Here is a 103,957-nt window from a genome sequence, read left to right on the forward strand (position 1 = left end):
GGAACGGCCCCGGAGCGAGCGCTGGGACAGCCACTGGGACAGCCACAGCCCCTTCTGTGGGTCTGGGACAGCCACAGCCCCTCTCTGTGCCTCTGGTTCGGTGTCGCTGAGTTACCGGCTCTGTTTACGGTGGTTGTTAATTACCCGCTGGTTGTTAATTACCCGCTGGTTGTTAACCACCCGCTGGTTGCTAACTGCCTGCGGAGGAGCGATCGGTGCGAGCAGCAGCCTCTGGCCGGGTGGGTTCGGGGTTTCTTGGAGCCCCGGGCGGTTTGGGGGGGTTCTTGGAGCCCCGGGCGGTTTAGGGGGGTTCTTGGAGCCCCGGGCGGTTTAGGGGGGTTCTTGGAGCCCCGGGCGGTTTAGGGGGGTTCTTGGAGCCCCGGGCGGTTTGGGGTTCCCGCTGTCGCGGGCGGGGTTCATGGGCACGGCTGGAGTCACCACCCGCCTCGGCGTCGGGCGGCTGCCACAGGGAGCGCAGGTTCGGCTGGCTTGTTTCAGGTGAAAGGGGCAGGCACACTTCACATTTATTACATGTATATGTATATTTGTTTATTTATTCTTGCCCTCCGTGGCAGGGAGGTTCGCTGAGTGTCGCAGTGAATGGCCCGTCCCGAGTGCTGGGGGGAAACAGGTGAACACCAGAGGTGGATAAATACCTCGCAAGCAAGGTTTTTTTTTTTTTTTAATCTTTCTTTTTATCTTTATCTTTTTAGCTTTCCTGTTGCAGGGAGGGGGGAAAAGATTTTACCGGGGGGGGGGGGGTAAGGTTGCAAACTTTGCTGTAACAAAAAAAAATATATATATATATATATATATAAAAAAGGCTGCTGAGCGCCAGAACACTTTTATGAAACGAAAAGAGAGGGCTAAAGAGCCCCAAGTCAAGCATTTGTTTCCTGTTTGGGGTGCTCTTTGAGAATGCCTTCCCTCTCTTATGTCTCATCAGAGTTGTTCCTTTGGGTGTGTGAGGTCCCACCGGTGTGGGTCAGCAGTTCTGCACCGCCTCCCCTCTGCTCCTGCTTTCAGCAAAGGCACCTCTTGCCTCTCGCATTCCTTTTAGCTTTGAGGACGTACCACGGGGTGTACAATTCACGCTCCATTTCTTGCTTCTTGTGTGTAAAAACAGCCTCCTCCTCCCGCGGGTCGGCTCTGCCCCCGCTCTGCTTCATTCGCCGGGTCGTTGTTCTCAAAGAAAACACCTTTTTTTTCCTTTCTTTCCCACCCCCGCGGTTGTTTGTCAGACACAAATAACAGTCGTTTGTCAGACACAGGTAACATATTTATTTGTCGGTCCCCCTCTCACAACTGCCGCCCTTCTGCTGCTGCGCCTCCCTAATTCTGCAGTGCCGCGGGTAATTAATATTGCAGGTTTCCTGCAGGTTTTCCCCTCGTTTGCCGAGTCTGCCCCGGGAATTTGGGAGCGTCTCTCGGCCCCTGAGAGCGCTGACTCGAGGGGTTGCCCTGGCCCGAGGTGCTGTGCGGGCTGGCTGCCTCATCCTCCTTAATGATCCTTAATGAATCCTTAATGAAATCCCGGGTGGTCCCTGAACCAGCAGAGGGAAAACACCCCCGGGACCTCGTGAGCGGCTTTTTCCCGGGGCTGCTTTCCCGGCGCGGTTTCCTTCAGAGCTGCCCTCTGTCCTTTTTCCCAGCGTGGTTTCCTTCTAAGCTGCCCTCTGTCCTTGCCCGTCCTGCACCAGGTCTGGCACAGCCGGGTGGGTGCCCCGGCTCGGTCCCCTTTGCCTTTGGGATCCCCCGGCTCAGTCCCCTTTGCCTTTGGGATTCCCTGGCTCCGTCCCCTTTGCCTTTGGGATTCCCTGGCTCGGTCCCCTTTGCCTTTGGGATTCCCTGGCTCGGTCCCCTTTGCCTTTGGGATTCGCTGGCTTGGTCCCCTTTGCCTTTGGGATTCCCTGGCTCGGTCCCCTTTGCCTTTGGGATTCCCTGGCTTGGTCCCCTTTGCCTTTGGGATTCGCTGGCTCCGTCCCCTTTGCCTTTGGGATTCGCTGGCTCCGTCCCCTTTGCCTTTGGGATTCGCTGGCTCCCGGTCAGAGTGCTTGGGGTCTCCAGGTTCTCCTTCATCGCCAGGCCTGCAGTGCAGCCCCTCGAGGTGCTGGTCTGGGAAGTATCTCCCCTAAAAACCCCCCGGGGCTCCAGCCGGGCCGGGACAAGCAGGAGAGTCGCGTGTGAGGAGCACAGGGAGGTGTGAGGAGCACAGTGAGGTGTGAGGAGCACAGGGTGAGGTGTGAGGAGCACAGGGAGGTGTGAGGAGCACAGGGTGAGGTGTGAGGAGCACAGGGTGAGGTGTGAGGAGCACAGGGTGAGGTGTGAGGAGCACAGAGAGGTGTGAGGGGCACAGGGAGGTGTGAGGAGCACAGTGAGGTGTGAGGAGCACAGGGTGAGGTGTGAGGAGCACAGGGTGAGGTGTGAGGGGCACAGGGAGGTGTGAGGAGCAGGGAGTGAGGTGTGAGGAGCACAGGGAGGTGTGAGGAGCACAGGGTGAGGTGTGAGGAGCACAGTGAGGTGTGAGGAGCACAGTGAGGTGTGAGGAGCACAGGGAGGTGTGAGGAGCACAGGGTGAGGTGTGAGGAGCACAGGGAGGTGTGAGGAGCACAGGGTGAGGTGTGAGGAGCACAGTGAGGTGTGAGGAGCACAGTGAGGTGTGAGGAGCACAGGGAGGTGTGAGGAGCACAGGGTGAGGTGTGAGGAGCACAGTGAGGTGTGAGGAGCAGGGAGTGAGGTGTGAGGAGCACAGGGAGGTGTGAGGAGCACAGGGTGAGGTGTGAGGAGCACAGTGAGGTGTGAGGAGCACAGTGAGGTGTGAGGAGCACAGGGAGGTGTGAGGAGCACAGGGTGAGGTGTGAGGAGCACAGGGAGGTGTGAGGAGCACAGGGTGAGGTGTGAGGAGCACAGGGAGGTGTGAGGAGCACAGGGAGGTGTGAGGAGCACAGTGAGGTGTGAGGAGCACAGGGAGGTGTGAGGAGCACAGGGAGGTGTGAGGGGCACAGTGAGGTGTGAGGAGCACAGGGAGGTGTGAGGAGCACAGGGAGGTGTGAGGAGCACAGGGAGGTGTGAGGAGCACAGGGTGAGGTGTGAGGAGCACAGGGTGAGGTGTGAGGAGCACAGTGAGGTGTGAGGAGCACAGGGAGGTGTGAGGAGCACAGGGAGGTGTGAGGAGCACAGGGTGAGGTGTGAGGAGCACAGGGAGGTGTGAGGAGCACAGTGAGGTGTGAGGAGCACAGGGAGGTGTGAGGAGCACAGGGTGAGGTGTGAGGGGCACAGTGAGGTGTGAGGAGCACAGGGAGGTGTGAGGAGCACAGGGTGAGGTGTGAGGAGCACAGGGAGGTGTGAGGAGCACAGGGTGAGGTGTGAGGAGCACAGGGTGAGGTGTGAGGAGCACAGGGTGAGGTGTGAGGAGCACAGGGTGAGGTGTGAGGGGCACAGGGAGGTGTGAGGAGCACAGGGAGGTGTGAGGAGCACAGGGTGAGGTGTGAGGAGCACAGGGAGGTGTGAGGAGCACAGGGAGGTGTGAGGAGCACAGGGTGAGGTGTGAGGAGCACAGTGAGGTGTGAGGGGCACAGTGAGGTGTGAGGGGCACAGGGAGGTGTGAGGAGCACAGGGTGAGGTGTGAGGGGCACAGGGAGGTGTGAGGAGCACAGGGAGGTGTGAGGAGCACAGGGTGAGGTGTGAGGAGCACAGGGAGGTGTGAGGAGCACAGGGAGGTGTGAGGAGCACAGGGAGGTGTGAGGAGCACAGGGAGGTGTGAGGAGCACAGGGTGAGGTGTGAGGAGCACAGGGTGAGGTGTGAGGAGCACAGGGAGGTGTGAGGAGCACAGGGAGGTGTGAGGAGCACAGGGTGAGGTGTGAGGAGCACAGGGTGAGGTGTGAGGTCGTTCGCCCCTCAGAAGTGTGGGGTGTGATGGGATTACAGGAGAGCAGCGGGGTGCCTGGATATTTCCTGTGGGTCACCCCAAAATGTCCCAGAGGCGGGCACAGGGGGATGGAAACTGCGGCGTAACCGGAAGCCCCTGTGGGGGTCATGAGGAGGGGGCAGAGTGTCTTGGGTGTAAAATGCTCTTATGGTATTTTTATTTATTTAATTGTAATTTATTTTATTTTTATTTCTTTTTTCTATTTATTTAATTTGTATTTATTTTATTTTTATTTTATTTTGTTTTATTTTTATTAATTTTTCTTTATTTTATTTTGATTAATTTTTATTTATTTCCTTTTTATTTAATTTTTCTTTATTTTATTTTTATTTTTAATAATTTTTACTTATTTTATTTTCGTTAATTTTTATTTATTTTATTTTTATTTATTTTATTTTTAATAATCTTCACTTATTTTATTTTTGTTAATTTTTATTTATTTTATTTTTATTTATTTTTGTTTATTTTATTTTAATTTATTTTTTTAAATAACTTTTACTTATTTTGTTAATTTTTTATTTTTATTTATTTTATTTTTATCATTTATTTTATTTTTATTTATTTAATTTTTATTTATTTAATTATTTATTTAATTTTTATTTATTTTATTTTTGTTATTTTTATTATTTATTTATTTTTATTTATTTTATTTTTAATGATTTATTTATTTTTATTTATTTTATTACTTATTTAATTATTATTTATTTTATTTTTGTTTATCTTTATTATTTATTTTATTATTTATTTTATTGATATTTTTATCTTTATGTTTATTTATTTTGGTTTATTTTAGTTTCATCGTTTATTTTATTTTTAATTAATTTTTTTTTACGATTTTTAACTGGTTTTATTCATTTTATTTTTGTTCATTCCTTTTCTTCTCGAGAGGCCCCCTTGGTGTCACCTTCCCTCCCCCTGGAATACCCGTGCCAGGGTGGCTCTCAGCTGTGTTTTCCCAAAGCTGCCTGAAAACAAATGAAAACTCAACTTTCAGGAAACCCAGTTTGATGATCCGCCCTCGGAGTTTAACGATAAAAGTGAAAGGGAAACGTTTTAAAGCCCCCTTCCCTAAAACCAGGGGCCGGAGGGGGTGATGAAGATGGGGGGGGTTTTGCTGAGTATTTAATAGATGGGTTTCCTTACAGCTAAAGCTAAAGGGGTTGTCTCTACAGCCGGTCATGATTCACGCATTCCTGGGCGAACAGGCGCCTAAAAACACCCCGTGTTTTGGTTTTGGGATAGTAGGGAGGGTTTAGGGCCTCTCGACCTCCTGAGGGTCTGTTTTGTTTCTTTATGGGGTGTAATTAGGTCTTACAGTCCGTTTGTTTGTTTTTATTTTGACGTAACCACCCACTGGTTTCACGAACCGCAGTTATTTATGTGTCACAGTACGGCCCCAGTAACCCAGGGAGAGTGCCAGAAAAGGTCCTGGCCTCAAATTTTACGGGTGCAGCCCCTCCTGAGGAGGTTTGACCGCCGAGCGATTCGGGACGGGGTTTGGCTCTCAGGGTTTGGTTCTTGGGATTTGGTTCTTGGGGTTTGGCTCTCGGGGTTTGGTTCTCAGGGTTTGGTTCTTGGGGTTTGGTTCTTGGGATTTGGTTCTTGGGATTTGGTTCTCGGGGTTTGGTTCTCGGGGTTTGGTTCCCAGGGTTTGGTTCTCGGGGTTTGGTTCTCGGGGTTTGGTTCTTGGGATTTGGTTCCCGGGATTTGGTTCTTGGGGTTTGGTTCTCGGGATTTGGTTCCCGGGATTTGGTTCTTGGGGTTTGGTTCTCGGGATTTGGTTCCTGGGATTTGGTTCTCGGGGTTTGGTTCTCGGGGTTTGGTTCTTGGGATTTGGTTCTTGGGATTTGGTTCCTGGGATTTGGTTCTCGGGGTTTGATTCTCGGGGTTTGGTTCTCAGGGTTTGGTTCCCAGGGTTTGGTTCTCGGGGTTTGGTTCTTGGGATTTGGTTCTTGGGATTTGGTTCTCGGGGTTTGGTTCTCAGGGTTTGGTTCTCAGGGTTTGGTTCTCGGGGTTTGGTTCTTGGGGTTTGGTTCTTGGGGTTTGGTTCTTGGGATTTGGTTCTTGGGATTTGGTTCTCGGGGTTTGGTTCTCGGGGTTTGGTTCTCGGGGTTTGGTTCTCAGGATTTGGTTCCCGGGATTTGGTTCTTGGGATTTGGTTCTCGGGATTTGGTTCTCAGGGTTTGGTTCTCGGGGTTTGGTTCTCGGGGTTTGGTTCTTGGGGTTTGGTTCCCGGGGTTTGGTTCTCAGGATTTGGTTCTCAGGGTTTGGTTCTCGGGGTTTGGTTCTCGGGGTTTGGTTCTCAGGATTTGGTTCTCAGGGTTTGGTTCTCGGGGTTTGGTTCTCGGGGTTTGGTTCTCGCCGTCTCCGCCCTGGCCTTTGTCCCTGCAAACCCCGACCCGCAGGAGCCCCGGGTTCCAGTTAAAGGGCTGTGGCAGCCCCGCAGGCTCTGCCTTTTGTGGAATCACAGAATCCCAGAATCAGCTGGGTTGGAAGGGACCTCTGAGATCACCCAGCCCAATCCTTGATCCAACCCCGCCGTGGTTCCCAGCCCATGGCACTGATGCCACATCCAGTCTGTCCTTAAACACCTCCAGGGATGGAGAATCCACCCCTTCCCTGGGCAGCCCATTCCAATGGCTGAGCACCCTCTCTGCAAAGAAATTCTTCCTGATCTCCAACCTACCTTTCCCCTGGCACAGCTGCAGACCCAGCCCTCTTGTCTTGCTGATGGTTGCCTGGGAAAAGAGACCAACCCCCCCTGGCTCCCCCCTCCTGGCAGGGAGTTGCAGAGAGTGAGGAGGTCTCCCCTGAGCCTCCTCCTCTCCAGGCTGAGCCCCCCCAGCTCCCTCAGCCTCTCCTCACAGCACTTGTGCTCCAGTCCCTTCCCTGGCCCTGCTCCAGCCCCTCCATGTCCTTTACAAAGCCGTGTCCCCCCCACACAGCTCGTTCCAGGTTCGGGGAAAGCAAATAATCCCAGTTCCTTACCTCACCCCACCCCGGGAGAGATGCTGTGCCAGCGTCCATCCCCCAAATAATCCCAGTTCCTTGCCTTACCCAAATAATCCCAGTTCCTTGCCTTCCCCCACCCCGGGAGAGATGCTGTGCCAGCGTCCATCCCCCACGGGTTTGTTTGCAGGTCTCCCGTTAGCAGCTCCTCATTCCAGGCTGATGTCATTAATTACCTCCCTGCTCCCGTGTCTCCTCCTCATTCCAGGCTGATGTCACTCTTTGCCTCCTTGCTCGGTGTCAGCACATTTCGGGTCAGGAGGGGAGGCTCCTGTTTGGATAAACATTTCCCAGTTAAGGGTTTGGGTTTGTTTTTCCCCTCCGAGCCCTCTGTGACTGGGGAGGCTGAGCAGACTGTTGGGGTTTGGGGGGGCTGAGCAGGCTGGGTGTGAAGGTTTGGGGAGGCTGAGCAGGCTGTTGGGGTTTGGGGAGGCTGAGCAGGCTGGGTGTTGGGGTTTGGGGAGGCTGAGCAGACTGGGTGTTGGGGTTTGGGGAGGCTGAGCAGGCTGGGTGTGAAGGTTTGGGGGGGCTGAGCAGGCTGGGTGTTGGGGTTTGGGGAGGCTGAGCAGGCTGGGTGTTGGGGTTTGGGGAGGCTGAGCAGGCTGGGTGTTGGGGTTTGGGATATCCCCGTGTGTGTTTCACGCAGGGATGTGGGGGATGGAGTGTGGGGTGGGTGTGACTTTGTGCCTAAGGGGCTGCACAAGAAGGGGGATCCTCTCATCAGCAAATCCACCCCTGTCCCGTTCCCGGCGAGGGGCACGGGGGGGGGTGAGCCCAGCAGGAGGAATGAAGGGGTGGGATGTTCCTTGTCCCTGTGGGATGTGCCTTTCCAGGGTGATGGGATCAGAAGAGAAGATGGGATCAGGAGAGGGATGGGATCAGGAGAAGAGGGAATGGGATCAGGAGAGGGGATGGGATCAGGAGAAGAGGAGATGGGATCAGGAGAAGAGGAGATGGGATCAGGAGAGGGGATGGGATCAGGAGAGGGATGGGATCAGGAGAGGGATGGGATCAGGAGAGGGATGGGATCAGGAGAGGGGATGGGATCAGGAGAAGAGGGGATGGGATCAGGAGAGGGATTTGGATCAGGAGAGGGGATGGGATCAGGAGAGGGGATGGGATCAGGAGAAGAGGGGATGGGATCAGGAGAGGGGTGGGATCAGCCCTGCTCTGCCAGAGCCTCCTGGGCAGTGACTGTGCTGGGGGAAGCCAGAGCAGCCGAGTAAAAGCAAATAAAGATGCTCCAGCTGGAGGGGGATAATTGGGCTGCCGACCTTGTGTTTTGGGGTGGCTGTTTGTGGTGGGGTTTCCCAGCCCTGCTTGGAGGCAAAACACAGCTGGTGTGGGCTGGCTCGTTTGGGAACCCTGGGCTTGGTGTGTTTGGGGTGGATTCCTTCGGCTCATTTTGACCTTGCAGGTGAAGCCCGGGGGTTGGTCTGGGGAGGGTTGGTCTGGGGAGGGTTGGTCTGGGGCCTCTGAACTTCGTGCTGGAGGGTTGTGATGTTCAGAGGTGCTGTTCTGTCTCTGCGGGGGGTGAGGAGTCTGGAATGAGCTGGGCTGTGGGTTGGTGAGGAGTCTGGAATTAACTGGGATCTGGATTGGTGAGGAGTCTGGAATTAATTGGGATCTGGGTTGGTGAGGAGTCTGGAATGAGCTGGGATCTGGGTTGGTGAGGAGTCTGGAATTAATTGGGATCTGGATTGGTGAGGAGTCTGGAGTTAACTGGGATCTGGGTTGGTGAGGAGTCTGGAGTTAACTGGGATGTGGATTGGTGAGGAGTCTGGAATGAGCTGGGATGTGGATTGGTGAGGAGTCTGGAGTTAACCGGGCTGTGAACCGTGGTAGACAATACCGAATTGCATCACCGGTAGATCATACCGAATTGTATCACCGGTAGATCATACCGAATTGCATCACCGGTAGATCATACCGAATTTCATCACTGTGTGTGTCTCGGGCCAGAGGCTCCCCCGTGTTCCCTGAGCGCTGACTGTAACTCCCAGGAAATGAGGAGGTGCAGGGGTGTGGACGGACGGTGTGGACGGAGGTACAGCCAGAGGTGCTCGGGTGTGACGGAGCGAATGGAAGTCTCTGTATAAATCAGTGTTCCCTGGGGTTACCCCGTAACCGGGCTGGTTCTCTGCTCTCAGCTCTGCCCGTGCCTCCCTCCCTCCCCCGCCGGAGCCGCCCGGGATAACGAGTCCCGGAACAAAGAACGGGCTGTTGCTGTGCCCAGCCCTCAGCTCCTCCTCCTCCCCCTCCGTCCCCCGGGTTTTTGTTAGCAGGTATTCCTGCGGGAAGCCCGGCCCCAGCGGCTCTTTGAGCGGGGCATCGCGGCTGCCGCTGTCACCTCGGGTTTGAGTGACTGCTTTGTGTGCCCAGACGGTGGTTAAGGGACACTTAGACAGGGAAAAGGGGGGCAAACAAACGGCTGAGAGTGAGACGGACCTTAAAACCCTTGGTCTGCACGTGCTGGTTGGGGTTCTCTCTCTCTCAGTGGGGTTTGGTGTGAAGTGCCCTTTCAGAGGGCTGGGTCTGCAGCTGTGCCAGGGGAGGGTCAGGTTGGAGATTAAAAGAATTCCTTCCCAGAGAGGGTGCTCAGCCATTGGAATGGGCTGCCCAGGGAAGGGGTGGATTCTCCATCCCTGGAGGTGTTTAAGGACAGACTGGATGTGGCATCAGTGCCATGGGCTGGGAACCACAGCAGGGTTGGATCAAGGGTTGGGCTGGGTGATCTCGGAGGTCCCTTCCAACCCAGCTGATTCTGGGATTCCATGAAAGGCAGAGCCTGTGGGGCTGCCACAAGCTCTTTAATTGGAAATCAGGGGCTCCTGCGGGTCGGGGTTTGCAGGGACAAAGACCAGGGTGGAGCTGCTGTCGCAGGGGGACAAGAGGGCTGGGTCTTGAGCTGTGCCAGGGGAGGGGTAGGTTGGAGATTAGAAAGAATTTCTTCCCAGAGAGGGTGCTCAGCCATTGGAATGGGCTGCCCAGGGAAGTGGGGGATTCTCCATCCCTGGAGGTGTTTAAGGACAGGCTGGATGTGGCATCAGTGCCATGGGCTGGGATTAGTGGGATCAGTGCCACAGCGGGGTTGGATCAAGGGTTGGATTGATGACCTCGGAGGTGCTGGCCAGGCTGAGCTCGGTCAGGGCTGGATCCCGTGGGCTGTCCTGCCTGTCTCCCTTAATTTTGCACCTCCTGCCCTTCTGGTCCTGTGGTGGGTGAAAAGGTGCTTGCCAAAGCACCTGAAGCAGCTCGGGAAGGAGCCCGCTGAGCCCCTGCAAACCTCACCACCCGGTCCCTGGAAATCGGAGACAGAAGAAGTCCCGTGAACTCCTTGGGTCCGTGTCAGGCTGTGTTTGCTCAGTCGGGGGGGGGAGAGACCCTGCCAGTGTTACACACAGAGCCTTGTTTGCATGCCCACGGTCTGCCTGGGCTCCCCCTTGGCAGGTCAGGGAGCGGCTCCTCCGTCCCGCAGGGGAGAGGGAGGTTTGGGTGGCACTTCTTGGCAGCAAGGAGCAAACGAGGGTCCTCGGCAGGTCAGTAGTTTTACCTGTGCCTTACACAGGTCGCACTGCAGGCCCCTCTCTCGCTCGGAAGTGTTTGATCTGCCTGTCAGTGGAAGTCTCACGCACGGAGAGGTTCCGTGTGCGGGTCTTCATCATCCCTTTGGCGGGATCTCAGGAGTAACTGAGGGACGCCCGATCCGTGGGAAACAGACTGAAAACCCGGCGGTATTTACGGGATAACCGTGGGCGTGCCTGGCACGGAGGGGGAGCCATCCACGGTGTTTATCTGTCCCCTTTGATAGCGGCTCGGGAGGTGCTGGGCTGAACCAGCCCGAGGCGTTGCTGCTGAGACAGCTCGTGGCTCCCCCAGAGCCCTGTTTGGGAACAGCGGGTAGGAGCTGTAACCGCCTTCTCCGGTGTGATAAGAACAGCAGAGACAAAAACAGCGGCTTCTGGTTCCGCCCCCAGGGTTTCTTGAGGCTTGAACAGGAGCCAGAGTGTGCCCAGGGGGACAAGAGGGCCAATGGATCCTGGCCTGGATCAGGAACAGGGTGGCCAACAGGTCCAGGGAAGGGATTCTGCCCCTGGACTCAGCGCTGGTGAGGCCACCCCTGGAGTGCTGTGTCCAGCTCTGGGCCCTCAGCTCAGGAAGGACATGGAGGGGCTGGAGCAGGGCCAGAGGAGAGCAACGAGGCTGGGGAAGGGACTGGAGCACAAGTGCTGTGAGGAGAGGCTGAGGGAGCTGGGGGGGCTCAGCCTGGAGAAGAGGAGGCTCAGGGGAGACCTCCTCACTCTCTGCAACTCCCTGACAGAAGGGGGGAGCCGGGGGGGGTTGGTCTCTTTTCCCAGGCAACCATCAGCAAGACAAGAGGGCTGGGTCTGCAGCTGTGCCAGGGGAGGTTTAGGTTGGAGATCAGGAAGAATTTCTTTGCAGAGAGGGTGCTCAGCCATTGGAATGGGCTGCCCAGGGAAGGGATGGATTCTCCATCCCTGGAGGTGTTTAAGGACAGACTGGATGTGGTATCAGTGCCATGGGCTGGGAACCACGGCGGGGTTGGATTCAAGGTTGGATTGATGATCTCGGAGGTCCCTTCCAACCCAGCTGATTCTGTGACTCTGTGATTCCATGATTCTGTGATTCTATTATTCTGTGATTCTGTGACTCTGTGAGTCTTTCATTCCTCAAGCTGCTTAAAACAGGCTCCCATGTCTCCCCAGCCAGGCTGACCCACCATGTTTAAGGGGCTCCCGTGTCTCCCAGGCCAGGCTAACCCGTGTTTGCTCCCCCTTCCCCCCGCAGGCTGCAAGATCAAGGCGCTGCGGGCCAAGACCAACACGTACATCAAGACGCCGATCCGCGGGGAGGAGCCGGTGTTCGTGGTGACGGGCAGGAAGGAGGACGTGGCCATGGCCAAGCGGGAGATCCTGTCGGCGGCCGAGCACTTCTCGCTGATCCGGGCGTCGCGGGGCAAGGCGGGGTCGGCGCCGGGCTGCGCGCCCGCCCTGCCGGGGCAGACCACGGTGCAGGTGCGGGTGCCCTACCGCGTGGTGGGGCTGGTGGTGGGGCCCAAGGGGGCCACCATCAAGCGCATCCAGCAGCAGACGCACACGTACATCGTGACGCCGAGCCGCGACAAGGAGCCGGTGTTCGAGGTGACGGGCATGCCCGAGAACGTGGACCGGGCGCGCGAGGAGATCGAGATGCACATCGCCGTGCGCACCGGCAGCTTCGTGGAGCTGCTCGGCGAGGAGAACGACTTCCACTGCAACGGCACCGACGTCGGCTTCGAGGGCGGCACGGCCGCCTGGGCCGCCCCCGGCCCGCCCCCGGCCCCCGCCCGCGCCAGGGTGGCCTCGGGCTACCGCCACGACAGCTCCGGCTACCGCCACGACAGCTCCGGCTACCGCCACGACAGCTCCAGCTCCCTGGGCAGCGGCTCCACCGACTCCTACTTCGGCAGCGGCCGCCTGGCCGACTTCAGCCCCACCAGCCCCTTCGGCGCCGGCGGGTTCTGGTTCGGGGAGGCGCTGCCCTCGGAGGACGCGCTGCCCATCGACTGCCCCGCGTACGACCCGCTGCCGGCCCCGGCCCCGGCCCAGCCCCTCTGGGCTCCCCTCGAGCCCGCGAGCCCCCTGCCCGGCCGCGGCCCCGCCCGGGCCCCGCGCCGCGGCAGCCAGCCCTGCACGCCGCCCCGCCTGTCGCCCACCGCCCCCGAGGAGCCCCCGCCGGCCCGCGGGGCGAGGGGCGACCCGCCCGGGCTGCCCGTGCTCACCCCCGCCTTCTCCACCGGCACCAACAGCTACTCCTCCTCCAACGGCGGCTCCGCCTCCAGCTCGCCCCCCGAGGGGCCGCAGCGCCGGCACGACTGCGTGCTCTGCCTCGACGGCGAGGTGGTGGCCGCGCTGGTGCCCTGCGGGCACAACCTCTTCTGCCTGGACTGCGCCCACAGGGTGTGCGAGCGCCGGGCGCCCGCCTGCCCCGTGTGCCAGGCCGCCGTCACCCAGGCCATACAGATCCACTCCTAGGGGGGCCTCGGGGTGCCCCCTGTCCCCTCGGGGGGTGTGGGTCGGGCTGAGCTCCTGCCCCTCTGTCTCCTCGGGGTGTGTGGGTCAGGCTGAGCTCCTGCCCCCTGTCCCCTCGGGGTCTGTGTGTCCGGCGGGGACGCGTGTCCGGCCGAGCTGTGTCTGAGCCGTGTCTGCTGCGGCGGCGCAGGGCGGGGAACGGCTCAGACAGACGGACAGACAGAAGAACAGCAACTCAGAGTTGTCCCAGGGGGTCTCTGCTGGGCGTGTGTGGCTCCCTCCCGTGCCCCGGGAACCCCCGGGGGGGGCAACAGGGAGCCACGGAGGGCTCGTGGCATTCCCGGTGTGTCAAACAACACCTCCAACGCTGCCTTCTCTACCACTGCCACTTCCGAGAACACAGACAGACAGACAGACAGACAGACAGACAAAAAAAAATAGCAGGTTTGGGGCGAACGTTTTGTCTTTTTATTTCCTCACACACACACACACCCCCTGCTTTATACGAGGGCTCAAACACCCGGTTCTTCGGCGTCCCAGAAACGCCCCCGGGGCTCCGGGTTTGGGCTCGTTTGGGGCTCTTTTTTTTTAAATAGTTTGATTTGCTGAAACGGGGGAGGGAGGGAGGGTTGGAGATAAATCGTGGTGAGCTGGGGATGGAGAGAGCTGCCCTGATGTGCTCCTGCCTGGGAGGGGGATCCCGGGCTGGGAATTCCTGGAGGATCCCGGGCTGGGAATTCCTGGAGGACCCCGGACTGGGAATTCCTGGCCCGGAGGATCCAGGGTTGGGGATTCCTGGTCTGGAGGATCCCGGGTTGGGAATTCCTGCCTGCTGGTGGTGGAAGAGGAGGCATCCCCCCGTTCTGGGGTGCACACGGTGAGGGTGCTGACATTCCGTTCCCTGGTAGGTCCCCATCGAGCTTTTGTTTGTCTTTTCAAATTACCCTTTTTTTTTTTGGTTTTTTTTTGTTTGTTTTTTTTTTTGGTTTTGGTTTTTTTTTGTTCTTTTGTTTTGTTGTTTTGGTTTGGTTTGGTTTTTTTTTTTTTTTGTTTTGGTGGTTGTTTCTTTTTTAAGGGGGGTTGGGGGAGCGCGCAGATCAAAATGTGAAGCCTCTTCTTCCTGTCCGACCCACACCCGTCTTGCACATCTATAAATATATATATATATATATATATATTTTATTTTTGGTAAGGAAAAAAAGGAAAAAAAGAAAAAGGGGGGGGGGACCCGCAGCCGTTTCAAAAGCATCTTTTTCCAATCACCAGTTAAAGAAAAAAACAAAGGAGCCCTCTTGAATCCCCTCTTGAATTCCTGCCTTTCAACCTGTGGATGTCTCTGGCTTTTGGGTTTTTTTTTTCATCCTCAGTCCCCAAATCCGCGCTGGCATGCACAGTTAAAACAAAAACAAAAAAAACCCCGAACAGACAAACAAACAAACAAAAACAAAAAAAGACACAAAGCAAGTTCCGGCCGATTTATTTTTAGAATTTTTTTTTAATGTCTTTGGGGTTTTTTTAGAATTATTATCTTTAGAATCGTTATTTTTAGAATCGTTATTTTTAGAATTGTTATTTTTAGAATTGTTATTTTTAGAATTGTTATTTTAGAAATATTTTTTTTTTTTTTTAGGGAAGCGTTATTTTTTTTTTTTCCCCGATGGGGTTGGTTTGTGTTTGGTTTTTTTTTTTTTTTAAAAAAAAAAAGGTTTATTTTATTTTATTTCCTCGGTACGGCCAAAAAAAAAAAAAAAAAAAACAACAAAACAAACAAAAACAAAACAAAACAAACAAAAAAAAACCACAACCCCGCACACGAAAAAAAAAAAAAAAAAAAGAGCAAAATGAACGAAATCCACGCCGTAAATAAAATAAATTTTATTTTTTATTTCCGCTCGCGTTTCGTAGAAAAGTTTACAGGAAAAAAAAAAAAAAAATAAATATATTAAAACAAAAAAAAAAGGTTTTTATTTTAACGGTTTTCAGCACAAAAAAATAAAAAAGAGAGAGAGAGGGAGAGGGGGAGAGTTGCCTGGACAAACAGACCTTCAGGAGCACCTGTTTTGTGTTTTTACACGGCAGAATAACAAAGCCAAGGAAACCGACGAGACCCCGTCGGGTTGGGTGCACTGTTCCTATAAAACCACGGACAGCAAAGTATCCAGTCTAATTTTGCTAATTTTGCTACACTCTTTTTGTTTTTGTTTTTTTTTTTTTTTTGTTACGTGTAGGTAGGGAGGTCGTAGGGATTATTGTTGTTATTATTATTATTATTATAATTAAAAAAAAAAATTTCGATTTGAGTAAAGTTTTAAGAGAGGAGGAGGAGAAGAGAAAAAGAAAAAAAAAAATCACACACGAAAAAAAAAGTATATATTTTATGATAAATGGGCCTTTAACTTAATGACGGCCAAAGCACTGATATTATTATTATTATTATTGTTATTATAATTATATATTTGCTGTAAAGAGAAATTATAAGAGTTTTATTTTTCTGATATTATAAAAAAAAAAAAAAAAGTTAGTTAATAAAGACTCGTTTCCATGAACTGGGAGGTTCCCTCTGCTCTGTCCGGCCCTCACTCGGGGGAACCCCGGGGCTGGGGACACCCCCTGCTCACCCTGGGATCCCAAAACCCTGGGATGGGATGGATGGGGTGGGATGGGATGGATGGGATTGATGGGATGGGATGGGATGGGATGGATGGGATGGGATGGGAGGGGATGGGATGGGATGGGAGGGGAGGGGATGGGATGGGATGGGATGGATGGGATGGGATGGGATGGGATGGGATGGGATGGATGGGATGGGATGGGATGGGATGGGATGGGATGGGATGGGATGGGATGGGATGGGATTGATGGGATTGATGGGATGGGATGGATGGGATGGGATGGGATGGGATGGGGTGGGATGGGATTGATGGGATGGGGTGGGATGGGATTGATGGGATGGGGTGGGATGGGATGGATGGGATGGGGTGGGATGGGATTGATGGGATGGGGTGGGATGGGATGGGATGGGGTGGGATGGGATGGATGGGATGGGGTGGGATGGGATTGATGGGATGGGGTGGGATGGATGGGGTGGGATGGGATGGGTTGGGATGGGATGGGATGGGATGGGATGGGATGGGGTGGAAGGGAGATTGAGGATCGTCTCATCCCCTTCCTCCTTCCATAAACCAGGTTTTTCCAACCTGGGTGGGCTTGGACACTCCCAGGGATCCAGGGGCAGCCACAGCTTCTCTGGGAAAGCTGTGCCAGGGCCTCCCCACCCTCACAGACAGGAATTCCTTCCCAACATCCCATCTAAACCACTGGGAAGCCATTCCCTGTGTCCTGTCCCTCCATCCCTTGTCCCCAGTCCCTCTCCAGCTCTCCTGGAGCCCCTTTAGGCCCTGGAAGGGGCTCTCAGCTCTCCCTGGATCCTTCTCTTCTCCAGGTGAACCCCCCCAGCTCCCCCAGCCTGGCTCCAGAGCAGAGGGGCTCCAGCCCCGGGATCATCTCCGTGGGCTCCCCCGGGCTCTCCCCAGAGCTCTGCTGCAGACGGACACGCCCTCAGAGGTCGAGCTTTGTGTTTCTCCCGCCGCGTCCCTTCCCGGTGCGGGGGGAGCTCGGCCCCCCGTGCCCGCCGCAGGGCGCTTTGTTTCCTTCCACGGAGCCTCCGTGCCCCCTCTTTGCCCCCTTCTTTTCGCCCCCCCGATCCCGGATTCCGGGCGGGAGCCCCGTGACGGGTCCCTCGGTCTGCGATGATGATCATCTGGATGATCCTGACGGAGCATCCCGGGGGGGTTTGGGTTGGGGAGGGACCCCAAAGCCCACCCCGTCCCACCCCCTGCCAGGGGCGGGGACACTAAACCCGTGTTTAAATACTCCTTGGGGGGGAGATACAACAGCCCAGCTGCTCCCTCCTGCGCCGACACCCCCCCCCGTGGATTCCTCCTGGATTTTGGGGCCCGAGGGTCGCTTTGTGCGGGGGGCGTTCCGCCCCTCCCTGATCAGCCGCCCCCGGGGCGCAGGGAGGTGCTGGAGCCCGCGGCCCTCAAAGGCGCCGTCCTGCAGCTTTGTGTCCTCAAACCTGAACTCCCCTCTCGCTCCCGTCGGAGGAACAGGGAGGAGAAGCGCTTCCCTTCGAGCGCCTTTTTAACCGCGAGCCTCGGGAGGAGACCAGAGGGAGTTCGGATCCGCCTCGTTTGGCTCCCGGGGCTGTTTCGGGGCTGCAGCGAAGGGGCCTCAGACGCAAACCCTGAGGCAGCCGAGGGAGAGGCGGAGATGAACCCTGGTTGTTTCCTGGGTGCACATCCCGGCCCCTCCACCGCCTTTTGTCCAGCGGGGCAGGGGCGCTGCGGCCGCCCTGGAGTTGCACAAGCCGGGCACGGGCTTAGGAAGCTCCACTTCTCCTCAGCCCGCTGCCCCGAGTTTATTTTTCCGTGCTCAGGAGCGCTTGTGACGGGGTGACTAACCCGCCTGGAATTCCAGCTCGTGCTCATGGAAAGGGAAGCGCTGGCCACCACCAAGTGCAGCATCAGCCTGAGCTGCTGCCAGCCGGGCCGGCTGGGAGAGCCCAATTATTTTAATTTTTTATTTTTTTTTTTAATTAAGGGAGGCATTAAACTTGATTTTTTTTTCCCTTTTGGTTGCTGGAGCCGCCGAGCTGACCGTGAGCAGCCGGGATCCCACCCCTGTGCCCACAGCTCCTGAAAGGAGCATCGCTGCTACAAACGAAGAATAACTGGGGGAGGGAGGGGGTTGCTGTCTGGGGTTTGATTTTTCTCGCCCCAAAACACCCCGGCCCAATTTTTTTATGGAGTTGCAGCGCGTTTCCAGAGGCTGCCTGGGCGAAGTGTGAAGTAAACGCATCCTAAAGGAGCTGGGGGTTGTGGAGGAAATAAACGGGTTTTGGGCAAAGGAGCTGCCCCGGGGTCTGTGGGAAATCCCACCCACCGAGCAGGAAATGGCTCCGTGGAACGGGGGGGTTGGTGGCTGGGCTGAATGACGGCCTTAGGGGGCTTTTCCAAGCGGAATAATTCCATGAAATCCAGCACGGGGGGTGTTAGGGAGGAGGAGGAGGACAATCCTGTGGAGGGGGCTTTGCTCTCTGGCCCCGGTGCTTCGAGGAGGAGCAGCGTGGAGCAGGGCAGGGCAGGGCAGAGAGAGGGTAACGCCGGGCCATCGGGCAGCCGGGCGTCCATAAATCAGGAAGGGAAAATAAAAAAAAATGGATCGAGGTGCTCCCGGCAGAAGCAGCTGCTCCCAGGGGGGAACAGAGAACCACAAAACCGCTCGGGTTGGAAAAGCCTCCCCAAGGCCACCGAGTCCGACTGTTCCCCCAGCGCCACCAAGGGGACGCGTGCCACATGTCCCCAAGTGCCACATGTCCCCAAGTGCCACATGTCCCCAAGTGCCACATGTCCCCAGGTGCCACATCCACGCGGCTTTTAAACCCCTCCAGGCACGGGCGACTGAATCCCCGCCCTGGGCAACGCGGGCAACAAGGGCTGGACAACCCTTTTCCCGTGGAGAAGTTTTCCCCTGATGTCCAACCCAAACCTCTCCCGGTGCAACCTGAGGCCGTTTCCTCTCGTCCCGTCCCTCGTTCCCCGGGATGCTCCGTGCCCGCCGTGCTCCCGCCCGCTCCCCCAGCCCGGACTGTCCTGGCAGTGGCGTTTTCGGCGATGTGTCCCCCGGACCTGCCCAGGCGTCCCGCGGGTCCCCACGCTGTTCCCACCTCCGTGCCGGGCATCCTCGGCCAACGTGTCTGTGGCACCCCGGAGGCCCCGAGAGACCCCAAAACCTCCCCGGACACCCCACCCCGCGCCCGCCCCGAGGGCTCCCCGCGACGGGGACCTTGTGCCCTTGGGGTGTCCCCCCGGTGCCCCCGCGGGCAGGGGGCTGGCGCGGTGACAGGGCACACCCCGGCCCGGGCAGGAGGCACAAGGGCGAGGCTGGAAGGTGCCGTGACCGACGGGACATCCCCGCGGGGCTGCGGCGTCACCAGCCCGGCACGGCTCCGGTGTCCCTGTCCCCGGCCACGGGGGCCACCAGCCCCGCGTCCCACGGGGGCTTCCGAGGGCACCCGGGCGTGCGGCACCGTCCCCGCACACAGAGCCCCGCGGGAGCGGCTCCGGATCCGCCGCGGCGCGGCTGCAGGTGACTGAAAAGAAACCAAAAACGTTCTGAAAAGCCTGCCCGAAGAATTACCCCAGAGCAGCCCCCCCAGCCCCCTCATTGTCGGCACCATCTGGTGTCTCCGGCTGTCGGCACCGTCCTGTGCCACCCCCGTCCGGGGGCGGGCTGGGGTCCCCCCACGGCAGCTGGTGGGGCTGAGCTGCCCCCCGGGGCCCCGCGGCCATCCCGGCCATCTGCCGGCCCCGCTCCCAGCCCCGGCGCTCCCGGGAAGGGTCACGCTCCGAGCGCCGCTGACAAGTGACAGCCCGGCCCCCGCGACCCCCGGCCCCCGCGACCCCCGGCCCCGGCCGCAGCTGCGGAGCGGGACGGGGGGCACCGGGGGGGCTGGGACCGCATGGACCCGCAGAGACACTGCGGGGAGGGAGGAAGGGGGGTTTCCATGGGCAGGGCTGTCCCCGCGGCTGGAAACGGGGCCGGGGCTCCCCGAGGAGCAATGGGCAGATTGTTCCCAGCACTGCACCATTCCAGCTCTGTCCAGCATCCCACAACACTCTCCTGCATCCCCCAAACCTGTCCAGCACCCCCAAACCTGTCCAGTATCCCCAAAACCTGTCCAGCATCCCCCAAATCTGTCCAGCATCCCCCAAACCTGTCCAGCATCCCCCAAATCCTGTCCAGCATCTCACAATCCTGTCCAGCATCCTCCCAATCCTGTCCAGCATCCCCAAAACCTGTCCAGCATCCCCCAATTCCTGTCCAGCATCCCACAATCCTGTCCAGCATCCCACAAAACCCATCCAGCATCCCCCAAACCTGTCCAGCATCTCCCAATCCTGTCCACCATTCCCCAAACCTGTCCAGTATCCCCCAACCTGTCCAGCATCCCCAAACCTGTCCAGTATCCCACAAAACCCATCCAGCATCCCCCAAACCTGTCCAGTATCCCCCAAACCTGTCCAGCATCTCCCAATCCTGTCCACCATTCCCCAAACCTGTCCAGCATCCCCCAATCCTGTCCAGTATCCCCAAAACCTGTCCAGTATCTCCAAAACCCGTCCAGCATCCCCCAAATCCTGTCCAGCATCCCCCAATCCTGTCCAGCATCCCCCAGATCTGCCACGGAGAAGGAATTTCCTCCAATCATGGGATGCAGTCGCTCAGTGGGATCAGCAAAGCCCCCAGGGCACTGTGACAGCAGCCCCAACAGCCAGCCAGAAAACAGGGCAAAGAGCTCTCCACCGAAACGAAACAAAAGAAGCCAAACGCCTGAATCTTTACCTTTTTTAATCAAAAAACATACTCTGTTACAGAATTTCAGGAAAGTTTAACTACAGTATATTATCCACAAACTAGGCCTAATGAAAAACATACAGTGAAGCTACAGAGGAACTACTGGGAATTCCGTTGACCGCTTATCAAAAGGCAATGAAGGAAGGAACTCTTAACCAGGCTCTCATGCTCAAAAAAAAAAAAACAAAAACAAAAAACAAAACCAACCCAAACACAAACCCTCTCACGGCGAGTTTTGGGCCACGGGGACACTCTGCAGCTCCTGACCCAGCTGAGCCACGACCCCAAACCGCACCAGGAGGACGCGGAAGGCGGTGCTGGAGCAGGGAAGAGCCCTGCAAACCCGCCGGGGGCGAGTCACTCACGGGCACAGCAGCAGCCAACAGCGCCAGGAGCTCCGGAGTCACTCACAGGCACAGCAGCAGCCAACAGCGCCGGGAGCTCCGGAGTCACTCACAGGCACAGCAGCAGCCAACAGGAGCTCCGGGAGGGGTTGCCAGCGGCCGCTCTGCTCCCACAGGGTCCCACCCAGCGACACTTTGGCGGCTGAGAGGCAGAGTCGGCCCTCGGGGAGCCTCGGGAGGCAGCCCTCTGAGTCAGCAGTCACGGCCCGGGAGGACTCACAGCAACACTTAGAGGGGCACAACCGGAGGGGATGCTCGGCTCCCATGTGGCACTGGAGAAGTGCTTTCCATTGGTTTGGTTTCCCTGCCTGGGACCCGAGTGCCAACGAGCTGCATCGGGGACAGAAGTGACCAGCTGAAGTGAATGACCCATGGGGACAGAAGTGACCAGCTGAAGTGAATGACCCACGGGGACAGAAGTGACCAGCTGAAGTGAGTGACCCACGGGGACAGAAGTAACCAGCTGAAGTGAATGACCCACGGGGACAGAAGTGACCAGCTGAAGTGAATGACCCACGGGGATAGAAGTAACCAGCTGAAGTGCTGATGACCCACGGGGATAGAAGTAACCAGCTGAAGTGCTGAGGAATGACCCACAGGCCTGGCACAGCTCGGCCCCAGGAACAAAAGAAACCTGCCCCCAGCCCGAAGGAACACTCCTGCGACCAGCAGGTGCCCCTCCAAAATCACACCCCGTTAGAATTCAGGGCTTTCAAACCACTCCAGGGGGAAGGTTTCCTCTCCTGCACCTCTTAAGGTGTTACCTCGGAACGCCCTCACCCTCCAAACCAACAGCAACTGGGACAAAGCCACCTAAACCTCCACGCCAACAATCCCAGCCCGCGGGCAGCCGAGCGAAGGAACAAAGTGTTCTCCTCAGGGTGGGAAACACAGGGGCTAATTGCTTCCTCCAAGGAACTAAGCGGGGCAGACGCGGGCACAGGAGGTGGGAAGATGGAAGAACACTGGCTGGGCCCACTGGATTTGAGAGATTCAGAGCTGGGGAGGCACAGCCCTGGCACCCCCGGGCCCCTGCCTGCCGTGCACACCGGGATCATCACGGCTGTCAAGGAGCTGTAGCTCCTCTTCCACCCTCAGGCATAAATGACAGGCTGTCAAAGGCTCAGCGTGCTGCTGCTGAAGGGCTTCCAACCCATTGTGTGCTGCCTTTCATGCCTTGTCATGAGAGCACAAAAGTTAAGCTGAAGGCGCGTTAAGAACTGAGGATGAGATTTATCTCACTGTGCCTTTAGGACGGCTGTGACTGGGAACAATGCCTCTCCAGGGCTTCACTGCCTCACACAGCACTCAGATTTCTCCTGATGGACAGCCTGCGGGTTCTGGGTTCAGGTGTTGCTCCACTCTGAACATTCTGTGGCCACCCTTGTAGGTGGAGGCCTGCGGAACACCCGCGAAAAGAGCAGCCCAAACAGACGGGTTTTTTCAGGGTGTGACCACCCAGCACGGATTTTTTTCAGGGTGTGACCACCCAGCACGATGAACACCCCGCAGAGCTACACAGGGAACAAACCCAGGGCCTCCCCTGGAGCCTGCAACAAGCAGCTCATCAGCCAGAAGGTCAGGCACTTCCCAAACGCCCGGGCACCTCCGGGCACAGATTCCCAGAGATTCCCACATTCCCGGATTCCCACAGAATCTGGCGACAGGAATGCACAGCCAGGCACTCCGGGTCTCCCCCCGAGACCAAGGCCTGTGTTGTGAGCTGCTGGTTCAGGAGCTTCTCCGAGGATGTGGTCAAAGGTGACCCTCGAGGACGTGGGGCGAGCTGGGGTTGGGTGAAATGAGGCCACTGGGAAGGAGAGGAGGCTGGAAAAGGTCCTGAGCTGAAGGCCTTGAGAGAAGCAAACACTGCTTCCTCCAGAGATCGAGAAGCTGCCACGTAAGAGGAAAGACAAAGTGGTCTCAGCAGAAGCCACAACAGCCCACGAAAATACAGAGAAACCGACCCATTTGTGGCCATCATCCCAAAGCCATCCATCTCAAGAGAGAACAGCGACTCCTGGCTTCCCTCCCAGGAACTCCAGCACGTGGGAAGAGCAGCACCTGAACGCCGTGCGCCACAGCCCTCCACAGATCCCTGCCACTGCGCCAGAAACTTGGCCAAAAGCTCCTGCACCACCTCTCCCAGGGACTGTCCCTCCGTCACCGCGCTCCAAGGACTCGGGATGGAGCCCCTGCCCTCCTGTGCCTGCTGAACTGAGCTCCAGCTCCCTGCACGGGGGCTGCAAGGGGAGGAACTCCTGCTGCCTCCTCGTGCCCACCAAACAGCCAAGGAGAGGTGTCCCTGGGACGCTGCTTTAATCGAGGAGCGGTGAGAGCAGAGGAAAGCTGGACCTGCTCCCTGGCAGGTCTGAACCCACACGAGCTCCTGCCACTGTTGGCTGCTGCTGGGCCTGCAGAGGGGAGGGATCCACGGCTTGGAGGGTGCGGAGCTGCGTTAGCAGAGAGCAAACTAAATTTATACATTAAAAAAAAAAAAAATAAATCAGGGGTTTTCCATCCTTTTATTTATACTATTAGCTAGAGAGAAAGCATACATATCGTATCTGTCGTACAGCCGACGCCTCTTTGCACGTTTTTTTGTTTGTTTTCTTGGTTTTTTTTTGGTTTTTTTCCCCCTACTGTAAATTCCCTACGCGAGGTCATTGCCAGTTGACACGGTCACCGGTGGCATTTAAGGGCTTTTCTCCAAAATACAAACCGAGGGGCATAAAAACAGGTTTGCCATCTCGCCCCGAGTGGAAATGGCGAACAGGTGTACAAAAAAAAAAAACCCCAAAAAACTCACAAAGCCTGGGTCCTGGGTGTCGCCCTGATCGATTCTGGAGGCACCCGACCGGTTCTGCTCCAGCAAAACGTCAGGGAGGTCAGCAGTAATTTTGAAAATACGCTCCTGCAGCTCCAGTGGCAGCTCTGCAGACACAGGTGACCCCCCCCCAGCCACGCTGCTGCACCCCAACCCAGCGTGAAAGTATCCACACCTCCTTTAGTGTTCTTTTTTTTAAAAAAAAAACTCGCATGGCTGCATAAATTAAAAAACAAAATCTAAGGTATCTCTTTTTTTCTTTTTTTTTTACCCCCAAAAAAACCACTAATGATGAAGTTTTTAACCGACAATGTCATTACGTGTCATCCCCTCACTTTGTTTTTGTTTTTTTTTTTTTTTGGCAGCTTCTAGGCTTTAACCTGGAAAAACCATAACAAGGTCATCGACAAAAGTAAAGAAGTCTTCCTGGCTAACTACTATTCCCTAAAACAGAACGCCACGAATCAGCTGGAATTTTAAAGGCCCTATAAGGTAAATGTTTGTAACTATCAGAAGGAAAATTTCAGATATAAATATATATATATAATATATATTCTGCGTACAAAAGGCTCCTGTGAAGTTTTATCACCAAGACGCCACAATAGAGAAGGAAAAAGTTTCAAAGGGAACAAGAGGGACAAACCCAACACTGCGAGGCCTCCAAAGGGCGCCCACCTTTCGCTTTTTGAAGCCCTGTCACCACGACAAACTTAAGTTCTGGAAGCAACTGAAACCCCAAAATTCCGCGCGTTCGGTTTTCCTTTCCTGCTGAGAGCAAGGCGGCAAACACATTTTTAAAACCTGTTGTTTTTTTGTTTTTTTTTTGTTTTTTTTTTTTTCCGGGAGGTTAAGCAGAAACAGAAGTAAAACGTTATCTCCGGGTTATTACGGAACAGAGCCGACGTTTCACAGCCCCACCACCCTCGGGGCGCCGGGGGAGCGGGCTCTCAGTCCAGGGGCTGGGGGTCGGCGATGGGCATGGTGTGCAGCACCTCGTCCAGCAGCTGCAGGGCGCGGTGCAGGTGGATCTCGATCCAGCAGGGCGTCTCCTTGATGCTCTGCCGCGGGTAGTCGGGCCCCCAGCCCTTCACGAAGCTCATCCTCAGGATGCACAGGCGGCGCAGGTCGTCCACGCCGATGCCGGCGGCGGCTGACAGACCTGCACGGGAGGGGTGGGGTGGTCACACCGGGCCCTTTGTCCCCTGCCTGCTCAGGGACAGCTCCCCCTCGGCACGGGGACAGGGCCAGCCCACGCCTCCAGACCTCTGCTGTTCACTGGCATTCCTCACCTTCTTTTGCCAGTGTTCTGCACCCCTGAAAGGGTGCTGGAATACACATCTTTGTCAGTGTTCTGCACCCCTGAAAGGGTGCTGGAATACACATCTTTGTCAGTGTTCTGCACTCCTGAAAGGGTGCTGGAATACACATCTTTTGTCAGTGTTCTGCACCCCTGAAAGGGTGCTGGAATACACATCTATTGTCAGTGTTCTGCACCCCTGAAAGGGTGCTGGAATACACATCTATTGTCAGTGTTCTGCACTCCTGAAAGGGTGCTGGAATACACATCTTTGTCAGTGTTCTGCACTCCTGAAAGGGTGCTGCTGAAATACACATCTTTTGCCAGTGTTCTGCACCCCTGAAAGGGTGCTGGAATACACATCTTTGTCAGTGTTCTGCACTCCTTGAAGGGTGCTGAAATACACATCTTTGTCAGTGTTCTGCACCCCTGAAAGGGTGCTGGAATACACATCTTTGTCAGTGTTCTGCACTCCTTGAAGGGTGCTGAAATACACATCTTTGTCAGTGTTCTGCACCCCTGAAAGGGTGCTGGAATACACATCTTTGTCAGTGTTCTGCACTCCTGAAGGGGTGCTGAAATACACATCTTTGTCAGTGTTCTGCACTCCTGAAAGGGTGCTGAAATACACATCTTTGTCAGTGTTCTGCACTCCTGAAAGGGTGCTGGAATACACATCTTTGTCAGTGTTCTGCACCCCTGAAAGGGTGCTGGAATACACATCTTTGTCAGTGTTCTGAAAGGGTGCTGCTGAAATACACATCTTTGTCAGTGTTCTGCACCCCTGAAAGGGTGCTGGAATACACATTTTTGTCAGTGTTCTGCACCCCTGAAAGGGTGCTGAAATACACTGTTTTTGTCAGTGTTCTGCACTCCTGAAAGGGTGCTGGAATACACATCTTTGTCAGTGTTCTGCACCCCTGAAAGGGTGCTGGAATACACATCTTTTGTCAGTGTTCTGCACCCCTGAAAGGGTGCTGGAATACACATCTTTTGTCAGTGTTCTGCACCCCTGAAAGGGTGCTGGAATACACATCTTTGTCAGTGTTCTGCACCCCTGAAAGGGTGCTGGAATACACATCTTTGTCAGTGTTCTGCACCCCTGAAAGGGTGCTGGAATACACATCTTTGTCAGTGTTCTGCACTCCTGAAAGAGTGCTGAAACACAAAGCTCTCCGTGATCAGAGAATCACAGAAGGGTGGGTTGGAAAGGACCTCACAGACCATCAGTTCCACCCCACTGCCACGGGCAGGGACACCTTCCACTAGCCCAAATCCCATCCAACCTGGATTTCCAGCACTTCCAGGGATCCAGGGGCAGCCACAGCTTCTCTGGGAAACCTGTGCCAGGGCCTCACAGCCAGCAAAGAATTCCTTCCCAACACCCCAGCTAAACCTACATAAAGCAGACAGGATGAAACCCAAATGCCTTACAAAGCATGTAAACCCTCTTTAGGAAGCACAGTCACTAAACAGTTATTCCTGAGGTCTGCCAAACGCTGCATTTTCAGTGTAGGAACTCAGGCTGGTCACCTGCAGGAAGCTGGATTAGCAAAATGACCCTGCTCACAGCCAGTAAAACAAAAAGACAAAAATAAATACAGCTGGCAAGCTTCAATTCGCCAGCACGGCTAAGGCAAAAGACAAAAAAAAAGGTTTAATACATTCCTCAAAATGCCTTAAACAATTCGTAGGGCAGTCGGGAAGAGGCACATGGCAAGACAAGGAACCAAGAAAACACTGTGGCACACAAAGCAGACCGAGACATGCAAGTACTTTCACTTTTAAAGGTGCTTCAGGAACGATTTCAAGGATCTAGAATTTAGCAGCTAAGAAAACGCCAGCATAGACTAATAAAAAAAAAATATTAAAGAAAGGGAAAAACACTCTCACACACTCTTCTCTGAGGATCTTAAGTTTTTCTACACACCTGGTCAAGGGCTTTAGTTGCCCAGTAATCCCCGTTGTTTTCAGCAACATTTTTACCAGCCCAGGCACCAAAGATGGCTTTTCAATCTGGGGTCTGAGCAGCCCGAAGCACCTCCGTCTGAAGTGAAAGCACTCCCACTGTTTTCAGGTGAGGAGAACAAAAGCAAAGGGAGCTGCCTGAGGCACTTACTGATGGCTGGGGCGATTCCACCCACGGATCCCGGCCCGGGGATGTTCCCTGCCACGGCGGCAGCCTGAGCGGCAGCGGCAGCCTGGGCGGTGGCAGCCTGCTGCTGCATCTGGCGGTGGCACTGGCGCAAATCAAACACCTGGGAGTGAAAACACCGAAACGCCGAACCGGTCAGGCTCGTCAGAACCAACACGGGACAGAGCTCCCCGAACCCCACCCCCCCGCAGCCTTCCTGCGCTCCCAGAGCGGCTCCTGCGGTCCCACCACACGCCGGGGTGAAAGCGAACCTTCCCTGGCTGCTTTCGTTTCCAGCAGCAATAACCCCTTTAAGCCGATCCCTCAGAGGTTCTTCCCGTGATGTCACCACCACCGGCAGTACCAGACCCTGCCTGAAGCAGCGCCTGCTCTGGAAATGGCTGCAGGGAGGGTCACAGGCTGAAGGATGCTACAGCCTCGTTGTATTCCTGCTTTCCAGGCAAACCCCTGGACTTACAGAAAATAGGCGCATAAATTAAAAAAAAAAAAAAGCCAAGAAACAAAACACAGAAATAAACGAAAATATGAATATAAATAACAAAACAAACAAACAAATAAATGAACCGAACAGCTTTGCTTCACTGAACTGTGCTAGTCTATTCAAAAGAAATACCAGCAGCTGACAGGACTGAAGCTGCAGGTTTTGGGTTGATGGCATCCTGCACCTTTGTGATCACTAATCACTATCTGCCATCAATTAACGCTCAGGAACTCTGTTCTCACACTAGAAGGCTCGTACACAGAGGCTGTTGGGGTTTCTTTCACCTTCACTGAGTAACCTGCCTGCAAAACCGACGATTAAAAACAAATAACCCACCGCAGGTTTTCAAGCAGTTTAACACAAGACCGATTTTTTCACAAGCGTGGCTTTGTCCAAAATAAAGCTTAAAGCCTGGCAGAGGTGTGCCCAACTGAGGACCTCCCCAAAACACTTTGTTTCCACGCAGCTTCCCCCGATCTCTGGATCACTTCCCTCTCCGTAACCAGCTCAAAACACACTTCACGTTCCTACTGAATTCACACGTGTTTTCCCCGCTTCGGAGAGAAGAAGCTGACACAACCTGTGCTAAAAATCCCAGCAGCAGCTGGTTTGGACCTAAAACCACAAGAAACTGCTGGCAATGTGGCGATGAAACACAAGATGAACTTACTCTTGCAGTACCCCCACGACACGTCCAGCTTGGGGCGGTTTTTACAGGTCGCCCCAAGCGCAATTCTCAGGCCGTTCTTTTGAAGCGCCTATTTCAGCGCCTCCCTAACACCTCCAGGAGCCAAATACCCCCCCCACCCCCCCCCAGTTTTCAACCCTGGAGCCCCCAGACCAACCTTTATGTATGCACTTGGGTAGATCTTGTGCACGGCGTCCCCCGGGGCGCGTCCCGCCTCCCTGTCCAGGTAGTAGCTCTGCACGAACACCGCGTGGTCGCTCAGGCACCGCACCCACACGTCGCCTTCCCCCTTGCACTCCAGCTGCACCCCTTTGCCTATGTGCAACCTTTGGGGAGGGGGGGGGGGAAAAAAAAGAAAAACAGAGCCAATGCACCCGTGTGTTCAGGCCAAAGGAGACACGAGCAGCTCCCTCCCGCCTGCGGCGCCGCAGCTTCGCGCTCCCCGCGCGCATCTGAAACCGGAGCTGTTGGTTTAGGGGTGAGTCAGTGCCTAGTTACGTGGACCTGAGAAATGAAAACCCACCTGTGAAGTCATGCAAAGGTCTGTGGGAAACACAGAAGGCAGAAGCAGAGATATCTGATCAGCAACTACCACAATGGCAGACAGCACAGGGCCAGGACACCAAACGGGCTCAGAAGTGTAAAGTCCCACAAGTGCTTTTTTACGGAAAGTCACTCAAGAACATTAAAAAAAAAAAGGCACATTTTAATGCAGAACTGTTTGTCTGGATCACAGTCTAACATTTTGATTGTCACAACGTGACATTTACGGAGACAGGGAGTCGTTTTTCTTCCTTCTCCTTTCAAAGAGGGGGAAGAAAAGCCGCGAGATTGCTTCAGCTCTCTGTGCTTCCACATCAAAGCCCAGCCTAAGTACGGTGGGAGAATGAAAACCCAACAGCTCCCTATGAACCTCCCTTTGCTCCTTTGACAAATCTCTGTGCTGCAGCCCTTCTCACACCACCCCGTGGTGTGGAGAGCCAGCACTCAGCCCGCACACCTAACTGCACGAGTCTAACGGCACGAGTCGCTAATTCTATCCCCGAAGCAGAGCCTCTGGAAGCAAAGCAGAGAGAGGCTTGCAAGGCCTCTGCAGGGCTCTTGTCACACAGCTCACCATCCCAGAGACACAAACTCCAAGGTAAGTCAGCCCAGACAAACACACACCGCCCTGGAGATCCCACACACCGCAGACAAAAAAAAAGCACGGCCACCATCCCACGGGCAGCCGGAGCTCTCGGGGGTACCTCGCTCTCTCTATGGCTTCTGTTCTGTGCACGTTGGAAAGCTGGCCCAGGCAGAAGCGGTCTCCCCCAGAAGGATCCACGTATCCGTCCACGGTGACGATGGGGCAGCTGGAGGGGACCTTGAACGTCTCCCCGACCTGCACGTCCATCTCGAAGTACGCGATCGAACACCAGTACTCTGGGGCTGAGGAACACTCACAGTTAACCGACTGAAGGGCGCAAAAAAAGGCCTACAAATCCACCCCACACAATCAATTAAGCCTTCTGCAAACCGCAGTTGTCGTCCAGAGAGGAGTGCACGTTCACTTAAGCGGGTTCTGACAGACAAAGGCACGTCTGCGACACAGAAGAATACAATACTACACACGGGGACAAACACGGGCCTGTTGTTTCTGTCTGGGCACACGTCAGTGCTGGAGGCTTCTGCAGCTAAGATCTTACAAGTTTTTGTGCTTGTATCCTAATTCCAGCTGGATTTTGTAAGCCACCTGCACTCCTGCACTTCATAGGCACAGCTTTAAGTATAAGGAAGTTGCACGTTTATGCCCACGCCTGGCTGGGCCGGCAGGAACTAACTCTGAAACAGATCTGGCTTTGAGATACAGGGGGAATCACCTCCCAGGTGAAGTTGGATCTCTCTACCCTCCCTGCAAAGGGAACTGGATGTGGAAAGCAGGGCAACAGGGGGGAAAAAAGCACACATCAAAGATCACACACCCTGATCTTGTCTGCACACAGAGTCGGGGATGGGACAAAACCTGGAGGAATTAAGAGAGGGGGCAGAACAAAACGGCGTGTTTTCACAGCAAAGAGGTGCCTTTTAACTTCTCCTGGCTGCCTGAAAACCTGCCTGCAGAGGAAAGAGGGCTGCCTGCAAAGGAAGGAAGACCCAGACTCCCCGGAGGGCTCCACTGAAACCCAAACCCTCGAGTTAAGTGACGGAACCTGGCAGAGGAGGCAGGGTGATTTTGCACACGGGTGTCTGCTGTTTCTGTGCCACCTGGGAGCATCTGGCCTGTCAAGCCTCCTGCGGTGTGCTGTGTGTGCTTTTCGCTGTGCAGTTTCTCTCCTCAGAGGCGTTAAAACCTGAAGCTGTCACAAGCTGCAGCCACTGGGGATTCTGGGGACTCGGCACTGCTGGTGACTGTGAGGACCCGTTTTCACAAAAGGGTAACACAGCTGGGACGTGCTTGTCGGGGAGGGTAAAGGAAGTCCTGGAATCACAGGCTGGTTTGGGCTGGAAGGGACCTCAAAGCTCATCCAGCTCCACCCCCTGCCATGGGCAGGGACACCTTCCACTAGCCCAGGGTGCTCCAAGCCCCGTCCAGCCTGGCCTTGGACACTTCCAAGGATGCAGGGGCAGCCACAGCTTCTCTGGGCAACCTGTGCCAGGGCCTCAGAACCCTCAGGAATCTCTTCCCAATATCTAATATAACCCCTCTGCCAGTGGTAAGCCATCTCCCCCCGTCCTGTCACTGTATCAGCACCACAGTGCACCCAGAGCAGGAGGAGCAGAACATGATGGAATGCCCCAAAACCCCGAGAAGCTGAGGGGAAGGAGAGCTCTCCCAGTGCTGCCACTGATCCTCCCACACCACAGGCAGCACCCCCCAACAAACAGCACACTCGCTCGCCTTAAGGAACTGTTCTGGCTCTATCAGAAAACAATTAAACCGAGGTGCCTCAATTCCTTCTGGTTTATCTTCAAATAAATTGCTCCTGTCTGGGAGGACTCAGTGGGATGAAATCAACGGGGTGAAAGATCAACATTAAAAAAACCCTGTGAAATACGATTTAGCTACAGTCAAGGTTCAGCCAGCAACTATCAGCAGTTTAATTCCTGGTACTGCCCTAGTAACGGACCAAGGAATAAACAGGGAATAAACTTTTGGGCTTTTCAACTACGCAGGTCTCCGCTCCAACAGAGATGTCCAAACTCAAAATCAGATTTGTCACAGCACGGTTCCTCTCCTTCTCACAATATTAGCATATTTTTATATATATATATCTCAATATCAGTATCACATGTTAAGAGTTCACTCACCAGGATGATTTGATATAGGAGGCTGGAATGCGAGTTCGTTGTGAACTGGCCCTTTAAAAACAAAACATGCAATTCGTTTTACACCAGGAAAAAACGAGGTTTTCTTTCTTAGCTTGTTTTCCTATGAAATAAATCACACTCCGTTAAGTTTCCTCCATCACAGAACAAGCTGCCCAGCATGCTGTGGACTCGACCATAAGAGACAGTCCCTCGAGATGGGAAAAAAAGCCCCAGAGAACTCATTTTCTGAAGTAAAAAAAAAAATATACTGAATACAGTCCTGGTACGAGCCAGATTCTTCCCTTTATGAACTGACTGGGTCCCTTACAGGCTGCAGGGAGGGAAGGCTCAAACACAGTATTGTGAGCAGCAGCAGCTTTTGCAACAAGATGTCAAAGCAGGCACAACTCGGGTAGGTGTGAAACACGCAACTCGGGGAAGTGAGAAACAGCCAAGGAAAGCTCAGTGTGGCACCACCAGCCAGTCCCAAATATTAACCAGTCCCAAATATTAACCAGTCCCAAATATTAACCACGGAAAGACACGTGCACTGGGAAACATCCATGGAGTACCCACGGCACCACCGGAGCTTTTTCCACCCCGGCATGTTCCTCACAGATAATAACGATCAGTGAAGTGGGATCCCAACAGAACAGAGCAATAAAATGTAATAATTGTCTCTGCACCGCAGGTTTGTTTGTAGAGACAAGCTGAAAGGTCGTTCTAACACTGATGTACAGTATGTGCTCTCCTCCACTGACTGCTGCATGCCAGTGATCTGTATCAGAACATGTACTGTATGTTCTAATAAGGGGGATATTCTAATAAATAAACACTGGGTTAGAAAACAAAGAGCTGTTCTAGCTTTCTGCCACAAAACTTAGAAAACTCATATAAAACCCTTGTAACGCATCAACTGTGCCACGCACACCTCCACTAGAAGTTTGATCACTTTTTTTTTTCCCCTTCCCATCTCCTCTACCTTAAAACAGGAGAGACTGTTGTCCTGTTTCGTAGATGGAAAAGATTTTCAGCTCTGTGTGCTGATGCACTCGTGGGTCAGGCTGTGGCAAAGACCACTTTTATTGACAGGTGCTTTCATGCACAATGCCCCAGGAAGTTCTTTTAAACTGGCAAGTGTGCACGGACACAGGTCTTCTAAAAAACCTCCAGAAAATGAAGACAGCCAGGAATTTCCAAGTTTTGAAAGGGGAAAAAAAAAAAAATATATACCCGTGCTGAATCAGCTTCCTTTTTCTGCCAGGGAAAGGCTTAGCACAGGACTGCAGAGCTTTAAGAACAGAGGTTTTAGGAAGGAAAGGCTGGTTTTGTTAGGTGTAGTGAGAGATGTGAATATATAGGGTGTCACTACAACTGAGTTTCTACCTCTGCTGCTTCAGCAGAGGGAGGACCCTCAAGCTCTAGGCTGTCAGAACACAGTAAGGGGGGTAATGGTGGTTCTGTAACCACAGATGGAGGAGTGGGGGGTAAGGGAGGAGCAGGAATGAGCTGTCCTAGTTAGAACAGCTGGGCCCAGTTCATCCCTGTATGGGTGTAACCCAAAACTGTGTGTTCTAGAGCCTTCCATGCCATTGCCCAGAAACTGTTATCAACAGACCATTTACACCCTCTGCCCAGAGCAGCCCTGACTCCTCGGTGTCTGCAGAGGAAAGTAACTGGGTGTTAAGAGGCCTGGGAGATAGGAGAGTGTTTTTTGTCCTCATACCCAGTGTGGAACTCCCCGTCCTGAGGGAGGGACTGGGCATTCCTGCCTGAACTGCAGGATATATAATCTTGGGGTCTTGGGACTTTTTTAACCACTCCTGGGATCCAGAGGAAGACTGCAGACCATCACTCTCAGCCAGACTGCAGACCACCACTCTTGACCAGACTGCACCATCACTCCCAACCAGACTGAGACCACCACTCTTGACCAGACTGCACTACCACTCTTGACCACACTGCAACCACCACTCTTGACCAGACTGAGACCACCACTCCTGACCGGACTGCACCACCACTCTCGACTGGACTGCAATCACCACTCTTGACCAGACTGAGACCACCACTCTTGACCAGACTGAGACCACCACTCTTGACCAGACTGAGACCACCACTCTTGACCAGACTGAGACCACCACTCCTGACCAGACTGAGACCACCACTCTTGACCAGACTGCACCACCACTCCTGACCAGACTGCACCAGCCCTCTCACCAACAGTTTTTTCCCCTCTCCCTTTGCTTTGGGTTCAGGGGGGTCCCAACTAACACCACTCTGCTCATGCCCCAGGGTGCTGGGCTATGCACTTGGGTTCTGTGGGTTAAACCCAACTGTTTGTCTGCATAACCACACTTATTGTACTGTTTTATCAAACTGTTACTCCGACTTATGATCCCTCCCTGGAGCTGGGTTCCTTTCCCCACCAGTTCACCTCCAGACCAGCACATGACCCCCCCAGCCCAGAGAGCCGTGGGTGCAGGGGGGGTGTGTGTGTGAGCCCTGCTTACAGTAGTGGCTGGGGTGCATGGGCGGGTGGTGCTGCAGGTGGCCGTTCTGGTGGTGAGGGATGGTGGGTGTGTAGGCTGCCGTCCGACTCCCAGTCCAGGTCGTGGTGCTGTCTGGAGAGAAAAACAGAGACAGAGAGAGCAGCGGGTTGGTTTTTAAGGGGGGTTTCTCCGCGTCTCCCTTCTAATTCCTCTATATTCCTGCTGAGCATTTCGGGAACTGGTTTTGGAAAGCTAAGAGGAGTGCACGTATGTGAATACTCACTGTGGTGGTAAGTGGCTGGCTGAGCTGTAAACCCATTCTGCTGAGTTCCTGGCTGAGGCCCTGAAGCAATCTGTAAGAGTCCATCACTATGGCTACCTGTCAATATACTGGTAGGTTGACCTGGTAAAAGAACACACTACCTATTCATGAACGTTCCAAAATTTTAATTAAGAAGAGCTCAGCACTACTTGGGTAGGAAAATACACCCCAAACTAAGGGCAACTGCAAATACACAGTTCCTACAAAGTCTGGTTTCAAGTATTTTAATTTCCACCCGCCAGAGTGTCTTGGGAAACCTGAACCAAAATGCTCTGCCATCAGACAATTTTGACTCTGACACCTTTTGTCTTGGTCACATCTCACCCTGCAGTTTGAGAGGAAAGAAAAAGAGGTGCCACAGCTTCTACTGGGAGTAGGTTTGGTGTGAATCCAAACAGGCCAACAGCAGGTCCAACAAGCTGCTTGTTTTCAAGCATGTTTTAACTACTGTTCCTAAGGAGGACACTCACTTAAAGCTTATGTTCCTCCAAAACACACTGACCAGCACTTTACTTTTACAAAGAGTGCTCCAACAGAGCTTGCATACATCACTGGACTCCTTCCTCAGAAAGCTGCTGTGCTTTCTTTTTTCTCCCAAATAAATATTTCAAGAATTGTCTTACATTCAAAGTAAAATTACAGATATTTCACAGCAGGCTAGCGGGATTTGACTTCAAAAGGCTTCAGCTCAGCCATTAACTCTAAACTGATCAGCAGTTTCACAAGTACACTTGCACTCTCAAACTGGTGTGGCTAGCAGAATCTAACACATCGAGAACTTGAACTAAAACCTAAAAATTAGCTTTTTTTTTTTTTTTTTCCCGCCCACTTGGCTCCAGCAATTATAGCAGCGATGAGAAAAAGTTACTGACTACGAACTGTTGTGCAAAGGCAACACAGTTAACTGCCTATCCTTTTTTTTTCCTCTGCTGGAGACAAACACAGGCATCACATCTCAGCTTGGCCACCCCATCCTTGGCTTTAGGGGGGAAAAAAACAAAAAACAAACAAACAAACAAAAAAAGCTGCCAGCTAAAATTGAAGAACGTTAGGAAAACATAACTGAGATCTGGTAAAACGAAATCAATCCCATTCACACCAGGTCCTTCAGGGGAAACCCCTCCAAACCCTGTGGTGCCCCTGCCTGAGGGCTGCAGTGCACGTAACTGCTCTGCTGTGAGCTGTGGTGCTGGGACACCAGGCTCTTCCTTCCACTCGTGCCAAACTCACACAGAGGAAAGAAAGGAAAAACTTCAAGGCAGACTCGTGGAAATGCCAACCAGGGCTGCCACTTGGGTGGCACAGCGGGCCTTGGTAAAAATAACCAAGTCAAAACTGGAAGACTAAAGAAACTGCCTTAAAATCTCCTGATTCTGCCACCTGACAGCATTACCCGTCTGCTGTTCTGCTTGCTGCTGTCACAAGACAATAACTTCATTTCTGCAGCGATCAACAGCAACAGCCACAACGCCCTGCTGGAGGTTCTGACATTCTGTCACTGAACCTCGGCACGGCCGGAACAGCCTCGTAAGACTCGCGCCAGCGGCCCCGAAAACAAGGCTGGGTCACCCTGCTCCAGGTTAAAGCCCGGCTTTTAACTCTCAGATCGTATCGCCACACGCTTTGATCAGCGTGGTGCAGCAGCAGCAGCACGGCTGCCGTTGCAGGATCTGCCCTGGCAAAGCTCAGCCCCTCTGAGCTCCGGCGCTCTCACAGCGTTCCCGCGTCAATCTCGATGATCTTACTTGTTGAAGCCACGGGAATGTTGGGAAAATTAGTGGTGCTGGTAGTGCTAGCCTCAGTGGGAGCTAACATGGCTGGGGTGCTATAAGGCTCTGTCGAGGCCCTGTTACTTGGTGGGTGCTGGATGGTCTGCACGGAGTGTCCCTCGGCGGAGCTCAGCGACGGCTGCCCCTCGTAGTCGTGGACGTACTCGTCCTTCACCAGCATGCTGGATGGAGCTGTGGACACACACAGAGGGGCTCAGCACACACCCAACCACCCCCAGCACTCGGCACAAACTGCGCTATTTTCGAGCAATAGCGAAGCCATTAGAAACTGGAGGACTTAAACTGCACAAGCGTTGCCAAAGCACTCCTCTAAATTACAAATAAACAGCTCCGAGCCGGCAGCGGGGAATTTTGAGGCATGGCTGGATGGGAAAGCAAGCTGTTTATTTTGCTTAATGCTCTCAGGCAAGCAGTTTAGTCCCACAGGCAGCAGACTTTCAGCAGCGTTTTGTCTTGTGGTCCATCATTATTTGATCGGACACGGTTAATAAAAGGGAAAAACATGCTTTTTGTCAAGCAACTAAACGAATGTTAAGGCAGCCAGCTAACAAGCCAATTCTTAGCGTACAAGCAAGAACACACATAAAGCCCCTCACGAAAAAACATAATTCACGAGCACAGCACTAAAAACTTCATGCATCTCCCTGGAGTAATTTCAGGCAACTCCCACGCAAATCGACTAGAAACATTAAATTCAAATTCAAAGACCCCATAAAGCTGCTCCATATTTAACAACAGCAGCCAGTAACCCAGGGTATTCCACATGCAGCCTAAGGAAACCACCACCACTGCCACTACAGTGACTTATTTCTGTATTTGCTGTTGAGCCTGTCCAAACAAAACCCTCGCGCCACATCAAGCTCCTGCGCTCGCCTAAAACGATGTTAAAAAACCTGACAGTAATTTTTTTTTGGTGGGAAAACCAGCGGGCAGGAGACACAAGGAAGCACTCAGTGATGCATTTAACTGCTGGCTGGTGAGCTCGGGCTCTGCACAAAAGGGTCGTTTGTCAGAAGGCAGGAGTAAAGGTACAAATTAGCAGAGATGAGCGCACAGGTTAAAACTTGTGAAGTCGAGTTTGATGGGTAGTTTGGGGGGTTTCAAGTCATTTTTGCTAAAAACCACCGGGTCACACGGATTTCTTTCTCTGTGAATTTGTTCTGGAAGGAGAATGAAATCGGTTTTGAAATAAAAGCGGTTACCAGGCGCAACCTCGGATTCCTGAACAACGCTCATCGGGCATTTTTAACGTCCAATTTCTCTCAGGTTTCAGGGGAAGCAAGAGTATTTAGGCCCCTGCAGTCAACTGCAGAATTTTTACCATTTTCTTCTTCAACTGCTAATTAAACTGCAAGCGTTCATTTATTCCCAATTCCATTAACCAGCGTGTCAATCCACACGGTTTTGGGTGTCCTTTTTATATTAATTAGCATCGTTCAAGGTTTTTTGTTTTCCCCCTTTTTGTTTGTTTGTTTGGCTTTACAAGTCGGAGGCAATGAACGCAGAATGCAGGCACCAGCTTGGCTGAGGCCTCCCTTTGAGGAATTTATCAATACCTGCCTCTCACACGCTGCCTAGGCAATTTAAAGGACTCATGAACACTTCCTCGGCTGGTTTTCCAGAGCCAGAGAGACAAATGCACCGCCATCTGCTCTTGATACTCCCTCCCAGAGAGACAGGGGAACAAACCCTGTACCTACTGCAGGGTTTTAACACAGTTTGTGCTCACAGAAATGCAGCAGCAGCCAGAACTACTTACCAGAACTCTGTAGAGTCAGCCCTGATAGATCTTTAAAGATAAGAAAAAAAAAGGGGTTGTGGAGGATTATATACACAAATCTTCGAAAGTGTTTAATCAGTTGCAAGCCTTTAAAGATTAGTACTGCAGACCTCACTTATCAGACCCCCTCCATCACAGCACAAGTTTCCAGGCTAAGTTATCCCTGGGACACACATCAACTCCAGGAGCTGTGTGCAAAGCCAACAGAAAGGCTTAAACAAGAGCCACGACCCCCTTCCTTCAAATTTAGGATAAATAAAAGGCAGAAGAACAACTCCCTGCAGAACAAGGACGGGAGCACGGGAGCAATTTGTAACCAGATCACTAAAAGTTAACGTTTCTGACTCGAGCCTGCGTTTTCTAACGCTGAAAAACGTCTCACAACTCAATTCCCACTGTTCCATTTTAAATCAAGAGTCTACTCACCGATGCCAGGCGACACTACACGCTCATAATGGTAAGGGTTTACACAGACACTGTCACATTTTAAGTCAAAAGCATACTGACAATATTTAACATGCTTGAGTTCATTTTTATGAAGATCGGGCCACCTCCAAAGACGGGCGTAAATCACATGAGGGAATCCCTTGCGACCAGCCACCTAAAAAGCCAGACACAAAAGTTGATTGGGAAGGTAGCAAGAGGCATTTTCGTCTCACAAAAGGCATTTTCACTTCACAGAGTGAGAAAGCTGGGAGGGGGACAAACAGCAACACACCCTCACTCCGCCATCAAAATATATATATATATGTATATAGGTGCATAAAAAAAGGTGGTGTACGCTTTACCCGAGCTCTGCAATCAGCAGAAATAAATCTCCATGAGGGTTTTGCTACAGTTAAGTCGACACTGGGTGGTTCTTAAGTAAAAAAAAAATAAAAAAAAAAATCACTGGATGCAAAATGGCAGAAGCAGAACTTGTGCTCAGCGTAGCTCGTGTGGTCACCTTCCTCACGTGAAGGAGCTGTGCCCCAGGGAGAAGAGGAACGAGGCACTAGAGCTACACTTTTAAGGGATTTACAAGCAGAAGGATGCCAATCGTTATGCTGAAGGGAAAAAAAAATTAAATAAATAAATTGGGGGGGGGGGGAAATGGGTCTAGGGTAGAGGGAAAAGCTAGAGCCAGCAAACATGACATCTGCCCTGGAACGAGGAGACCACAACCCCAGCTGCACAGGGACTGAGCCCTGACGGTGCAAACCCCCAGTGCAGACTCCTTGGAGTGCCCCAGCAAGGGACCACGGGCCTCTCTTCACAGAGCTCAGAGAAGCCTGCAGTGAGAACAGGGGATGAGCCAGCCGGATCTGTTACGTGACACACGCACAGGCTCGTTTAGAACGGCTGATCCAACGCCTTCTGCTCCTTCTGGGAAAAAAAACAGCAACCACTGCGGCCAGTCCAGAGCTCCAGCCACAAAACAAGCCTACAAACAGGGGCGAGGGGGGTGCAAGAGAAGAGCTACCCTCCCTCAACACTCCGGGGAAACCTGCGCCGCTCACTTGCGCCCCAGCTCCAGCGGGAGGAAAACGTCTGGTGTTTTTTCACTTGTACTGACCTGAAGCCTCCCATCCAGCGTTCTCTGTATTGTAACACACTTGCTAGGATGAGCTCCGTTTGTGGTTATGGCTGTAATCAAAGAATCCAATTCATCCTTTTTCTCCTTCAGCTTTTTAACTAAGCTTTCGATTGCGCGCTTGGCAAAAGTTTCGCTCTCTCCACCTTGTCGATGGCACATCAAGCTGTGAACAATGCTCAGACAAGCATCATTACTTGTTGGCGTGTTAGTAATAGACATATTGTCCATTTGTCACAGCTTTTTTTTTTTCTTTCGGGTCAAATGTCAGTTTTGGGGGCTGTTACGACTTTCAGGCTGATGAACAAGAGATGATCCAAGTTAAGGGTTAGATGTACTGTCCCTTGGGTAAAACCTAGGAGGAAAAAAATATCTGCATTAGAATTGGTTTTTTTGACAAATTGCAGATCATGTTTTTCTAAGGAAGTCTGTGGTTTTTTTGCTCCTCTTATTTTCAAGCTTAAGTGCAGGATATTAAAAGCACACGAAAAAAAAACTGCATTGCTTGTCCCGTGGTAGCCAAAACATGCTTAAGACACTGCTTGCACAGTTTTCAGATACAAGATTCATTTTTCCCCTAGTAACAATATTTAAATAAAGATGATAAGTTTGTATACATGTGCACCTATAGTATGTACACACAGGAAGGGAAGGGTCATTAAATGAGTCAGGAAAAGGAGGACGGTGACAATGAAACCAAGTGAGAACACTGACTGGGAGTCAAGGGGCATTGATTTAAAGGGAATCTGAACAGTGAAGAAGCATGAATGCACACCAGAATCATCTGCCACCTTTATTTAATAACCCTGTTCATAGTTCAGCTATGTTCTGACCTCGGACTAACTCTATTTCTCTTTGCTAATCAGAAAGGCAAAAAAACTGCACCTGGCCATTAGCTCGAGAGACATTTCAGTAAATCAGTACTGTGTGTATCTTTAGACACGAAAATCCCAACGTTTGTCCTTAATTGTTTGTATCCAGCCTCTTCTGGATCAAGGCAAAGCAACTGAAGTCACTAAAAAATTGTCACAATTCCAAATTGTCTGGGACAGAACTGCCCTAATTACAGCAAATACAAGATGAGGGATGAGCGTGTGTGTGTGTGTGTCCCTCCCCTCCCCGTTTGTTAAGGACCTGCAGTGGTTTCTGGTCATGAAGTCACTGCTCTCACAGCCAGCAGACCCCCATCCTTTGGAAGCTTCCTTTAGTTTAAAGAGCTGGCCTGATTCTCTCAGTTCTGAACGAGCTAATTACTACACTTCACCCAGAAACACAGGACGGCGGGTTCTGTGCAGCCACAGAGGAGGAGCCTAACGCTGCCAAAAAGCTGCTTCGGTTCTTCAAGCAGGTCTGGCTTCGGGGAGTCACCAGCTACGGGCTCTGCCTTCCTTAGGACACCGGCAGCAAACACACAGAAGTGATTTTACTGTGTTTACTAAGCTTAAAGCATAAGCCCTTCTGAAACTACCACGCTGTTCTCGACAATGTAAATACAGTATATCCGATTTCAAGAGTTCGGGGGGGTGGGGTGAAAAAGGCCTGCTCACATCATACCCGAGGAACACAACCTGTTACTGCCCTGGAATTTTCCATGTTACTGGAGGTACGGGAGTAGCAGGTATTTATTGGGAACAGAAACGCGTCGCACGGGAGCGAGAGCGGAGCGTTGATTTAGCGATTCGGGGCACCACACAGATCGCAGTGGGGAGGCCCTGGCTCCCCTCCTGGTAAAAGGAACACTGCAGCACAAACCCGGCACCGTCACAAAAGGACACACGAACCCTTCCTCGTTTAATGTCTTCCACGATTTCGACTCGGATGCATCACACTTTGGTACACAACAGGAAAAAAAAAAAAACAAACCCAAAACTGCGCAGATCCTTCCCCCTCCCTCCTTTCTCAACGCTCTCCTTCTTTCATGAGGACGCTTCCGCACACCTAATTTCTCCCAAAGGGTAAGAAGTCTGAGTTAGATCACAGATTTTACCTAGCTGTTAAGAGTTTCTCCCTCCCCTGGTTTGTTTTTTTTTTTTTAATGCGCTTCAACTCGACAAGCCCCTTTTCAAAACTCGAGCTCTACCTGCCAGTCATTCTCCATGGCAACCCACGCTCCTACAGATCGCTCACAACCTCGCAGATCCACGGATCTGCAGGAGCCTGCCAGCTAGAGCATGGCTCTGCTCAGACACAAAGCAGCACCCCCAGATGGATGTGCAACACGCAAACGGCAAACGAGCGGCCCGATAAAGCGATTTAGCCGGAAGAGCTTCAAATAAAGACACGCTTGAAATTAGACACGCGGCTCCATCTCCCACGCCCCTCGAAACCGTGAATGAGAACCTCGCCTGGCGACTTGGGGAGGGCTTGGGATCAGGCAAACAAAACCCGATTCAAGAGGAATTATCTCCAGAAACGTTGAGTCACCCCCCCTCCGGCTGCCACCGCGCTCAGCGGGAGCTCCCGACAGCTCAGCACTTTTTGAGAGCCAGGCCACTTGCTCAGGGTTTCCAGCGCTGCCACGGGCTGCCGGTGTGACCCAGCAGTGCCCCGGGCAGAGCTCCTGGGTGCCCGGGGGAGAGGGGGACGCTGAGCAATGCCGTGACACGTTTCCTCGGCGCTGTTCCGCCGGCGAGCCGGCTTTTCGCACCCCACAGATTCAGTTCCTCTCAAAACGGCTCCACGAGCCCACCCCTGCCCGAGTCACACTTTCGAGAGGTGCCTTAACACCTCCCTTACTACGCGGCTCCCATGCGTGCAAATAAAAGCAGAACGCAGTCCCAGTGCCTTGTATTTTTAGGAGGTGGCCTCGGGAGACGAGGCTCCTGCCCGGCCTCAGGGGGTGTTCTGCCAAACAACACCGTGCCCGTGGGATGCCACATCCACCCTGATGGGAGAAGGGATGCTCAGACTCACCCCTCGGCACACCCCCTGCCTGAGGAGGCGACCCCACACCACAGCCCAAGCTCAGGGGAATACACGGGGCCAAATGCAAAGTCGAGCAAAGATCTCCTCAGTTCCCCCTAATCAGGAATGTGATGGAAACAGGAGTGAGTGAGTGCTTTGGTGGGGGAAAGGGGGCAGAGAAAAGAGACAGGGAACATGAGGAAAGCAGCAGGAGGTCACAGCACAAGCTCTCAGCTTCACCCACCACGGAACAAAAAGGTGTTTCTCACCCTTTTGCTCTGGTGAGATGCACACAGAACTGACTAAAAATAAAGGCACAAGCTGATGTAAAATGCTAACAAGTCACAAAGTCACAGAAAAGTACCTGATTACATTCAGACTCCGTGATTCTAAAGATCTTTCCCAACCTCACCAATTCCCTGACACTACCTAATACAAAGCGATTTATTTCCACAACTAAGAATTAACAAGTGAATTACAAAACAAGCAAACAACAACCAGTGTTCTACAACAGCCTCAAGTACTGGCACCAGAATAAGAACCTCTGCAGAGGAGCTAAATCTGAGAGACAAAAAGAACGTAGTGTGGACTTACCTAGGGTGGCAGTACCACTGCTGAGCTCTCACACCAGTGCCCTCCCTGTATTTATACCTCCCTTAGGGACAGGAATGCAAAACAGGCACCACGCTGACCCAAACTGTTCCACTGTTTTCAGACCAACTGAGACCTTGTCCCTCAGAACACTGATTATTTTAGGGGCATGATTAGAAAGCAGGGACAGGGTGAACGCCCAGAACCTTCTGCGAGGACCTTGCTCGGAGCCCCCAGGACAGCATTTCCCTTCTGGGGGAACAGGGCGCCCCCGGGTCAGCCAGAAAACACACAAAAAGCACACGGGGGGACAAACAACACTTTTATGGGAACAGACACTTAATATCCCACCTCGTTTGACAGTGTCCCCTCAGCTGCACCAGCAGGGCAGCGTTACGGGCTAGCACAGCCTAAGAACAAGGGCTCTTACATGCCAGAAACCACGGGTAAGGAAAACAGCGTGAGGGCACGGCTTCCAAATACCTGCAGCAACTCTTCGGGGCAGCAAATTAGGCATTTAAGAGATAGGATCGCCTGGATGGCCTCACAGGAGGCCAGAGAGCTGCCGAGGTACGTTTCAGTTTGGAGTTCTTTGCCAGAAAAGCAGGCAGGCACACGGAGACACGGTCTAAGAAAGGCACAGGGGTTTCAGAAAGAGAAGAGAGTCCTTCTGATTTTGGTGGATGGGGAAAAAGAAAAACCCCACATGGCATTAATTTCCTTGCTTTCACAGGGGTGTTACTACAGCTGTGCAAGAGCTCCTCCGAGACACAAGGGGAGGGGGCTGCCAAAATAACACGAAGACCTCACCCAAACCCCTGTGGAAGTGTTTTTGCCAAGCAAGTCCTGAAACCGATCTGAAAAAATCCCTTCCTCCACACAGTTCCCGTCTCCAGCGCTGTGATCTGGCCGAGAAGTTAGGAACCCGGGCCCTTAAAAAGGACTCACACCGCAAACGAGCAGTTTGCACCCTCGCAGGAGGTTTGCCCTCCCCCTCTCCTCCCACAGAAGCCGCAGTTTGGGGAGAAAGAACCATCAGCCCCAAACGCGGAAAGGAAAGGAGAGACAGACCGGGGCAGCTACGGATGGAGCTGGGAGCCAGGGATGTAACCCCGAGGAATACGATCCGGGCCATCAGCAACCCCACAGCCCAGGCAAGGCAGCTAATCCGGGCCGGGCACTGACACACACACACACACACACACGACCCCGCTCACTTACAGTGGGGGTTGGAGCCAATGGCAGCTGGGGAGGGATCAGGTTCACCAAGAAACCCAGTCTAAAAATGTGACAGCCCAAATGCCACCGGATAATTACTTTTGAGACACGGGCAGAAGGCCAACACACACACACACACACACACACACACACACACACCCCCTCCACGTTGCTCTTTTAGCATGTGTGTGTTGCACTCCTTCACTTCCCACAGCAAAACCAGTGTTTTCCAAACCTGAGACCGCCTGAGGCCCCTGGGAGACTCCCCTGTGTTTCACTGGGCGAACTGTGTGAGAAACAGTGTGACTAGGAGGGATCAGGTGACACCTCGTTTTAAAAACCAGGACGCTGATTGCAGCGTTTGAAGAGGGGAAAAAAACAAAACAAAACAAAAAAACAGTTAAGAAATATAACGCGGCCTTGGCACAACGGGAAAAACAGATCCTGCAGGTGTCAGGGCTGCAAAGGGAAAGCTTTCTGTGGAGAAAGAGGTTCCACATACAGACGTGGTGCTGGTGGGAAGGCTGATGGACGCGACAGGGGAATGCACAGCACACACACTGACACGCCAGAAAGAAGAATCCGAGATGGACTTGTGGCCGCACGCACCGAAATAAATAAATAAACCCTCGTGATGGAAATTCAGACAGAAATTCACTGTGAAGTGAAAATCAAAGAAAAAAAAAAAGGTTTTACACGTGCTAACGTGGCACTTCTGGGGCCCAGGAAGCCTTTAAAACAGCGAGGCAGAGAGAGGGTTGCCATCCTTTCGCACAGGCTGCTCAGAAAGCAGCCTTGTGTCACCCCAGAGAATTCAAAGATCATCCCTACACGATCACTGCAGGCCCCTTCCAGCTGCACCGCTCCGTTCCAAGTAACAGGAGCACAGATTTCTAGCAGCAGCTATGCAGAAACGCTCCGTGACACGATGTCCACACAGGAGCCCGAGAATTCCCAGTCCCAGCGCGCCCGTGTGAGGGCTGGTGGCACAAACAGGGAATCCGTGTGTCCCGTGGCATTCCCTGGGCTTCTACCCACGCCATAAATCCTGAGACACCTTGGCCACGATCCATCACAACACACACACTGCAGAAAGGGTCTGGGCAAAGTCAGCAAATCTGCAGGCAGAACATCCCCCCCCCTCGGTGATGAGCCACGACTTAGGTGAACGTTACCACCACGGCCCTCCAGGAAAAAGAAATAAAAGCAAAAAGGAAATGAAAGCATAAAAGCATGCATGTTGCAGTCACAGAGACAGATCACGGTCAGATGGAGCCCTGTGGTGCCTCAGGAAGTGCAGAGGATGCATATACTGGGGTGGGGGGGGAATGAATTAATGCAAAATGCACTGGAAAGACCGAAAACGCGTTTCCAGGCTGCAAACACAGAGGCAGTTTCCGGAGGAGTACGCCTAAGGAAAAACAAGAACTGCTGGCTTGAAGCTGCCCCTGGTGCTCTGGGGATGGGGTTTATCAGTGACAGCCACCCCAGACACAGACCCACAGCATTCTGGTACCAGGCAGCAATGGACTGGCTAATTGGAACAGTGTGCAAATTGACATCTCGCTAAAACATCTCACACCAATAAAGGACAAGGAGGGCTCTTGCATAAGCTGCTGCCTCCAAAATTAGACAAACACAAGGATGTCAGGGAAGCAGCGTGCAGGTTTGATGGCTTTTAAACCACCAGAACATCACCACGGGGTTTTGCTGTTTAATAATGCAAAGGGGCAGGAGTTTTATGGTAAAACACGATAAAGAAAAAAATCCATAAACCAGTAAAACAAAAGGCAGCCCATGATCTGATGGAGATATGAATAAGTGATTAAACTGCAGATACTTTCCAGCACATTAGACTATTATCTACTTGCCCAAAGGGTGAACAGGAACAAAATGTTTGCAAGAAGACATAAGAACAATCAGCATTAAGGAGCAAGAGAGAGAGCACAGAGGAGGCACTGCACTCCCTCTGTTCCGTACAGCAAGAGCCTAACACTCCCCAGAACACTATTTCTGTGCTTCTATCTGAATCATCAGTATCAGTTCTGCTCGCCTCGCTGTCACAGTAGCTACCAAAACTTAAGACACACAGGGCAGCATAAAAAGGAACTGGAGAAGAGCTTTAAGACCACTCTGAGCAGCAACTGCTTCACCCCAACGTAAACCCGCGTCTGGAAAGCGGGAGCAGCCATTCCTCTGCGGGAGAAACCCGTCCCTTTGCTCCCTCCCAGCCCCCACCTGTGCGCTCCAGCTGCTTCCAGAGGCGCTTCCCAAGCGCGCCGGGGGCTGATCCTGCCGAGGGAGCAAACCCTCCTGCTGCACGGGGGTTTAAAACCCGGCTCCAGGTTCTAAAAACAGCAGCAAAGACACATCCCTGCCTTTGAGTGCACGGGGGGCAGGACACGGTGGAAAAGGTGGCACTACTGGGACGGTGTGACTGCGCACAGAAAGTTTAGTTCCACACATTTGTTCCCCCGTCCCCTCTCTCTAAGTTTTATTTCTGTGAAAGCACACAGCTGGAAAAAAAAAAAAAAACAAACCAACAAAACAACTCCTCTTTTCAATACAGGCTTCTGTATGGTCAGAGAAGGAAGACCTGCATGTTACACCACACAGACTACTCTGCTACTGTTCCCACGACTCAGACCCAGCCCCTCAGCTCCCCTCCTCATCCCATCACCTGGGAGGAGGTGAAAACCTGGGAGACACCACGCTCAGGGAGCAGCAGGGGTTGGAATTCTTTGCCCTGTGGAATGACAGAGCAAACCTGGACTCAGAGGATCCTGCAAGACCAACCCCTCTGGCAGGGCAAACAGTAATTTGCCAAAACCTCACAGGCAGAGGAAACGACTGTGGCTGCACCAGGCACCAAAAGGAAGAGTGGAGCCCTGCCTGGGCAGAAGTGGTGTGATTTCTCACTGGTTTCAGTACCCCAGCGATAGGTGTATTAGATAACATCTGCTCTTTGCTGTAATCTGCACCGGGGATAATGTTCCCTGCGTTTGTTTGAGCTTACCCAAAAAAAAAAAAAAAAAAAAAATCACCTCTGGGCAAAGCAAGCATGGAAAATTCCAGCCCCAACCAAAACTGGAGTCTTTCACTAGGCCAACGACACAGAAAAACAGAGCCCTAAAACTCCGGCAAGGCCCCTGACCGGATCTGCTCTCAGCACCTCTGTTCTCCACCAAATCTGTTGATTCCTCCCAAAACTCACATCCCTGCCGGCCGGGCCTGAACGCGTTATGTAAAGAGCCACCTCCTTAATAAGGGAATCCTAATCAGCCCCGGAGACAGCCGTGCTTCTCCCGAAGCAACTCTGCTCCCCTTTGAAACAAACTTGCCGCACCGATATTAAACGCCCGTGCTTATGCAACAAGCAAAGCCGGGGAGGCCCACGAACGCAGAGCGAAGGAGAAGACACTCCTTCCTTCCTTCCTTCCAGCGGCAAGGCGAGAGAGGAGGGCCGGCAGGACGGGCTGCCTCCTCATCGGGAGCAGGACCGTGTGTGTGTCACGGACCTGCAGTGCCGAGCAGAGGGTCCGCGGCACGGCAGCCCCGCAGTGTCACAGGTGACGCCGGGCCCGGACCAGTCCCCCTGCCCTGCTGACAGCGGCACTCCTCACCGGGGCGGTCCGGGAAGGCCACAGTCCCGCCCTGTGTCCGGGGACGCCCGGTGTGCAACAGCTCGCTTTGGGCTCGAAGTGACACAACACCCGGCGCGCAGCCGGGTCACCCCACAAACCACGCACCCCACAAACCATGCACCCCACAAACCACGCACCCCACAAACCCCGCGACCCGCCCGCGTCGGCCACCCGCCTCCCCCAGAGCCAAACCCAAACCCGCCGGGACCTGGGGGGAATAACCCCTGACTGACACCCCTTTGTGCCCCCAAACCCGCCGGGACCTGGGGAGAATAACCCCTGACTGACACCCCTTTGTGCCCCCAAACCCGCCAGGACCTGGGGGCAATAACCCCTGACTGACACCCCTTTGTGCCCCCAAACCCGCCGGGACCTGGGGGCAATAACCCCTGACTGACACCCCTTTGTGCCCCCAAACCCGCCGGGACCTGGGGAGAATAACCCCTGACTGACACCCCTTTGTGCCCCCAAACCCGCCGGGACCTGGGGGCAATAACCCCTGACTGACACCCCTTTGTGCCCCCAAACCCGCCAGGACCTGGGGGCAATAACCCCTGACTGACACCCCTTTGTGCCCCCAAACCCGCCGGGACCTGGGGGCAATAACCCCTGACTGACACCCCTTTGTGCCCCCAAACCCGCCGGGACCTGGGGAGAATAACCCCTGACTGACACCCCTTTGTGCCCCCAAACCCGCTCGCAGCGCCGCTCCCTGCGGCCCCAAATAACGCGGCAGATTCCCACGGAACCACCCCGGGGAGGGGAGGGGAGGGGAGGGGGGAGGGAAGGCGAGGACAGCGGGATAAGTTTTTTTTCCCCCCAGCGGGGTCAGGGCGGCTGCACAGCTGCCTAAAATAACACCAAAAGTTTGGGGGCGCGAGGGAGCGGGGAGGGGGGAATGTGTTCCTGTATTTTGTCGGCGAGGGAAGGCGGGGAGGCGGGGAAGGGGTGAGGAGTGGGGGAAAAGGGGGGGAGAAGGGGACGGGGAAGGAGAGGGGGAAGGGGTAGGGAAGGGACCGGGAAAGGCGGGGGGGATGAAAGGGAAGGGCCGGGAAACAAGGGGGAAAGAAGGTGGGGAAGGGGCCGAGGAAGAAAGTGGGGAAAGAGGCCGAGAAGGCGGGGAAAGGGACGAGGAAGAAGGTGGGGAAGGGGCCGAGGAGGTGGGGAAGGGGCCGGGAAGGGGGCTGGGAAGGGTCCCCGGAAAGCTCCCGGGAGGGGCCGGGGGAAGGGCCCGGCAGCCGCGGCGGGGCGGGCGGGGGCCGGGCGCGGACGGTACCTGGGCCGCTGCGCGGGCGCGGCCCGGGCCCGCCGTGAGGGGCGGGCGGGGGAAGGCCCGCGGCCTCCGCCCCCTCCTCCCCTCCGCGGGCCGCGGCCGGGGCGGGGCGGCGCTCGCAGGGGCAGCGGGGCGCGGGCCGCCGGCCGGCCCCCGGCGCTGGCTGTGCCGCGGTGCCCGCTGTGCCCCGCTGTGCCCGCGGTGCCCGCGGTGCCCGCTGTCCCCGCTGTCCCCGCCGCCGCTCCCGCCGCTCCCGCCGCCGCGTCGTTGTTGTGTCGCTGTCGCGGCCGCCCCGACACGTCCGGGCCCCGCCGCGCACGCGCCACATCCGGGTCACGCCGCGCCTGCGCGCCGGCGGGGAGCGGCGCGGGCGGGCGCGAAGGCGCCGCGTTGGTTTTATGGTTGGCGGGTCCCGCGGTGCCGCGGGGAGGGCGCGCGGGTGAGCGGCCGGGGGGGCAGCGGCGCGGCTCCAACCGATGGCGGAGAGATTCGGGTGGGAAAAGCCCTCCCGGATCATCCAGTCCACGCTGTGACCCATCCCCGCCTTGTCCCCCGGGCCAGAGCGCCGAGTGCCACGTCCAGGCATTCCTGGGACACCTCCAGGGATGGGGATCCATCACCTACCTGAGCAGCCCCTGCCAAGGCCTGACAGCCCTTTCCGTGAAGAAATTCCACCTGATGTCCAACCTGACCCTCCCCTGGCACAGCTGGAGGCCGTTCCCTCTCCTCCCGTCCCCTGTTCCCTGGGAGCAGAGCCCAGTTCCCCCCTGGATCCATCAGGTCCCCCCTGAGCCTCCTTTTCTCCAGGCTGAGCCCCCCCAGCTCCCTCAGCCCCTCCTGCTGCTCCAGACCCTTCCCAGCTCCGTTCCCTTCCCTGCACACGCTCCAGCCCCTCAGCGTCTCTCCTGTCCGAGGGTCCCAGACCTGCCCCAGCGCTGGAGGTGCCTCAGCAGGGCCAGCACAGGGAGGGCACTGCCCTGGGGCCGTGAGGGCAGCCCCAGCCCCTGGACACGGGCGGCAGGGAGAGGACAAGGCCCCCGTGGGTGCCGAGCCCCGCAAACGCGGTACCGAGAAACACACAGAGACCCACAGGTGAAACCCCCTACACGTGCGAAATCTCACAGGCAGCAGAATTATAGATGGCTCTGGGAGGGAAGGGGCATTAAGGCTCATCCAGCCCCACCCCCTGCCATGGGCAGGGACACCTTCCACTGTCCCAGGCTGCTCCAAACCCCGTCCAACTTGGACACTCCCAGGGATCCAGGGGCAGACACAGCTTCTCTGGGCAACCTGTGCCAGGGCCTCACCACCCTCACAGCAATTCCTTCCCCATATCCCATCTAACCCTGCCCTCTGCCAGTGGGAAGCCATTCCCCCTGTCCTGTCCCTCCATGCCTTGTCCCCAGTCCCTCTCCAGCTCTCCTGGAGCCCCTTTAGGCCCTGCCAGGGGCTCTCAGGTCTCCCTGGATCCTTCTCTTCTCCAGGTGAACCCCCCCAGCTCTCCCAGCCTGGCTCCAGAGCAGAGGGGCTCCAGCCCTGGGAGCATCTCCGTGGCCTCCTCTGGACTCTCTCCAGCAGCTCCACGTCCCTGTGCTGTTGTTCCCCAGGGCTGGAGGCAGCTCTGCAGGGGGGTCTCGCCTCAGAATCCCCCCTCAGAATCCCCCCCTGCCCTGCTGCCCATGCTGTGGATCAGCCCAGGGCACGGTTGGACTCCCAGGAATTGAGAGACCGGCAATCCCAACAAACTCACAGCCCTGCCAGTGCCACCAGCAAAGGGTCAGAGCCCCACAAGCCCAACCCCAACAAGCACACCGGGCTGTAAATGCAGCTGCTTTCCCCTTCCACGCCACCTCACCCAGCAAAGGCGAACTCTCCGGAGGAACTCGGCTGAAAAGGAAAAGATTGATACTTCCAGAACTAGAGGGTTGCATCCCTCTGCCTCTGCTGCGCCGAGCCACCGTTAGAATACAAAAGAGAAGGTGAAAAGTGTCCGAAATACCTTATCCACTGCAAAACTCAGCACGTTTTTGCTAAATGCACGGCACTTCTGGCATGGTGCTGGCGTGTGCTGTCACTCTGACAAGGACCAAGGATGGCAGAGATTTAAAAACAATCGCTGTACCGCCCTACCAAAATCTCCTGCTCGCACCATTCGGCCGTTTGTAGTCGCTTACATGTCCTGAAGGAGATCTCAGTGATGAGAAGCGATACCAAACGCTGCTGTCATCGGTCCTCTTTTCTTGGGTAGGTGCAGCTGAAGCCTCTCCACGCCAGGATTTGCCGAGGGCGTCGCAAACCATCCGTTTCTTGGAGTTTCTGAAGAGTTACGGGTGGCAGGTGAGAGCTCCGGCTCGACGGGGAGAGTGCCCACAGCACAGCAAACCCACATCGGGCAGGTCACACACCAGCACTTCCCCTCCCCTCTACAAGGTTAAAAATTATTTTAAAAAAAAAAAAAAAAAAGCCCAAACTGCTAAACAATTTACAGTTTACTGGCGGGTGCCAGTGCCAGCCTCCAGCGCCCCGGAATCCCAGGGGCTCCTGGGGACACACGGAGAGCCCCACCACGGGAGGAGGAGACAGACCCGGAGGGTGTTCTGCATGAATATTGCTGCCCTGATATTTATCCAAAGCCAAACAACTCCAGCAACAGCCAGCCCTGGGAAGGAGCCCTGTAGGCCACCGATGTGATCTCGAAAGGCTGCAGAGGCACCACGTCCAACAAAACAGGGCCTTTCTGCACCTCGGGACTCCCAGCACCCCTCAAGTATAAAACACTGGTAATTAGCAGGATCAGCTATCACTCAGCATCCCCCCACCCCTGCTCCCCTCCCCGAAATGTTGCTTCGGCCAAGCTCCTGCAACCCGTTCTACCTCGGGATCCCAACCCGCGTGTTTTACATTAATAATTTAAAAAATAAAAAAACAAAAACGCATTAAGTTGCTCTGTGCCAAACCACTGAGGCCTGGGCCAGTCCTACCACCCCGACAGAAAATCAGACTCCTGGAATTAAAACCGCCCAACGTCAATAATTAATGTGCTTTTCCACGCAAACGGACATAATTCGATGAGAGCAAATTCTTTTTAAAAGTCCGTGTAAAAAAAAAAGAAAAAAAAAAAAAAAAAAAAAAAGAACAGAAGTTTAAAGTGCTTCCAAACGAGGATCTCGTTTCTTCTGCGTTGACAGAGCAAGAGTCCCGGGGTGGGCCACGGGGAGAGGCTGACACCAAAGGCTGAATCACCATCAACAGTTCTTTTCCCAGCTGGATTCGGAGCCCAGGCTCCAGCCCCAGCTCTCCATCCTCGACACAGACCACACCATGCTCGAGCAGCCAAACACTTCCGTGGCGTGAGAAACTTATTTCTCAACCTTTTTTATTTTCTTTTTTTTTTGCAGGCTCATCAGACCCCAGCAGGAGGGAGATTCACCCTCCGATCAGCCCCCCCCCATCCACTCGGGCGAGGAACGTCTCTGCTGTCACAAAACTCCTCACGTCGCGTTTCCTCCCTCTTTCTCTCTTCCCCCGCAACATAAAAAGCTTATTTTGCAGTTTTAACGAGACCCCCCCCCACTGGCACCGGTTGATAAAAGGAACTAAGCTCAGGGGAACTCTTTCGGGAAAGCAAAAGAATGCTTAATATAAAGTTTTCCGAAGCTAAAGGGAGATAAAAAAATCTAAAAAAACCAATAAAAATCTTCATTTACATACCCAGCACTCGTTAAAACACCCCCACGGTCCCTGCAGGACCAGATCAGTGTCCTTATCTGCTGCCAGGTGAAACCCTCAGGCAGATACGTTTTAATGCAAAGGAATTTCGTTCTCTGGTAATTAACAGGTGATTAATGGAAAGATAAACTCGTCGGGGAAAACGGGCAATTTACGGTCCAAACTTTTCAGTCCTTTACCCGGCACACACACGTTCCCATTAATTTAATTCGGGTTTCATTAGCGGTCGGATTTATGAAGTCAATTTAGTACCCAGGCGCAGAAGGGCGGACCGCGGCAAGCGAAGACACATGGGTCTGCCAGCAGAGAGACAAACGTAACTCGATTTCAGACGCCAAAACGCATTAAGTCGAAAATGCAGGATTTCCGCGTAACTCCAGCACCGAATGTACCCCTCGGAACGAGCCGTGAAAACGAGAAGCACACACGGCTAATCTGTGCCTCAGGTACGGAACCAGGCGGCTCTGCAGCTTTCCTTCCCAGAGCGGGTGAGGGTAACAAGGTTATCCTTTCACCCCGAGAAACGCCCGAATCACAGAAAAGAGGAAAAAAAACCCACAATTCACCGGGAGAAAGAACGCACGGGCTCTGCCTGCTTTATTGCTGGGTTTTTTTGGGGGGGAAAAGTCGCAGAAATCAGCGAGTTTCCGCCCCAGAAGTCGTGTTCCCCAAGCTCGCACCCCTTCCCGGTGTTATTTTAATTTTTATTTTTTATTTTATTTTTTTTAAGGAATCAAAGACTCCCCCACCTCTGCGTTTTGAAGCAAAAAAAAAATACTAACGTCGGTGTGATGGGTTCGGATTTACCGCAAGCACACGTGGGACGGAGCCCGTGTGAAGGACAGGGGGGGGTAACACACAGAATTCTGCTCGACCCATTCGGCCAAACACTGGGAAATCACGCTCCTTTTTTATTTTTTTTTTATCCCTTTGAGGGCTGTTGCTCAGTTAAAGCAGCAGAAGCACAGGCACAGGTTGTAGCAGCTGGACTTAAAACCCGCCGGAATCCTCAGCGTTGATAAGAAAGCCACAAGGAGATAAACATCCCGGGGGATATTTAGGTTGGGGTTTTTTTTTTCGAAACCACATAATTTTTAATTTCTACCACCGAATCGAGATAAAACCCGGGAGACTCCCAAACTGCCATTTCGAGGCGTGGAAGAAAAAGGAGATAAAAGCCGGGCCTGTGCCGTCCCTTCACGGAAAGAACAAAGTCGCCGCAGAAAACAGGCTGAGCCGCGCCAAGGTGAAACTCCTCCCACGGGGGGGGTATTTCTGCAAACACAAACAGGCCTTTATCGGGGCGATTCATCCTTGAAAGCGCACTTGGAGGGAACACTTCAAGGAAGACTGCTTGCCATCTGCCTCGAAGACTTCCAGAGCAGGCTTCCAAAACCTCACTGGCCTGGCGCGGGGGGGGGGGGGGGATGAACGGGTGTGCCGATTTTTAGGGCTGGCGCTTCCCGGCTTTAAATGAACCAAACTGTTAAGAGCAATTCGCTTCTGACAGGGAGCCTAAACTGCGTTTATTTGTGAGGAGACTTCACGTGCTGCAAACGGAGAACCAGAAGGGCTCCTCCACTCGAGCACAGCAACACCCACTTGGCAGAGCTCTCGGCACTTTATTAAATTCAGTGCCCTCTCACACAGAAACGGGGTAACAGTCACAAAACGCCGTGTGCAAGTCTGAAGTAGATGTTGTTCGAAAGCTCTCAGGGGGCAGGATGGCTGAAACTGCTCTGCAGAGCACAAACCTTCCTGGAGGGGCGTGTGAAAGCCAAACGGTGATCCAGAGCTGCGCTCCAGGGAATCTCCAGGGAAAGCTCCCGGGCCGTGAAGCCATCTGGGGAGGCCAGGTGTCCAAAACCACCCCTCACGAATATATTCCAGCTCCAGATGCCTGAGCATCCTTCTTCCCTTGCTTTACAGCAGCAGCACTGACTGCACCCGGTGCTCTGAACCGATCTCCCTGCGCTCCGGGGGAAGAGAATTTGCTCACCAGGCCCCCAACAGTTATTTTTAAGCGCTGTCCAACACCACCCCGGCTCTGTGCCTTCACTCAGGGCTGGCCAGCGCCGCTGTTCTTCCCTTCTTCATGGGAATCTCTACGGTCATGAAGTCCTCAGCCAGCGTCACCTCCTGTCCCCCCAGCACGGACTCCGCCTGCCTCCGCAGCTCGGCCACCTCCGCGTCCCCCTCCCCTGCCTGGCCGGCCGGCCTGTACCTCTGGCTGAAGTGGGTCAAAACCAGCCTCCTGGCCCGGCACAGCCTGGCAAAACCCGCCGCCATCCCCGGGGTGCTGTGCCCGTGCTCCCTGGCCTTCTCCTGCTGGCTGTCGTCCAGCGTGGCCTCGTGCACCAGCACGTCGGCGTCGCGGCACAGCCGCGCGGCCTCGTCCCCCGGCGCCCCCGAGCAGTCCCCCAGGATGCACACCTTCCTGCCGGGAACGGGCTCTTCCAGCACCTCCCAGGGACAGATCCTCGCTCCGCTTTCCAGCACGACTGCGGCCCCGCCCTTCAGCTTCCCGTACAGAGGGCCCGGCTGAACCCCTGCAGACAGAAAGGCGAGAGAGAGCCCCTGAGTAATAATAATAATAATAATAATAATAATAATGATAATAATAATAATAATAAGTAATCACACTCGCTGCACTGTAAGTATACGGCGTGTCAGGTTTAAACAAAGATCACTTTGAATGTGCCACATGTGGAGCTGGCTCGCTGAAAACAAACACGGCGTCAGTATATAAGAAAACAACTCATATTTCACGTTTTTCGTGCAAATAAAGAGCCCGTCACACTAGCGGGGAAGCTTGCTTGAAGAAAACCACAGAAACATGGCCTGGTTTGAGTCAGAAGGGATTTTAAGGGTCATGACACCTTCCACTATCCCAGGTTGCTCCAAGCCCTGGCCTTGGACACTTCCAGGGATGCAGGGGCAGCCACAGCTTCTCTGGGCAACTATAAAAAAAAAAAAAAAAGCCATGCAAATACACTGGCCATGCATTTTCCTGAAAGCCACGTGGAGCTTTTTAAAACTTCGTCCCCTGAACTTGCTTGCTCTTCCCATCGTGAAAACGGGAAATTAACGCAGCACTAATTGGCATTGGTGTCACACGCCCATTCAGAACCCTGCGAGGCTATGGAGCATTGCAATGCCTGCAGTGGAAAACTGAATTAAAAGAGATTGTGGAGACGGGGGGCAGCAGCTCCTGGCTGCTGCTAGAACCCCCTAGGAAGGGGTGGTCACAAAAAGATTTCGGCTGCCAGGAAACCCGGCCGCGTTACGCTGGCCGAAAACCAAGAGTTTCACCGCTTGAACACAAGAAGTTGGGGGTTAAAAACAAACAAACAAACAAACAAACAAACAAACAAAAACTTTAAAAAAAAAAAAAACCAAAAAGAGGAAGGATAAGTCGAAGTAGTTACCAAGGTCTTTCAGTTTCTGCACGTTGAGCCTCCCAGGCCGGGGCTTCTCCTCCAGCACGAAGCCGAAGGAAGGGATGCGGTGAAAGAGGCGGAACGCCCTCAGCACCAGCTGCTCGTCCTCCTCCAGCAAGTAGGAGCCCTCTCCCGGGTCCAGGCGCAGTACTCTCCCTCCAGGGCCCTGGGGGGGAACCTCACCCCCATCCAAGTGCGAGAAGTCCCTGAACTCCTCCGCGGGGCACTGGTCCCGCGTGGGCACCAGCTCGTGGACGGCGTAGGGAAAGAGGAGCTGGGAGTGGGACAGCTCCAGGCTCCGCCACAGGAAGCTCCTCAGCCCTAAGGGCCCGTAAATATCCACGGGTGGCTTGTTTGGGTCGGGGCTGCTCTGCAGGCTGAGCGTGCACAGCAGGCCGGGGAGCCCGAAAAAGTGGTCGCCGTGGAGGTGGGTTATGAAAATCTTGGTGATTCTGCCTGTTGGGTTGGAACAGCAGGAAGAGATAAAACAAAAAAAAAAAAGGGGAAAAAAAGACGGGAAGGTAAACAAACAAGGTTCAACGACTCAGAAGTAATCACCGCTCGGGCAAGGGGGTTTCGATTGAATTTTAAAGTTAATTTGATTTTAAAAATTAAAACAAAACCGGCGTTTGAGAAACAAAACCCCGAACCAGAGGGGTAACACCCGGGCTTTGCTCTGTGTCCAAGCTGCCTCACTCCAGCCCCCAGGTGCTGGGCCCTGCCCCCTTTGCTGGGTTAAAAAAGCCCAGAATTTTCTCTTGTTCTTTAATCAGGGCTGCCTCAGCCTGCCCTGCTGAGTTCCCACCTCCACAGGGCAAGACACCTCCCCCAGCATCTGCCGGAACTAAAGCGAGAGGAAGGGCAGGAGGACCTCCTTCTTTCGGTTCAGCAAAATTAAATTTAGCAAAATCTAGTAAAAAAAAAACCCAGCAAACTTAGTAAAAATTAGTCCATCCACCTGCCACTAAATTCCCTTGGTGTTTTGGAGGAGCCAAACAGGATTTCTGCCTGCGACTTGACGATTCACCTTCGTTACTCAGCAGCCAGGAGCCGGCTCCTGCCACCTCAGGCTGTGAAGGCACGGGGACTGCAGGCGGGTCCTGTCCCTAATTTATCTGCCAAGCCATAAAAGTCACCACAAACACGCCACAGCCTCGCTGGGAAGGGAAAAAAAGCGCAGCGTTTGCCCACAGGGGAGGCACACGGCAGGTTTCGCCCGGAGCTGCCTCCGCACGAACAACAGACTTTGCTCCGGCTCAAAGCCGGTCCGTGGGCCCACCCTTGGAATCACAGAGCCCCAGCAGTCAATGCAGGAGGGTCTGGTTCTGGAGCACGGGTTGTGGTCGTCGCCCAGCAGGTTCAGCCCCTTCAGACGCACTTCAGACACTTGGCCTGTGTTCAAACACCTCGAGGACGAGGCATTTCGTTCGGGTCGCTCCAAACTTTTCCCCCTCACCAAAAAAAACACAAAAACAAACCCGCCTTTCGGCAGCACAGACCTGCCCTGAGGTGGCTCCTCATGAGCTGTGTCTGGGTCCCCTCCCCGCAGTCGAAGAGCCAGCACTCCCCTTCCCGGCGAAGCACCAGCGCCGACGCCCCTCTGGTGGGAGAGGGGTATGCCGAGCCCGTGCCCAGGAAAGTTATCTCCATGGACATCCTGGGGGTGCTGCTGTGGCACCTGGAAGAGAGATTTTTGAGCTGCTCCATGTCAGGCATCGATTTCTGTGCTCTGCTGAGCAGGGACAGGACCCCGGGAATGGCTGGAGCTGTGTGAGGGCAGGGTTAGGTTGGATCTCAGGAGAAGGTTCTTCCCCCAGAGGGTGGTTGGGCACTGAACAGGCTCCCCAGGGCAGTGGGCACAGCACCAAGGCTGACAGAGCTAAAGGAGCCTTTGGATGATCCTCTGGGGCACAGGGCAGGATTGTTGGGGTGTCCTGGTCAGGGCCAGGAGCTGGACTGGGTGATCCCTGTGGGTTCCTGGACTGGGTGACCCCTGTGGGTTCCCAGACTGGATGGTCCCTGTGGGTTCCCAGACTGGATGGTCCCTGTGGGTTCCTGGACTGGATGGTCCCTGTGGGTTCCTGGACTGGATGATCCCTGTGGGTGCCCTCCCAGCTCAGAACACTCTGTGTTTCTGTGTATTTGGGGAAGAAACCAGCATTTTTGTTTTAAATGAACGAACGAGTCCTCCGTGCCACAGTGTGAGGACCAAATTCCTTCCCCCCCTCCCAAAAAAAAATAAAAGCAAAACCTCCCTGGAGCAGGATATGACTTCCAGGCAACACGTCACTTACAGGCAGATCTTTCTGTCAGTGGAAGGCTGCAAACACGCTGCCCAAACACGAGACCTTTGGGGGTTACCTGGAGAAACAGCCCTACCCACAGTCGGAATTGCCCCAGTCTCTGAACCCACTGTTATTTGTTCCTTCTGTGCTCCATTCAAACACTGAGTTTTCCTGCACGGGCTTTTGCTCCCCGAGCCTTTTCAGAGTCACCGACACCGAACGGGCCCTGCTGACATTCACAGGCCACTCCCGGGCGTCAGGAGGGGGCAGCCCAGAACCGCAGAGGGGGAGATCCCCTGGACGGGGGGCTTGGAGCAACCCGAGCTCCCGGTGGAAGGTGTCCCTGCCCACGGCGGGGGGTGGAACTGGATGGGATTTAAGGTCCCTTCCTTAATCCAGTCTGTGATTCCACGATTCCCAAAGCAAACAGACTCCTCCCAAGCACACCGAGGTGCAACCTGGCCTTGGGGGGCCGGGGAGGGGTGTGGCAAATGCCCGTCACACCCCCCCGAGAGGCAGAAATAAACGTTTTGCTTCCTTTTTCTCCGTGTAAAATCGCAGAAATGTGCAACAATTGAATGGCTTCGGCTGGAGGGGATTTTAAGGATCATCTTGGTCCAGCTCCCCTGCCACGGGCAGGGACACCTTCCACTAGCCCAGGTTGCTCCAAGCCCCGTCCAACCTGGCCTTGGACACTTCCAGGGATCCAGGGGCAGCCACAGCTTCTCTGGGAAAGCTGTGCCAGGGCCTCCCCACCCTCACAGACAGCAATTCCTCCCCGGTATCCCATCTAGACCAGTTTGAAGCCATTCCCTGTGTCCCGTCCCTCCATCCCTTGTCCCAAGCCGCTCCCCAGCTCTTTTGGGGTCCCTCAGGCACTGCCGGGTCCCACCTCCCCCGTATCTCCCGCGGGGCTCCGGGAAGGGGTCCCGCAGGGCTCGGGGACGCGGGGATGTGACACCGGGGGGGGATGTCACACCTCCGGCCCCGCTCCGGCCCCGCTCCCCATCCCGTCCTACCTCCCCGAGCGCCCGCCCCGCCGGGACGGGAAGGGGAAGGACCGGGAGGAGGAGGAGGAGGAAGGGCAGGAAGGGAAGGGCTGCGGGAGGGGCCCGGCAGGGCAGAGCCCGCCCCCGGGTTCGTGCTCTTCGGATCCGGGCAGACGGGCGTGTAAATCATGGAATTGTTTATGTTGGAAAAGGAAGAGTGCTGGTGCTGCTCCCGGGCCGGGGCAGCCCCTGGATCAATCCAGGCCGGGGATGAACAGATGGAGCAGCCCTGGGGAGAAGGTCCTGGGGGCTGGTGGGGGAGAGGCTGGACATGAACCAGCCCAGAAACCCCCTGCCCCGGGCTGATCCCACAGCGTGGGCAGCAGGGCAGGGGGGGATTCTGCCCCTCTGCACCCTCAGGTGAGACTCCACCTGCAGAGCTGCCTCCAGCCCTGGGGAACAACAGCACAGGGACGTGGAGCTGCTGGAGAGAGTCCAGAGGAGGCCACGGAGATGCTCCCAGGGCTGGAGCCCCTCTGCTCTGGAGCCAGGCTGGGAGAGCTGGGGGGGTTCCCCTGGAGAAGAGAAGGATCCAGGGAGAGCTGAGAGCCCCTTCCAGAGCCTAAAGGGGATCCAGGAGAGCTGGAGAGGGACTGGGGACAAGGGATGGAGAGACAGGACACAGGGAATGGCTTCCCTCTGCCAGAGGGCAGGGTTAGATGGGATATTGGGAAGGAATTCTTGGCTGGGAGGGTGGTGAGGCCCTGGCACAGGTTTCCCAGAGAAGCTGTGGCTGCCCCTGGATCCCTGGGAGTGTCCAAGGCCAGGTTGGATGGGGCTTGGAGCAGCCTGGGCTAGTGGAAGGTGTCCCTGCCCATGGCAGGGGGTGGAACTGGATGATCACTGAGATCCCATCCGACTCAAATCATCCTATGATTCCAGGATTCTGTGGAAAGACCTTTAAGACCCTCACACTGAACCATTTGCAAAGCCCCTCTGCACAGGGACTGTACCAATTCTGCAGAGGTCAAGCGTTGGGTTTGGTTTTTTTCCTTTTGTCAGAATAAACACAACCAGGTGTGATTTAGGCAAAGGGAATGCATTTTACTAAGAAAATAGAAGACCGGAACACACATTTCAATAGAGTTACAACGTTATAAAGGAAGGAAAAAAAAAACAAACCCAAAACCCATAACCAATCCACATTTACATAGTTTTAGTTTCAGCTGAGCAATGACCCTCCCAGGCACAGCCAACCCCGCACAGATCAGGCTAGAACTGTCCTCACAAGCGCCCCAGCAGATCTACGTTGAGTCGTGTAAGGTAGATATGTGTAAGACAGAAACAAATGCAGGTTATTTTGCTGTTTTACTGACCAACCAGCCACCCCACCACGTCTGCGTAGTCCTAGAGGTGTTTTTATCCCTGTTAGAGTGTAACCACCCGGAGGACGGCTGAGCCAAAGCCAGTGGTACTCGCAGAGCTGGGTTTGGGGGGTACCCACGCCCACCACGGGGTTCCTGCAGCACGAGCAGAACACCCGATGCCAGAGGGCACTTTTTGCACCAGCTGTAGCCGTGGTCCCCCGTGCCACTGGGATGCAGGTGTCGGGACATCTCCCTCTGGAGCAGCCACGAAGGAGCATCTCCATTTCCATCTCCATCTCCATTTCCATCTCCATCTCCATTTCCATCTCCATCTCCATCTCCACGGGGAGCTGCGATCCAGGCAGCCACGGGAGGATGCAGGGGTGAGTCTGATGGACCTTCCTTGCTGCTCATCCGCGGGTTCCTGACGCCGTGGTGACGTGCATTTCGGGGTGGGCAGGTGGGTCAAGGCAGGTCCACACAGAATCAGATGTCCCCTGGCCAGCAGCAGCCGAGTGACTCTGCTCAAATTCAGCCGCCCAGTGGGTGCAATTAGAGGTTTGCTCTGTATTTCCTCCTTGCTCCAGTACTCAGTGTTAACTCCAGTCCCTGCCTGTCACATATGGCTGTTATAGAACGGGATAGCAGTACACACCATCCTAAAAAGAGTCCAAAAACAACAACAGTGGTTTTCTCCAGTTCAGGAACAGCACTTGCAGCTGAGGCAGGAGTCCAAAGCGTTCTTACAGTCTGATCTGAGAGTCCTGCAGATAACTTTTATCCATCGGGCAGAGGAGTTCAAATCTGCACCTCTGAGGTCAAGAGGACCCGGAGCAAACGAACAACAACTTGGGGTTGGCTTTGGCCCAGAGTCAGCTGAACTAAAATGCACAGTTTGAGCTGTGCAATAGTGATCCCCACTCTCCCACACGCAGGGCTCCTAATGAGAAACTAAAAGGTGTATCATTCATCTCTGCAGTTACCACCAGAGCAGCGCGACAGAGAGAGTTACTTTATCCCCACTTTTGTAAAACAGAGTGCTGGAAACAACAGTTACAGAGGAGAAGACACGGCGCCCACCACGGGAAACCTGTCGCACACCACTCTGCACGTAAAGTGTCGCTTGGCTTTAAGCTTGGAAAACAAACACAGCACATCAGGATGCATCACTGCTCACAGACACCACCGAGGACTTGTGCCACGAGTCACGTTTGGGGTTTCAAACTCTATCAGGTACAATGTTTCTTAATGGTCGTCTCCTACCCCTCACGTTGGTGCCAGGGCGGAGGCTTTGGGAACACACAAACCTTTGTAACATCTTTGAACAAAAACACGTGCATTTTCGTAAAAAAAAAAAAAAAAAAGAAAAAAAAAAGGCTGCACTCCACCAGTTATCTATAATATCCCCAAAACAGGTTGCTGCCAAGAGGCTCAGTCCTGCTCCTGCTGATTTCAAGGACAAATCCTGGAAAGGACTGACCTTGGTGGGAGTTCCTGATCCTCTCAGAAGGGTTCTGCACACCCCAAAGAGTCCTTTATACCATTTGGAGGGCAAAAGTCACCAGGGCTGTGTGACAAGCCGGAACACTAGTTATCCTTTAGATGATGCATTCTTTTAACTTACACTCTGTAGCACCACAAAATGCATCCTGGTGACCACTGTTTCCCTTTGCACACTGTGTAAGAGAAATTTCTGCGTAGATATAGATCAGTAAATACTTTTAAATAAATCAGCAAACAGAAAAAAAATCAGGCTAAGTTGAATATGAAAAAGACACTGTGGGCTCCTTACTAAGCAGCGAGATTAGCAGCTGTAATTAATTCAGAGATTAATTGTATCTGAAGAATACAGAAGACTGAAGATGGACTTATGCACCTTTAGAAAAAAAAAATTTCTGGAAAAGGCAAAAGGGAGGGCAAAATGGATTTAAAACGTGAGCTGGCACGTTGCCTGTTGCCAACAGAAAGCGATGGCTGCACATTAAAGGGAAAATTCCACCACCTCTCTACTGCAATCTAAAGAACCTGGTCAGACAAAGCCCATGGGAGTAACAGAGAAGGTCTGACTGGTACCACCCAGCTGCCCTGACAGGGACAGCTCAGGGGGGCACAGCCAGGCCTTCTCTGCCCCTGAGCTCTGACAAGGCCACAGCCCCACCAGGGGCTCCAGCTCAGCCAAGGACCGATTTCCCCCTCACCTGTGCTGTCGGATCTCCAGAAAAATTATGCAGGTACTTGGGAAAACCCCCACTGCCAGCCAGTTCTCAACAATCCCCCTTGGCATCTGCTTAAAGACAGCAGGGAGTCCATGCCAGGAAGGGAAAAGAGTGCACTGCACAGAACAGGCGTCCTCCCTGTGTGTGACAGAGGCCAGAGCTGCCTCTGGGAACCGAAATCACTCCTGCCCCGGGCAAAAACTCCTGCTGTGCACAGGTAACACTGCTTTCCCAGCTCCAGGTTCTCCTGAGGACTGTCAACACCCACTGGTTATGGACAGTGACTGCACTTCTTGCCTGGAAAAAAAAATAATCAGACTGAAGAGGTGGAGGCAGATCTTTATTTTCTGAGACAGAGTTGTACTTAGGGACCGACTGCTCTGCCTCTGTGATCGTTCTCAGCCCGGACATGAGATCAGTGCTTTGGGTATTTTTGTTACTCATCTGCCTAATTAGACTCCTGGCAGAAGGGAGGGAGTGTGTGTTCCCAGTGTGCTGGAATCCAGTGATGCAGAACTCCACTGGCACACTACAACAGGCCTCAGATAGAGCTGGATTTTTTCGGAAGGCAAAAAAAACCAATTCATACACTAAATAAATAATCTCCAGGAAGATCACAAAAAATTTAAATACAATAAAAACCAGGCATAGCAAAAATAGATGAAAAAAGCATTCTCTGTAAAAACATCATATTATGTGTGTGTTGGTCTTTATATTACATGTGCAAGTTCCAAACCCCGTGCATTGCCTGACTTGGCAATGAAGCACTTCGAGCAGCACCACACAGCCCTTTACCACAGGTTGGATACCACAGTTTCTTCCCCACATCACTGTTTTCTGTGTTTATATAATCAGTCTTCTGCCCCCACTTAGGTAAAGCCTTCCCAAAGCTTACTGTTCTTTGCATTTTAATACACGAACATAATTTCAAGCCCGGATATTAGGCCGTAAGTGCCAGAGATCACGTCCAAAGGGGGTGCTGAGACTGTTTTCCCCTGCTCTATTTTTGGCCTGTTCTGTGGAGACTGCGTTTTCCCACATAAATGGAGATGTGAGAGAGGTTGCTTGCCATGGTTAAACCCTGGGCAAGCTTTGCTTTATGTCTTTGGATTCTGCCCTCACGTTTGCCAGCACAGCCTCGCTACATATATCTATTTATTTACTCTCGTCCTTTTTCTGTGCCTTGATGCAGCAAACTGCGGAGCAGCACGTTATCTTTATTTCTGTTCCTGACATATCGCTGTTCCTGCTGCAGAGAACAGACCCAGGGAAGCCGCAGCTATCACAGGGTGTCCTTGCCTGCCCATACAAAGTAGCAGAGGGCACCACGGCCCCACACCCATGAAACGAACAGCCTGACACCAGCGCACACCGCGGCATCTGTAAACAAATGTGCAGGGCCGTCCACTTCAAGGAAAAAAAACATTCAGCCTGCAGTTTTTGTTCTCACACGAGAGCTCTGAGGAACCGAGCCTGTAAATGGAGCGGGGAAGGCGGAGTGATTGAGGCAGAGCTGGCAGGCTTTGCGTCTTTAGAGTCCAGCGCTCAGACTGACCTGAAAACACCGGACTGAGACCACAGGAAACATTCAGCCAAACCTGCCTAAATGGGTGTGTTAATAGCTGCCTGTCAACACTTGCTGTTTCAGCTTCGTCAGCTGCCCGTGGAGTGTTAGTTCAAAGTGGTGAGCGAGCCCACTCAGGAGTTTGAGTCAGCAATTCATAAAGACATCATACACGAGTCTTTCTGTGAGAACAAGGGGATGCAAGGGAGAAAAATTCAGAAGAAAAAAAATTTTAAGAAACTAAGAAAAATCCTCTGGTACCTCACCTCGCAGTCCAGTGCATTAAAATCTCATTGCAAAACCTCTAAAAGATTTCTGGTTATTACTTCAGATCCTGCGCTTACCTGATAAAAATTCGTTATGTGACAGCACAGCTCTGTTTTCAAAAGCTACGAAGTGATTAATACTGTTTTCAGGCTTTCCAAGGATAATTTCAACCAGCTCACATTTTTCCCGAGAACAGATTGCACGCGGCGGCGATGAAAACAAAAAAGCAAGAGCTCTGCTGCAGATTCCAGAGGCGTGCACGGCGCTGCTGCTCAAGGAAACGGAGCAGACAATGCTGCCGAGGAGCCTGGACACAGGCATCTTTAAACATCAAACAAAGCCCACCGGACTGCTAAATCTACCTTGAAGCATCCGGGGCTTTTTTCTTTTTTTTTTTTTTTTGACAAGTGCTCTCTGTTGATGTCACCGCGTGACAATGCCAGGGCAATTAGAAGACTGATTATTAAAGGCAGAAACAAATCATTCAGGAGATCAGGCAGCGATGAGGGGGAGCTATGAGCCCGTCGTCAAACGCGTTTAGCTAAAACATCATTAACAGAATTCTTCAGTGTGGCGCTGGCTCTAAGCTAGAAATGCAATGTCATCGTTCAGATTCGTTTTGGAGGGCTCTCTCGTCCCTGTGGCAGGATGCCATCATCCATACAGTTTAACAGGTGAACTGGGGGGGGGAGAGGGGAGGGAGTGGGGAGAAATCAACGTGGAGTGAAAAAAAAACAGAGCAAAGGGGAGGGGGGGAGGGGAGGGGGAAAAGACAACGAAACGAGCGAAAATAAATTACAGATAATGATTTAAGTTGGTCTGAAAAAGGGATCCCTGCAGAGTAGAAGATACTGCCCGAGGAGTGCGGCGGTGCCTCAGTGGACCTTGGACTCGGGCCAGTCGTACACGTCTGGCATGAAGGACTCGTACTCGTAGGACCAGACCTTGGAGCGGACGTAGCGGTCCTTGTCCTCGGGCTCGGGGTAATGGAAAGCCATGTTGTTGGCGTACAGAAACTCCATCACCTGCAAAGCCAAACCACCGCTGCAGCCCCCGTGCCTGTGGCTGTGGCCCCGGTGCAGTGCCCGGGCCGTGCCCCGGGCTCACACCGCCCGGGAAGGGAAACGCCAAAACCTCCGCTACGACTCCCGAGCGCCTCGGCAGGGACCTGAAGGCTCGGGGTCCGAAACCCAGAGGAGGATTGCTGTGGCCCACCACCAAACAAACAAACTGAGTGTTTTTACGAGCATCTCCTCCCAGAGGCACAAAGAGCTGGGCGTCTTGTGCCCGAGCGCCTCGTGTCCCTGTGCGGCTCAGGAGGTTAATGCACACACAAACCACTTCTAGTGCAGCCCACTCTTATGCTTCATACTCACCTTGACAGCGATAGAAATAGAAACTTCCCTGATATTGGACAGTGGAGGGTAAAGTCTTCCTTGTGCAAGTTCTTCATCACTCAACTGTTCCGCCAGTGCCTGAGTTAGAAGAACAAAGTGGCTTCATTTATGTGACCAACAGCATCCTGAAACACCTGGGAGAATCAAGCTGCAGTGCTCTTGTTGCCAGAGTGCCCCCAAAGCACTGCAGTAAGGCAGTCAAAACCCCCAAATTCTCCATCTGAGCCCACATCAGCAAACCCTGATGGTTAAGCACTTAGCAAAATAAGATCCTGGTTCTTTGGAGGATGAGTTCCCCACAACCGTGGAAGTTACAAGAGCATGACGTGCCTGCAGAACTGACCACCACGTGTTTGGCAGTTTTTTGCCACTGTGGAGGGATAAACCCAAGAGAAATCAGACAGGAAGCCAGAGTTTCATCAAGACTTGAGAAGCTGCCCAGCAAGTCACCCACTGTCGTGTCAGACACAGCCTGCTCTGCTCCCACACTCACCTTAGCAGCCTCCAGGAAAACCTTGTCGCTGATGTGCCGGACACTGCTGAGGATCACAGCCAGAGCCACGCCTAAAATGAAATCACTGCCATGAGGGCCACATCACCTCACAGTGTGCAGCCTGCTGACGGGAGGCTGGGAGTCATCTAGAACGTTGTTTCTGAAAACATTTGCACAGACGCAACTCCGAGAATTACCGACTCCAAGAATTATTAACATAACTTCAAGCGCACATTAACATTTATTCTCTCCTCCTCCCCCCTCCCCAAAAAAAGAAAAAACAATCAGAGGAACCCATAATGCAGCAGCTTCCAAAGCCTTTAATGGCACTCTTTTGCTTTCTTACAACTACTCAGCTGGGTGAGCTCACTGTGTCACGTGTGGAGCTGCACGTGCCTAACATCCGTCCTGAACTGCTTTTCTCTCATTTTCACGAGTCCTCAGCTTTAACAGATGGCAACATCTCCTCACGCTGCTTCCCTAGCTGTGGCAAGGCAAGAAAAAGCGCAAACAGCCCCATCTTAAAGAGATTAAAAGAGGAGGGGTTTATTTATCACCTGGGAAAATGTAAGCGTTGTTTCCTTGGCCGGGCTTGAAGGTCCTCCCGTCCTTCAGAGTCACCAGGTCAAAGGGACTGCCACTGGCAAACAGGCAACGGCCCTGTGGGACAGAGGAATACCCACACAGTCAGGCAGCTGCTTAAAGAGCAATCTGGAGGCAGGAGACAAGCACACGCTTTGAGCCGAGGCAGGGAAGCCATTTATCTGTTTTACCACGCCTTGCTCATTAAGGCAGCAGCGACTTCGAGGAACCTCTCAGGCACAGGATGTTAAAACATCTCTGAGCATTAACTACACCCTCCAAATAAACGACCTCTTCCTCGAGCACTAAAACCCCCTGAAGGCAAAGCATCTTGACACTGAGTAACAGGTTTAATAACATTAGCATAAAACATTTAGGGCTCCCCAGGACCGCGGTGTTCGAGGACAAATTACCGAAGAAGCCAAAGACTTGGGAGCTGTGTTTAAATGTCAGGGCGTATCTACGGCGTTTCCTCCCTTTTTGAGAAGGGGGGAGAACATATGGATTTTTAGAGAACAGAACAGAACACACAGAGGCATCCACAGGTGCCACCTAGTGGAAAAAAAATAATTAAAGAATAAAAGGTTGGTGATGGTGTATCTTCATATCCTCGCTGACTTCCTTGTTTGGCCTAAGATTTCACACCAGCCGGGGTCAGGCTGTTCCCAAGGCCAGGACACACATGGGGTGACAGCCCTGATCCCTTAATGGCCTGACAAACTTGATTAGTTAAGTGACAAAATAAATAAAGTTGGAGGTTTGCAGAGAATCACAGAACAGTTTGGGTTGGAAGGGGCCTCTGGAGACCATGTTGTCCATTTTCTAGGTAGCTACTGCATCCTGAAGGGAAAAAAAGTATATTTTGAAGGGCAAACTATGGGTAAACTCAGTACATTTCAGAGAGCTAAAAAGAACTGTGAAAACAAACAGCAGAAGGGGAGAAAAGGTTAAAGAGGCAGAAACATTGCCAATTTTATTAATAAGGACTGGAACCAAATCACACCCGTTCATTTACCGACCAGTAACATTTAACTGTCCAAATAACCCATTTCTGCAAAAACTGCAAGCAAAAATTAGGGTGATGCCCCTCTAGCCGTGCTGCTGGCCTCCTCCAGCCAGAGATGCCAGTAGTTTCTACATTTATTCATGCCAGACAAAGTCTTGGCTGCATAACTAACTCTTGTTTACTCGCTGCCCGAGATACTGGAATTTAATTTCATGTACTGCAACACTGCCCAACTCACTATTCTGACTAATGCAGCATATCTGAGAGACATTAAACCATCTTAATTTAAAAGTCTGTCCCGGGAAGGGAACGGAGCTGGGGAAGGGTCTGGAGCAGCAGGAGTGGTTGAGGGAGCTGGGGGGGGCTCAGCCTGGAGAAAAGGAGGCTCAGGGGGGACCTTCTGGCTCTGCAACTCCCTGATGGATCCAGGGAGGAACTGAGCTCTGCTGCCAGGGAACGAGGCACAGGAGGAGAGGAAACGGCCTCAAGTTGTGCCAGAGGAGGTTTAGATGGGATATTGGGGAAAATTCCTTCAAGGAAAGGGCTGTCCAGCCCTGGCACAGCTGCCCAGGGCAGGGGTGGAGTCCTCATCCCTGGAGGGAGTTAAAAGCCCTGTGGATGTGGCACTTGGGGACAGGGGTTAGTGGTGGCCTTGGCAGTGCTGGGGAACTGTTGGACTCCGTGGTATTGGAGTTCTTTTCCAAACTGAAAGTTCTGTGATTCTACTGTTGGGAGATCCAGATTTTGTCCAGAGGCTGTTATTCCAGAGCTCACTCTGGACTTGCAAATCTCTGTAGCAGGAGTTCCCTCCGAACTGACATGGAAGAGAATCTGGGTGTCAAATGGAGACGTGGAATTCTGCCCTTCCCGCTGTGACACTGACACTGCTGGGGCTGTAATGCTGGAAACTGAGCCACACTAACAGAGCAAGAAGGAAGGAGTCTACAGCTCTGCACCAAGACACAAGGAAAGAGCTCCACCCACCGATTTTCACACATGAGTCACTTGATTTGGGATTGTATTTACAAAAAAAAAAAAAAAAAAAGGGGGAAAAAAAAGAAGTTCTTTTCAAGAGCCCCAGCCCTGAAGTCTGCAGGCAGGCCCTGTGGCCTGAGGAGGGATCACAGCCAGCTGCAGCCTGCAGTGTAAAGGAAAGGCACCACCAGCCAGTTCAAAGCCTTACAGCCAGTGCTCTGTCTGCCCCATGCTCCCGTGCCCCCACCTCCTTCCCCTCGGGCTCCCTTCAGAGATGATTAGTTTTACACAAAAGCTGTGCAGAAGGACAGAAGGCCTTCCTCTTTAAAGGCAAACCCAAGGTCTGGATGTGCTGTTAAGATAACAACACAGCTACTAAGAAAAAACCACCCCAAAACCTCAACCTCCAAGCCCCCCAGGCGCAGTGGCTTTGAGGCAAAGGGGCAGAGTGAGGTGTGTTTGTGCTTGGCTGGCTCACTTCGACTCGTGTGGTGGTGCCAGTGCACAAGGCACAGATGCTGTGAGTGGGGACAGAGGCCACCACCTGCCCCGGGGGGGGCACAGGTCCCCGTGGGTCACTGTGAATGGCACAAGTTCTGACCCGCATGACTGAACTCCTGGGCTGGTGCAGGGACACCACCCGCTTTAAGGACTTTACTCAGCCATTACAGTACCTGCTGGTCACTCTCTTAGAAGGCAGTAAAAGGACTTAGGCTGTTCCAAGCCTTGCAAAACGTCATCTGAAGGATCAGGGCCTCTTTTCAAACCACCTCCGTTTACTTTTGCCAGGAGGCGAAGGAAGATCTGTGCTCCCACACCACCAAGTCCGAGCACTAACGAACCAACCCGCCCCCTGGCAGTGAGCAAACAGTGCTGTCAGCCATCTCACACCTCTGTTAACGTGTATGCCTCCTCTGCCGTGCACTCAGCCTTCACCGTGGGGTTGCTCAGTGCGAATATGATGGGTCGCTCGTTGATGGCAGCCATGGCTTTGATCACCTCGTGGGAGAAGAGCCTCCCAGCCCCTGCCACTCCTGCAGAAGCACACAGAAACGGGATCAGTACCTCAGGGCAGGCGACACAGCGGCTGTAGGCGAAGCTCATGTCACCCCTGGGGTCTCCCATGCAGGGCAAAGCTCCTCCAGCAGCTGGAGGTGGAACACAGGCGCTGCTGGGGGGCTGCCTGTACTTCAGGGTTGTCACAGGAGCACCTAATTAATGTGTTCCAAAAGCCTGTTTTACATGATCTCTTGTACTGATGCATGCAAAAAAAAAAACCAACGGCTGTCCTGGATAACCAAGTGGGAATTACAGGTTCTCCACAGGTGATTCATCCTGGCTGGGTGCTAACAATGCACACCTGACACCGGTGTTTCTGACCACACCCAAACCCAGAGGTACAAACACACTGAAACGGTGTTATGTTTGTACAGTGGCTACAAGCTTCAGGGTAGCTAACTCAGCTAAAAAAAAAAACCACTTTTTTTTTCCCAAGTAAAGCTTGTGCAAAGGCAATTGCAGTCATACCGGGAAATACCTGTAATCCTATCTGTTTCCTGCAGGCAGGCACAGTTATAAATAAATACCTACAGGTGCCAGTGACCTGACAGGCACTGGTGGTCTGCAGCAAGGAACTGCTCCTTCAAGCCTTTCTGCAGGCAGAGTCTGACCAGAGAAGCTGACTGGGGGAAGGAAGGTCAGAAAAAAAAACCCAAAACAACTCAAGTTAGGGGACTCCTGTAAAGCAGAAAGCACGGTGTTTGGGGCTGCTCTCTGTTACCAAGGTGCAGGAGGAGCACTCACTCTCCAACACACAACCTGCAGCTCACTATGTTTCCAAGCAGAAAATCGACCTCACATTTTCATCTCGTTTGCACCAGCAGAGACGCAGATCAGATAGCTTCCTCCAGCCTCTCTGGAGCCACATTAGCAATTTAAAGGGCAGCAAAGGACCTAAAATTACAGAAACAACAGTAACCTCACTTACCGATGATGGCTGAAGGCCGAAGTACATTCACCGCCTCTACAAACGTCTTTGGTATCTGCTCTGGAGCCCGGTGTGTAAACGGTTCCTGGTTGGAATCCACCTTTTGTTCTCGGCCCTTTAGGTGAAACATTGGTTGTTTTTGTGAGAAGGACACGGGGAGTGGTATACCACCGCAATACTGTGGTATTTCAAGGCACGGTGCACCCCTACCTGGACCAGCAAACCGTGTTTGTCAAACATCCATATTCTCCCGTAGGCTTCCTCGGCAGAAACACCACTTTCCACCATGGCCATAACAATGAGGTTTGCAATTCCCAGGGCAGCCTTGTGGATAGAAAAGGACTTCGATTTTTAACAAGTCACAAGAGAGGTCTGTCTGTCATCGCAAACACGCCACCCTGTTCAAGATCCCCACAAGAATCCTTCAGCTCTGAGACACAGTGAATGCTTGCCAAAATGGGGGCAGACTCCTGGGACAACAGTGACACACCTTCAAGCAAAAAAGCAGAGGGGCAGCTTTCCTGCTGTGCTCCTGTGCCTGTACCAGCTCAGGAGCCACAATAAAGCAGCCCAGCCAGGCAGCAAGAACGACTCAGTGCTGCAGCCCTCCTGTCAAGAAACCACAGAGCAGTGCTCTGTGCCCAGCTCCAAAAACTCCAGACTTCCCTCTGTTCCTGCTGCCCAACATAAGGGCCTTGTAGAGGGCAGAAAGGAGATGCTGAGGGAAGAAAATGCTGGCTGGCACTGCTTCCCCCTGCGTCCCTTCTCTTGGCTCGCTGCACAGGCTGCTGGGTCTGGCAGGAGAAATAAGGTAGAGCTCAGTGCAACACTGGCCAATTACTGCAATCAGGGCCTTCAGCTAATTAAGTTATTTTGTCAGCACCACAGAAGCAATTGTGCTGATGTACCAAGAAGCACAGCCAGTGCTTCTCCTGACAGTGCTGCACCAGTAACTGGTGCCTGCTGCAAACACGCACTGACTTCACCTGCTGAGAAAAGCACTGTGTACTTCTCCCCTATGCTATTAAAATTAACAAGATGTTCTTAGTAAGTCATAACTTTATGGTAGTTTTCCCTCTGACTACACACAAGACCCTGATACTTTTTTCAAGTCCACGCAGGAAAGCGAAAAACTTGAGTCCTTGCAAAGGCTGAAACACCTTTCACACAGTCCTGCTTTAAGGTGGTCCCTTCTGCTAATGCATTTCAGCCGGCCTCATACAAAAAGTTCTGCAATGAAATTCAGAGAATGCAAACCTCCACGAGTCCTGTGGAATGAGGAAACACACGGCTAAATCTGTGGTTGCTCCAGAGCCCTCAGGAGAACTCACCTCTCCTGCCCCAAGGAACAGCACCTTCTGCTCTGTAAGTGGTCTGCCAGTGGCTTTCTGTGCTGCCAGCAGTCCTGCCAAGGCCACCGAAGCTGTCCCTGTAGAAGCAGTACCAATCCAAGATGAGCTGAACGGATCTACGTGGCTTTAGGCAAAGACTTCTGCACATGCAGTTAAGGAACACAAAGGGTATACCTTGGATATCGTCGTTGAAGGTACAGTATTTCTCTCTGTATTTTCTTAAGAAACGGAAAGCGTTGTGGTTTCCAAAGTCTTCAAACTGGATAAGCGTGTTCTGGCCATACCTACAGAACATGGCAAATACTCTTTATCTTATCTTATTCTTAGCACTAGACACAGAAAGAAGGACAACCCATTTAAAACAAATCCTTCACCTAATCAATTATCTCTGGAAACAGGATGCCCTCAGGCCTTCCACTTCTACAAACAGTCCTGTTTCAGTCCCGTGCCTATTTAACAAAATAACTACAAGCAGCATGTTCTAGGTCACAGAGAAAAATCACTGCAAGGCCAGAAAGACAGCCTTGTGTTCTCTCTTGTTCCTCTCCTTATTCCTTAAGTGACTGCTTCAAGGACAGTGTGCCTTTCCGTGCCAGCAGTTCTGGCCACACTTCCCGTGCAGAAAACTCATTGTCCTACCTGTCTGTAATGGCTTCCATAAATTCATCAATCAGGTCATCGTAGACCTGCGAGCGATCCCTCTTCTGGTACAGCCCCATGTAAAACGGATCTTTTAAGAGCGTCTGAAAAAGGAACAAATCAAAGAGAGCAGCAGGATGAGTCACTTCCTCAGCACAGGGCTCTGCAGAGTTCACAGGGGCACATTTCACACCGGAGGTACTGCATTTGTACAGCCCCTGCCAACGTCCCGTGACTTCAGCGGGCGCTCGGGCTTGGTGATGGATGCTCTTGAAATGGAACAAATCAATACTTCAAGTGAACAGTGAAGTGCTCTAATAAATCTGACTCACATTTCCAGCTTCTTAAAGCCCAGGTCAAAGCTGACTGCCTATTTCACAGGCCTATTTCCAGCACTCCAGTCACTTCCAAATGCACCGTTTCGGGGGCAAATTAACCTGCACTTTTCAGTCACTGTGGAGTGAATTCCAGATCACTTACCCTTTACATGAAATATTTGGCTTTGTCTTAAACAGAAGTGCTCAAACAAAAATATCCTCTTGCAGTACTGAATACTCTTAAATAAACACCTCTCACGGGGATAACTCAGGGCAGGCAAAGTTCAGTCAACTCACTATGTTATCGGTTCCAACGTCGATGCACACAGGCAAGCATTTATCTGGATGTATTCCTGCACAGGCTGTATACAAGCAGAGTTTTCCCACTGGAATTCCCATCCCATACACTCCTAGGTCTCCCAGACCCAATATTCTTTCTCCGTCAGTGACGACAACAGCCTGGGGACAGAAAAAAAAACACACACACACACAAAAAAAAGCAGGTGAAATTACACATCATCACTGAAATTTGTAAGGATTAAATCAACACCAGTTGTGGTTTTTTCCAGGCAAAAACTCAGCTGTGTGTGCACAGTCAAACAAAGAACAGGCTGCAAGGAATATTTTACTTAGAGCAATGACTTAATTTACTTAAGGCTCAATGTTAGAATCTGCTATGCTCCTTTTTCTTTGCTGGCATCCACTGCTCAAATCCCTGTGGGAGGACCCAGGCAAGGATTACAGCCATGTGGAACTGTAGCCCGGGTTTAGGATTTCCACTTGTAAATCCAGACACCAATTATGTTTGTAGAGTATAAGGTGAAGCTCACCTTGCCCTGTGGTTCCTGACCCAGCTGGGTGATATGGAATTTAATGGCAAAACCTGGGCCTCATCTTGAGGACAAGATCACCCTTCCTGCTGCTGAGTGACACAGTAAGGAAGACCCAGAGGTGCATTCCCCAACTTTATGAAGTAAAATAAAAAATCTGGCGAGCCTAGTTCTCACCACCCCTGTCTCCCCGAACCAAAAAACTCACATTTAGAGTAAAACACTGCCTTTCAAGACATGCGTTGTCTTCGTGAGCTGCATTTTGCCATCACCGCCCAAGAGCCAAGGATGCATTATTTAATGTTTACATTTCCATCAGATACTAATAAATCTTGAAAAAAAACCTAAAACGAGGTGAAATAACAGCTAGAAATAAAATCACACGGCGCTGGTACCTTAACGTCGTTCTCTGGCCAGTTGTTCACAATTGACCTTATGTGGCCTCTGTCTGAGATAGAAATAAATAATCCTCTGGAAGAAAAAAAAAAAAAAGCAAAAAAAAAAAAGCAAGCTGAAATATTTTACGGGTGAAAATGAGAAATTTCGCCTTGCTTTGTAAAACTCAAGCGTCAAACAGGACAATTTCCTTAAAATCAAAAGTGTTACTATCACTGGCATGAATCATCCAAAGGACAAAAGTGTAACACAAAAGTCTGCTTGGCTGCTCTGAAACTCTTAGGGTAAGAGCACGTTTCATGATGCTACCTGGATTTTACACTACTGCAGGCGTTCACCCATGAGTTTCTCACTGCCTTTATCCCAGCAGCAGGGAAGGATCAGCCCTTCCTCCACACAGCACTAAAGCCCTCGAGCAACAGGGCTCCAGAAGCACACTGGGAAGTGCAGAGGGAGTACCATGGAAATGAGCTGGAATGACCACCAGCCTGAGCTGGTTTCCCCAGCACAGAGCTAGTAACACGAATATTTGTTTTGCAGCCGCTGCTGAACCCAAACCAGACCCCAGCCAAGGGTACTCACTGTGTCAGAACAACTGAAAGCAGCACAGCAGGCATATGATAACAAAACTGTAATAAAAGGAGCAGCAATAAACACGTATGCATATACACATAGTTCTTACTTTGGCCTCCTGAAGATGTGTCCGTACTGGGAGCAGGCAAGGCCTACTGTTGGCGTGTACACAATTGGCATCAGCCGCTCAATATCATCCTGTAACACCCTGTAGAACAGTTTTTCATTTCTCTCCTGGATGCCCATTATATAGATATACCTGTAATTGACCAAAACCACCACTTACTGTTCCGTATTCGGGCTCGTTTAAAACTAGTGAAGAAAAGTGAAAGCGAAAAAAAAAAAAAAAACAACCACACTTTCTCCATAAAATTCCTGCTCCTACTCAAGTCAGACTGAGAGCACCGAACAAAAGCTGGGAAAAAAAAGAGAGAGCAGCAGTCCTAAAATGCTGAAATAAAAACACTGGGTGTGACGTACCACGCAGGCTAAAAAGTTAAAGCAGAAGCACACAGAGTGTGGTAAAAGACAACCCGTGGATTTATTGCAGGATGCAGTTGGGAGCCTCATTACTGCCATAACCAAAATCACCAGTGAAAGAATTTTTCATCCAGCAAATGTTTAAGGTCCTGGCAGCAAGGTCTTGTTAAGGCTAACACGCACCTGAAACAGTCTAACTCCTAACAGCAAGTTTGTTGTGAAGGACTTACCTTGGGTGGGTAAAATTAAACCTGAATTTTTGCAAATTTACACCCCAATTCACCGCGCATCAATTTATGTTCAGCCCTGCTGGCCCAACAACACAAAGATAATGACTTAGCAACTCGTCTTAGGCTACAGCCACTGGGCACCTGGCCAGTACAGAGGACATGACATGTTTCAGATCAGCAAGTGACATGATGCGGATTTAAGAGTCATCTTTCAGTTTTCATGAGAACAAAAGAGCTTTGATGTGGTCCAGCGAGCCTCAAACCACTCCAGCTCTCCTCTCCCCTTCAGCAGACTGTGTGTTTTTACATGCAGATAGACAGGATGCTGAAAACATGCCTTTCTGAAAATAAAACAAACCAAAATCCTTCGCACTTTGCTCACCAAACCAGCGGGTAAAACGACAAAAGGCCGACACGGAAAAAATACAAGTGATGAGACTCAAAATTCTAAGCTCGCAATTCCCCTCCAGCAGGAGCTACTGAGCATGTAAAACACAGGTTTTCGTGCCTCAAACCCTCAATTTACCTTCATTATCCACATTTCTCTAGCATGTGCCAGCTCCCCCTTCCTCCCCCCCCCAAGAGTCCTGCGCTCTGATAACCTGCCACCTAATCTTACACATTACAGAAATACATACTGCAGGTCACAGGAAGGTTTTGCAGCTCTGTTAATAATAATTTGCACGCATTCCTTTGTGTGCAAATCTCACGACCACGGAATATTGGGGAAAAATAAAGGGAAAAAAAAAAAAAAAAAAAGGCTCTCCAACCTCATCCAGCCACATGGTCAAAGCAGCTTCCTGTGCTAAAGCGAAAATAAACACCCCCACCAACCGAAAAACCCAGTGGGGGCACTGGAAACTTTGGTTATCCCCACACGGTGATTTCATGTTTCCAAGTTATCTCCATTTACAGCTTCTGTTTCATTCCCCCCTCCCATATTCCCATTTACTCCCGTGACAGAACGAGGCCAGGGGAGCTGCTTACTTCTCCAAGGGGTCGGTCATTTTTGCCAAATTCTTGTGGAACCGTAAGGCTTGGATGTCCTGTGTCTCTATTTTTGGAGGTAGAAGTCCTTGCAGCCCAAGCATTTGCCGCTCGTGTAAGGTAAAGGCCATTCCCTGAAAAGGAGAGGTGAGAAATAATTAGCAGCTCTTCCTCCGGCGTTTCTGGGAGTACTCTTACTCCTGACTGCTTTTTTTCTCGTGGCAGACGCATTTAGCCCACAGATTTTTATCTTAATTGCTCCATTTGCTGCTTTCCTGTACCTACTTTCACTGACACAGACAAGATCCCAAAGTTACTGAGTCGCCCTAACGCTTCTATTAAGGCCACGGTTCAACCCAAACCCTTCGTTTTTGCTTAGGGGTAGAACCAATCTACTTGTCCACTACCAGAAAGCCTCACCTGTGGCAAATTGAGCTTCGGAAGAGCTAAACCGCAAAAGATTTCCCGGTTCTCTGTTTCGGGGTGGACGAGGAGTTTTAACTCGTTGTTATTTAAATACTTAATTTGAGTTATTTAATGATAGCATTCAATAAAACAGGGTTTTTTTTTTAGTTAGCACACACACAGCAGGCTGCAGGGAGGTACTTGCTGGTAGAGACTGACAGGCACCTCCACGGAGCAGTGAACTCCTGGCTGTAACTTTGGAAAATATTCACTGATCCAAGCGAGGGTTCATCACAGCCAGCCTTGTCCCAAACCGCTGGCCCCGCTTCCCACAGCAACTGGCCCCACTTTTAAGTTTGCAAACGATAAGCTCTTCCTTATTTCAGCTCGTCCAAGTGGGTCAAGCTCAGCGAAGGATTAAATCAATATCTGCGACCGTGGGGCAGCTGGAAAACCCAGGGAAGCCTCTGCTGTGCCAGGGCTGTGCATCAGCCTGTGAGGAAAAGGGGAATCTGAAAGGGGAGGGCTTGCTAATTGCAGCGCTCTGGGAGAGATGGAAAGGAGATCTGCTCCCAGACAACATTTCCTTTGTTTACTAAAAAGCAGACAGATTAAAAAACACAGGGCGCAGCTTCCCCACGCTGGAAGCAGACTCTTACTGCCAAAAAAAAACCACCGACCCCAAAACATCTAAAAAAAGCTTTCTAAGGTTTGTTTTATGCCTTGTAATTGCATTCCAAGTGCCTCTTGCAATCAGTGAAGTCACAGAGAATAACCTGAGCTGGAAGGGATCCCCACAGATCATCGAGGTCCAACTCCTGAAGGCACGGGAAAAAAATTAGTATTTTGCCACTTGATGATAAAAGACACAAATTCAGGTTAGAATATAAATATTTTCACCTCTGCTTATTTGTGAACACACTTTCACAGGCACTTGCAGAAAGCATGGCCATTAATGAAAAGTCTCTAATTCAGAATATATTCTTAGTGTAATTAATCACACTTGAGTGGTTTCTAACCAATACAATACTCTTTGGGGAAAAAAAAATCCCATCATTAAAAAATAATAACTGTTTTTACATAATTACCCTCTCTGCTTATTTAAATCATATTAAATATCAGTTGTTTTGACTGCACTGATTTAAGCAGTCCACCTGCTTTTCTGTACTAATTCCATACTGTGTCCTGAAGTAATAAAATACTTGAAGAGTTAGAAAGCAAGGGGAAAAAAAAAAAAAAGAACAACCCCCCCCAAAACTTCCATGTTTTGCAAAAAGCACTTGCAATTACTTTCTTGTAGAAAACAATCTTAAGTTTTTAACCCTAAAATAAATTTGGGGGGGTTTTTTGCACTTATTCGTATTTCTGCCGACCTTCCAGGTAATGGATTTGACACTAAATACTGAATTCAATTTGTCCTTTTTTCTACCGGGTCAGTATCCTTTTCCTACCAGTAGTTGCAAGTCATTTGCAAACCTTTGTTTTCTTCCAATACTAAATATAAACAAATTTCAGGTGATGGTTCACTCCTGAACTTTTTCCTCTTTCTGCCAGTTTGTTGGGGTTTTTTTGTTTTTGTTTTTTTTTTTTTTTTTGGCTGGGTGTACCAGTCACTTCGACCACTTCAGTGACATTTATTTCAGAAAACTGACTTGAATAATCCAGCATTTCCAACTGAGAACACGACCAAGTAAACACCACTGGCATGAGAAAAAAAAAAACACACCACAAACTGAATGCCATTTTCCTTTTTTCTTTTTGTATAACCCAACGGATCTTCTTCAGTTTCACTTCTGCATATATTGTAAGAAATATTGATCCTGTGAACATCAATGCATCTTCCCCTTTTCCTTTTATGCCCCCTAATTTGTTGCCATCAGCAGCTGAGGTCTTTTTAAAACCACCCTTCCCCGACACAGAACAGCAACCCACCTTTAATCAGTTCACTGACATTTGGTTCCTGTCCATAGGCAACCCGGGCTGTCAGTGCATCTGGAGTTACAGTAACATTAAGCAGGGCGAATTTTTGGGTGGTAGTAAGCACTTCCAGCTGTTTATTCACAGGGCAGTTACCCCTCACCACATTTAAAAGATGCTTTAACTTCTGCCCAGACCCAACTCAGGAATCGGAATGACATCGGCCTCCACGGAAAAATTTAATCCTCAGTCCAAGTGGGACAGAACATCTGTCTACAGCAACAGCACTCGGGGTGTTCCATTCCACTCCTTCCAACACTTGCTGTGTCCCATTCATTACGTTTATCCGTGACCATCAGCTGCCTCCTGCTCCGGATTTGGGATTGCGGCTTGTTCCCCACACAGCACCTCAAAGGAGGGAGCATTTCCTTGAACCAGCGTGCCTGGGGAGCTGCAGAACCACACATTTCCTATGCTTTTGCCTCCTTCTGTAAGCCTCAGCAAGCCTGGCAGAACCAGTGCCAGCGAATCAGGAGGCCCTCAGCAATTTGCAGCGGTGGGACTGATGTCCTCAAAGGCCTTGAAGACCCCAGCGCCTACTTAAGGGCCAAATTTCCTCTAGATTTCCCTGGGATTACATACCTGAATACTGTGATGGTTTGGATTTAAGTCACAGGGTCACTTTCTGGCTTCCATCGACCCCACAGCCCTGGGTGTCCTTCCCCTGAGTGCCCTGTGCCAACTTTCACTTACATTAGTCTCCTTAATCCTCTTTACAGCTCAGAACAAACAGGAGTCCTTTCTAAGACAGCACAGACAAAGCAAGGAGGGCATCCAGGAGGAGACCCAGCACACTTCAAAGCCCACAGATGGATTAATTACCGCACACAGACAAACTTCATCGCCAACAAAACCGACCGTTCTGCCGTGGGAGAGGAAGAAGCGAGTGAGGGGATGTGTCGACAGTGTTTCAGTCAAGGCAGAGGCTCACACTCGTACCACTGTGAACTCTCTGGCACTGGGACCTCATGGCAACTGGGCTCCATCACACAAAGCCAGCGCTGCTATAAATACCAGCACACACGAATTCTAGCTGCCTGCTCTGCGTGGAGGTAAACAGGAGACCCGAAACCTTTAAGTGTGACTTTTATAGCACCACCGAGTAAGTTATTCTGAGAGGTTTCCAAGTAGAGAAGTACCAGGGGCGATAACTCTTTCCCCACCTGCGAGATCTTGCAGGCACACACATACAGGAGGGGGTAACTCTCACAGGTAACAAAAATCCCATTAGAGGCCCCTGAAAAAAAGGTTTAAGTAAAGAATGTAACCAAAAATGCTACTGTTTGGAAAAACGAGTCAGCCTAATTCACAGGGAAGGTTGAACAAATGGTTTCCATGTAACTCCTGATCATTCTTAGAACTTGTTCAGCAGTGTGTCACAGGCTGTGAAGCAGCATCACAAACATTTTGAAAATAAAGCATATTTTACTTTGGACTGTGGGCTGCTTCTCTTGACTTTGCTCCCTTTTCCTAAATCGCAAAGTTCACTATTGCACAAGATGCCCCCACCGATAATTAATAAAACTCATTCATAGGAATCAAAGATGTCCTTGTTATCTCGACCACAGATTCAAAGTTTCCCTGCGTTCACGAGGGCAGGGTCAGGATACGGAAATCTCATCTGATCGCCTTCCTCCTTCGTTTTTTTAAACCCCATTTTATATCTTTATTCTCTCAGGAACAGCACAGCCTATGTGCTGCAGGGTGTGGCTGACTGCAGCACAGCAATTTACTCCCTGCTGAACTGTGAAACAACCCGGACCTTCGTCAGGTTATTCACCCTTTAAACACCTCCATCTCTCTGCAGGCAAGGACGCCACCAGCTCTTGCACCTCCTCCGCACGTGTGAAGGCAGATTCAAATCACTCTGGCTGATGAACCACTCCCGGATAACCCACAGCTGCCTCGTTTCCTAGCGATGCTGCTTCAACTGAAAGCATTCCCCCCCCTCCCCCCCGCGGAAAAGGGGGAAAAGTCAGAGAGAGAAAGCCTTTAGGCAGTGCCAAGGCAGCCGCTGAGCCTCTCTGGGGTTTGTTTCCCGTGGTTAGGGTAGAGCTGTACGCTGCAAACCGTGAGCACGATTTGAAATGGCACCCCTGAACGCCTCGCAGACGTTCCATTAAACCGCTGCTTTCCTAGCTCAGCAGAGGTCGTGGCTCTCGTTCTCCCTTAATGGCATTAATCCTCACGACAAGAACGCCAGGACAGCTCCCTCCCTTCCTCCACCCAGCAGCCCACCAGCCCTGAGCAGAACAGCTGCTCCAAGTTAAATGAGGTCCAGTGCCACCCGCCACCTTTCGGCACTCGCAGCGCCTCTCCAGACAGATGACAAAAGCTGGTTACAGATTAAACAGTTCCACCTTTCCACACTTAATTCCTTTTGAGAGCACGCAGACCTCAGGGGAGCCGACAAAAACCCCTGCAGGTGCACGGCCACGCAGCCTCCAAGCAGCAATCCCTCCCACCTCCAAACACAAAACTGGTGGTGGGACTTTTGGGGTCTGTGCCTCGTGTGTGTTTCTGTCAGTTTCCTGCCTTCTCGGACCTTTCTCTCCTGGCTGATCAGAAGCGTTTCAGGCACTGCATTTCTCAGCCACCAAGACAGCCACCGTGTGCATTTACATCTCCACATCCTGTTTATCCCCATTTCCCCAGGAAGGCACATGGGCATTTGTGTATTCTGCACCCTGGCTGCTCGACCCAGCTGACACAGCCCGAATCTAAAAAAGCATTAAAATAAATCAAATGTGTCAAAAACCACAGTATGGTGAGAAAGGGCAGCGGAAGGGGAAGAGAACATCATGCTTTTAGATCTTCAAGTTCACACAATCTTTTCTTCACATTCTCTTGCCCTATCTTATTTATTTTGTCCAAACAGCTTTGATTTTGGGGTTGAGGGTTTTTTTTTTTGTTGCTCATTTGTCTTTTATTTCAAACTGGAAACACACAGCCAGTGCGCTTCCCAGAAGCCAGTGAGGTCATGTACAAGTTTGTTAAGGAAACTGATTCTTCATGCTAAGGTAAATCTATCACAGTTTCTGGAAGTATCTGGTAAGGCATGGATGAAAATAAATCGGGCTGAAAAACCTGGGAATGAACGCGGACGAAACTGTGATTAATCTAACTGTTAATAATTTAACTGTTAATAATTTAAAAGCTAAGCAAAACACAGCATGTGAGAAGATGACCACCCATATGGAAGGCAGACACTAGGAAGGTTCCTCAGGATCAGTCTGGGATTAACTTGCCACCTGTGAGCCTCTCCTTCAAAATTCATCGTGCATTTCCACGCGTGTGTGCTCAGGCATATGCACACACAGAGATACACGTGGATGTGTGTGTTTAATGTGTTTAATGACCTGAAGATACCTGCTGAAGCTAAAAGTTTGAGAGGCATTGTTGGCGGGGGAGAACAATGATTAACGAATTCAATAACGGGAGGATCGGACACGAACAAAGTCAGGGGTCGTGTACTCATAAATTGTCTGTTCTGTGCTGGAAGAAGAAATGCTGGCCCATCTGAAGCATCACCACCATATAATAAAAATTTAATTGCCAGTACTAAACCAGTGAGGTTGTCCTAGCAGCGTTCTAAATGCCCAACAAGCTTAAAGTGCTGCCTTGGCACCGCGGGGATCTCCAGCAGAACAGAAGGTCCTGGAGCCAATTAACTGTAATCTGAATCCCTGCCAGAGAGCAGAAATCAAACATCATGGAAGACTGTAAGCAGGCATGGATGCCAGCAAAAGTTACAGTAGATTCTGCAATTGTCTGGCTGCAGCAGTGGCTGGAAAGAGCTCACAGCCCCTTCTGAGCCACCCCGACAACAAACGCTTGAAAACTGGAGCCCAGTTTTCTGGCTGATGGAGGAGTGTCCACCTGCAAAAGGCAGGTAAGGGTGGGCAAGAAAAGTAAAAAAGGAGGAGGAGAGAAAAGCCTAGTGCAGTGGCAAAGGCCAAGAGCAGATTAATCTGCACAAGGGGAAGGGCTGGCTCCTGCCAGCAGCGCTGCCACCCTGCAGTCCTTCGTTTTAGGGCCCACGTGTACCAGGGGAGACCAAGTGCTCTGTGGAGCTGATAGAGGACTGTAAAAATGAAACACGGGCAAATAAAACACAGGCCATAAAATGATGATCTCAACAAGCTGCCAGCAAGAGATAAAACCCTTTATCTGTGCCTGTTTGTAGATTTTATATATATGTATATATATATATGCACGTGAGGCACTTGTGGGCAAGAACAGCACAAGGGGTAAAGTACCTGCTGTGTTTAATAAATCATTTATTTCTCTGATGAATATCCAAAATGCATTTCTGTACAGACACTGCATCCAGCATCAAGCAGCATCACTTAACGAGCTTACAGATCCATTCCAGCAGGCATCAGCAGTAATGACACACTGATGCAACAGAGACAAACTAATGCAGGATGGATTTTCCTCCCACAAGTATAAATTCTCGGAGACAACAAAAAAGTTTCAAAAATCAATTGTTATTAACAAGAAGCTCTCTGTTCTTCCCTCCTCCCCCACTAAAAAATAAAAAAAAAAATAAAAAAAATATATTGCATTGTGTTCAGTCCACCAGAGAATTCCAGGGTTAAAAAACATTAAAAAAAAATGGAAGGTATTATCACTAGAAAACCAGTAAGAAATAACCTATTGTTCTTGTTTCAGAATACTGTTGCATAATCATCATTTGGAGAAGCTTACAGGGGTTGAAGTAATTTCCACTGGCATGTCGAAGTGTTTGTAGCTCGGAAAGTCTCGAGATAATCTGATCTTGACAAATCACAACAACCTGCTCTTTTCTCCTTCCCTGACACAGCAATCCCAATTTCACTTTTCCAGTCAGCCAGCCTCTAGCTTCCAGAGCTCTGTCTCTCTCTCTCTTTAGGCAACCTGGATTCATGCAGTATTGAGGCTGCACTCTACTGTCCAGGGGGGAAAAGGGAAAGGGGGAAAAAGAGAGGAAGGGGGAAAGAGAGAAGGGGAGGAAGGTTTTGCTGTGCAGAGGAAAGAGTCCAGCTTCTACAGCTCCACTGCTCAGGAAATGCCCTGTCAGAGGCAGGTAGATTTGACACCTCTCCTGACCACTTCAGACACCTTGGATCAGCTACCAAAACCACCTCGCCTGATTTCTTACCACTTTTAATTTGCACATTGATAGTTTCAAGATTCCTGAAGGCCACTACTACTAGAGGAAAAAAAAAAAAAAAAGGAGATTGGAGGAGATGGGCTTGTGGGAATAGGAGCATTTTTGTGAAAGGGGAAAAAAAAACAAAGCTGCTCTCTTAGAAGTTCATCCCAATGCATGGAACTAACATGATATCTCTACCTCCCAGTTAGCTCCATTCAAGGTTTATTTTTAGATGCTCAGCCAGACTCTGCACGGGGATGTTCCTCAGTAATATGGCTCAGTCCTAACCCCCAGTCTTCCAGGAAAAAGCCAGGATTAGGGCAGGGAAGGCTAACACTTTGTATCACTAGCAAGACCGAGTTCAGCACTAACTTCTGCGAACTGTGAAGTGAGACTCCCTGTCAGCTAAAGCCTGACTTCAGTTCCACCAGGCCAAAGAAACAAGCCAGTAACTGGCAAACACCAGCAACCCTTCACCTGGCACAGGGAAGCAGGAGTGCTGACTGAGTTAAGACCCAGCACAGCAGGGGAAGCACAGGCTGGCAGAAGCAGAAGTGTCACCTTGTACTGCAGGTGCCCAGGCAGTAAACTCGAAACGATCACCGACTCCTCCATCCTCTGCACCTTTCCTCTTTGTTTTTGGCTGCGGCCCAGAGCTCTAACCCCGGGACAAGGTCCGTCGGGCCACGAGCAGGTGAAGGTAAGACACCCGAAAGCGGCAGGTAAGACACCCAAACCAACCTTGTTTGTCCGTGGGTTCAGCATCAGCGGCTTCCCCTTCTCCTTCATGTGGATGCCGCGGCGCGCCATCGCGCACGGGGCGGCGGCTGCTCTCAGTCGGGAGAACATCTCCTGCTCCTGTGCTGCACCTGGGGGGGGGAGGGAAACAGAACCACTCAGAATTCACGCACAGGCAGCGGAACCGGCGCTCGGAGGCCCCGACTGTGGCCAAAGAAATGGGCACGTGCTCAATAAGACCCTTCCACGCCGCGGAAATGACGACCGAAAATCGCCCCCCGCGGGGAAAAAGGAGGGAGGCTTTGGAAGGGTGAGGGCACAGGAGAGAGGGGAGAGAACACACAGGGATACTAATGGGAGCCAGTACGATGTTGTGGGCAGCGGTCAGCCAGTCAGCACTCACTGGGTATTGCCTTACACCATAAACCCGGGGGCAAACATTAACCGTCCGTGGTGACCCGTGGGACTGGCACCGCCACAAATGCCAGGGAGGACACAACGACTCGGGCGAGGGCCGCCCGAAAATTCAGGCTGAGAGGTTCCCTGACAGCTTCCTAACGACGAAATGTCACGGCCTGGGCGACAGGAAGGAAAGAAACTACGTCTGTTAGCGTATTAAGGCTGGATTAGAACAAAACGCAGAATTAAAACGGCCAAAAGAACACCACTGAACTCCGGATTCCAGGCTTAGGCTTTTACAATTCCAAACATTAAAAAAAAAAAAAAAAAAAAAAAAGGTTATTTTCAGGGAGAATGTATCCCTTTCAGTAAAGGGAATGTCTCCCTAACAAAATAAAAAAATTCGTTAGAACCACTCAAAAGCTTGGTTCTAGTCTTGCCAGGTTACAGAAACTCCCGAACCCACTTTATTCACCCATTAACTGCAAACTCTTTGGAGCAGAAATTAGGACTTATCCACATGCTTTTATAACTCACTACCACCAGGTAACGTGAACTGGACTCATCTCTCAGAGATTATTTCACCAAGACAGAGAGACAACAGCAGCCACAGGACCATGGTCTGCACGAAGACACACTGAGAGCCCAGAAAGGACAGCAAAGAGCCAGGATCAGGGAACCTCTCCATGGCAGCTGGTGCCCCCTCCGAGACTCAGGCAAAGGACAGTAAAGCAGGTTATGAGACATTTTTAAGGAATGAAATGATGCATGGTTTGGATTTTTAATTTCTTCCAGATGGGAGACAAAATTGGATTAAGGAACAAAACTTCATTATCTTAAATACAGCCTGAATACTTTAGAAGACCTTTCTATAATCAAATTTACACATAATCAGCTTTTAAGAGGGCAGACTGGTCTTACAAGTTACAGTCTGAGGATTTTCTTAGAAATCTTTCCAAGCATTAAAAAAAATATGCAAACATTTAATACTTTTCATCATCGGTTATGCCCGAGTTTCTCTTTCACCCACCACAGAGAAGCAGCTCTGACATTCAGGAGCAACCCTCTCTCTCATCCTGTGCTTGTTTTGCTTAGGCTGCGCTCAAAACCCGTGTGTTCAGTTGTTCTGTGGCAAAGACCATAAACTTACTGTGCCTTGCCAGCACTACAAACAACTGCTGCCTTTCATGTGGGTCCTTCCTCCCCAAACACAGCAAGCAGTGGACCAAGCGCAGCTGGTCCTGCCAGCACTCAGGGCAGCTGAAAATCAGGATCAGATAAGGGAAATTAATTCTGTGCTGCAAAACAACCGGCCCCTAGGAACAACAAGTTCGGTTTTAGCCGGTTTCAGCCCTGGTTGCACATTTGCCATCGTTACACAGCTGTGGGTCCACCTCCTCCTGCCTATGGTCTGTGATTCCAGAGCCACAGCAAACCCCCACCCCACAGTCCCATCAGCCCAGTGCCAGGGTGGCTTCAGTCAATGAGCAAATACCTTAAACAGGGAGTTAAAAGGCAGGACAAACACCACACCTTATCTTACTCCAATTAAATCTAAATTACTTCATTGCAATTAACGAGCATTTAAGAACCAAACAAGATTGTGGCCCAGATTTCTCCTACCTTGACCAATTAACTCTCCAATCAACGAGACAGAGAGGAAAAGACTTCAGGGCTGTGATACAAATCTTACTTTCTTCTCTGCTGTCTGAGAGAGGAGACTTGATCCTTCCTGAGGTGTCACATCACCTAAAATGATTCTCTTGGTGGAGGTATCTCAGATAGATAGAGTAAGTGGGAGAATCAAGTTTCATTTTCCACTTAGCCCCTCTGTTTAGATCCAAGAGATATGATCTCAGTTGATTCGTATCCAGCATTAAACCTGACTGGTTATTCTCCTTCCCTGGCTCTTCTAATCATTCTGTATTTCTGTTTCACCTCCCACCTTGCACATCTCCTCCAACTCATTTTGTCAAAGGCTTTTAAAACTGTTTTTGCAAGAACCTGCCTCCAAAACTCACCCTAACATGACTTACCCTGAAACCAGAAGCAAGCAACCCTTCACCATCCTCTCTCCACGCTCCCGTGTAGGAGTGCCAGGAGCTTTGCATGCGTGACCATGACCTTCCTTGACACTTCCAGGGATCCAGAGGCAGCCACAGCTTCTCTGGGAAACCTGTGCCAGGGCCTCACCACCCTCACAGACAACAATTCCTTCCCAGTATCCCATCTAGCCCTGCCCTCTGGCAGTGGGAAGCCATTCCCCCTCATCCTGTCCCTCCATCCCTTGTCCCCAGTCCCTCTCCAGCTCTCCTGGAGCCCCTTTAGGCACTGGAAGGGGCTCTCAGCTCTCCCTGGATCCTTCTCTTCTCCAGGTGAACCCCCCCAGCTCTCCCAGCCTGGCTCCAGAGCAGAGGGGCTCCAGCCCTTGGAGCATCTCCCTGGGGGAAGGACGTCAGCTGAGGGAAACAGGGGGGTTGGAACGATGTGAAAACACACACGGAGGAATGAGGTTGTGCAATGTCCTGTGAGGAGGAACTAGGAAGAAAGCAGCGGAATTGAAAGGGGAATGAAATTCCTCCACAAAGATGTGTCAGCACAACCAGAACAAGGACATCTCTTCTCCCTTCAGTAAGGCTGAGGACTAAACAAGACCGTGGTGCACCTCTACACTGAATCCACTACAACTGGTTATTTCTGACTTACTACTAAGTACAGGCCGTGTCACAATTTAAGGGAAATAAATCCCTCAGCATATCAGATCACAGCTCTCTGCTGTGACTTATCAGGAGGCATCTGCCCCAGGTCAAACTAATTACCAAAATGCACAAGTGCCCTTATCTGGGAGCAAATGTTTCTCTGGTGCAATTATAGTTCGTTAAATTGCAAAAGCTACTTTTAAGGGAAAGGTTCATGGTGTTCTTCAGAGGTCCAATTACTTTGCTCCCAGAGTCAGGAAGCCCAGTGTCAATTAAAGCAAGGTCTGCTTCAATTACTGCACGGGCTGCCTGACCTGTGGATCCTACCTGACTGCTCAGGGTGTCTCCCAGTGGACAGCAACCTGTGCTGGATGACTGTGCAGCCTTACAAAAGTTTGAAGGGCGGGCAGGCACAAATGCAGTTCAAGCACTCCTGAAATCCCCTGCCAATAAAGAGTTCCAGTCCTCCTTCCATGTACTGAAATTAACAAGGCCCGTGTGCCACCAGGAGCTTTTTTTTTTTTTTTTTTTTTTGGTAATGCAGGCTGAAATTACCAACTCAAGGCCACAGAGGCCCCACAGAGTTTCCAGTCCTTCAGGCCTCCATCGGTGTAGGTTTTTTTAAGCCAACAGACATTTTCTCTTAGGTACCCACAGCAGCCCGCCCAGTGAGTCTGCAGGTCTGGTGTGGATGCACCACTGCACTCTATTCTCTTTTTTATTCCCCCCAGTAACAAACAGACAAGCCTTGCCTACCCAAGCATGACACAAACCAGGCACACACTAGCTGGCTTCATCACCTCAGCAGTGATAAGGCAGTCTAAAATTATTACATTAGGCAAGCACCGACTACAAACGTGTCTCCCCAGGGGACTTTTACTCCAAGCAGCTTTTCCTGCACCCACCACCCCGCAGCAGGTCAAGGGGACACTTCTGTTTTGCAACAGGAGCACCCCAGGAGGAAGGAGCAGGGGGACAAGGATGGGGAGGGACGTGGTTCTGTGCAGCAGCTCAGCACCTCTGGCTCCCCGAGCTGACCAGATGCTGCTGCTGAGGGAAGTTTTCAGGTTCTCTTCAGCAAAGTCCTGAGCAATCACCTTAAAGGACGTTTCCAAGGCACCTTGAGATCTGCAGATTAAAAGGAACGGTCATACGGGGAGGAGATACTAATAAACTGTTCAGCAGCAGTAAGTGGGTTATTTTGGAAGCAGATCTTTAACAAACTCAAATTACTTTTCTTCCCTTTTGTCCTAAAGGCAACCAGTTCAACCAGGAGAAAAGAGTTAGGTGTGGAGCACTTAAGTGGAATAATCAAGTTCACAACTGGAGGCTTGAAACAATTCAGCAAATAAAGCACACTTAGGTGAATTCAAATGAAAATAATTTCGGGACACCTTTCTAAAAAGAGTATATCTGAACTACTTTAACTCACAATGTCAGAAAACCTCTTAACACAAACAGAAAGTAGGGCTGAATTATTTGTTACTGGAGCCTTGGTTCATAACAGAACCAAACCACATCAAAGAGCTGTATTTTTGTACATTAATGGACCTGACCTAAATATTCTGATCCTTAAGAATCATGAAGTCCATTGTCTTTCACTGTGGGAACTGCAGCAGCAGTATTTTTGGCCCAGTCTGACAAGGAGATGTATTCTCATTCTTGACTTGTGTTCCATTTGTGTAACTGGGAAGGCTACTGGTGGTAAAGGTAAGGACGTCAACATATGCAGGACAAAGGCCTTCTCCCAGAAAACCCTCAAAAATACTGCAGGAATAAAAAGAAAGCTACTGATGCTTTATTCTGGAGAACTGGTACATCTCTGTGTTAGAGCTGTTCAGCTCAGAAACACAGATTTTTTTTATTTTTTTTTTTTTTTGGATACAAGTTGAGAGAGATGGACAAGGATGTTCTCAACAACAGCTGCACTTACAAAAGGGAATTCTTCCTGGAAGAACAACTGAGCAATAAGCACAAAGAAACCGAGCTGCTTGCTAATTCAGGGGCAATCTGGTGAACTATCAGCCTGCCAACCACCTAGAAATGTCAGTGTGTACTAGCTGGGACTTAAAAAAGAAAAACCCTGCTTAAATTACAGAGAAACCTGAATAATGATACAGTAACAGCAAAACCGCTCCTTCTGCTGCAATGGAGGTGCTGGCACCGCCAGCAAAGATGAAAATTCAATTAGTACTCACTCAAGCTCAGCACACCACCACGCACTCTGACAGCTTCTCTCTTAGTTTGCAGGAGAAAAGAGCTCCAAATCTTGCCTGCACTCACGTTGCTGACTCACAGGCCGCCGCACAGGCTTATCAGTTTTGTCCTGCGACTGCAACGCGCAAATTCTCTTAAAATACAAAGCCCGGGGTAAATTTTCGCGGGTGGCATCGCGTCTAACAGCACATCTGGCACCGCTGGCTGCACACACACACACACACACACACGGGGCACTTGCAGAGCTCCATATGCTGCCCGGCCCTTCCATTCGCCCACATGGAAATGCGTGTACGCAGAAAACTTCCCTTTTGCTGCTCGGTACTTTGTGGAATTAAGGGCACACCAAACAAGAGATGTTTAGCGGGTTTGGCTGGTTGGGTGCGGGAGGGTCCTTTTTCGTCGGCCCTTTATCAGGGCGCTGTGAGTTTTCCCTTGTTCGGGGTTCTTTTTTCCTGTTAGTTAAGGGATCCTCGCCACGACAGCGCACCCCGGGTGCCTCGTACGGCACTTCATTGGCAGCTTTTTTTAACGTTTCGGCGCAGCGAGGCCACGAGGTGCCGGCGCGGGCGGCGCGTCCAGCCACGGCCGCCTCTGAAAGGAGCAGCCGAGGGGAGGCCAAACCCAAACACCGGCTCTAAAAATACCAGGCGGCGCTTCCTCCTCCTCCCAGGCCGCACCGGCTGCTCTGCCCCTGCCCAACTTTCGCTGTCCGGGGCCACGGGGAGGTCAGGGCGGGCCGGGGACACGCCGTGCCCCCCCCGGCCCGGGGCAGCCCCCGGGGCTCGGCTCGGTTTGTCACCGCTCGGACAGGGGCAAACACGGCCGGGGCTGTTCCCCCGGGCAGCCCCGCACCTGCCGCCGGGCCCAGGGCTGCCCCCGCCGCAGGCCGAGCCTCGGCGCCTCGCACCCGCCGTGCTGCTGCCTCGGCAGGACCCTCGCGGGCCCCGGGGGGGGACACGGAGCATCCCGGGCGGGTCCATCCCCTCCCCGAGCCCGGGCGGCCTCCAGCGCCTCAGGACGCCCTTAAGACACGGGTTTGTTAAGGACACAGAGGCCTGCGGTGCGCCGCCGCAGCTGTGAAAGTGTTACCAGAACGGGATCTACCTCGTCCTCCTGCGGCTGCTGCCCGCTGAGCGATGCCGGCCGGCGACCTGTTCCTATCGAGAACAGCCCAAGCTGCGCCCGCCGCGGAACCCGCCACTGAATGGAGCTAACACGGAGGCGCCGCGGAGGGACACCCCGGGGGGCGGGTCTTACTCGTGACTGACAACGAGCATAGCCAATCAGAAGGAAGGAGGCTCGCCGGCAGAGGAGGCGCTCAACCAATGAACGCTCTCTACCACCCCACGGAGGGGAAACGGGGCCAGGCGCGGGGGCGCGGCCTGACGTATGTTAATGAGGTAAGGGGCGACAGCTAATCAGCGCAGGGGGGCGGGGCGAGCAGGGGGCGAGGGGCGGGGCTTTGGGGGGAGGGGCGGGGGGTGTGGGAGGGGATGGAATTGTGAGGGAATGGGAATGTGGGATGGGAATGTGGGATGGAATTGTGAGGGGATGGAATTGTGAGGGAATGGGAATGTGGGATGGGAATGTGGGATGGGAATTGTGAGGGGATGGAATTGTGAGGGAATGGCGGTGTGGGATGGGAATGTGGGATGGGAATTGTGAGGGGATGGAATTGTGAGGGAATGGGAATGTGGGATGGGAATGTGGGATGGGGATTGTGAGGGGATGGAATTGTGAGGGAATGGGAATGTGGGATGGGAATGTGGGATGGAATTGTGAGGGGATGGAATTGTGAGGGAATGGCGGTGTGGGATGGGAATGTGGGATGGAATTGTGAGGGGATGGAATTGTGAGGGAATGGCGGTGTGGGATGGGAATGTGGGATGGAATTGTGAGGGGATGGAATTGTGAGGGAATGGGAATGTGGGATGGGAATTGTGAGGGGATGGGAATGTGGGATGGGAATGTGGGATGGAATTGTGAGGGGATGGAATTGTGAGGGAATGGGAATGTGGGATGGGAATGTGGGATGGGAATTGTGAGGGGATGGGGATTGTGAGGGGATGGGGATTGTGAGGGGATGGGGATTGTGAGGGGATGGAATTGTGAGGGAATGGCGGTGTGGGATGGGAATGTGGGATGGGAATTGTGAGGGGATGGAATTGTGAGGGAATGGGGGTGTGGGATGGGGGTGTGGGATGGAATTGTGAGGGAATGGCGGTGTGGGATGGGAATGTGGGATGGAATTGTAAGGGAATGGTGGTGTGGGATGGGAATGTGGGATGGAATTGTGAGGGGATGGAATTGTGAGGGAATGGCGGTGTGGGATGGGAATGTGGGATGGGAATTGTGAGGGGATGGCGGTGTGGGATGGGAATTGTGAGGGAATGGCGGTGTGGGATGGAAATGTGGGATGGGAATTGTGAGGGAATGGCGGTGTGGGATGGGGGTGTGGGATGGGAATTGTGAGGGGATGGGGGTGTGGGATGGGAATGTGGGATGGGAATTGTGAGGGGATGGGGGTGTGGGATGGGAATGTGGGATGGGAATTGTGAGGGAATGGCGGTGTGGGATGGGGGTGTGGGATGGGAATGTGGGATGGGGATGTGGGATGGGAATGTGGGATGGGATTGTGAGGGAATGGCGGTGTGGGATGGGAATGTGGGATGGGAATTGTGAGGGAATGGCGGTGTGGGATGGGAATGTGGGATGGGAATTGTGAGGGAATGGCGGTGTGGGATGGGGGTGTGGGATGGGAATGTGGGATGGAATTGTGAGGGGATGGGGGTGTGGGATGGGGGTGTGGGATGTGGATTGTGAGGGGATGGAATTGTGAGGGAATGGCGGTGTGGGATGGGAATGTGGGATGGAATTGTGAGGGGATGGGGGTGTGGGATGGGAATTGTGAGGGGATGGAATTGTGGGGGAATGGGGGTGTGGGATGGGAACTGTGAGGGAATGGGAATTGTGAGGGGATGGGAATGTGGGATGGGAATTGTGAGGGGATGGAATTGTGAGGGAATGGGGGTGTGGGATGGGGGTGTGGGATGGGAATTGTGAGGGGATGGGAATGTGGGATGGGAATGTGGGATGGGAATTGTGAGGGGATGGGAATGTGGGATGGGAATGTGGGATGGGAATGTGAGGGGATGGGAATTGTGAAAGGATGGGAATGTGGGATGGGGTGTGGGATGGGGGTGTGGGATGGGAATTGTGAGGAGATGGGAATTGTGAGGGGATGGGAATGTGGGATGGGAATTGTGAGGGGATGGGAATTGTGAGGGGATGGGGATGTGGGATGGCGGTGTGGGATAGGAATGTGGGATAGGAATTATGAGGGGATGGGAATTGTGTGGGGATGGGAATTGTGAGGGGATAGGAATGTGGGATAGGAATTATGAGGGGATGGGAATTGTGTGGGGATGGGAATTGTGAGGGGATGGGGATGTGGGATGGGAATTGTGAGGGGATGGGAATTGTGAGGGGATAGGAATGTGGGATAGGAATTATGAGGGGATGGGAATTGTGAGGGGATGGGAATTGTGAGGGGATGGGGATGTGGGATGGGAATGTGGGATGGGATTGTGGGATGGGGGTGTGGGATGGGAATGTGGGATAGGAATTATGAGGGGATGGAATTGTGAGGGGATGGGGGTGTGGGATGGGAATTTTTAAGGGATGGGAATTGTGAGGGGATGGGAATTGTGTAGGGATGGGAACTTTGAGGAGATGGGAATGTGGGATTGGAATTGTGAGGGGATGGGAATATGGGATGGGAATGTGGGATGGGAATTGTGAGGGGATGGGAATTGTGTAGGGATGGGAACTGTGAGGAGATGGGGATGTGGGATTGGAATTGTGAGGGGATGGGAATTGTGAGTGGATGGGAATGTGGGATGGGAATTGTGTGGGGATGGGAATTGTGAAGGGATGAGGATATGAGGGGATGGGGATGTGGGATGTGGGCATGGGTGTGAGGGGATAGGTATGTAGGGATGGGGTGTGAGGGTATGGGAATTTTGAGGGAATGGGGATTGAGGGAATGGGGATGTGGGGATGGGAATGAGGGGATGGGGTGCGAGGGGATGGGAATGTGGGAAGATGGGAATGTTGGGATAGGGAGAGTGAGGATGGGGATTGAAGGTATGGGGGCGTGAGGTGATGGGGATGAGGTGTGAGGGGATCGGGAGTGTGAGGGGATGGAGGGTGTAGGGATGGGAATGTCAGGGGATGGGGTCCGTGAAGGGACAGGGTCCGTGAGGGAAAGGGGGCTATGAGGGAAAGGGGAAGGGGGCTATGAGGTAATGGGGTCTGTGTAGGGCTGGGATCCATGAGGGCATGCAGGCAGCAGAGAGCAGTGCTGGGGAAACATATACTCACATATGTGTGCACATATATGTGTGTATATATGTGTTGTATACACACAGAACCACAGCACTGAGGAGTCAACCTCTGCCTCAGTGTGCTGCTGTGCGGAGCCTGGGGGGCTGCAATGCCCTTGGACTGAAACAGAGGGCTTGGCAGAAGACACCGAGGCAGCTGGTGCTGCAGGTCAGTGCTGAAACTGCAAAAGAAGGGAGCAAACCCATCGCTGTTCATGACACGGGGCTGCCTGTCCTAACACTGCTCTCACCTCAGCAGAAGGGTTCAAGTGTTGGGAGAGGGAAGGTAGAACAGGACGAAATGTGACCTCTCACCCCGTCTCAGACCTCACCACCCCTCTCCATCCCAAACTCTGAGACATTTTCCAGTGTTGCCAATCATGAGGCAGTCAATTAGAGGATCCCGGAACGTTTTGGGTTGGAAGGGACTTTAAAGCCCATCCATTTCCAGCCCCCTGCCGTGGGCAGGGACACCTTCCACTATCCCAGGTTGCTCCAAGCCCCGTCCAGCCAACACTTCCAGGGATCCAGGGGCAGCCACAGCTTCTCTGGGCAACCTGTGCCAGAGGCTCACCACCCTCAGAGCCACAGATTCCTTCCCATGTACCCCACCCAGCCCTGCCCTCTGGCAGTTTGAAACCGGCATTCCCACTATAACAAGGATATTTATACAATGAGAATCCCAGTTCTCCGGCTGGCACCGAACATGATTTTTAAGCGTCTCGGGTGCACGAACGAGCAGTTAAGAGAAGCAGGGTTGCTATAGGAACGGCATCAGATGTGTTAACCCGCCTAATCAAAACCTCCTCCTCGTCTCACCACGGGCTCTGAGGCCTCTGTCCTGGGGAGAGCACACTCAGCTGCTTTCCCCCAGCCCTCGGCACGGACCCCGTGGTGGCTCTGAAAGGCGCCCGGATAACGCGGCGCCGCACCTACAAACAAAAGGGGATTGCGGAAAATGACCTGCGAGGTCGTGACTCTGTGCCCAGCTAAGAACAGCCCGGGTTGGAGGCGTTTAAAAACGCCCGGCCTCGTGCCCGAGCGGCGTAAATCACCCGCTGCAGACCCACGTTGTTCTGGGCTGCTGGAGGGTCTCGCCCAAGGCACGGAGCGAGCGGGCAAGGCCTTGCTGGAACACGCCAGGCAAGGCTTTGTTGTGAAAGAATGGCTGTCCTGGAGGCTGCGCTGTCATGAGTCAGGGCAGAGAAAAACCTGCCCCCCAGGGGATGGGGTTTGTCAGGGCTGCGCGGCCCCGGGCTCCCGGCGGCGGTCTTTAATCGCGGGGAAGGCCGTCATTTCCAGTCGGCACCCACTGCTTTGGCTCCCACGTGTTCTCCCAGACGCTCGGTGGTGTCAGCTGTGTTCGTTCTCAAATCCAGACTCCGGAGCTTTTTCAAGATACGGGTCTTGTGGAGATGCTCCATCTGGAGCGTGGACCAGGCCTGGTCCGTGTTTCGTGCCTTAGCGCAGACACACAGCCCCAGCCTTGCACAAGGGGGGCAGCAGAATCCTGGAATCATTGAATTGTTTGGGTTGGAAAAGCCCTCCCAGACCATCGAGTCCATTCCCCAGCACTGCCAAGGCCACCACTAACCCCCGTCCCCAAGTGCCACATCCACATGGCTTTTAAATCTCTCCAGGGATGGGGACTCCACCTCTGCCCTGGGCAGCTGTGCCAGGGCTGGACAACCCTTTGAGTGAAGGAATTTTCCCAATGTCCAATCCAAACCTCTCCTGGTACAACTTGAGGCCTTTTCCTCTCCTCCTGTGCTTTGTTCTCTGGCAGCAGAGCCTGACTCTCTCCCAGCTCCCCCCTCCTGTCAGGGAGTTGCAGAGCCAGAAGGTTCCCCCTGAGCCTCCTTTTCCCCAGGATGAGCCCCCCCAGCTCCCTCAGCCCCTCCTGCTGCTCCAGACCCTTCCCCAGCTCCGTTCCCTTCCCTGCACACGCTCCAGCCCCTCAGTGTCTCTCTTGTCTGAGGGCCCAGAACTGCCCCAGCACTGGAGGTGCCTCAGCAGTGCCAGCACAGGGAGGGCACTGCCCTGGCCCTGCTGCCACAGCACGGCTGGGACAGCCCCGGGGCCACTGGACTGCCATCACAGAGTGTTGTGCCATAGTACAGCTCAGCCCACACCCTGCTGATGCAAACTTGGCTCGTCTCAAGACAACATGGGCACTCTACCCCAACCTAGAGAGACAGCAATCCTGCTCTTCCTCTCACACTACTCCAAAGCCACCAAGTGCCTGTTACATTTATAGCTGATTCGTGCCGCTGCCTGTGCTGTAGAACAGGAGGAGCAGCCATTTCTTGGTCCTCCCGAGGACTTTTATCACCATATTTGGTGCTCAGCACAGAAGAGTTTCTTTTGGCACCCGCGATGTTGTTGCTTTGCTGTTGCCGAGAGATCAGCCCCTGGAGTTCCCCAGCTCTGCAAAACCAGCCATCCCAGCCCTGCTGCCTCTCTTGGCTGTGCCAGGGCAGCCTCCAGTGAGCGGTGTCACAGCTCGCTCACTGCAGGGTGAGAATTCATTCACAAATTTTTAACGCAACAGACAACTACTCCATGATAATTCCGTGTTTCCTGTGCGTGCAGGCCGCCGCATTTTGCTGGGATTCCTCTTCAGAGGGAGCCAGTGGTTTGTGCTGAAGTGAAATGCATGTTCTGCATGTTCCCAAGAGCCACTCGATCGCTGTTTGAAGGTGGCGTTCTTAAATCATGTTCAAGGTGGCTTCTCAAATCACCTCCACCCTCCTAAAACCGAGTTCTGTTTCCCTTTTGAGTTTTCCTGGAATTTGGATAATTTTCTGCTTGTTCTTTCTCTCTTTACCAAAGAGACCTCCCAGTGATAAACCATACTGACTGTAGCCGGTTCCGTCAGATAAACAGGAGACTTGTGTTTCTCATTCTTGAGATAGTTCTGTCTCTCCTTTCTGTAACATTTCCAGTTTCTCAAACATCTTGTTTAAAGCAACGTCACCAGAGCTGGACTCGGTGTGCTTGGTTTTTTTTTACATAACCAGTTCTTGATGTAAATTAAAAAAAAATAATTAAATCTCTGTTCTAGTTGCCTAGATCTGTCTGTTCATAGTGCTGGGCTGCCAGTCCCCTAAATACACTGATAATGTGGCTCTATGAACACAGCTACTGAACAAATAATCTTTTAGGCAGTGATATTAGTTTTTATCTAACCTCAACCTCAGTACAGATTAGCAGACAAGCTGTCTCTCAGAAGGCAGGTTTCTGTGGTTTGATAAACACTGGCCTCTTCACTCGAAGCCCTTTATTTTTGTTAAAAAGAAGTGTTCACTGTTAACTATGACAAGGTTGGACTAATCCTCGTACAGAGAGATGACCTGACTGACTCTTCCCATCATGAGACTGCAGCAGGAATGAGGCAGCAAAGGCGATTGTTACCCCGAGGCAAGGTTTGTGAAGAAAAACAGCATCTTTCACAAGACCAATTCCACCAAAAGATAATACTTCTCTCCACAAACCTTGCCTATTTTACCTCTTCAAAGCACCAACACTGATAAACACCTTTACGCCATTTCCAAGATTTTTACTCTACTTCTGTCGAGTGATTTTATTCTTCTGTGTTTAAATGTCGTTCTGCTTTTGTATTCCCCACTGAGAGTTTTTGCACTCAAACGTGTCCAGAGCAGCCTCTGGCCCCGAGACCAGCTCCCACGGGAACAGCCCACATCCGTGCTGCTCAGGAGCTTTTACCACCCAAACCAACGTCCACGTGAGCGCTGTGTTTCGGGAATAGCTGATTCCCACACTGTCCCCAGCGGCTGTTTGGGAAAGCGCTAGCTGGCCTCGTCCAGAGCTGCGCCTGGGGTCGTGCTAACGATTTAAACGCTGTGGGTGACAAAATCGCAGCTCCTGGGAGCGTTTTGTGGCACTGCTAAATCTGCCCTGATGAGGGATGACAGGGCTTAAACAGGCATCCCATATGTGTCTGTGAGTCTTTCCAGACTTTTGGCCTGCATGGACACCAGTCCCCCCTCACCCCCCCCCCCAGTTTGGATTAATTCTTCTGTCAGTGACTCACGTGACTCTCATTGTTTAAATTATATTTTGCCTTCTCTGCTTTTGATCTTTTCAGGCCTGTTTGGCCTCGGACTGTGGGTCGCCTCTACCCTGCTGAGCCTCTGGACAGCTAGGGAGGGACACGGTGAGAAAACCTGAGGTGGGCTGATCAGGTGGCGTTCAGACCACACAGAAGGAAGGAGCTTTTTATACTGAGGGTGGTAAATTTATCGAGGTAAATTATGCTGACAGTGGCAGATTTTGTTATGGGGGCTGCAAATTTTGCAATGAGGGTGGCATGGCATGGGTTGCCCAGGGAAGTGGTAGGTGCCTCATCCCTGGAAACGTTCAAGGCCAGGGTGGACGGGTCTCTGGGCGTCCTGGTTTAGTGGAAGACCACAGGGCAACCTTCACAGGGGGAGGCCACAGCCTTTTGGGTGCTGTCATGCCCTGATAAATCTGCTTTTCTGCTGGGAATCAGAGTAAACCCCTCCCTCCTCACTGCTGCTGGTTTTATCAGCTGCATTAAAGCCAGGTCGATTTATATGTGCTGTGGTCACTGCTCTCACAGGGAGTGGTGCAGACACTGGGTGACCTTTTCCTACACCATCCTCCTCATAACTGGGAGCTTTCTTCCAGTAATTATCTACAGCAACCTGCCTCTGTCCTCTGAGTGATCTTCATGGACACCACGTTTGTCATATTTCTTCTCAAGTGGCAGAACTCCCTGGTCTTGAAGGAAGGACAGAAGGCCATTCAGGGGTTGGATGCACACCCCGGATCAGTGCAACCATATCAGCACAGGTCTGCAGCGTTCATTTGTGGCCTTGAGACTCAATTCAAGCATGAAGCAGAGCGAGTACAGAGGGGAAGGACTGCCCTCTTCTGATCACTCAGCAGACACCAAGCTGGAATTGTCACGCCTTTGTTCGACCACAGCCGGGATAAAAAGCACAAAACCCACTAATCCACCGTTGAGTTTAGAAGTCATAAAGTCCCACTGGCCTCAGCTAAGCCGGAGAGAAATGTCTCTCTCACCTCAGGGGAGAGTCTAACCCCATAGTGGGGGGGGGGGTTTGGTGACCCTGCATTTGGGTTTAAGGTCTTGAAATCAACATACAGTGCTTTCTGGTCTCTTTCTCACCTAACGCTGTGTTTGTGTGCTGCAGGGTGAGAATGGACATCTCACAGGGACTGATCAGAGCCTTGACAGTCAGAGTCCCCTCAGCACACGCACACTCGGTGACTCTTGTGTCTGCTTTTAACACGACAGACACCTCCCTCTCAGACTGGGCTCCCAGGCAACTACGCTGGTCTTTCAGGCTGAAAGCCCTCCCTCCTGAGAACACTCTGCTTTTGTCTCCAAATGGATGTGACTGACACAAATAACAGAGAAAACTGCCAAAAAAAGTTCCACTAGCCTTCACAGGTCTCAAATCGTACTGCCTTGAAACGCTGCAGAGTGAATTTTCTGTGCTTGTTAGCACAGTGTCAGCACCTCAGCCCTGGCTCCTCTGTGTCCAGGAAAGGACAGCATCCTGAGCAGTGCAAAACAATTTAGTTCCTTAAAAAAAGAAGTGAGAAAAGATCTCGTGAGCAGAGCACCATCTTGGCACTAAGGAGAAATGCCTTCTACTTCTTGGGTTGTCATTCACCCGCCCAGTGTTGCTGAAGGCAAAGCAACCTGTGGGACTCCAAACTCTAAAGCTAAAACAGCTTCACAGCTGCTGACCCACAACGTCCCATCCACACCCTGCTTGGACTCCTTTGCATTTCAAGTCGTCCTGCATGCACTCTCGCTGGCCACGTATTTTTTATGTGAATCTTAAAATCTAACTCCTCCAGCAGGAGAGAGGGTTGACGTTAAAATATAGGGTCACTCAGGTCGGGAAAGGTCTGACCAGGGAAAGACAATTACGTGATGAGTTTTCACATCTCAAACAAAGAAAAAAAAGCCATAGATCCTTTATGTCACTTGTGCTTTGTATCCCTTCACAGAAAGCACAGACACCCGCACCAGGGACAGCGACAGACGCCTCAGTCGTGAGATATCCAGGTAGGGAGTTACGAGCCAGCTGCAAAACCACTGTCATAAGGAGAGCCTTGGCGCTTGTGCAGAAGCTCTTCTGCAGCTTAAATTGCAGAGAACCTGCTAACTCCATCGAGATTTCGTCAGCACTGCTGTGAATGGAAGTCTCCAATTCCCGACAAACTTCCGCAAACAAGATTTTACTTTTTTTTCTGAGAGCAAGGGAACTTGAGTCTGTTAAAAAATCCGACCTGTGCAGCTGGCAAGATTTGAGGGTGGTTTTTGGTTTGGTTTGGTTTGGTTTGGTTTTGGGTTTGGGGTGTGTTTTTTGTTGGTTTTTTTTTTTCCCCCAGCTGAGTTTTGTTTTCCTCAATTCAAGGATCAGGTGGGCTGAGGCCGAATGAAGCCAGTGCCAAAAAGCATGTGGGGGTTAAAGACGGCGGGACGGAGCTGCAGAAGCCTCTCCTCCTCTGCTCTGGGACATAAAGGCAGGGCGTTGAAGGAAGAAAACCAAGAGGCAGCCGTCACAGAAAGCTGTTAGAACAATTTATCCTCCCTAAATCTGTGTCAGGTTGTTCCTGACCGCCTCTATCCTCTTCGTGTTCCCTGAAATGGCTTCCAGGGGGATTTGCTGCTCCCTTTTCTCTGCGGGACCCCAGCTCAGGCTGTGTGACCTGCCTGCTCGATCACCTCCTGCTGTCCCGAGGAGGGTTCTGGGGTCTCTTTGTTATTTAATGTGCTCCCAGGAACAGCAACTGCCATTTGTGCGGCTTTCTGCCTATTTTACTTTCCAGCAGGGCTTACAAAGGCCTGAACAACAAGGCACTGCACTTTTTCAGCCGCTGATAAACTCATGTGAAGGAGAGCTGTACATTACCCCTGTCCCAGATATCGATGCACAACTACAAGAAAACTGGTGGCAGTGCTAGGTTACTGTTCAGAAAGGTTTCAGCTCCTTATTTTGAGCTCCTCTGACAGATCACAGGCTTCTCTATAAGAGATCAAGAGGAGTTTCCCACGTAATTTTTTAAAATAACAGTACAAAGCGCGAGCCTCTTGGGTTTTAAAAGCCCAAATTTAAATTTAGCAGGTCACCTGCCAGCTCAATCCCGGGTGGGGGGAGAGGAACGTGATTTCTCCCTTCTTTGTCAGAGAGGGCAGTGAACGTGCTGTCAGAGCCGAAGATGGGAATTCATGTTTTTTAGCCACACTGGTACAGCCCAGGTGACCTGGTCAGTGTGGACTCAGCTCAGGACAAACAGTAAAATCTCCCTTTCCGTCCTTTTCTGCTGCCAACATGCCAATCCAGGCAAGCGTGCAACCACACACACGTGCAGGCAGCAAAGGTGACTTAAATGACTCTGCCCACCGCCCTGATGTGCTGAAATACTTTCCTGGAAAAAACCAAACCAAAACAACAAACCTGCCAGATGTGATTCAGCGAGACAAAGCACGTCCTGGCTTCGCTCACCGCGGCAGGGAGCACTCAGCACCCCGCAAACCCAGCCCTACGGCTGCCCCTGGCTGCTCACACTCATCCAGAGAGGTGTGAAACCATTATTTCTCCCTGCAGGGGGAAACGCTTGGTGTCAAATCACCGTCCGCTGGCGCACCCTCCCGCAGCTTTCCTGAGCATCACAGGCACTAGGAACGGCAGTCTGATGGAGGAGGTGAGGTGACAGCGGGGCTCTGGCGCTGGGGGTGGCATCGGTTTGGGTCCCCAGAGGGGTTATCTGCGCGGGTTAATCCAGGCAGCGGACGAGGAAGGCTTGGTCACTTTCGTGAGTTTCCCTGCAGAGGGCGGCCCGCCCTCGCCTAAGACAGTTCACGGCTCCGAGAGCCGCACGACTCCGGACTCGGCGTTTTAGGCAGGAGACGCAATTCTTCCCATCTGCCCCACGGCCGGGAAGGCGCTGCCCTGTAAAGCAACAGCTCTGGGGACATGCCCCCGAAGGAGACCCTTGTCTGACTGCAGCGCTGCACCCCAGACATCTCAGATGGAAACGGGCTTCTTGTGCCGGCTGGGAGTCCCTGAACCCACCACTCGCCCCCCCTTCTCCCGTGGCTTCCCATCTCCCAGGATTTCTCCCTTTCTCCTTTCTCTGTCCATCTCCTCACAGAGCAGATCTGAGCTCTTTTACGGCTGCTGCTGAGCAAACAGCTCGGTGGGTCCCGCAGGAGCCTCAGCCAGCAGTGGAGTCAGAGCAGCTGGGGCATGTGGGCTTGGTGAGCTGGTGCAGGACGGGGGTTCCCTGCAGGCTGTCACTCCTTGTAACTTCACTGCCCTAAACCAGGTGACATCTAAAGGTCCCTTCCAACCCAAACCACCCGCGATTCTATAAAAGCTTCACAATCAAGAGAAGAAAACCTGAGCACACCTCACTCTTTTCATCGGTCAGACTCAAAGCTTTTTTTTTTTTTGCATCCCCCCACCCCAGTTTTTCAGATGAGGTTAAGGACACACACACAGGGAGCTCAGCAGACCAGGCAGGAGCAGAGTGAGTCCCAGAGCAGCGCTCTTCCCTGCTCCTAAACACAGATATGGAACACCAGGGCTCGCTAACAGAAACCGAGCGTGAGCACAATGATGCTCATCTGGAGATCCAGCAGCACTCCCGGGGGAACAACTCAAAAAGTGGCAGATGAGAGCATGGATCAGCTTAGCATTTACTGGCAGCTACTGTGCTCAAGGAACATAATTTAGAGTGACAAAGTACCT

General features: G+C 52.2%; 4 protein-coding genes across 10 annotated transcripts in view; 1 reads left to right on the forward strand and 3 right to left on the reverse strand.

Moving 5' to 3' along the window:
• Positions 1–13,392, forward strand: part of MEX3C (mex-3 RNA binding family member C) — a 20,574-nt gene extending 7,182 nt beyond the window's left edge. The window contains exons 2-3 of one of the 2 annotated variants that reach the window (XM_051803693.1): positions 11,748–13,018; positions 13,062–13,392. In XM_051803693.1, coding sequence (XP_051659653.1) covers positions 11,748–12,973 — 1,226 coding nt within the window. In that variant the 3' untranslated portion in view covers positions 12,974–13,018; positions 13,062–13,392. Of the gene's footprint in view, positions 1–11,747 lie in introns of both variants that reach the window. The other variant, XM_051803692.1, reaches the window with a different exon arrangement.
• A 9,907-nt stretch (positions 13,393–23,299) lies between these two features.
• On the reverse strand, positions 23,300–49,282 carry SMAD4 (SMAD family member 4). 2 transcript variants are annotated; one of them, XM_051803706.1, is made up of 12 exons: positions 49,120–49,282; positions 39,469–39,841; positions 38,340–38,514; positions 37,893–37,922; positions 36,089–36,304; positions 34,305–34,424; positions 34,043–34,153; positions 31,533–31,583; positions 29,489–29,672; positions 28,399–28,567; positions 27,037–27,175; positions 23,300–24,779 (listed from the first exon to the last, which is right to left on the reverse strand). In XM_051803706.1, exons 2-12 carry the CDS (start codon positions 39,715–39,717, stop codon positions 24,568–24,570), a joined length of 1,656 nt encoding a protein of 551 aa, XP_051659666.1. In that variant the 5' UTR covers positions 39,718–39,841; positions 49,120–49,282; the 3' UTR covers positions 23,300–24,567. The 2 variants fall into 2 exon arrangements, with proteins under 2 accessions (XP_051659666.1, XP_051659667.1); XM_051803707.1 differs by lacking the exon at positions 34,305–34,424.
• Positions 49,283–52,592: 3,310 nt separating this feature from the next.
• ELAC1 (elaC ribonuclease Z 1) lies at positions 52,593–59,695 on the reverse strand. 4 transcript variants are annotated; one of them, XM_051803740.1, is made up of 5 exons: positions 59,590–59,606; positions 58,580–58,646; positions 57,785–57,963; positions 56,274–56,741; positions 52,593–55,394 (listed from the first exon to the last, which is right to left on the reverse strand). In XM_051803740.1, exons 3-5 carry the CDS (start codon positions 57,939–57,941, stop codon positions 54,901–54,903), a joined length of 1,119 nt encoding a protein of 372 aa, XP_051659700.1. In that variant the 5' UTR covers positions 57,942–57,963; positions 58,580–58,646; positions 59,590–59,606; the 3' UTR covers positions 52,593–54,900. The 4 variants fall into 4 exon arrangements, with proteins under 4 accessions (XP_051659700.1, XP_051659699.1, XP_051659701.1 ...); XM_051803739.1 differs by lacking the exon at positions 58,580–58,646 and having other exon boundaries at positions 59,463–59,695; XM_051803741.1 differs by lacking the exon at positions 58,580–58,646 and having other exon boundaries at positions 59,590–59,604.
• Positions 59,696–60,642: 947 nt separating this feature from the next.
• ME2 (malic enzyme 2) lies at positions 60,643–92,037 on the reverse strand. Of its 2 annotated transcripts, none has more exons than XM_051803703.1 (16): positions 91,897–92,037; positions 85,478–85,605; positions 77,218–77,351; positions 75,630–75,779; positions 74,947–75,022; positions 74,019–74,180; positions 73,405–73,508; positions 72,940–73,049; positions 72,745–72,842; positions 71,624–71,737; positions 71,414–71,528; positions 70,318–70,460; positions 67,421–67,523; positions 66,864–66,934; positions 66,350–66,448; positions 60,643–65,998 (listed from the first exon to the last, which is right to left on the reverse strand). In XM_051803703.1, the coding sequence occupies exons 2-16, from the start codon at positions 85,583–85,585 to the stop codon at positions 65,849–65,851; spliced, it is 1,737 nt and encodes a 578-aa protein (XP_051659663.1). In that variant the 5' UTR covers positions 85,586–85,605; positions 91,897–92,037; the 3' UTR covers positions 60,643–65,848. The 2 variants fall into 2 exon arrangements, with proteins under 2 accessions (XP_051659663.1, XP_051659664.1); XM_051803704.1 differs by lacking the exon at positions 91,897–92,037 and adding an exon at positions 87,497–87,633.
• Between the last annotated feature and the right edge of the window lie 11,920 nt (positions 92,038–103,957).

The sequence above is a fragment of the Manacus candei genome, unplaced genomic scaffold, assembly GCF_025592945.1.
Source record: "Manacus candei isolate 608988 ecotype Guabito, Panama unplaced genomic scaffold, ASM2559294v1 h1tg000059l, whole genome shotgun sequence".
Classification (NCBI taxonomy): Eukaryota; Metazoa; Chordata; class Aves; order Passeriformes; family Pipridae; genus Manacus; species Manacus candei.

Excerpts from the sequence above, each read along its gene's own strand:
- SMAD4 (XM_051803706.1), bottom strand. The coding sequence starts at position 39,717 with ATGGACAATATGTCTATTACTAACACGCCAACAAGTAATGATGCTTGT. Across the intron at positions 38,515-39,468 it reads CGCTGGATGGGAGGCTTCAG|GTGGCTGGTCGCAAGGGATT; the intron begins GTCAGTACAAGT and ends CTGGCTTTTTAG. Across the intron at positions 28,568-29,488 it reads GAAGCCATAGAGAGAGCGAG|GTTGCACATAGGCAAAGGGG; the intron begins GTACCCCCGAGA and ends CCCTCCCCAAAG.
- ME2 (XM_051803703.1), bottom strand. The coding sequence starts at position 85,585 with ATGTTCTCCCGACTGAGAGCAGCCGCCGCCCCGTGCGCGATGGCGCGC. Across the intron at positions 73,509-74,018 it reads ACGTTGGAACCGATAACATA|ACGCTCTTAAAAGATCCGTT; the intron begins GTGAGTTGACTG and ends TTCCTTTTTCAG. Across the intron at positions 71,738-72,744 it reads TGTTCCTTGGGGCAGGAGAG|GCTGCCCTGGGAATTGCAAA; the intron begins GTGAGTTCTCCT and ends TCTATCCACAAG.
- ELAC1 (XM_051803738.1), bottom strand. The coding sequence starts at position 58,001 with ATGCCTGACATGGAGCAGCTCAAAAATCTCTCTTCCAGGTGCCACAGC. Across the intron at positions 56,742-57,784 it reads GAGGAGCCACCTCAGGGCAG|GCAGAATCACCAAGATTTTC; the intron begins GTCTGTGCTGCC and ends CCAACCCAACAG. Across the intron at positions 55,395-56,273 it reads GCAGAAACTGAAAGACCTTG|GGGTTCAGCCGGGCCCTCTG; the intron begins GTAACTACTTCG and ends TTCTGTCTGCAG.